The sequence below is a fragment of the Tamandua tetradactyla genome, chromosome 5 (genome assembly GCF_023851605.1).
Source record: "Tamandua tetradactyla isolate mTamTet1 chromosome 5, mTamTet1.pri, whole genome shotgun sequence".
Lineage (NCBI taxonomy): Eukaryota > Metazoa > Chordata > Mammalia > Pilosa > Myrmecophagidae > Tamandua > Tamandua tetradactyla.
Genome location: NC_135331.1, coordinates 79017251 through 79161429, shown reverse-complemented (window position 1 = coordinate 79161429; position 144179 = coordinate 79017251). Strand labels below are relative to the sequence as shown.

Below are 144179 nucleotides of genomic sequence, written 5' to 3'. Positions count from 1 at the left end.
CAAAAAAGTCTTTATCTTTTGGAGGTATGTAAAGAATATTTTGGATGAAATGTTATGATGTCTGAGATGTTTCCAAACCTTCAGGACAGAAGGGGAATGAGTAAAAATAGAAAAATCAGGATTGACCTGGAGTTGATAATGGTTGAAACTGGGGGGTGCCTATATAATGGAGTTCATTATGTTAGCTTTTTGTGGTTTTTTCTTTTTGGGGGGTGGTGGGAATTTCCATACTAAAATGTTCTTTAAAGTTCATGTGCTCTAAAAGTCTCTTCTGGCAGTCAGAAAATAAGAACACAATGCCACTGAACCCTGCCTTATTTTAGATCATTTCTCCTTCCCTGAAATAAGGCATAGTACTGACCAAGTCAGAAGAATAAATAAATAAAATAAGATTCTTGGGAGGAGAAAATCTTGCTAATATCTCAAAGTTTTATCCTATTACATAAACCAACCAACCTTTCAGACTTTGGATATTGATCAATTTTAACGATTAAAAATATGAAGCATTGTTACTTTCCTAAAGCCTTTGGTTATTTATTCATCATGTTAGATATGCAAAGTGACAAGGAAGATCAAGAACTGTTAAAAGATTTTGTAGGTTTAAGGAATTTTTGTTTTTAACCAATTAGCCAGTAGGCTTGGGGTGGGGCGAGGCAAAGATTTCACCACATGAAATCCTCTAAAGGAAAGGTCGTCTAAGTTAGCACTTCCGTCGCTGACTTTGTGGAAGTTGATCTAGCCACATTTTTGAAAATGTAGAAAATATTCTTTGAAACAAAAGAGTTGGTAAGTGTAAAACAGAGTTCCAAAATAAAGTAGTATTCATGACAGTACCGAAAATGACAAAGGCAGCAACTGGGAAGGCTATAGGGTATTTCGCACTATAGTTACTGGTTTCACCATTGATATGTCCCCTTCTGGAAGAGCAGCCATTTGTAAAATACTTGTTGAGCATGTATGCAATGCAAAGCACTGGACAAGGGCAGACAAATAACCCAAATATCCAGCATAGCGCTCAGGGTATTGTAGGCAGCTGGGGGCTGGGTCCCCTCTCCTTCTCTCGAGAACTATCCTAACTTACATATGTTTTAAGAACAGGGTTAAGAAAATCCTGAAAAACTTTTTTTTACAGTTAGTTTGAACCACTTAGATACGCATAGATTTATTCTCCGAATGACCAGGAGTGGTGCAGATGAACCGCTATTGTATATCATAATTTGGTGCATTTTTTTCTTTGGTAACATTGAAATTCAGAGCTAGGTGTAGGGAAAGGGTTCTGTCTTCTCTGCATTTATCCTCCCATGCATTTCTTCATTGTTTCACCCATATTTATTTGCTAGAGCCACAATGGGAATTATTTTAATTTCTAAAAGCCATTTCTGTGTAAGAGAAAAAATGTTATAGTGGAAATAAACGTCGGAACAGGCAGAGTGCCCTCTATGAAGGACACTGGAGTAGCAACAATTCCCCTAAGAGATTACCAGTGGAGTGGTCCTGTATGAAAGAAAGAGGGCATAAAAGATCATCACTTCAGTTATTATTAATGGATTGCTATTCCCACAAAGATCATCTGGGGAATCGTTCTGATTGGCTGACTGGTACCTTCAAAGGTGTTTTGTTTAGCTGTGTGACTAATGACGCTGTTTTCAAGGTCTGCTCATGGTACTTCAATTAGATGGAGGCTGTGGCAGTTAGAGGAGCTTTTGTGAACTTTTTGCTGAGTTTCAGGAAAGGAAAACTTTTCCATTAACTGTGAAGTTAAAAAAAAAAATCCTCTAATGTATCTCTTAACCAGATTAGAAACCAGAACCCTGGTAGGCTTTTGTTTAGCTATTTTGCTGAGGGTGTTTGGCTAAGGCCATGGAAAGAATGAATAATTCACATTGAAAACCTTAGCATTTTACTTAAAAGCCTTATTTTCAATTTTTGGAAAATGTGACAGCAAGAATTAGTACTGGCACTTCTGTTTCAATAATGGTGGTGATATTTAAATGACAACAAATACATAATTGGACTTACATGCACATTTATGGACACAAAAATGTCATTACCTATTTCAGTGGAACATTTTACACTTCCTCTATAAGCAACAAAAATCAGCTTAAGTTGTTTTTAACTATAAGCAATGAATCAACGTGAGAAACCCTTGTGGCACTCATACTTTGAGAAAAATATCCCTTTCTTTTCACTCCCTGATTTTGAAAGGATGAAATTGTCTGTTTTAAATAAGACCTTTGATGAGTCTTCCTAAAATAAATGTTAACCCGTTTTCAAACATTCCTAAAGGTCTTTTGAAGATCAATAATCAGACCCCTCTCTAAATTAGAAGAAAGATTAGAGACAAATTATAGCATGACAATTCTATGCTTTCCTCAGTTTGATTGAGCTGAAATTGCATACATATTACAGGGCATGAAATTTCATATTTTATGGCGAGAACAGGGAAAGAGATTAGGAAAAAAAATGTTGTGGGAAGAATGGGGGAAGTCATAGATAATGCAGGAGATACCAAACTTTTTTACCTATGGAAAATACAGGATAAATAAAATGAAATAAAACAATAGAGTAAAAATAACTACTCTTCTCCCAACTACTCCATAGATTTACATTTAAAAAGTAAGAATTGAGTTAATTTAGCTATATATGAAGTTACATAGCTATATAGCTATATAATTGAGCTATATAAGAAGTATAGCTCTGCACTCAAAGACCTGCTATGAACGCCTAGTCTATTTAACCTCAATAGTCTGAGAATTTTCCTGTCTCCCCTGGATTTTCTGAGATGGGTAAGAGTCACAAATACTACTATCATCACTTTATCTGCCAGTTTCCTGCCATTATAGTATATGATCTAGTTATTGACCTGAACTAAGTTTCTTTTAAGACTATGCTGACCTAATAGGGTGCATTCCCAGATGTTGGTTTAGGATCACAGATGTTGCTAATCTAAAAGTTACAGACGTATGAAACTTCCGAGTCGCCATTAAACAGCTGGTTTTCTTCTAGACACCATTTTAGTCTACCTAGTAATTGGAATATAAGAGAAAACCCTGAAAATTAAATATATGAAACAGCTACCTACACAAGCACACACACGTTAAGATTGTCCTTTCTTTGTGTCTTTTATAGAATGCATGTCTGTTTCTGTTGCAGGGGCTCAGTGAGAACGTGGCTGCTACTGTCAGTTATAGATACTCCTGTTACTTTTCTCAGGCTCAGAAAATTGTCCATACTTGTTCCACCAGTTTGCTGGAGAGCTCACGAGTCTCACTGGCTCTTGAGTCAAACACAACGGACACTTCTCCAACAGATGGTCAGTGCCACCTGTATCCATCTTGGGTTCTGACCAGGAAGAGTGCAAGCTCTCTCAGGGCAGCCCACTGTGGACCACTAGCACTTTTGGCCACTGCCACCCAGCTGACCTCTTCTCCCCAGTAATGTCCCTCTGCGGTCATTTAGTGACTCCATGCCCTTTTACTCCTGCCAAATCTAACCACAAGAAGGAAAAATTGAAACTTAGAATTATAGTCTAAATAAATTACCTTATATAAAGGACTATATATCTCAGACATGTTTACTAGCTAACATAAGTGTTAAATTAAAATATCATTCTTTATTGGTACAATTTTAGGTCTCAAAAAGCATATTGGAAAGGTTTTTTGGGGGGAGGGGGAGTGGGACTGTAAGTGAGTCAAGAGGTGCTGTGCAGCACTCAGAAAACACTCCCAGCCTCCTCCCTTGCTTACTTAGGAGATCAGTTCTTGTGAGGAATAACTCCCCTTCTCCTAACCGTCTTCCCTGCCCGCCTTTATACCGAACATCAGGGGAAACCTCCAGTGAGCAGCTTTTCTGGAGGAGTCTCGTCATGCTTCCGCCACCTGCTACCGTCTGCCCCACTCTTCACTGTCCCTCATTGTCTGGGGCTGAGCCCTCCCAGGACCCCCCCCGCCCGCTTATAGACCCCACCCCACATCATGTCCCCACAACGCACCAACGTCCCCACCCGGCCCGCAGGGGCTTTTCCAGCCCGACACATGAGACTTTGTTAGGGGATGTGCTTCCAGGAATGAGAGAAGGCGGTCCAGGGTGGGCAGAGCGATGTGGAAGGGTTCCAAGATTGGGACAGAATCAACAGTGTCATTTATAGGGCCCAAGACAAAGACACGGAGGGATCCCGTGGAAAAGACGGCGGGTTCACAGTAATCAGGCTCCTGTGCCCGGGGGTTAGGTACAGACTACGTCCCACACAGAGAGGCCCACATACTATGACACCTGCGTGTTCTTCCTCTGCAGAGACCGCCCCTGTGCTCCCACCAGCTAACGCAGCAGTTTGCGCTCATGTAGGACAGGCCTTGTGTCCACAGCCCACAGAGACAGTACAACAGGCGGCAAAGCACAATCCAGTTGGGAAGTAATTCAACTACGAGGGGCTCCCGGCCAGGTCAGGAACCTGAGCCACGGGCCTGGGACGTCTCAGAGATGCTCAGTATTCTGTGCCTGACTTCGCACATGATTTAAAGCTTGAGTCACATTCTGTGAGTTCTCAGGTGTGTTTTCACAACACTGGATATTTACTCAGGCACAGGTGCCACCCTGAGAGGCCGTGAGAGTATGTAGCGCCATCCTATTTGCAGAACCACGTGTCCAGGTTGCGTAGTTTCTTCTTAGGTAAAGCTCTGGCTGATCCGAAGCCTCCAGCGCACGGGTGATCAGCCGGGTGGCTGTAGCCTATCGGGTGACTGGGGCAGCTCGGCTCGGGTGAGCACACCTGACGGCGGCACGACAGGCAGTCGGCTTTCCCCACTTCCCGATTACTGGGCGTCATAATGAGATGACCTCGGGCATCGTCCAGTCCCGGTGTAGGGCAAAGAGGGGCAGCCGCTGTGTCCACAGGTCCAAAGCTGCCTCCTGAGGCCAAGGGGAGGCGGGCAGGATTAATGTCTAACCACGTGCTGGAAGAGGTTGTCGGTCTCTAAGCCCATGGTCAAACTGCAAAGTCCATTGCAGCCGCCCCACGGCCTTGTGCCCCTCTTTGCTCCGTGGAGGCCAGTGCCGCCTGGTCCACAGTCTCAGCAGCCCGCAGCCCACGCCGGCGCGCTAGACATCAGCGTACAGGCCGGGCTAGAGGGTAGGGACAGCGATAGGAGTCAGCCTTAGGAGCTGTCTCTGTGATATGGAGAATTCCCTTAAACTTGATGGGGTGCCGAGCGCAGGGCACGGTCCACGCAGCACATACCCAGCGCTGTGCCTGGCGGGGGCCCACCCAGCGGGTGTCTCCCACAGCGCTGGGGCAGAAGGAAAGGTGTTTATGGGGAATAAGGGCAGGTCTTGGGTGTTTAAGATAGGCACACTGAATCCCCATGGTGGATAAAAGGGTCCTGGAGAAGGTTGTTCTGGGGCAGGGGAGGGGGCCCTCAAATACCCTACTGTTCCCTAGTCCCAGGGGGTCTAACTATTTGCAGTGCGGGGTTCCCGGGTTAACACTTTTTGGCATTTTGTGACGGTCTGTGCCCTAAACCTTAAACTCCGAGCAGTCGCCCCCCATGGACCTTGGGACCCCAAGGGCTGACCGCCTGCGTCCTCGGGGACTCCCTCTTCCCCGCAGGCAGCATGACCCAGCAGGAAGGCCCCGCTGTGGGGTGGTCATGGCAAGCGCCCAGACAGTGCTGCCGCCACCCCACCCGAGAGGGAAGACGTGCAGCTCAGGGAAGGGAGGTCAGTCACTGGCGGAGAGCGAGTAAAGGGCAGGCCGGCCGCGGTGTCCTGGTCTGGTTCCGCAGCCCGGGTGCCCAGCTCCATAGCCACTAGGGAGAAGCAGAACTTCCCAAGGTGCCTCCCATGGCTGGTGGCCCCTAAGCCACGTTGGATGGACGTTTTCTTATTGGCAAAAGGTAAAAAGATTTTTCAAAAGGAGGGGCAACAATCTCAGGCTACGCAGGAAGAGGTAATAACTTATATCCGGCCAAGATAACATAGAAAAGAAAATATATTGGGTATAAACTCATCCCCCAAAGCCCTCAAACATTCTCTTTAGCTTCTATTGTAAGGTGACAAGCATTTCCATTTTCACCCAATATTTTTGCTTACCTTAGCAAGGAATATTTTGCTTAATACATAATTCTTAATAAAGGAAGATGCGTCAGTATAATATTTCATATACTTGGATGAATTTTAGGGTGAAAGCTAGGCAGAACAATAGAAAAATTCATATTATGATGTCCAATTTAAGGCTTTGTTGGAAGCTGAGAGTAGAACCCATAAAAACATTGATTTTAGTAAAAGGTACTAATAGCAAAAATTCCTCAGAGCCATGAAGATTAGTCTTCTAATATTCTGTTAGAAGAATTCTGACTTCAGTATTGTGTAAGCTGTTTTCTTAATACACATTGACCCTCTGCCTAGGTGATATTCATGGAATAGATAATACATTTGGTAACACCAATATGCATCATGCAAAAACATAATTTGTGTGCAATTTTGGGGAGTGTAAAATAAAAGTTGTTTTAAATGTCAGAAATAAAAACCCATAAAAATAAAGTATTGCAATCAGAGAAAAAATTCAAAAGCTGGTGTCATAAAGGAAAACAATTTACTTGTGCTGGTACCCTTAATAAGTGCCCCAAACTGTTCCAGCACTGTTACATTCTCTAATGATATTACCGTATGTGGCACATCTCATCTAATCTGTTAGTAAAATCCTAAAGTCACTTATGTCAATCTCTAATGCAAGCCAAATGAGTCTTTCCAGTAATAAGAAGCTTCGCAGAATTAGTTTTCGTTTTGCAGAAAATTGCCATTGGGGCTGGCACTTTTATCTAAAAATTTCACTCGTGCATAAGCAAAAAACTCATATATTATTTGGTTACATTCCATCAGTATGAGAAATAACATTGTGAGAATTCTATGCATGCTAATGATATATAGAAATCCACCTGCTTTCAGATAAAATGAGTTTAATTTTCTGTTGCCCACTGCCTGGTTGGCCTTTCATAAATTACTTATGCACAGCTATTATTAAAATAGAGGAAAAGCAAATTAGAAAGTCCTCCTATCTCTCCACTGGATTTAGCCAAGGCAGGGCTGTGACAGCTAGAGTCAGCGTTTTTGAAAAAATTCTGCTCTCTTGAAAAATTTTGCATCTCTATACAATTCTATACCACTGTTGTAAACGTTCTGACCTGCCTTCTTACCAAATTAACCTAAATCCTTTCTATTTTTCAACATTAATGGAATCCTCTAGAGTCCTGCTGATATATATTAAAATATATTTATTGGTTAATTTGAATTCCAGCATTTTGTACCTCATTTCCAGCACCCCTGTTATATCTGAACAACCTTGAGCTTCAGCATTAAAAACTTACAAATTAAGATACATACAGTACGTCCTACAATTATCAGATCAAAACAACTTAACTTTTATTGGAGGACAGAATGGCAAATTTAACTTTCTGATAAAATGGAAAAGGAAGGCTGCTTGTGTGAAAGAATTAATTGGATTTCAAAGAGTGTTTTCTAGCTAATGGTGGACCTTTATTGGCCAATGAACATTTGACCTCTTTGTTTTAAGAATAGGTGAAAAGTTTTTATTCCTAGAGGGTTTTAAGGTTCAGAGTTCCCCATCACATACGATGAATTTCTGTAAATTGTTGTACTTAGTTTGATTATGATCACAAGTTTCGTGGAATGCATCAGGAAACCATGTCCTTGCGGGCTGAGTAGATGCACTGCTGGGCTCTATGCTTTCGCTGCCAGGATGTTGAAAGGGCTGGCGAATCACTAAACCCTAAACTTCAACTGCAGCTCTAACTGAAAAATATAAAGTAAATAACAAAACTTCAAGTCATTTCATTAAATTTCAGTAAAAACAGATCTATTTTCAGGAGAATTGCATTTCAACCTAATTCTGGAATATAAAATATTCTCATTCATTCCTGTTGTTAAGATACCTCTTTACAGAGTTCTGATACCAGCTTCATGTGGAAAGAAATGTGTATTTTTAAGAGAGTATCTTCACAGCATATCCTTAGTACAAATACTATTAATACAGTTACAAATTAGCATTTGTGGTGTATGTGTGAGGTGGGAGTATAGGGTCTTGGGAAAGTCCGTTGGAATGGGGAAGGGGAGAACATCTTTATCTCATCTCTGCCTTGAAACCAAACTGGCCATTTTTCTTCCTTTTTAGGAGAAATCTTTCAAACAAAGGTCACAAATACTTATGCTATGTTAAAAAAAATCACCAATGAAATAAAACCAAGCAGGTCAACTCTAAAAGTATATAAATGAATCTGAAAATGATGCTGTTGTAAAAAACCAGAAAAAAGCCTTATTTTCAGAACTTTCCACAGCAATTTTTAAATAGGGCCATTTCTCTTCCTGGCAAAATTTAATGGCAGAGTATTTGTTTCCTGAGAGCCCTAGATGAAGAATACTATTTAAGTATCCACTATTATTAATTCTAAAATCCATTGTGTAATTATATCTTCCTATGTTGGCTTAAAATACAATTTTCTGAAATTTGCCAAAGTGAAATTCATTAGTAATTGAATTTTGTCAAAAGTCTCAAAAAAACAGAATATAGAGTTTGAGATCAGCTAACAACTTGGGCCATGATATGTTAGTTCCCTGTTTATAAAAAACTTAACTGGCTGAAACCTTCTTAGATGTCCTGTTTTGACCGTGGCAATGGTGATTTGAGCCATAAAAATCTTGGGGAAGACAAAGTTTTATTCCCCAGGCTACTGCATAAACTCTAGCTCCTGTCTGTGGTATGAGGCATCCATTCAAGGTATCAGCATGTTTTGGCAATCATGTAGACACAGTTTCCTAAGAGGTTTGGAATAAGAAGAAATCTAAATTAAAAATAGAAAAGGAATCAAATTGGCAAGATTATTCACGTTAAACACCAAAATAAAGCCCAAATAAACTAATCACATGCTTTTTCTCAAAAACTTTAGCTTGTTTTTTCTGTTCTTGATTAATTCATCTGTTTTTTAAATTAAAACATCTGTTTTTAATTACAAACCAAGTTGCTTTTTAAATTAATCCATCAGTTAATTGATCAGTTATTACTCCATAAATTGCCTGAGAGGCAGCATGCATGGAGTAGTGAAAGCTATGAACTTTTGAATCTAACAGATGCAGATTTGGAACTCTGCTGTGGCATTACCTAACTACATTATTCTGGCCACTTGTGCCTCAGATTCTTCATTTATAAAAGTGGAATGACAATACTTATAGTTTGTTGGGAATATTAAATAAGACTGGGCATGAAAATGATTGGCATTTATGTGTATATTGGTGATCAATAAACATTAGGTATTCTCTAATGCATTAAACTATAGTTATATAAAACTATTTGTGTTTTTCAAATGTTACAAATTTTCTGCAGTATATTGGTATGATTTGTGTACATAATCTGTATATCCATGAATAAAGCAGAGAAAGGTTTTTTTCCAAAAGAGAACAGGAATTTTGAAAATACTAAGCATTTCAATACATTTTTAAACAAGAAACCCCTGAGATGATCATTGTAGCATCTGATGAAAATGAACAATGTAAATGAAAAAAATAAAGATCTCCTTTCCTTCCATATTCCAAAATAACCATTGTCGACATTTTAATTTTTTCTTTCCACCTTATTTCTGTACATATATTCATACTTTTTTTTACAAAATTGAGATCATTCTGTACTTAAGACTGACACACATTTCATTTTAACATTACCTTAGCACTTCCCCATTTATTAAATCATTTTGTAAGCATACTTTTAAATGCAAACATTTAATTGAATAGCCATACAATAATTTATCAAGCCATTTACTAATTTTGGATGCTTAGGTTGTTTTAAAATTAGTGTTACCTTATAAATTCATTGAATTATAAGTTCTTGTCCACATTTCCTTATCTTCTTAGTTATTAACTGATGTAAACATTTTAAAAGTATTTAGGATTCAATGCCATACTCCAGAAGAGCTGTAGCTCTTTTACTCCCAATAGCAAACTGTGAGAATATCCTTCTCAAATCTTCTTTGCAAAAGTTGAACATGTTTGTTTTTAAAACACTTGTGAATTTGAAAATTGAAGAATTTAATTTCTATCCAAAGTGTATGAGTGTCAGTTTTCTGTAAACCTCATCAGCACTAGGCACAAGCAACAAAACAAAGGTATTTTATATGTTTATGCTTAACTTATTTCATAAAGCAAAAGGTATATTTGCTTTAGTAAGACTTTTAATTGCTAGTGGGTTTGGGCTTTTTTTCGGTTTACTGAAATTTTGAAAGTCTCCTCTAGTGAACTGTCTTTTCTTATATATTTTGCTCATTTATCCTTTGGCATGTTTATTTTTTTCTCAGCGACTTGTAAGAACTATTTATATATTAAAAATATAAACCTGTTATCATTTTACATGTAGTTTGGCTTTTAATATTATGATGTTTTAAAATTTTGGCCTTTTGTATAGTCAAAAAAGTCATTTATTTTTAATATTTTAAATGTTAATATTTTTATAAATATTACTTCCAAATATCTCACTCTTAGAGATAAGAAAAAGTACTGCATAAAATTAATTCCAATTTTTATAGATTATTTTTTACATTTTAAGTAATCCATCTGAAATTTATTTTTATATTTAAGATAAGATTTTAGCTTTATTTTTTTCCCACATAGTAAATCATTTTTCCCAACCCACTCTATCTGAATAAATCTCATTGATTTATTACACTTTCTGACTTGCTTCTCAACTGCAGGTATTTTTTTGCTAATATTGTATTCCTTGATGTAATACAAATCTTTGTTATTTTATCACTGTTTTGTCAATGTAAAATAATAATAATTACAATAAATGACAAGTTGATAAGTACTATCAGTTCATTCAATTCAACGACTACCTTGCTTGGTAGCCTTGGGTTCCTTAATCCATTTGGATATTTTCTCCTCTGTAAAAGGGAGATCATATCACCTGGTGAACACTATGGTTGACTCCCCAACATTCATTCCACTCTTTAGTGGCCAATGATCATGGCCTTATCATCCTTGGCAGAGATAGTTTAGATGTGGGCTGTATAAGCCAAAATGGGCTAATCAGACTTGAGAAGTCTTGCTTTGGGGCTTCTGGGGAAGACGCTTCCGTCCTCTGAATAGATAGGCAGAGACAACCTCTGCCTCCCTGTCTAAGCACATACACACTTTCTCCTTAGACATGAATGAAAAATCTTGCTGCTGCGAACCATCTTGAGAGTGAGCAAACCAGTCTTGAACTAAAGTTGGCTCAAAGAGATGGGAAAGCTGAGAAGGTAAGATGACATGACATCTGGATCCCTGACTGAAGCCCTCAGAACTGGGCTATGAGCCAATACCATTCGTCCTTGTATAGCCAACTGGAGCCAGTTTATGCTACTTGTGACTAAAGTCTCCCAACTGATCTGTATTACATCTTTTAAGCATCATGTGCTAATCAAATGGGAGCACAATTTCAAAGTGCTTTAGAATATTGCCCAGAATGTGGTAATAAGTAGTTGCCCTCATTAAGATGCCATTAGTTTCAAGATAAATATTGTTGCCATTATGTGTGAGTTAGTTATTTCTGAATATTGACAATCCAGTAGATTTATTTGATGGTTTATGTATAGGTATGTAATATAATGTATATTTTTATATATGTAACATTGCATGCTGTATCCATATAAACCTTCACAAAATTAGACATGAACTAGTAAGATATAAAAATAAAATAACTAATTTAAAAATAATGTTATTTGTTCACTTATTTATATTATAGAAAACCCTTTCCCCCACTATAATAATAACAATTTTATTTATTTAATAAAAAATCTGCTGGGTTACACACCAATGTCAAACACTTGTCATCTCAAAAAATGTCAACAAATTTGTAACAGCTGTCCTAAAAAAAAAGTCACTGCACACTTTTAAGTTCATCCATTCCTCAGGCACTTTTTAAGGAAACTATTGGCCATCATCTGCAATACACAGAGATTTCCATGGTCACTCCCAACTACCTCCAGATACTGTAAAGATTCTATTCTTAAAAGTAACTTTTGTATGTATACTTAGCCTCACACATAAACTGTAGTAGATTGTAATATGCTGAATGCATGTGCTTGAATTAAGGCTCTCCCATCAACCCTCTGCAGTGCTGAAATCACTCACTCCCTCAACTTAACACAACTTTTATGATAGGTTGACCAATTTAGGGTACCATGTCAACTGTAATTCCATATTATTAGAGTTGATTTTCTTTCCTTTTTTCTTTTCTTTCTTTTTAATATTAAAATAAATATGAGCATAAACTTATTTTTCCAATGTCTTATGCCCTCTTGGCCTGTGAATACCTCACATTGGAATGGATGAACTGCTAAAAAGAATTTAACAAAGCCTATACATTTTTCAGAACAGCCTCCATGAGATAACATGTCAAAAACGTTGAAAAACAAATCCTAAACAATAGACTATGTTAATTAATAAACCGTTATAAATGCAGTGGCTCTTGTTATTCTAGCTGCAGTATTTATTATAAATTTTGAGATCACAGTAAAAGGCACAAAACAAGAGTAATTGGTGCTAATGTAGAAATTGAAGAAAAGCAATGTTAGATCAATGATCATTTCTGCTAGTTAGAGACTAGAAATAGGAACTTATCATGATGTAACAAAACTTTATTAAGTGTCACTTCCACATCATACTTCCACATCACACTTTCCACGTCAATGGAGAGCCAATAATATTATCATTTATTTCTAGAAAAATACAGCTGTTTTTTGAAGTTAAGGCAAAAGTATCATTGCATCCAGGTACTCTTAACTCTTTGCAACTGAGTTGTACCATATAGTCAAACTTCACTGTGCCCTAAGGACCAAGCCCTCAATAATCAACCCTACTTAATGTATTTTGATTGGAAATTTTTAGTATGAGTCTCAATGATTAATTGACTAAATAAGCAGCCTCTCCAAGAGTCTTTGGTAGATGGTTATAGGTTTCTCTCAGTTGTGTAGACCATTTTGCTCTACCCTAAAACGGCCACACACAGTTGTCCGTTTGAGTTCTTGCTTTGCTTTTTATGCTGTTTCTGCTTTTTGTTTTTCTTCTGTAGTGTTATTTCTTGTTAATCTACCAAGTTCTGCTTGTAGGAAATATTCTTTTATGGCCCTCCTCACCTTTCCTAATTTACTGCTCCTAATCAGTTCTGGATGTGACATGAGTCAGAAATGTTCATTAAAGATTAGATTGGTTTTGCTGGCTGGTATAAGATCTCTTCTTGGAGGAGAGTGTCTAAATTTCACTTCCTGGGCATTATATATGTTTCAATTACTTCACCTTCTTTTCTGGCTTTGGGGTTGGTAAGAAGTCTCAAGATCCAACCTTGAAAATTGTTAAGCTGTCACTCAGGCACATAGTGTTTCCTGCGCTTGCTTTTGATGTCATGGATTCCTTCAAAGCTATAACATAGCTATTATTGATTGTTAAACCTTAACTCTCACAAGGATAAATGTAATGCATTTCCTGTTTTCCTAATTTCTTGACTGATTCTTCTTAGGATATGGGGTTTTGGAAAACATACAACTGTCCTAAGAAATATCAGGAAGAAATCCCTTCTTGAAACATTAGTGATATGCTACTGAATTTTTGCAATTCTTTCAATCTAAGATGAAATAACTAAATTTTAATAGACTGAATTTTTTTTCCCAAATTCTGGAAACTCAGTGTCATTGCCTTAAATTTTGGGGTGAACTTAAATGAGAGGTGAATGAAATATTAACAAGTAAATGTGACATATTTATTGTTTGTCCCACAAGAACTTTTGAATTATTTGAATATTTGCCAAAATTAGAGTTAACATTGTTACTTGATATTTGAAATGCCTTTTGTAATAGATTTTTTTTGTAATTTTCTGAAATTATTTTAGAACATTTCACTTGAGACTTTACCGACACTTGTTGATTGCACAGAATGAAATCTAATAACTACTATTTTTTCTCTGCTTAGTTTTTAAAAATTTCCAAAGCAATCTCTCCACATCAGGCCCCAGAAGGCAACAGTGCAGGTGGCATACTTATTTTACAGATGAGAAAACTGCGGCGTAAAGGATGTGGCTAGGGAATGACACCAGGGCAGGCCTGTAATGGCAGAACTGGAGACAAGTGTGGGATCCAGTCCAGTGCTGCTTGTCCTTCATCAGAGAACTCGGGATAGGAAAGTGCATGTTGGGATAAATGCTCCTTGGTTCATAAGGGAGCAAGTCATCATTAACTGAAGTAAGAAGCTGGCTGCTGGGGACCTTGGGGATGCGGAGAAGACCTGGCACGTGTCAGTGTATTTTTATGCTTGGTCAACCTGCCTGTCCATGAAATGGGTGCAGGAATACTTTTCCCTGTCATCTACATCTGCTGTATGTAGATGAACTTCCCACTTGAAAGGTTTAAGGATAAATCACAAAAAGAGTGGCACCTCCCATCTAATTCAGGGACATTGGAAATAGGTCTTTGGCTCTCTTCTCACGTGGAGAAGGCCATGGGAACAGATAAGGAATTCTGCCTTGCCACTTCAATTCTTGAAAGAAGTCTTTAGGCTGACATACCACAGATCAATATGTACAACGTTTTACAATAACCAGTCCCTTGTCCCCAGCAGCTCATTTTCTTTTTATTCAACACAGAACATACTCTGGGAACTTAGTAAAGGGCATGCTACAATATTAAGGATTCTATAATTAATCTTGGCCAGGATTTGAATTTAAATCCTTTACTTTTCAGGGTTTAATTAAAGTCAGAATTATTGTGAGGGGAATAAGGTATTTTCCTGCCCAGCCGTATATTAATGGTTTAATGTGTAAGGATTTCATGTTAAAAGTTTAAAACATATTTGGAATAATGTATTTTCCTTTGATGTCAGGAAGAGTGCAGAGTTATCTTGACTTATGTAAAAGGAAATCACCTTTGATAAAGAAAAATGGTCTTAAGGCAAATATTATTTTAACTCTTCACAATTCTTAGTAGCTCTAAAACACTCCACAAAATTGTAAATATAATTATGGATACTATACCAAGATAAATACTGCAGATTGGTGGCTTTTGGTTCTAAATTACCAATTCATTTTAGATCACATTTTTGAGTTAAATTTAACTCTTTGGGAGTTGATACAATTGCTGAGGACAATTGTGTACTCAAATGGCTTAATTTTAGGTTTCCTTTCAGCTTTAAGAGGTAGTTCAATGCAAGTTCTAGAAAGTAAGCTGTACGAGAATAATCATATGTTCATGTTGACAACGTACTCTAGAAAGAAAATATTGTTTGTTTTCTGGAAATCGATGTTTCAGAATTTTAAATTATGTCTATTAACAACATTAACACTTTAGATATCTGTAGCAACTTTCGCCCTAATAATTCGAGTGCTTTTCATTTATTATCTCATTGTATCTTAATATCACCAAATGTGCTTTATTATATTTCAAACCTGCAAACCAATGTTAATTGAAAATAGCATTATAGAACTTAAACCTTAAAGAGACATTCTAATCCCCGAAATCTATAAACTTTAGTAAAAAGGCAAACTTCCCAAAATGCACTGTCATAAAGGAATATTCTTCAAATTTCACAAAGAGGAAAACAACTAGATTACTTAAAATCCAACTAATAATAAATAATATCAGCAAGCATAAATAAAACAGCCAGAAATACTATAAAGTGAGCCTTTGATTTTTGTGTAAAATAAAATGTGTTTCCATACTCGAACAAGCTTATAATCGTCTGCCCCCCTTCTTCCCTAAGTGTAGGAAAAAAGGATGAAGTTCTTTTGCTTTTTCCTCTGTTTTGTCAAAATAGAAATCATAAGATAGTAGGAGAAGGGGCCAAAGAAGCAGAGAGGAAAACTGAGGGCCAAGTGGATGAAATCTGGTTGAATACATTTCCCCAAATACAAGTGTTCTCTAAAGTTGGCTTAATCAACGTCTCATGTAGTGGCAGCACTTTAATTGTTACTCATTTCTATATTCTTCCTGAAAATGGAGACATGTCTGTTAATTTCAAGAAGAGTATAACTTTCAGAAAGCTCTTAGATTAAGGCCCAGTGCATGGAAAGGAATGTATGAGCACTCAGAAATGTTTAATTTAAAATTGAACTTTGATGATTTCCCTTTTGATTGTCACCAACAGCAAATCCTGTAGTTGTATCTCTTGAAATTTACTGTGTTTGGGTCGAACAGCACAGGGGTTAATTTTCCTTCCAACTTGCCCTGGGCTTTTGTTAGAAACTGGGAAAGCATTTCTCCCAATTCCCAAGCAAGTTATTCAAGGCAGCATAAGGCAGAACTCAAGTTCTTCTGTTGAAGGATTTATCATTTCTCAAACCATAAGGAAATCTAAAGAAGTCTGCCAAACTGTTTCTCTGATGCATTCCCCACCCCATAGGAAAGAGATAAAAATGGAAGATTTACAAAGCAAACTACAGTGTATGTCATACATATATATATATATATTTAAGAACCCGCCACTTTGTCTTATTTGCATGAGCACAAATCACTTTCAACTTAATGCCAGAGAAAAAGGCAACATTCCCTGTGATGACTTGCTGAAAAGCTCACTGTATTTGTTTGATAATGGATTTTAGTTCATTGTCATGTACTTCACTCTTCATCAGCAGAAGCACTTCAGGGTAAAGAAACAGGCTTTTACCACACTGGAACAAAAGCTATATAAGAAAAAAAAAAATCCTGAGCAGATGGAATATTATTTGCATTTGCACAAATAGTGCTTTTTAGCACAATTCACATTACTCCATTGTGAGCTAAAGTAAGCCAGATGTGTCTACAGCATGCTGCAAACACAGAATCGGCTTTTTGTTTGACAGACTCAGAGGTCCCAACCTTATGATATCTTAGTACTTGTATATCCATTAGTTTTATTTCAGTTACTTTTCAGTAGGGAAAAAAAGATATGGCACTATGCATTCAAGTGGAACATTGCACAGAAGGTCAAATTAACTATTTTTTATTTTCATGAATAAGGATCAAATAGGTTTCAGGTATCTGAATGTCCATCTTGAGTCTAGATGATGCAAAGTTAAAAAAAAAGAATGTGATGTAATAAAGATCATTTCTCTGTGATTACATTCAACAATCTTGGCATATGTTTTTTTCTTTTGCACTAGTCATGCAAAGTAGATCAATAAATTATCTGACTTGATTAAAACAGAATTTTAGAGATGAAAGGTATCATTTGACATGGTCTAGTCCAACTTTCTCATTCTACAAATCTGGAAACTGAGACTCATGGAGATAAAGGGCCTGGAGAGGGTGGCTGGATGGGATCAGGGCAGGTCTCCTGCTTGTGAATCTCATACTCTTTCCATATACCAGCATTTTATAAAATGTTCTACCTAGGCCCCGAGCCCAAATACCTTTGATAAATTCAGGGTTTCACAAAGTTAAACTAACACATTTTTCTCCGCCTTTAGCATGTGCCATTTGTGTTGTACCTCTCCAAGAACAAGTTAAGAGTAGCGCACTTCTCTAAGTCCCAGAACTCCTTTTCAGCATATATCAAAGATCGCTGCTTCTGTGGAACATCTTTTTGGGGTTGCAGCAATGGAGGACTACCCCTTCTCTACAATGAAAAAATAAAAAACAAAATTAAGGAAATCACAAGAAAAATTTAAAATGGCTTACTTCAAATTCTGATAAAAATAAAATAGACTCCATAGAATTAAAAATGAGTGGTATTTTTAAAGATAGAAATTATTTTTTCAATTAACATTTATTTATTTCATTTCTTCAACTAGCCTCTGAGTTCTAGGTTATATACCTTGTTTTACATAAAATAACGTACTGTTTCATCTACGCTGATGGTGAAATAGTGGTTGTTTTCCATCTGTGCTAATCTAGGAGCTAGTAGGGAAACCGAGAGCCATTGTTATCTGCTTTGAAATGCCCGTATCCATTTGCACATCTGATGACTTCATGATGTAGTAGAGGTCCTACTATATATTGAGAACTGTTCCAGGCATTGAAGCTAAAGATGTAACTAAGTGCACTTCTCCTCTAGGAGCTTAGAATCTGGTTAGGAAGAGACCTGCAAACAAACAACCATAACCTAAACAAGTAAACAAAACATATCAAGAAACAAAAAATTACTTTATTCTATATTTCATACCATACTTTATAACATACTTCGTGAACCCATAGTATACAATAGTGTGTATAACAGGATGCCATGGTAGCAAGTGAAAGAAAATAATATATAGACCAGGTCAAAGAAAGCCTCCCAGAGAAAAAGCTACTCAAGTCGAGACCGAGAAAAAACATTCCAACAAAGGCACTAGAATGTGCAAAAGCCAAGAGGTGACACTGAACATGGCACAGTCTAGGGGTTTCAGCATGAGTGCTTCCATGTGCTGGGGCACAGAGTGTGACAAGGGAGTGGAAGACAGAGGGTTTGGGAAGTAAGCTCTTGTTATCTGGATACAAGAGCTGAATAGATTTGGATAGCGAAGAATATATTTCCTTCTGATGTTTTTATGAATGCACTTCACAAAATTGGTATATAATTTTGTTTTGATTTCTTATTTAACATTATATTGCACATATTTCCCTAAGTCATTATATAATCTCGAAAAATGTGATTGTACTGAATGGACAATAATCCACTGTATTACAATTTATTGAACCATTTCCTTAAGGAAGAAGATTTAGCTTATTCTAATTTTTTCAACATAGTGAATATTGTTGCAATGAGTGTTCTTTTAAACAATATCAGTCTGTAATTGTCTCCTTAGGATAAATTCCTAAGATTGGAATTGCTAAGTCAAAAGGCATTCACATCTTGAAGTCTCTTAATAGATAATGCCAAATTGAACTTACACTCTGTATCAATATTTTGTGTTCCCTGTATTCCCAGAAAACTGAGTTTTCCCAGAAAACAGAAACATTTTAGAAAGCATTCTTAAATTAAGAATACCTAACAGGCATTTGAGAGAAAGGAGCATTTGCTTTGTTATTCATTTGGAAGGGGGTAGTTAAATTCAGCGTGTCATTATGACCAAGGGCTCAGTGCTCCTTCACACTCCCTGGACCTGCAGCTCCTGTGATGGGCCCAGCAGGGTGGGATGCTGAGAGAGCCGTAGTATGGGATGAGGTCACCATTCTACTAGCATGTAAATGGAGAACAAATAGAACAATACCTGATCAAATGTTGGACTTCCATCCTTCCAGCAAGAAAAAATCAGCAACCAACATATGCCTCCTTGGATCACTTTCCCCATCTCCATGCCCTTCTTCATTGGTTCTTGCCTTCCTCCCTCCTCCTCAAAGAAGAGATGCTTCATCCAGACAGATTTCTTATATGCTTTGCTTTTCTAAGATCATGTTCAGTTATCTCTTCCCTACACTTCTTTCAATAGCACCTTTTCCACTGTTAAATGACACCTTCCAAAGTATAAAAATATTAGTCTTATATTTTCATACAAATATAAAATGAACACATGGCAAAGATTTTCTTCAACTCATTAATCAATCAAGGATTGTTATTGAAACAATTCAGACTGTTTCAAAGGAGATTTTGAGAAACAGAGATGTATGCAGGCAGTCAGGATTGCTGAAATAAACTTGCTAACAAATGCAAAACTAGTTGAAACTCTTTAAGGCAACTAAATGTTTTATTTGGGGTTATCTTTTTTTTTAGAGCAAAAATCAATTGCATCTTTGCTGAACAAAATTCACTTGCATTGCTATTGCTGAGGATAGTTTGCATTACTACCACTGTAAATTTCTACCTCTTCAGAGTTTTAAAATAGTTTAGTCAGTAGAAAGTCAATCAAAAGTACACACCCATATTGATTCAGATAAATCCTGGAGGGTTCACCAGACAACTGCCAGAACTCCACCAAACGTATATTCAATAATCTTTTCTTTGTGTATTTCCACGTCTTGGATATTTTTCGTAACACATCCATGCCCTCCCTTTGGTTGCATACATAAAATTTTTCCTGCTGTAAAACAACTTTTTCTACTTGCTTCATCTTTCAAGCTACCTCAATGCTGCTTTCTATCCTTTCACCAATCAGCATCTTATGAAAGTTGTATACACTTCCTGCCTTCACATCCCCTTACCTCGTTTATGTAGCAAACACTGTATCCTCCTTTTAGAACTGTCCATTCTACTAGAACTGCTATTACAGAAATCCCCAAAGTCCTACATGCCCAGTCTAATGCAGTCCCTGTTCTACTGGATTTCTCAGAAGCACCCCATGTTTCTTGAAGTGTGCTTCTCCTTTCTTTCCATGTCTCTGTCCTCTCTTGATTATCCTCTTACTTCTCAGACTTCTTATCTATTTGTTAATAGATAATATGTGTTTAATTCAACACACATTTACTGAATGGCTGTCAGGTGCTTGACACACAGAATGAGTAAGACACAGGACTTGTCTTCAAAAAGTCTGGTAGGTGAAAATAAGCACATAAATAAGTAATGTTTGCCATTAGTCTAGTGTTTTCTCTGTGTTAGTCACTATAACAAGAGCTTTACAAAAATCTCCTTTATTCTCAAAACAGCCTTGTGTGAGAGAGGGATTATTCTTCTGCTTTTTCACATGGGAGAAAATCATAGCTTAAAGAGTTAGCTAATTTGCCCAAGGCTGTACTTGTAGTAGCTTGTATAATGGAAATTCAGCCAAGGTCTGTCTGAAGTCTGAAGTCTGTGTTCCCGTCTCCAATACTATATATGTATTATAAAAGCTATAATAAGTATACTATTATTTAAAGCCCCAGGGACCTGACTTAAAGGTTGAAGTGCTCAGTTCTCCTAAGAGAGAAAGAGCAGAGGATCCAACAAAGCCTTATGGAGATTTTATGCTTATGCAACGTCATTATAACTGAATATCCATTCCTGTGGTAGACAAAGGGAAAAGAGCCCTCCAAGCTGAGGGATTAACGTGCTTTTTAAATGTTGGTGTTTTAGAATCTAGAGGATTCATCTTCCACCATATTTATTTCTTGCCATATGGGCTGTCTATGAATAATGTCACTCACTCCAGAGGCTGTAAACACTGTATAGATCTATTACCCTCAAACCTGTATGCCTTCTGTGCCCTCCCTATGGATTCTCAGTGCTGTGTTCTTAACAGCCCACTGAATGGCTCCTCTTTGATGATAAACTAGCACTATAAATGAAGCATGTTTTGTTCTCTTCCAGCCAAGTTTTCCTCCTATACTTAGGTTAATCTGATTTCAGAATCTCTTTAGAGATTACTCTTCCTCAACATTTAAAGTACTTTGAAAAAAATCACTAGGAGCTATTGCTTCTCTTTCTTAAATATATCCTGAATCTGTCTTTTCATCCTATCCTCACTGCTATTGCATTAGCCCAAGCTGTTGTTTCCTACCTAGAATATTGCTTCTGTAATGGTACAGAAGCAATGCAGCACAGAGATGGTAGAGTGCAAAGGGCATTGGCTTTGACTTAGACAAACCTTTAAAATAGCATTACCAACTCTTAATAGCTATTCAAACCTTTTGGAGTTACTTGACTTCATTGAGTCTTGGCTTTTTCCTTTGTAGAGAGGGGAGTCATGGTATCTACTTTTGGGGGTTATTGTGAAGTTTTAATAAGACAATGTGCTTGAAGTACCCAGCACCATGACTGGTAAATGGCAGATATCTTTGATGTTAGTTAGGGCTTTTTTCAGTTGCCAAGTGAAAGAAATACAACCCAAATTAGCTTAAACAAAAGAAAGATTATACTGATACATGTAACTGAGAATTTCAAGACACTGCCAATCCATGACTGAAGCAATGTTGATAGGGTTCTTCACCTCTTCTACTTTTTGCCTCTTTTTTCTTATGTGTTGGCTTCATTTTTACAGACTTTCTCAATGTAATGGCAGGATGGCTGCTAGGAACTCTCAGCCAACATCCTTACATATACTGTCTGAAGGAATCAGGAAAGAACCTTGGGGAAAGAACTCAAGTTGGCCCTGCTTAATCACATGTTCATCCATAAGCCAATAACTGTGTCCCAAGAAATGCAGCATTGGGATTGAGCCAACCTTGCTGTTGTGTGGGACACTATGATTGACTGCCTCCCCAGGACACCACAAAGTGAAGATGAAGTGGTTCTTGCCAGGAAATGAAAACTTTCAGACAAAAATAACATGCCCACCACACAGAATTATCTTTTTAAAATATAGAGATTATTATGTCACCCTGTAGATCTTAAAAAGCTGTATATTGCACAGAGAACAAACATCTTTACAGGTGTTTTAGTTTGTGAAAGCTGCAAGAATGCAATATACCAGAAATGAAATGGCTTTTAAAAAGGGAATTTATTAACTTGCAAATTTACAATTCTAAGACCATTAAAAAGTCCAAACCAAGGCAACCAGAGAAAGATACCTTGATTCAAGAAAGGCTGATGAGTCTAGAACACCTCTGTCAGCTCAGAAGACACATGGAAACATCTGCTAGCTTCCTTTCCTGGCTTCTAGTTTCATAAGAATTCCCTGGGCGTGTTTTCCTTCTGCATCTCCAAAGGTCTCTGGCTGCATGGGCTCTAAAGGTTTTTCCAAAATGGTTCCCTCTTAAAGGACTCTAGTAAACAACCCCACCTTGAATTAGTGGAGATCTCCATGGAAAGCACCTAATCTAAAGGACCCACTCACAATTGAGTAGGTCACATATATCCATGGAAACAATAAAAAAGATCCCACCAAAAATATTGACTTAGGATTGCAGAACATGGCATTTCTGGGGTACATAACACTTTCAAACCAGCTTCAAATAAGCATACCAATCTGCCCCCCAACCAACTATTCTTTCTTCTCTTCCTCTCACATCTACATTCCTTCAACACACATGGCACTTTCCCTTTTCCTGCCTTGTTCAAACACATTCTTCTGCTTTGAATGCCTTTTTGTCCATGTTAGCTTGTGGATGGCCAATCTGTCATTTTAGACTGCAAATGAATCTTTTCTTTTGCTGTAGGCAGCAATCCTCTCCTTTTGAGAACCTATGTCTCTTTCACTGCAACTGTGTGTTTCTGGAAACAGATCAGAAACCACAGGACCCAGCTTAGGCCAGTCATCATCTTGTGACCACAAAGATTGGTCTAAGGAGGAGCATGTAACCCATGCTGGGCCAGAGTCCTTCCTAGATTCAAACCAGGCAAGAGACGCTTTCCTTCTGGATCATTCATTTTGATGGATGTTACCATGAAGCTGTTAGCAACCATGTTCCTTAATACAAAGAGAAGGTTCACATGAAGTAATGATGAGGCCAACTGCAAAGACAAGCAGACAACAGAGATGGAAAGAGAAAGCGAGCCTTGGCTTTCCAGCTCTTGGCCTCCCACCGTCCCATAAACTTTGTTTTTGCTAAAACTACTTTGAATTGAGTCTCTGGCAATTGAAAGCAATAGTCTTCTAAGGCCCAGCTTAAGTATTTCTATATCTAGGATGTCTTTCTGGACTCTGCCCTTTAGGTCCTCTTATATTAAACTGATTACTTTCTATATGTAATATATAAATGCATATATATTTAATTATTTACCTGTTTTGCTGGGTTCTTTTATTCAGTATTGCCATGTTTCTGTGCTAGACCTTCTCAGAACAAGACTTGGTACACAGTAGAGGTTCAAAAACTGTTTATTGAATTGAATTGCCAAAGGTCATTGAAAGAAGTGTTTTCTTCCCATTTTGCCAAATATGTATTTCTCCCTCCATTCCAAGCTCTGCACTGATAATAGAATTACAAATAATCTAAAACATTTCATTAAAATGTAATTTTTGAAAAAAATCTGTGAACAACTTGAGAATATGAGCTACATTTGAAGCAGAAAAATGTTGTTTTCAGTAATGAAATCAAGTCATTTCTTTGTCTCACCTTTAAATAGCAGGTACAGATTGGTTTATTTGCATTTTCTTGGTTAATTACACATTTTGGAATGGTCTTTCCATGTGGAAGTCATTGATAACAGGATCTAATTCCAGAGACCAAAGTGCCATTAGTTCCATTGAATTGAAGCATTTTCAGAGGTTGGAGTCAAAGCCTGAAATTAGAAATCATGGGTCTTAATTATATCTTGGTCACAGATGGTTGTTTTCCTGGAAGCATGCAATCTCAAGAAATTCAAGTTCCTGTGGCTTTACATCTGTAAAATGAAGATGAGAATCTTTGCTTCCTTCAACATCAGACCTTTATGTGGTCTGATGAATTATTACCTGAAAACACCTTTGAACCCCTAGGATTGTGTGCTATAACTTTTCTGAACTCTTAAGTAGGTTGCTTTTCTTATCATGGAACAATGGATCTATTAAGATCTCTAGTCCAACAATATGTGAAGCCTCGTTGTTCACAAAAGAGGCACAGGAATGGGGAGCGGAAGGAAGCGGACATCAACTGGGTGCCTAGTTTATATCAACTGGGTTCTGGGTGAGACCTTTTACCTCCCTTTATGAACCTTTTAATCCTTAGAAAATTTTTATGAGGCTTTTTAGTTTTACAAAATGTTTTATAAAAAGAATACATTTTATCCATAGTGAAACTGGACATCGGATAACTTCAAGGTCACACAAGTAACAACTGGATGATGGTCTGTGCAGTGGTCTTTTATAGACCCAATTAAGACATAAAAAACTATGCTATTGATCCCAGCAGACTAAGTTATTTGCTTATAATGTTTGATAGAAACGTTAAACGTTAGGCACCCTTTATAGGGGTCTTATGAAAAGTAGGGCTATGCATTTCATTATTACTTGTTTTTAGCAATAAAGGGAAATGAGGGATGCATTTGAACGTTAGGGTGCTTTTGCTCTATCAGAGTGGCTCACAGACTTAAAAAAGTAGCCCTAGAGTTTGTCTCTAGATGGCACTTTAGGTGTGCTCTGGGCAGTTATTCTCAAACTGCATATAGATTGGGTCTTGGATTCACGGGCAAACTTGCTGGAAAACCAACCCTGGGTTGTTTAATGTATTCTCGACTCTGAGTTAGTCCATTTGCAGAGGGTCTAAGTGTGTGTGTGCGTGTGTGTGCTTGTGTGTTGTGTGTGTGTGTGTCTGCTCTTCACAAAACCCATTTGGCAAAGGCATCACCTGGTCCTAAGAGGCTCTGGTCAAAATCTGGAGCAAATGAAGGTGAGGAGGTGCATAGGTGAATAGGCAAAGCTGCTAAAGTGAGAATCCTTTAGCAGCAAGCCAGAAATCTTACCACAATGGAGGCTGCACCCCATCCAATCCCTGTTAAGATAGAATAAGGACCTTCATGTTTCACTCTGCCAGTTCACAATACGCCACTCACAAAGAAGCAGGTCTGTCAAGCTTGTGTGCATTGTCTGATTCCTCCACAGTCTTCCTGCCTTCCCTGGTTGTGTCAGAAGACTGTTGCTTGTTGGAGCAGTGAGGATCAATCTGCGTGGAGGGTGGGTGTGCGGGGATTGCGGAGAGGTGCAGTGAGCTCAACCAATGTGGGGAGTGGGCAGACAGAGACATGTACCAACACAAGCTCCACTCTGCCTTATGCAGCCAAGTCCAGCTGGAAACCTGGTTCAGATTTCAGTATAACAACTCTGTTGGTAATGGACAGCAAGAGTTTTTATAAAGCTATTTCTTTTCTTTTTTTTTCTTTTATGCTGTATGGTGGGGTCACATTTCATTATTTTTCCATGTAAGTATCCCAGTATTGCAGCACCATTTGTTGAATTTTTTAGGTTTGTTTTTTGGGAAATGCAAGGCTATTTCTTTTGAGCTCAGAGAAACAGTGTTGGAAGGAGGTGAATCTCACTCCCTTAATTTTGTTTATTGAAAAGAAGTGTAATTATGTGTGTGCATGCGTGTACATGCGTGCGCACCCACACATTCATTCATTATTCCCCACAATGAAATGGAAACAGGAAGAAGTTTCCATGGAAATGGCCATTAGGTGTTGTGGGAAAAGCTATTCCATTATGTAATTGTTTTTTTCTTGCCCACAAAACATGGAATTTAACCTGATATTCCTTTCCCACGGAAGCTGGCAGGAGCCTAGTCAGATAGCATGGGCATCTGCTGAGGAATAAGGCATGAGAGGGTCCACATTTTGATTTGAGAATATATCTAGCATTCTATGGCATAGTTAAAACAATCTGTAAAGATCATTTGGGGGTTCTGAATGATTCATAAAAATCATTATTTCTTAGTTAATATAAGTGTAGTAATCACACTGATTAATCTATAGGGATCATTTAAAATATCGACAGTGTAACAAACTTAAATGGATCTAGTCATAGATTTCACCCTCCTTTTTCTTACCTCTCTGCCTAAGAAAAATTTGAATCCTTCAGGTGAGAATACCACTTAAATAATGCACAATATCTTTTACTAGAGGATCTCAAATGCAATTTTAAAATTAATATTAACATTTAGATTGAAATGCTAGTGATCAATGAAAGGGAAGGGTAAGGGGTATGGTATATATGAATTTTTTTCTGTTTTATTTTTATTTCTTTTTCTAAATAGAAGCAAATATTCCAAGAAATGATGATGATGATGAATATGCAACTATGTGATGGTATTGTGAATTACTGATTGTATATGTATAATGGAATGATCAAAAGTTAAGAATGTTTGCATTTGGTGTTTTCTAGCAAACTTTTACTGAGAAATTATTATATGCCCAATATAGTGGTGATTTACAAATGTTTCAGTGAATGTTCTCAAAGCCCTATTTACTTAGTGCTTTTAGCTTCTCCATTTTACTAATGAGGAATAAAGCCAAGACAGTTCAAAGTCATAAGGATGGAATAAGTGGTGGGTTTGAGGAATGGGACCTAGAAAAGGAAGTCCTGATCCTAGGAACCTAGCTATTACCCCACCCCAGAATCATTAACACCTCCAACCCAGAGACACAGCAAGAGGAGTTCATGACTTGTCATATTGTTTATCTAAGGCATGATTTTTCAAATTCATAATTAGGACTGGTTCATTAGATCACATAAGATCTATATTGAAGCAAATCAAGTAATCCTTCTTCCTGGTTGGGCTGAGGCCAGGGAAGAATGAACCAGAGAGATTAGAATTTCAGTTAAAATGTGCTCCAAACAGGGTTGTTTATATAAACTTATTTATTGTAAGAAACTTCCTGTTGTCAAAAAGACCCCAAAGATACTTAATTACAACCCCTTTGGGTTACTTTTTAATTAAAAATTGCTATTTAGAGAAGCAATATACTTTCATTATTTAAAAAAAAGGGAAATACAGATATATTCAAGTCAAAATCTCATCCATAATCTTATCACTCAGAGACCACGGTTTGCTTTATAGTTTTCTAATCTGTTTCCTGTGATCAGGTGTCTGGTTTTTAAACATTATAATTAGGTATTCCATAATATTATTTCATTTACTATCTATTATGGGTTAAATTCCCCCAAAAAGACATGTTGAAGTCTTAACCCTGCAATACCTTAGAATGTAACCTTTTTGGAAATAGGGTTTTTGCACATGGAATTAGTTAAGTTCAGATGAGGCCACACTAGAGAAGGGTGGGCTCCTATCCTACATGACTGGTGTCCCTGTAAGAAGAGGAGAGAAGACAGTGAGGAGTGTGAGAAGGGAGATGAGAGAGAAGGCATGTGGGGTGCAGAGAGAGGTTGAGTGACGCAGCACCAAGTCAAGGACACCGATATGGCCAGCCAGGAGAGGCAAGGATGGGTCTAAAGGTTCAGGGGACACTGGTCCTATTGACACCTTGGCTTTGGGTTTCTAACTTGCAGAGCTGTGGAGACAAAACATTTCTGTTGTTTTAAGCTGCCTAGTTTCTAGCACTTTGTTACAACAGCCCTAGGACACCAAAACACTGTCTTTACTTATCAGTACCTCATAAACAAGAGGTTATTAATACTTGCTTCTCTATAAGAAAATGTTTAACGCTTACAGAGTTCCATAAGTATTTTCCAAACACCCTGCTAGACATTTCTTTCTACATTTTAGCTGATGTGAACAGATTTATGATGATACTTTCTTGAATATAGCTATGATTTTTTTAAGGCCTAATTCCTAAAATTTAAATGACTGGATATTACAGCAGTTAAGGGCATAGATTAGGTAGCCATGTTTTGGCTTCAGGCCTTATAAGTTGTGTGACTTTGGGAAAATTACTTAGTTTCTAAGTGCCTTAATTTGTTTTTCTATAAAATAGAGATAATATTAGTACCTACTCTATAGTGGTGTCATAAAGATTCATTTTTATTATTTGAAAAATATGAGCTGTCCCCAGGTTCAGGTAGAGCACATAGTAGGTACTATTTGTTAAATGAAAAAATGAATAAATAAATGCTGGAACAAAGGATATGCAGCTTTTCAAGGACTCCAGTGCATATTACCAAATTAGGTTCCGGGAAGATTTACCAGCTCAGGCTCCTCACAGTGGCATCTGAGTGGAGTCTGCCCCTGAGCAATAGTAGTTAAGAGTCTGGGAAGTTAAACCATCTTATCCCAGAATCTAGCTTCACCATCCAGGAACCAGTACTTGACTATACTAACCTTAAGGTTCCTTTTCTATATTATAAAGGAGTTGAAAGAATAATACTTTTAATGGAGATGAAATAAATATCTCCATTTGTTGTGAGGATGAAATGAGATGACATGCATAAAGTGCTTAGAACTTTAGAGCAAAGCATCAGTGAAGGCTATCAGTCTATGTTTATAGTTCCTTCATTTTAAGGATGAGGACAATTAAACCCAGAAGGAATGGACCCAGTAGTCGAAGCACCAAGCTAATGGGCCAAAGTGACATGGGAGATCAAATGATTATAAGGAAATGTCTGCTTCTAGATGATACTTTTTTGAGTGCCTGGCAGCTCAATAGGAATATCTTTTTAAAAAATATTTCCCTGAGGCCTTCTTATGCCAAAGGCTCAGCATATTAATCAGTGGAACAGAAAGCATGCCCATTAAGTCTGCCAGTGTGTGGGAGGAAAGGAGGGAATTTTATCTTGAAAGAAAGAATCAAGAAAATATGATTCTACAAGGAAAAGTAATGGTTTTCTACTTAAAGAGAAAAATAAGTTGTCTAAATACCAAGTGGGGAATGACTGACTATGTTTAAATCAGGCAGCTAAAGTTATTTTAGCCTTACCATGCAAAAACTAACATTAAATGTAATCCTGGAGATCAAATTAATCTGGGGTACTTGAGTAGATAGACTGAGAACTGGGTGGTGGCCTGCCCTTTGGGGAACCTGGTCAGGTTTCCAGGTGAGGTAAGAGGTGGGATTGTTTAGCCACTCATCTGTTGATGGACATTTTGGCTGTTTCCATCTCCTTGCAATTGTAAATAATGCTGCTATAAATATTGGTGTGCAAATGTCCGTTTGTGTCAAACAAACTGTGGTATATACATATGATGGAATACTATGCAGCTTTAAGACAGAATAAATTTATGAAGTATGTAACAGCATGGATGGACCTTGAGAACATTATGCTGAGTGAGACTAGCCAAAAACTAAAGGACAAATACTGTATGGTCTCACTGATATGAACTGACATTAGTGAATAAACTTGGAATATTTTGTTCATGACAGAGACCATCAGGAGATAGAAATAGGGTAAGATATTGGGTAATTGGAGCTGAAGGGATACAGACTGTACAACAGGACTGGATACAAAAACTCAGAAATGGACAGCAAAATACTACCTAACTGTAATATAATCATGTTAAAACACTGAATGAAGCTGCATGTGAGAATGATAGAGGGAGGAGGGCTGGGGACATAAATGAAATCAGAAAGAAAGATAGATGTTAAAGATTGAGATGGTATAATCTAGGAATGCCTCGAGTGTATAATAATAGTGAAATGTACAAGGTACAATTTTAAAAATGTTTTTGCATAAGGAAGAACAAAGGAATGTCATTATTGCAGGGTGCTGAAAATAGATGGTAATTAATATTTTAAAATGTCACCTTCTGTGTGAGACTAAAGCAAAAAATGTTTATTAGTTACAAAATTTATATTTTGACTAGTGCATTTCCTAATATAACTTATGTAGATAGTTTGATTGAACGCCATAAGTACCTGGAATCTCAGGTAGGACATGAGATTTTGCTGGTTTGTCCAGAGTGATGCCCTGATGAATCCCAGAGTGATTCGATCAGTGAGTGGAAAAGTATCTGCAAAGCCTCCTTCGGGGAGTGGTGAGAACGGGGAGAAATTCAACTTCCCCAAGTTGAATTCTTGATATTCTCACAAGCAGTGTGGACAACCAAAGCTATAGGCAGAGCCCCCAGTCTTGGGGTTTGTTCATATGAAACTTAACCCCACAAAGGATAGGTCAAGTCTACTTAAAATTTAGGCCTAAGAGTCACCCCCAAGAGAGCCTCTTTTGTTGCTCAGATGTGGCCCCTCTCTCCAGCCAACATAACGAGTAGTCTCACCACCCTACCCCTCTCTACGTGGGACATGACTCCCAGGGGTGTGGACCTTCCTGGCAACATGGGACAGAGATCTTGGAATGAATGGAGACTCAGCATCAAGGGATTGAGAAAAACCCCTGAATGAGCTGAGATGTAGCATCAAGGGATTGAGAAAACCTTCTTGACCAAAGGGGAAAGAGGGAAATGAGACAAAGTGTCAATGCTGAGAGATTCCAAACAGAGTTGAGAGGTTATCCTGGAGGTTATTCTTGTTATTCAAAATGTAATGGAGAGGCTGGACGGAACTGCCCGAAAATGTAGAGCTGTGTTCCAGTAGCCATGTTTCTTGAGGATGATTGAATAATGATACAGCTGTCACAATGTGACTGTGTGATTGTGAAAACCTTGTGTCTGATGCTCCTTTTATCTACCTTGTCAATAAAGGAGTAGAACATATGGAATAAAAATAAATAATAGGGGGAACAAACGCTAAAATAAATTTAGTTTAAATGCTAGTGATCAGTGAAAGCAAGGGGTAAGGGGTATGGTACGTATAATCTTTTTTTTCTTTCCTGTGTTCGTTTTATTTCTTTTTCTATTGTCTTTTTATTTTTTTTCTGAATTAATGGGAATGTTCTAAGAAATGATGAATATGCAACTAAGTGATGATATTGTGAATTACTGATTATGTATGTTGTTTTATTTTGTTTCTTTATTTTTTAATTAATAAATAAATTTAAAGAAAAGGAACCTAAAAAAAAAAAAAAATGTGGGATTGGGTTGTATAATTAAAGAGAGTCTTACAGAGTATAGGAGATCACCAGAGAAAAGCTGCAGTACAAATAGCTGGAAAGACAAAAGGACATCACATTATTCACTCTGAAGAATGGAAGACAGACAATTTGTGTTTGTTTACTTTTTCCAAGCACAGGCAAGACTCTCTTAGAGAGGAAGGTATACAATTATTTACTTCCACTGAAAATAGAACTGTTGGAAGCAAGTTTCAAACTGCAGCATGAAAGGCTTAAGTTAGAATGATTGAAAATATTTTATTAATAGTGACAACTATAAAACATTGCAAATGATTACCAAGATAAGCTATGTAATCTCTTTAGAAATATTTAAAATAGGACAATTTTTTTGGTATTGGTTTCAGATTATTTTAGTGGGTCTTCGCTAAAGGCAGTAGAATATGCTAGGTAGACTCTCAAGGCTCCTTTCTCTGATTTGATGATAAAAAAGACTTGATCCTAAAGAGATTGCTCTGGCTTCTTTTCTATTGCAGCTACCCAAGGAATAACTGTTGCCTTGACAACAAGGGACATTTTCAGGTTCCTCATATGCTAATAGGAAAACGGCCAATTTTCTTGTTCATAAAAGAAACTGGAGAAACTGTTGGTTAATGTGTGTATTTTTCTCTCTTCCTCTCTTTCTCTCTCTCCTACCATTACAGAGCCACCCTTCAATGAACCTCTGTGACAGTAAGAGTCAAAAGGAAATGAGAAAGAGGGCCGAATAGTTTATATCTGAAGAAATGCTCGCTGAAACTTAGCAAACTCATTCACAAAGGAGTTTGGAATAAAATAATAATGTGGGAATGACAAGAAATCAGCATTCGTCATGCAGAAAAGGAAATAAATGGACAGCATGCAGTTTTTAGCCCACACTAGAATGCAGGCAAACACATCGCACAGATTCTAAAAGGAAGGAGTCAAGGTACCTTCACAAATATCTTAACATAGGATGGCATCTATAAGACGGCTTTTCAAATAACTGCATCCAACTGTCCAGGTACATATATACAGACATTATGCATTTTGGATTTAATGTGAATAGATCCAGTGTTACATAGGCCTTATGTGAATAATACCACAGCACATAACAGGAGAACAGCAATTACTTCCACACACAAATCACTAAGGTAATAGGCAATAATTAGTTCCCCTAGGGCAAAACCATGGAATAATCCCTGCTTTCGCTTTTGCTACCTGAAATGTGGCCAAATGCAGACTAAGAATCAGAATGACAGCTGATAAAAGTGCTTGGAGTAAACTTACCCATATATTATGTGGAGAGCTACAGCTCGCAGAATAAAAGCAAGCTACTGCTCTGCAGTTTCTCTTAAAGCCTGAACTATTTAAAAGCTCAGTTTCTCACCCAAGAAGAGGCATGCTTTTTCCATATAGCAGGCTTCCAGCTGCAGCCACATGCCAGCCTTGTTTTTGTGCTATGCTCATATGAATGCTGTGTTCGGTATCAGGACAGACGCACATTTCCTTGTTTCTTTACCCTACATTTTTCTACACAGTACTACATGTGAGTATATTTTTCCTTTGCTGTTTCACCACTCCCTATTCCCTACCAAGAATTTTTTTTTCTCGGGATTGTTGTTGTAAAAAATTATTTTCTTCTCCTTATAAAAGTAAGCTGTGCTCATGGTAAGGAATAAGAAAAAAAAACAGTTCAGAAAGGAGCAAAGAAGGAAATTTAAGAATCTTTGCATTATTTGAATGGTGATAATGAAAGCAAACAAAGCCATTCTCAGTCTTTTTCTTGCTGACCTGCTGGGACAGCACAGAGCATGGGTATAAAGGTCTTGCCCTTTTCCTTCCCTCTCTTTCCATGCTGAGGCCTGAAGACACATGGACCTCAGAGAATAAAATACTCTGATGATGCACACAAACTTACAGTTGCCAAAAACTTTGCAATTTGTGACACAGTATTGCTAGTAGCTTATGGGTTAGCTTTTCTCATTCCAGACTCAACTGCTCTCTAACATTTCCTACAGGCTGAGAAGGCCATCCTCACAACTTAAACACTCACCAAATTTTATCTGTTCTACCTCTCATCAATTCCCTTATTTCATGTCCCCTTTAGTGACCTCTCTTGCATTCATCTCTCCAATTTGAAATTATTAAATGGTTCCTACAAGAAAATATTTCTGTGACCTGGTAGGTTTCAGTTTTCCCAGCCCCGTGTCACTCTCTGTAGTGGGTTGAATGCTATACCCCCAAATGCATGTCCACTAGGAATCTCAAAATGTGACCTTGTTTGGAAATAGGGTCATTGCAGATATGATTAGTTATGTCAAAAGAGGTAATACTGGATTAGGGTAGGTCCTAAATCCAATGGTGGTGTCATATAAAGAGAGGAAACACCAATATGCCCATAGAAGGGAAGGAGGCCACATGAAGAGGGAGGCAGAAATTGGAGTGCTTGTAGCTGCAAGCCGAGAAACAACAGGGATTTCCAGGAGCCCCTGAATGCAGGAAAAGGCAAGGGAAGATTCTTTCTGAGAGACTGAAAGGGAGCATAGTCTTGCCAATAACCTGATTTGGACTTCTAGCCTCTAACGTTGGGAAAGAGTAAATTTATTTTGTTGTAAGCCACCCAGTTTATGGGGGTTTGTTATGTCAGTCCTAAGAAATTAATACACTCTCCTGGGCAAAATCCAACCCACAAAAGCCAACCTATTCTCCAGCTTTTCCACATTTTTCTCTTTTTATTGTCGTTTCTCTACTTGCAATGCAAGGAACCCTGCTTCTTTGAGTTTGTTCAAAGACTGGTCACGTCAACTTTTCACCAAGAAACTTTGTGTCCCCATTGTTGAAGCTTCATGAAGGAACTTTTCTGTCTGGGGGTGGCTCTTCTGCCCCTGTTGGCCTCCTGTCTAGAGACATAGATGCACTTTTCTGTTGAGTCTTGACAGCCTTGCCATACTGTTAGCACTCTGTCTGCTTTAGTTTATTTAACAAAGGCAGTTCCCTAGCCTGTTTTGTTCAGTGACACATGTCCCATCACTCAGTAGAGATAGCATGTCATGTAAGGATGGCATTAGAGAGATCAAGACTGGAGGTTGGGATGTTAGGAAACAACTTCTATGGCAGGTTTCTCCACTTGATGCTGAGCTCTGTAGGGGGAAACATAATTATTTCAACTTTGTAACCTAAAGGTTTGGCCCAGTGTTTTAACAAATGCAATGTTTCTTTAATGAATGAGAAACTCTTTACATACAGCAGTTATTACACCTCAAAAAAAGAAAAGAAGAGCCAGTAAAAAGCCCACTTTCTCTAGGAAGTGCTGTCCTTTATGGCTTACCTGGTCATTGGATCCATGGCACAGCCTCCAGACAGGCTGGCTCCACAGAGAGATGCTGGCAGCACCTTCTCTGTCCTTGTCTCCTAATAGTATATAAGTTGATTTACATTACCTCACTTTGGTCTAATTATATTTGACCACAGCATTTCCATGTAGTGCATCCTACAAAGCAATAACCATGTCAACCCTGCTTCTTTGAGTTTGTTCAAAGACTGGTAAAATGTAGTTAATGAAGATATGAATAAAAGAAAGTGAAGGAAAGCATAAATGACCTAGAATAGTCATTTCTCAGATAAGCCCGGTTTCCCCTATGTTTGTATTCTATTTTAGTTCTCAAAGGGGTCTTTTTTGAAACCTTTTATCAGCAGATTATATTTCATATAGCATTCATCCAGAATTAGTGACTATAGTTCCTATTTTTTTGATCCAATGAAAAGAGTAAATAATTTTTAAAGAATGTGAAAGAATTTTAAGAAATCACATTGCAGTTAACTAAATCAGTTTATACAATAAATCAATAGAGTAATGAAAATGTCTAATTTTTATTGCTAGTTGATGTCACCGTTATCTTTGATTTACAAAACTTTTTCAAGGTATTTTGAATAGTATACTAATAACACTAAAAATTTACACAATAAAAGGGGCAAAAATTTGGTAATTTCTGATCCAGATTATATGTCAAGTTTAATCATTGTGTTTATAACAAATAAGCAACATAAATCGATTATAAGTTTCTCGGTGATGTGGGATTATTGTATTGTAACTAAAATGTGGTCTGGACTTTTCTAAAGTTATCAATTATTGATGATTCAAAAATCATCATATTAATTAGTATGGTTAGCTTAATCACTGATTCATCAATAAACTTCATTTTTAGAAAATTTCATGAGTCTATGTTTCAAAATGTCTGTTATGTTCTTAAATGGCTGATTTGCAAATTCATCTAGTTTATTAAAATCCTCAAGTTGACTTTCCTTATTGACTACTATCATTATTTTGGTTGCTACACAGCAATGGCAACTATATTTGTTTATTAGAATTAAAGAAACTATGATCATGTATCTGGATGTTTTTAATGACTGACAAAGAGATCTGTGAAAAACCGAAGATACTGTCCTTTTAGAGTGAGAATGAGCAGAGTGGAAAAAAAAAACCGTTAATAGGTTGTTAGATTGGTCAACAATTGGTCAACAATTATCTCTGGGGGGGTTTCTCCTTAAGTGCATCTGTAGCGCTTCACCCAGAGATTTGGTGCAGATGCCAGAATAGTTATCTTCATTAAAATAGCAGACCTTGATGAGAGTTCTGGTTCAAAAAAAAAAGACATTTGTATACTTTATATATACAGACATGTAGCACCATCTACTGGATCACAGTACATGAATAAAATCTGTAAATTGTGTGTTTTCATTAGCAAAAGTGTGCAACCACGAATGTCAAAGCTTCTTATGGTATTGGGTTAGCCAATTCTTTAGGATTTGAGGGATATTTTACTGATGTGAGAATCTGTTGATTTAAAAGCCCATCTTTTTCCTTTTGTGCTGGGATCTAGTAAATAGTCACAGAGAATAGTTAGCTGCTATTTAAACTTACCCATCTACAGCAGTTGATTACACACACACACACACGTACACACACACCTATCCCACTGTCACCAACTCAATCATACAATATTTTTTATGAGCCAGAGGTTGGCCATGGGCAAAATAAATTTTGTGAGTGTTTATTTCTAGAGGCCTTTCCTCTCTTTAAAGTAGATAATATTTTAAATATAGTTATGTCTCCTTTAACCAAGAGAAATAAATTCTTAGGACAAGTCATTCATTCATTCAAAACTTAATGAATAATGAACTTATTGAGCAATTATTATGTGCCAGCAACACTGACAAAAAGGGAAAGGAACAATGATTTCAAGAATACTGCATAATATCTTGTTGTTAGGTCAATGTTCCTTTGTAAAGACTTACATTCATTCTTTCATTAACAGGGTTCAACAGAATAGCCAAATATCTAACACAGGCTTATAAAGTGTACATGTTTTCAATATTTTATAGATACTGCCAAAGTACTCACCACTGAAAACATGTTTTGCATAGGTAGGGAAATTATAGAATATGGCAATTATAGAACAACCTCACATTCCTCTTATAGGACTCTATTTCATTATCCAAGTCAACAATACTCGTAACCAAATGATTTCCTCAGGAGATAGTGTCTAGTCAGTGACAGTGTAAAAGCTTTGCATGTTGCTGAATGCATAGCTTAGCTAGGGCAATATTTGAGATTTCTTCCAATCCTGAGGTTATATAAATGCTATATATCTATACTATGTGTCTATAATTAATTACAAATTTCTGGGTTCAAAGATAATATAATAAATGTGTCAGTTCTCCTTAAGTTGTTCTGTTGTTTTCTATTCAAGGAAATTTCTATCAAAATCGGTAGGGCCTTTTTTTTTTTTAACTTGACATAAAGTTGGTTCCAAAGTTCATTTTTAAATGTAAGTATTTAAAAATAGGTGAAAGAAATTTAGAAAAAGAAGAATAGTTTTGATGTTGGTGATAGATCGTGTGTTTGGTTCTACCATATTAAAAAGCTATGCACCTTAAAACACTGTGGTGATGGTATAGAAATGAATAAATTAATGAAACAGAAGACATCCAGAAACTTATCTTTGCATATATGACAATTTAGTGTGTGGAAAGGATGTATTTCATAATGAAAGAAGAAAGAGCAACTATTTAATAAATGACATTGACAAAATGAAACTAATTCCTCTTATACACAAACAAAAACCCCATATTCATTAAAGTTTTTAAAATACAGATATAAAATTATAAATGTACTAGAAGAAAATATTGGAGAATATTTTTATAATCTTTGGGAAAGAACGTTAGTGTGTGGCACAAAACAGAAGTCACCAGGAAAAGGATGACAGATTTAACCATGTAAGAATTTAAAACTCCTTTTTAAATTCACACATTTATTCTCTCAATAGATATTTATTGAGCATTACTGTGTACCAGGTGGTGTTCTAGTTTGTGAATACAGGGTGAACAAAATGCACAAGGTTCCTACCTTTATGCATCTTATAGTCTAGCGGCAAAGATAGAAAACAAACAAGTGAACAAGCAAACAAAAGCATAATTACTAATTGTGGTGAGTTGTCTGAATGTGAAATGGGTTCTAGAAGAGAGAATAACAGGGAAAAGCTACTTGGGTTGAATGGGCAGTGGTGGTGGTGGAGGGGACTCTTTAAGGAGGCTATACATAAACTGAAGACTAGGGAGCCCTGAAAATAATACGGAACTAGTCATTAGGGAGGGAAAATGTTCCAGGCAGAGGAGCCAGAATACAGGAAAACCCTGACCTGAAAATATCCTGGTTATCTGAGGATCTGACAAAAAAACTTTAAAAAGCCAGTGTGGCTGAAATGAAAATGAAAATGAAGATGGCAAGAGATAAGGTTGGAAAAGTAGACAGGGGTTAGCTCATGCAGGGCTTCGGTGATCAGGCTGGGAGTTTGGATTTAATTATAACTACTTTGGGAACCCATTGAAGGGTTTTATCCAGGGAAAAATAATCTGATATTAATTTTTAAAAAGATAACCCTTAATATGGTACAACAACTTTGGGAAAAGGTCTGGCATTTCTTTAAAAACTAAATGTACACCTACCTATGACTCAGTAATTGCACATCTTGCTGTTTATTCAGGAGAAAGAAAACCCATGTCTACAAAAAGACATGTATAGGGACACAGTTTAACAATTCTGAAATGACTTTAAATTACATTGGGGCTAAACAAATAAGTAGATGGACGTTAGAAGGGGATAGTAATGTTTCTCGCTGTCAAAGAGGGAAGTTATAAATAAGAAGGAAAGGGTAGAATGTAGTACTGGATTGTTTACCTCATATAAATAGAAACAAAACCAGTTATAGATATGTATGAATTCATGGGTTAATATACATATATAAATTACAAAGTGCCGTCAACTGAGAGGGTTCAGTAACCACGAACACACCCAGCACCCTGATTTTGGTTTCTAAATACAATTCTCCAATAAAAGGAACCAGGGCTTCTTGGAGAAATGACTGGCTCTAGAGCTGGGACAGGAAAAATACAATATGAGCCTGGAGCATTCCGGAGCACCAGAAGGTAAGGAGATGCTCAAAAACAAAGGATGGAGGTATATGAAAGAGATGCAAGGCCAACCTGTGAGAGCTACCAATGACCAAAGCTGGAACAAATTTAGCAATAAAATAATGTAGTTTGAATATAAGTCCATAGTGATATAAATATGTGATTGAATAAACAAATGGAGAAGAGACAGTCTTCCTTATGGAAAGAAATTAAACAATGAAAGCAGAGACTCCTCTTCAGGAGGTGGAGCACAATCCCTCTCCTAAGCCCTCTCCGTTCGAGGGCAGGTTGAACTTAGTGACTTGCTTCCAAAGGATAGAGTATGGAGAAGGAAAAATAGTAACTTTATAGCAAGAAACCTGGCAAATATTACTTTAATAAAATAATGATGTTGTGGATACCAAGTGCCTCCTGAGATGATATGATAAGGACACTTTACTTCTGTGGTATTCTTCCAGAAAACCCATAACTCTAGCCTAATCATGAGAAGAAAACATCAGGCAAAACCAAATTGAGGGACATTCTATGAAATACCTCACGAGTGATCCTCAATACTGTTGTTGCAGTTTGCCAGAATGCGATATGCCAGAGATAGAACAGTTTTTTTAAAAGGGAATTTATTAAGTTGCAAGTTTACATTTCTAAGGTCATGGAAATGTCCAAATTAAGGCACCAACAAGAGATTACCTATACTTAACAAAGGCCGATGAAGTTTGGGATTTCTCTCTCAGCTGGGAGGGCACATGGAAACGTCTGTTAGCTTTCTCTCCAGGCTTCTTATTTCATGAAGCTCCCCCTAGGGTGTTTTCCTTCTTCATCTCTGAAGATCTCTGGCTCTGTTGGTTCTAAAACTTTTTCCCAAATCCTTTCTCTTAAAGGGCTCCAGTAGCAACCCCACCTTGAATAGGTGGAGACACATCTCCATGGTAGCCATCTAATCAAAAGTTACCACCCACAGTTGGGTGGGTCACATCTCCATGGAAACAATAAAAAGATACCACCCAGAAATATTGACAGAGGAGTAAAGGACATGCCTTCTCTGGTGTACACCAAAGATTCAAACCTGCACAACTGTCAAGGTCATTAAAAGCAAGAAAAGACTGAGAAATTGTCACAGACTGGTAAAGACTAGGGAGACATGACAACTAAAGGAAATGTGGTCTCCTGAAATAGAAAAAAGAATATTAATGGAAGAACTGGTGAAGTGTGGAATTAATTCATAATAATGTACTAATGGTAGTTTCCTCATTTTGACAAATGTACCATGGTAATGTGAAATAACATTAGGGGAAACTGAAATTGGGTGAAGGGTATGTGGAAACTTTCTGTACTCTTTTTGCAACTGTTCTGTACCTCCCAAATTATTCTAAAATAAAAAGTGTCTTTTAAAAAAAATACTTGTCTAAGAACTCCAAACTGGAAATAATCCAGGTGTCCATCAGCAAGAGAATGGATAAACAAATTGTGTTATATTTAGGAAAAGGAATACTACTCAACAATAAAAAGAAGAAAAAAAAACTATTGATTCATACCACAACATGCATGGATATAAAAAGCTTTAGACTGAATGAATAAGAAGTCTTACATCAAAAAGTACATACTTGTATCAGTGTGAGTTCAATCAAGAGAGTGAAAGCACACATAATCTGAATAGGGGAAGTCTAACACAAAGAATTGTTAACTAGTACAGAGGATTAGAGTAATGAGGGATTGGCTTTTAAGAAGTAAAGAGAATTCTAAAGAGTATAGGAATTGCAGATCTAGGTAGCCACTGCTATCCTCAAAGTTGAGATAGAGAACCCAAGGAAGAGACATCCTAATGCTAGCTAACTGGCAGAGAAGTTGCTGTGGTGCTGCGCCAGTGGAACTTGCTGGAAAGCTGTTGTCTAGGGTGCCAGGGAAATCGGTTAACCGGGACATGCCTCACTGGAGGCATTCTGATACAAAACTGACTGAGTTGGGTGGGGGGAGGAGTGGTGTGAGGTGTGAGGGGGCTGAGGGGGCTGCTGGCTGCAGTGCACTGCAGGAGGGGAACCTGGAGCGGGATTCTGGGGAAGCTGTGCAAGCTGCAAGAACCTGTGTGAGCACACTGGAACAATAAATAAAAAGCATTTTTCCTCCTGCTCTGTCTCTCTTGTGCCCTACACTGATTAAATTTGATGTGCCAACTGTCGAAGGAGAAATATTTAAAGAACTTGCTTTGCACAAAGCAGGCAATAGGGTTGAATTTGGAGCTGAGAGGCAAGAAATTGTTTACTGATACAATATGGTTCCTTTCCATTTATTTGAAATTTTTAAGAGGGAAAACCTAATCTGTGATAGAGAAAACATCTGAACAGTAGGTGCCTCTGGGCGGGCGGGGGAGATCTTGGGGTTAGAGATGACTACAGGGATTGGCTGGAAAGGGGCAAGTGGGAACAATGTTCTGCTTCTTGAAAGTAATTTAGGTCAACCAAAATTTGTCAAAACTCAAGATCTGCATATTTCATTATATGTAAATTTTACCTTAAGAGGAAAAATGAAAAAAAAGTCAACATATGTATGCTGAGATATTTGGCAGAAGTGTACTGATTTGATGCCTGCAATTTACTCTGGAATGCATCAAGAAATAAGATGGATTGATGGATAACTAGAGGAACAGATAGGTGGATAGAAATGTGATAATACAAAAATAATGAAATGTTAACGGTAGGACCTAGGTAAGCTCTAGATCTACAGGATATTGGTGTCCACTGTAAAAGTATTAAAACTGCTTTTGTAGGTTTGGAAATTAAAAGAGAAAGGGGTTAGAAAAGATGGTCTTAACAGTTGAAGGGAGAATGGTTTGCACAAGTGTGGACGTCAGGAAGCAGTTACACCAGAGCAGTGAGAGATGGTGATGGTGAAGGAGGGAAGTACAATACACAGGTTGGGGGGAGACGGGAGATGTAATAATAACATATTGGAGGTGGGAGAGAAAGGATCAGGAATGACTGCTAGAATTTGATTTTGGGTAGCTGGGGAAGACAGGCAGGAAAAGGTTTGGAATATGTGTGGGATGAAATCAGGAGTTTAATCTTAGATGTGTGTATCAGACTTGAGATATCTAAGAGACATCTCAATGGAATTGTCAATAGGTGGTTAGACACATGTTTGGAGTGCAGAAAGGAGATCTGGGCTGGAGAAATTTTAATGGGAGTCATCAGAAAAGATGGTATCTAAAGCCATAGAAATGGATGCGATCACAAGGATGCAAGTACAGGAAGAATAGAGACCAGTCTCAAGTCTTGAGGGATTTTAGTATGAAGAAACCAAAAGGAAGAACAGAAAGCAGCAAAGGAGAATGAAAAGGTATGAGGGACATTGGAAGAGTAAGAGTCACAGAAAGCAAGAGGAAAAAAAAGTTTTATGAGGTAGGAAACAGCTGAGCTGAATGCTCAGGTAAGTTGATGAAAATTCCATTGGGTTAGGTGTAATGGTGATGACAGCAATGGCAGTTTCTCATGCATGCGTGGCCAAATACACGGGAAAATAAGTAAAAAAAAAAATCAGATTGGAAGGAAAATACTGTCTACACACATGCACGAACATACACCAAAATGCCATCCATAACATATAAGAAATGGGCATAATTCAATAAGAAAAGATTATCTAAAGGGAAAAATGCGCAAAGGGAGGGGCAAAGAATTTCTTAGAAGAAATGTGATGATGCCCAGCCTCACCTATAATCAATTAATGATGAGATACCTTATTTTGCTCTTTAGATTGTAGAGTATTTAGAACCTACTATACAGCGTGTGCAAGGATATGCTCATACTTTGTTGGTGAGTATGAATCCTTTTTGAAGGATAATTTCAATATATATATCAAAATAAAATTACTTTACCTATGTTCCCATAACTTCATTTCTAAGAATATGTCCTGCAGAAAAATAACACAAATCTGCAGGGTTATATCTTATATCACTGACTCAAGGACACCAATAATTGAAAGCTGCACTCCAATTTTAGAGATATTAAAATATGAAAATAAGAACCAATGAAATAAAGCATTAAAAATTTCACTGCAGAATCAAAAAAAGTTATTGATTCACAATACTGAATTCTAAACTGCCATTAAAAGACTAAGGTAGGTCTAAATACAGTGACATGGACAGATGGCCACTATTGTTAAGTAAAAAATATCAATTTGGAGAAAAATATTTACTGTATGATTCTATTTCTAAGGAAAAACACATATATGTTCATGTTTATAGTTTCATTTTCAAAAGGCTGTTAGGGCGCTGAATTATGGGTATGATTGTGGTTGAAAGGGGGGAGTTTAGGGTCGTGGATGTCACTAAAAGGAAAGCTAGAGGATAAAGCACGGACTGTAAACCACGGTGAAGCCTGTGGTGGATGATGTACACTTTGACGGATTGTATGGTGTATGAATAAAACTACTTAACATTTTTTAAAGGGCTGTTAGGATAAATATCAAACAGTTGTAAGTAACTTCTGGGAACTGGCACAGAGGTGAAAGGTATCTTTCCTTTTTCCTTTATACACAGGTGCTTTTTTGTTTTGTTTTGTTTTTACAAATATCCACATTATTTTTAAAAAAAAAATTTTTAAAACCTACTCATCTCTTTATATTTAAACCTAAACAACTTGATCTAGGTGAGGTTAAACCTACTTGGGAATGAGATAGTAAGAGAGTAACATCCATCTACTTTAGCATTTTGTGAGTAAATTGAATATCTCTCGGTTACCGATAAAACTTTGGGTTTTGTTTCCAAATCTAGTTTTAACTGAGATCAAAAGAGTTATGATTTAGCAGTTGTAGAATTTTAACAGTGGGAACCCACTGATATAGGATGCTGTGATGACGGGGTGGAGGGTCAGAGATATAATTTTAAGGCAGAGTCATAGAATTTGAAGAATGTAGGAAATAAAATCCTTGGAATATGGGAAATGGAGCTGTTTACAGGCCCTTCAGCTGTCATACTTCCTTTCATGCCCCCGGGGCTTTGGGGAGTACCCACTAGACACAGCTGCAGTTAAGCATTTGGCATTCACAGCTGCCTCTGAGAAGTGTGGATCAACCCACCGGCACCACTGAGGCAGCTGCTCAGTGCTCATATCAAGAAATGAGATCAGAAACTGGTAAGGGAATGTTTCAGATACATTGCAGTAATTAATACACTAATAATTTTAAAAAGTGGCATTGCCACAACATATCTCAAATACAAATAACTATGTGCCATCTTAACATATGCTGGATACTAACATTTTCATCAATAAGAATGACAAAACTATTATAAAATAGATTAAATAAATAAGGATTATTTAATATTATACAATTATTTAATAGGATTAAATAAGATGACCCATAAGTTTACTTGAGTCCTAAAATTTCATTATTCTATTGCGGTAAAAAGTCTTTCTGCAATCTGATTCTTTCCTCCCTTTCCACTTTGGAATTCAAGCATTGTAGGAGTAGGTAATAAAATGCCTTGCTAATTCCAGTCTTTGAAGACACTAAACCCACAAGATTAAACTTATGGGAAACAATTCAGGTATAAAAAGACAAAGCTACTAAAGGAGGATTTCAAAAGTACAGATAAAAACCAACTGTAAAAAATATTTTCAAAACCACTAAAGAAAGATGAATATGGTATACGTATTAGATGATATTGAAGAATTGTTATTAATTTTATTGGAAAGCAAGCACTCTTAGTGATGAATGCTCAAGAATTTAGGGGTGAAATGTCTTGATATCTGTGATTCCCTTTACCATAGCCAAACAAAAAAGATACTAAAGAGGCAAGTATGGCAATACTTGAATATTAAATCCAGATGATGAATACATGGGGGTTCATTGTACTGTACTCTCTGTTCTTTTGTACATTCAAAATACTTTATGATAAAAAGTTTACCAAAGTACAGTAAGCTAAAATTGAAAAGAAAAAAGTTTCAGGTGGTTGCTTATGGGATGTGCAAAATTAATTTGTGCCAACGGTGCAGCAGTGGAGGATATTCGGGCTCTGGAAGCTTAGAAACACCTGCACCCTAGTTCAGGACCCTGATTGCCTTCATTACTTCTTCTCGGGGAACCCGTTTTTTTCTTATCAAGAAAATGAGAGGATAAGACCAGCCGACCGGTGACAGCGGCGCAGGGCGACAGGGGCGCAAGGGTGCCGGGCCGCAGCGCGCCGGGGCAGGGACACAGGGGAAGCGGGCCGCCGGGTTGCAGGGTGGTAGGGGCGCGGGAGCGCAGGACGACAGGAGTACATGGGCGCGGGGCGCAGGGGAGCTGGGTTGCAGGACTCCGCTGGGTCGGCAGGGGTGGCAGGGTAGAAGGGGCGCAGGGTTTGCCCGCTCCAAGGGCCGCCCCTTCTGCAGAATATCGCCTTCTTGCTTATACGGGCTCACTATTACGTAGCCTTTTTTTTTTTTCGAGAAAAGAAGAAAAAAGCAAGTTTGCTTGTGAAATTCCAGATTTTAAAATCTTAAACTCAAATGCAAAGAAAAATAAAGGTGTGCGAGTGCCGGGGAGGGTCCGCTGGAGCCAGCGCTGCGGGTTTGAGCCTCAGTCCCCGCGACCCCATCCACCGTCCGGCAGACAGCGCTGGAAAGGGAAACTCGGTTTATCTTCCACTTTCATCTTCAGCGGAGGCAGGATAGCCCATGCTGTCCCCGCGGGCCCCACGGATGGTGCCTTCGGGCCGCCAGGAGAGCGCCCGGGCGCGCCCCCGATGGACGCGGCGACCCAGGGAGCCTCGGGAGGAGTCAGGGATAGGGTTCACGCACCGGGGAAGAACCCGGCAGTGCCCCGCGCTTCCGGGCGGGGCTCGCGCCGGAAGTCCCTGCTCCCGCGCTGCGCTTCCGGTCCAGTAACCAAGGGCGCGGGACGGTTGCTAGGGTGTGGGGTCCTCCTCAGCGCTGGGGTCCTGGACGCGGTGCTGCTCTCGCGCGGTGGGAGGACGGGGTCTTCCCTCGGCGCCCGCCTGCGCTCCTGCACCTGCCGCCGGGATGAGTAGCGAGTTCCTGGCGGAGCTGCCCTGGGAGGATGGGTTCGCCCTCCCGGTGGCCAACGAGGAAAACCGGGTGCTGGAGGCGCAGGTGAGGACCGGGGCCGGGCGTGGGCTCAGGTGGGGACCGGGGGCGGGAGTGGGGTGCGCGGGGTGTGCTTGGCGGCGCTTTCTGGCCTCAGGAATACCCGCGCCCTTTCCCTTCTCTGCTTTCCTTCCAGCCCCGCCCCTGCTCTGCCCGAGTCCTCCCCCCCCCCCCCGTTAGCTTTATTATTTAAAACATTGAACTACAGTTCATTTTCAGGGTTGATAAAAACTCATCGGGGGCGGGCCGCGGTGGATCAGCAGACAGAGTTGTCGCCTGCCGTGCTGTAGACCGTGGTTCGATTCCCGGTGCTGCCGGTGCAAAACCCCACAAAACTCACAGGTGTCGCGTTCCCGGCGCGCAGCGCACTGACCATGCCCAGTCTCCCGGGCCGCAGAGGGACGCTGCCTCCCTTACGGCCCCCCTCCCATTCCCCACTCTTTTTCCTTTCTCGGAATTATTCGCTCCTTGAAAGGGAACTTCTGAGCTGCCGGTAGAGACAGTTACTTGCGGATGTTTATAAACAATAAAACTTGTTCTGGTCTTTTTTTTCACGAGTGTCTGTCTATGATGTTTAAAACTGAAGGTTTTCAAGAAGGACGATCCAGTGAGAATGTAAAATGTGCAATTTATCGCTTTTCAAAGTGAGGATTAAGTTACCATATAATGCTATAGAGTATTTTACGTTGTGAAGAAGTACTTCTACCAGCTTGAATCAATTTCTATCAGGTGTTGGGGAAAAAATGCAGCTGCCTCAGCAGGCTTTTAAAAACCTCCAGCGGCCCATACTGCATCCTGTGACACCGCGGAATTCCGTGGTGGGGAAGAGGGCCCGAGGCTTACAGGACTTGATAAAATAGAAGACTATTTTCTCCTCTAAAAATCCTTTGACTATTTTTGGAAAATACTGGAAATACTTTTAGAAAAGTCTGACCTATTTACTACTGTCTAATTTAGAAGGCTGATTTTGTTTTTTTCCCAAATGAGACACTATGAGGAAATTTAAGTACCAATAGTACTATTGAGATGTGATAATACTAGGAAGTATTCAACCTTGGGTTCAGAGCCTCCTCACCAGCACTGCGCCTGATTCTCCTTCTGTAAAAAGATAAATAAAGCAATTATCTCACAAGGTTGTCATAAGACTCTAAGGAAATGATGTAGGTGAAAGTTCATTTATTAGTTTTTTACTATTGTTGCCACTATATTTGCCTCAGAAGATGTTATATACATATTATTTATATCAACTATTAAAATAATTACAGACTAGTAAAAAGACATAATCTCTTTTTCAGTTATTTATTTTTAGTAGAGAAGTTGTGGGTTAACAGAAAAATCATGCATAAAATGGAGCACTCCCATACACCACCCTAGCATTAACAACTGGCATTGGTATGCTATGTTTGTTACGACTGATGAAAGCACATATTTATAATTATATTAACTATAGTCTGTGCTGTAATTTAGGGTTCACTGTGTGGCACAGTTACATGGATTTGCTTAAGAGAATTTTGTTCCAGTAACATATATTCAACCTAAAATTTCCCCTTTGAGACAAATTCAATATACAACTCATTGCTGTTAATTACATTCCAGATGTTGTGCTACCATCACCACCATCCATTACCAACATTTTCTGTCATCCTACATGAAACTGCACATTTTAAGCATTAACTTCCTATTCACTATCACTACCCCATGTGAGTTTACTTATTTAATTATTTTATATCAGAGATATTACAATATTTATCCTTTTGTATCTGGTTATTTCACTCAGCATGATGTCTTCAAGATTCATCCATATTGTTACATGTATCAGAACTTCATTCCTTTTTATGGTCGAATAATATTTCATTACATGTAATGCCACATTTTGTTTATACATTCATCAGTTGATAGACACTTGGGTTGCTTCCATCTTTTCTGAATTATGCTGCTATGAACATCAGTGTGCAAAAGCCATTCAAGTCCCTGTTTCAGTTGTTTTGTTATATACGTATGAAAAGGGTTGCCAGGTGGTACGGTAACTCTATGCTTAGCTTTCTAAGGAACTGTCAAACTGTCTTCTGCAGCAGCTGCACCATTTTACATTCCCACAAACAATGAATATTGTGTTCTTATTTGTCCACTATCTCTCCAACATTTTTAATTTTCTTTTTTTTTTCCTTTTTAATAGTAGCCATTCTAATGGGTATGAAATGGTATTTCATGTGATTTTGAATTACATTACCCTAGTGGCTAATAATGTTGAATATCTTGTCATGTGCTTTTTTGCCACTTGTATATTTTTTTTTGGAAAGATGTCTTTCAAATCTATTGCCATTTTTTAATTGTTGTTTTTGTTTTTGTTGTTTGTTGTTGTGTTAAAGGATTTCTTTATATATTCTAGATGTTAAACCTTTATTGGATATGTACTTTCCAAATATTGTCTGCTATTAAATAAGTTGTCATTTTACTTTCATAATAAAGTCCTTTGATGTGCAAAAGTTTTAAATTTTAATGAGGTTACATTTATCTATTTTTCTTTTGTTTTTTGTGATTTGGATGTAAAATCTAAGAAACCATTGCTTAACCCATGGTCCTGAAGATGCGTCCCTAAGTTTTCCTCTAAGAGTTTGTTATTGGGCTATTATCCTTAGGTCTGCGATCCATTTTGAGTTGGTTTTTGCGTAAGGAAGGGGTCCACCTTCAATCTTTTACCTATGGAGATCCAGTTTTTCCAGCTCTATTTGATGAAGACACTGTTCTTTGCCAGTTGGTTGGTGTTGTGGTCAGGTTCATGTATCAACTTGGCCAAGTGGTGGTACCTGTTTGGTTGGGCAAGTGCTGGTCTGTCTGTTGCAATGAGGACATTTCATAGAATTAAATCATAATCATGTCAGCTATATCCACAGCTGATTCCATTTGTAATCAGCCAAGAGGAGTGTCTTCTGCAATGAATGATCCTTAATCTAATCACTGGAAGCCTTTTAAGGAGGATTCAGAAGAGACAGGCTCTCTTTCTGCTTTGGTTGGCAAACCTCTCCTGTGGAGTTTGTCCAGACCCTCCATCGGAATCGTCGGCTTCATAGCCTGTGCTGTGGATTTTGGACTCTATGTTCCCACAGTCACGTGAGACACTTTTATAAATTTTGTATTTGAGAGTGTTCCCTGTTGATTCTGTTTCTCTAGAGAACCCTAACTAATACAACTTGGTACCAGGAGTGGTTCTTAAGAATCAGAATCTTAAAAATAGGTTTTTATGAATGTTTTTCTACTCTGACTGGACTCAAAGGCACTAATAACTCTGATTCCCATAATCACAATGACACTCCCAATCCATGGAGTGAGTTGGCAAAAGAGATAGTCAAAATATCACCATTTTATCTCCTATGCTTCGCTTGTACAAAGCCTGGCTCTGGGGGATAATGTTTTTGACACCTTTACATAGTTTTGTGGAAATAAATATAGAGATGTTGGCTGGTTGTTGTTAGATACACTGGCTACATTAAGGAGTGAAAGAGATGGGCTTAACGCTTCTAACGAGAAGCTTAAGTGCCGTCTGACAGATGTAGAAGTTTCTATGAGTATCCTGAAGAAAAATCTTGTTTCCTATAGCCGTAGACTTGAGATCTCTGAAAAGCAGACTCAGAATCTTATTGTTAGAGTAGTAACTTTACAACATAAACTGAAATCTCAGTGTTGCATGGTGTCTGCTGTTAAAGTGAGGGCATTGATTGGAAAGGAGTGGGACCCTGAAAAATGGGGTAGTGACATATGGATTGATAATGATGTCGGGGGTGAGGTTGAAACCCTAGGTCATGCTGAGTCTTCTCTAGATAACCCTGTAATAGTCTGCCCTGAGGACATAGCCGCCCCACCTCCGGTCTGCCTTGAGGAGTTGGCCACCCAACCTCCTCCTTAAGGGATTAGCCCTAGAGTGACTAATCCTGTTTCACCAGATGAAACTGCAAATGAATGCCCTAAAGCAAATGGCTTGGAAGATATTTCTAATTCTTTTCAAGACCGACCCCCACCACCCCTCATTTCTTCCAGACCTATAACTCCGCTAAAGTCCCAACAGGTCCCTAAAGGTAAGGTACAAAGTATCACACATGAGGAGGTACGTTATCCCCCAAAAGAACTGTGTGAGTTTTCCAATTTAAATAGACAGAAATCGGGAATATGTGTGGCAATGGATTTTAAAGGTGTGAGATAAGGATGGAAGGAATATAAGGCTGAATCAGGCTGAATTTATTGATATGGGCCCACTAAGCCAAGATTCTGCATTCAATGTTAGAGCTCGAGGGGTTAGAAAAGGTATTAACAGTTTGTTTGGATGATTGGTTGAAACATAAATCGAAAGGTGGCCGACATTACCTGAGGTTGAAATACCAGAACTGCCCTGGTAAAATTTAGATGAGGGGATCCAGAGGCTTAGAGAAATTGGAATGTTAGAGTAGATTTATCATGCAAAGCCTGCTCTTACACCCCAGGAATGTCCGGAGGATGCACATTTTACCAGAACAGTGGGAAATAAATTTGTGAGACTAGCATCATCATCCCTGAAGAGCTCTGTAATTGCACTTCTCTGTAGGTCAGATATTACTGTGGGAACTGCTGTCACTAAGCTGGAATCCTTAAACACAATGAGGATGACTGGATCCTGATTGGTAGAAGCCAGGTGGCAGCAATTAATAGCCAAAGACAGGGTAGACATGGCTATTCTAATAGACAGCAAACTCAATGCAGGAGTCAAAATGATATGACTTGTAGAGATTTGTGGCATTGGCTAGTAAATCATGGGATACCTAGAAATACAATAGAAGGGCAGTCTACTAAATTCTTGTTGGAGCTGTATGAACAAAAGAGTTCTAGGTCAAGTGAACAGAATTCTAACCTGAACTACAAAAACACTGAGTCACGGTCCCTTAATCAATTTCCAGACTTGAGAGAGTTTACAGACTCAGAGCCCTTTGAATGATGGGGAGGCCAGGTCTCTTGGGTGAGAACCCTGTTACACTGCGAAAAATTTATACTGTTAATCTTTCTCCAAGCCTTCCCCAAGGAGACCGATGGCCTTTTACCAGGGTAACTGTGCATTGGGGAAAAAGGAAATAATCAGATATTTTGCGGATTATTAGACACTGGTTCAGAAGTGACATTAATTCCAGGGGACCCAAAACATCACTCTGGTCCACCAGTCAGAGTAGGGGCTTATAGAGACCAGGTGATCCATGGAGATTTAGCTCAGATCCATCCCACAGTAGGTCCAGTGGGCCCCCAGACCCATTCTGTAGTTATTTCCCCAGTTCCAGAATGTATAATTGGAATAGACATACTGAGCAACTGGCAGAATCCCCACATGGGCTCTCTAACTCATGCAGTGAGAGCTATTATGGTGGAAAAGGTCAAGTGGAAGCCACTCGAACTGTCCCTGCCTAGCAGAATAGTAAATCAGAAGCAATACCAGATTCCTGGAGGGATTGCAGAGATTACTGCCACTCTTGAGGACTTGAAGTATGCATGGATGGTGATTCCCACCACATCCCATTCAACTCTCCTATTTTGCCTGTTCAGAAAACAGATTTGGAGGATGGCAGTGGATTATTATAAGGTCAACCAGGTGGTAATTCCAATTGTAGCTGCTGTTCCAGATGTGGTATCATTGCTTGAGCAAATCAATACATCCCCTGGTACCTGGTATGCTGCTATTGATCTGGCAAATGCTTTTTTCTCAATAACTATTAGTAAGGACACCAGAAACAATTTGCTTTCAGTTGGCAAGGTCAGCAATATACTTTCACTGTCCTACCTCAGGGGTATATCAACTCTCCGGCCCTATGTCATAATCTTGTCCACAGGGATCTTGATTGTTTCTCCCTCCCATAAGACATCCCACTGGTCTGTTATATAGATAATATCATGTTGATTGGACCTAGTGAGCAAGAAGTAGCAACTACTCTAGACTTACTAGTAAGGGGATGGGAGATAAATCCAACAAAAATACAGGGGCCTTCCACCTCAGTGAAATTTCTAGGTGTCCAGTGGTGTGGGGCATGTTGAAATATCCCTTCTAAGGTGAAGTATAAGTTACTGCATCTGGCCCCCCTATGACCAAAAAAGAGGCATAACGCCTAGTTGGTCTCTTTGGATTTTGGCAACAACATATTCCTCATTTGGGTGTGCTACTCCGGCCCATTTATCAAGTGACCAGAGCAGCTGCTAATTTTGAGTAGGAACCTGAACAAGAGGAAGCTCTGCGACAGGTCCAGGCTGCTGTACAAGCTGCTCTGCCACTTGGGCCATATGATCCAGCAGATCCAATGCTGCTGGAAGTGTCAGTGGCAAATAGAGATGCTGTTTGGAGCCTTTGGCAGGCCCTATAGGAGCATCACAATGCAGACCCTTAGGATTTTGGAGTAAAGCCTTACCATCTGCTGCAGGTAACTACTCTCCTTTTGAGAAACAGCTTTTGACCTGTTACTGCGCCTTAGTAGAGACTGAATACTTAACCATGAGCCACCAAGTTACCATGAGACCTGAGTTGCCTGTTATGACCTGGGTGTTGTCTGACCCACCAAGCCATAATGTTGAGCGTGCACAGCAGCACCCTATTTTAAAATGGAAATGGTATATACAAGATAGGGCCAGAGCAGGTCCTAAAGGCACAAGTAAGTTACATGAAGAAGTGGCCCAAATGTCCATGGTCTCCACTCTTACAACATTACCTTCTCTTTCCCAGACCAGAACTATGGCCTTTTGGGGAGTTCCTTACAGTGAATTGACCGAGGAAGAGAAAACTCTCGCCTGGTTTACAGATAGTTCAGCACGATATGCAAGTACCACCCAAAAGTGGACAGCCGCAGCACTATAACTGCTTTCTGGGGTGTCCTTGAAGGACAGTGGTGAGGGGAAATCCTCCCAGTGGGCAGGACTTCAAGCAGTGCACCTGGTTGTTCATTTTGCTTGGAAGGAGAAATGCCCAGAGGTGTGTTTGTATACTGACTCATGGGCTGTTGCTAATGGTTTGACTGGATAGTCAGGGACTTGGAATGACCATAATTGGAAAATTGGTGAAAAAGAATTCTGGGGAAGAAGTGTGTGGATAGACCTTTTTGAGTGGGCTAAAAACATGAAGATATTTGTATCCCATGTGAATGTGCACCAGAGGGTGACTTCAGCAGAAGAAGGTTTTAATAATCAAGTGGATGAGATGACCCGTTCTGTGGATACCAGTCAGCCTCTTTCCCCAGCAACTCCTGTCATTGCCCAATGGACTCATGAACAAAGTGATCATGGTGGTAGGGATGGAGGTTATGCAGGGACTTAGCAACATGGACTTCCACTCACCAAGGCTGACTTGGCTATAGCCACTGCTGAGTGCCCAATCTGCCAGCAGCAGAGACCCACATTTAGCCCCCGATATGGCACCATTCCCTGAGGTGACCAGCCAGCTACATGGTGGCAGGTTAATTACATTGGACCGCTCCCTTCATGGAAGGGGCAGCAATTTGTTCTAACTGGAATAGACATATATTCTGGGTATGGGTTTGCTTTCCCTGCATGCAATGCTTCTGCCAAAACTACCATCCATGAGCTTACAGAATGCCTTATCTATTGTCATCGTATTCCACATGCATTGCTTCTGATCAAGGAACACACTTCATAGCAAATGAAGTGTGGGAATAGGCACATGCTCATGGAATTCTCTGGTTTTACCATGTTCCCTATCATCCAGAAGCAGCTGGATTGATAGAATGGTGGAATGTCCTTTTGAAAACTCAATTACAGTGCCAACTAGGTGGCAATACCTTGAAAGGCTGGGGTAATGTTCTCCAGGAACCTGTATATGCTCTGAATCAGCGTCCACTGTATGATGCTGTTTCTCCCATAGCTGGAATCCTTGGGTCCAGGAACCAAGGGGTGGAAATGGGAGTGGCATCACTCACTATTACCCGTAGTTATCCACTAGGGAAATTTTTGCTTCCTGTCCCTGTGACCTTGAGCTCTGCTGGTCTACAGGTTTTAGTTCCAAAAAGGGGGAGTGCTTCCAGCAGGAAAAACCACAATGATTCCATTTAACTGGAATCTAAGACTGCCACCTGGTCACTTTGGGCTATTCATGCCCCTGGATCAGCAAGCCAAGAAGGGAATTACACTATTAGCTGGGGTCACTGACCCTGACTATCAGGGGGAAATAGGACTGCAACTACACAATGGAGGTAAAGAAGAGTTTTCTTGGAATATAAGGGATCCCCTAGGGCGTCTTCTAGTACTACCATGCCCTGTGATTAAAATCAATGGAAAACTGCAACTACCCAATCCCAGCAGAACTACCAATGGCTCTGAAACTTGAGGAATGAAGGTTTGGGGCACCCCACCAGGTAAAGAACCACAGCCAGCTGAAGTGCTTGCTGAGGGTAAAGGGAACATGGAATAGGTAGTGGAAGAAGGTAGTGATAAATATGAACTACGACCACATGGTCAGTTACAGAAACAAGGACTGTAATGCTGTTTTGTTTGTGCTATACTATTTAAATTGTAAGGTATCAAATTTAAGAATGACTATTACCCAAGGGTTTGCACCCTATTCTGGAGAGATTTAATGTGCTTCCAGTTATATGCAGGACAGTTAAGTATTGTTAACTGAAAGAAAAAACGTGTGTTTTATTGTTTTTTATTTAGAAATTAGGTATAATTTAAGGTGGTATGTATAGCTGCCAAGTTGACAAGGGGTGGACTTTCATGGTCAGGGTCATGTGTCAACTTGACCAAGTGGTGGTACCTGTTTGTCTGGTTGGGCAAGTGCTGGTCTGTCAGTTGCAATGAGGACATTTCATAGAATTAAATCATGATCATATCAGCTGCATCCACAGCTGATTCCATTTGTAATCAGCCAAGGGGAGTGTCTTCTGCAGTGAGTGATGCTTAATCTAATCACTGGAAGCCTTTTAAGGAGGATTCAGAAGAGACAGGCTCTCTTCCTGCTTTGGCTGGCAAACCTCTCCTGCGGAGTTTGTCCAGACCCTCCATCAGAATCGTTGGCTTCACAGCCTGCCCTGCGGATTTTGGACTCTGTGTTCCCACGGTCACATAAGACACTTTCATAAATTTTATGTTTGCTAGTGTTCCCTGTTGATTCTGTACTCTACAGAACCCTAACTAATAAAGTTGGTCTTAGCACCTTTGTCAACATTCAGTTGACCACAAAGCTGAGGGTTGATTTTTGCACTCTCAGTTCATTTCCACTGGTCTGTGTCTATCCTTGCCCTAATACCAGCTGTTTTGATTAGAGTGGCTTCGTAATAAGTTTTTTTTTCCCATGGACAGGCACCAGGAATCGAGCCTGGGTCACCGGCATGGAAGGCGGAAATTCTGCCAGTGAGCCCCCGTCGCACTGCTCCGTAATAAGTTTTAAGATTAAGAAGTATGAGTCTTCCACTTAGTTATTATTTTTCAAGATGGCTTTGGCTATTCTGGGCCTCTTAACCTTCCATTTAAATTTGATGATTGACTTCCATTTCTGCACAGAAGGCTATTGGAATTTTGATTTGGATTGCATTGAATCTGTAAATCATTTGAGGTAGAATTGACATCTTAATAATAGGTAGACTTCTAATCCATCAACAGGGAGTATCCTTCCATTTATTAAGATCTTCTTTGATTTCTTTTATCAGTGTTCTATAGGTTTCTTTGTACAAGTCCTTTACGTCTTTCATTATATTTAGTTCTAGATATTTGATTCTTTTAGTTGCTATTGTAAATGGAATTTTATTTTCTTGATTTCTTCTTCTGATTGTTCATTACTAGTGTAGAGAAACACTACTGATTTTTGGGTGTGATCTTTTACCTTGTATAGGAGCTGTGTTGTGGATTTTTTAGGATTTTCTGTACATAAGATTATGCCATCTGTGAATATGGGCAGTATTACCACTTCCTTTCCATTTGAATGCCTTTTATTTCTTTTTCTTTCCTAATGGTTTTGGCAAGGACATCAGTACAGTGTTACATAGCAGTAGTAACATTCTTTATTTTTGCCATGTTACTGATTTTAGGGGAAAAACTTTCAGTCTTTCACCATTAAGTATGTTATTAGTGTAAAAAAAGAAATGGGTTGAAAGAGGTACTGAGGGAGGCAGCAGGCTTTATTCAGGTGCATAGCATGGCGGGGTCTGAAGGGAAGCATTTAGCTGGCCCAGGTGGATAATGGAAGATCTTCTATACCTGAGGTTTGGCAGGTGGGAGGGAGCCTGTTTGGACAGAAGACCTGGAGTTGTTGGTCCAGTGTTCGTGGGGGAGTTTCTGGGCCAGGTTTGGTAGGGCAGTAAGTGGAATGTTCCATGGTGCAGCTTCCGTTTGTCTCCTGTATGGAGTTCAAACCTATCATTTACTGTGGGTGCTTTTGGTATATGCCCTTTATCATGCTGAGAAAGTTTCCTTCTATTCCTAGTTTTCTCAGTGTTTTTATCAAGAAGGGGTGCTGGACTTTGTCATATGTGTTTTCTGTTTCAATTGAGCTGTCACTGTGGTTGTTTCCCTTCATTTTGTTAATGTGGTGTATTACATTTATTGATTTTCTTATGTTGGACTACCCTTATATACCTGGGATAAATCTGACTTGATCATTGTTTTGTAGTTCCTTTAAGATGCTGTTGGATTTGCATCACTGGTAATTGAGAATTTTGCATCTAATATTCATATTGATAGTAATATCCCTCTTTGCATTTCTGATTTTAGTTATTTGTGTCTCTTTTTTTCTTTGTCAGTCTGGCTAAAGGCTTTCAACTTTATTGATCTTTTCGAAGAACCAACTTTTGCTTTTGTTGATTCTATTTTTTTTTAATTCTCTATTTCATTTATCTCTGCTCTAGTCTTTGTTATTTTCTTCCTTCTGCTTGCTTTTGGTTTAGTTTGCTCTTCTTTTTCTTGTTCTTCCAGTTTTGCAATTAGGTCTTTGAAAATTTGAAATCTTTCTCTTTTTTTTAAATGTAAACATTTAGAGCTATAAATTTCCCTCAGCATCGGAAGGCGGTAACCTCTTAACTCAGAAAAAAACTCTGACATTAATTTTTGAATAAATTCTGACATTGAAAAAAGCATCTTTTGTCAGTTTAGGATATTCAAACAGAGCAGAAGTATATAAAATAAAAAATATCATAGAAGTAACTATGCATTAGATATCTTAGAATGTAGATATGTGACAAGCAGAAAGAAGTAATATGGAATCCTAGGTAGGCTGTTTTTAATAGAAGCTGTTGAATATAATATTAATTGTATTTAAGGGAAACAAGAAGGAAAGAAATTGAATTTAAGGTAAAGATTATTTGGTTTTAAGAGGATTTGATTACTAAAAAATTCCTCGAAGATTAAGAAAAACTACTTGAGAAAAAATTATTAAATTATCTTCTTTTAAACACTATGCTTCGATTATATACAGTATTGGTTGATTCTCTGCTCTTAAAGGCCAGGAAATTAGCACTTATACTTCTTCCCTTATTAAAAATAGTTTTATTATTTTTATATTCTCAAGACTCATTTTATATACATTCTATTCAATGCCCTTAATTTACCACAATTGTTTACTCTTAGTTTTATGTTTTAATTGGTTTAATGGTCCTCACTGCAGCTACTTGTACCCAATTTATGTTTTGTTGATTTTTTTTTCATTTTGATTCATCTTTGAATTTGTTGGCTTTTACCCTCAAATGATTCATTCAAGAAGTTCCTATAGTACTGTGCTTTTAATTTCTAGCGTACTAGGTTGCCAGTTTGCTTCCCTTGCATTGCCTGCTTTAATTTATATCCATTAAATCAAGTATCAGATCTCCAGGATACTTCCCCACGCTACCTTCTCACTCCTTGGACTTCTTTCTGGAGTCTTGTGATTTCAACATGGACTGATCTCAAGGCTGTTACCTGTGAATTACTTTTATTCCTTTATTGTGTTGATGCTGAATCCTAGATCAGATATGTTCTTTTTTGGATTATTCCCTAATTTTGATGAAACACTTTCTGGTGTCTCTATAAGAAGGTGTGGGGAGGTAAGCAATCTGAATCTTTGCATGTCTAAAAATGTTCTTTATTATCCTCATATTTGTTGGTAGTTTGGCTGGGTAGAAGATTCTAGGTTTAAAATACTTTTTCTTTAGAATTTGGAAAGAATTGCCCCATTTTCTTCCAGCAGTGCTATTGGTGAGTAGAATGATGTTAGTCTTGATTTCCATTTCTCTTTAGGTTACCTTTTTTTTTTTTTTTTCAGTTTTTCAATTTTGGAAACTGATGGTTTTGTTTTATCTTTGATATTCTGAAATATCCTACTGTTGTGTTTAGGAATTGGTGTTTCTTCATTGTATGAGCATAGAGAGCATACTGTTCTTGAAATTATCAGTTTTTATATAGTAAATATTTTTATTATTATTTGATAATTTCTTCCCCTCTTTTTTATTTATCCTTTTCCTGGCTCTATTAGTCACATATTAGACTTGCTGAATTAATCTTCCATGTCTTTTAATTTTTCTCTTATTTCTTTCTGTCTCTTCATGTTAGTTCTACTTTTTGTGAAATTCTTTCAGTTTTGTCTTCCATGTATTCCCTTACACTTTTTAATTTTGGCAGCTGTTCCAATAATATTTTTAATTTGCAGTCTCTCTGCTTGTTGCTTTCTTATGGCACCGTGGTCCTGTTTCAGGGGTTCAGTATCATTTCCCAGTCACTGATTGTGTGTGTGTGTGTGTGTTTAGTTCTTATCTTCTATGTCCTGAATTGTCTGTTTACTCTGGGGTCAGGTTTACTATTTTTAAGTTGTTTGTTTCTTTTGTCTTGATATCCCTCACATGATTTAAGTTTTCAATAAATCTCTGCTGATCCTTGCTTGTGCTTTTATTTTAAGAAAGGGGCAATAAAATACCGTTTGGGAGCTCTGTGGGAAGGGCTTGGTCCTCTGTGGAGCGTTAGGTGTGACGCTTTCTTTCAAAAGGCATATGCTTTTGCTGTGGGAGCGTTGCACAATGATAAGAGGCATGGTTGATGAAGAAAATAAACAGTCATAACTAGATGCACTCAGCAGTACAACAGATAAATACACAGAGCAGGCGCTATTATACATGCAAGTAGATATTGCAAAGTACAGTTTTAGTGGTATACATCAATAAGTAACCCCTCAGAATTAGACAACTTTAACAGACAAAAATATAAGGATATAATGAGTATAATACAAAAAATATATAAAAACATTTTTTGTCCATTAAAGCTGTGAGAGATTACATATTCTAATGGCCCTGCAAATCTGTCTTGTGATTTCATAGGAAATTGTTTTTGTTTTCCATTTATACTGTTTTGCTACTACTCAAGATTCAAATTCAAAATCATACAAAATATATTAAGAAATAGGCACTAGGCACTTGAGAGTTAGTTGTTGTGTTCTGTTAAGCTTAACGTAAATCTGTGGGTTTTGAATAAGCGTTGAGGGAGGAGAAATCATGCCTGGTGTCCAACCTCTATTCAGAATTGTCTATGTTCTATGTTTTTATTATGTCTTGTTTATTTGTTTGCTTGAGATCTATGCCTTTGTTTGCTTGAGATCTTCTGGTTTAATTATGGAATAGAATCTCACTTTTTCTCTCCAAGAATACAGTACTGCTGTATGAAAAATTCATTTTAGCAGTTGACCCAGCTACTGTTGTAAACCTGAGATTTCTGTTCTGTATAATGCAGTGCTAATTTTCCCACAGCAATCTTCAAATCACAACATCATTTTATAATATTTAAAAGGTCAGAAGTCCAAATGGACATTTAAGGAAGCAAAGTACACGAACCCTAATTTTCTCTTGATTTTATGTCCTACAGTATCACAAAAACATGGTAAGATTTTGGTTAATTCTAGAATTTATTATTTATAGTTGTCAAAGCTGCAGGAAGAAAGGTCCAGCTTGCAAGATCAGCTCCGTGACTATGAGGATCGAATTAATGCTATGACTTCTCACTTTAAAAATGTGAAGCAGGAGTTCTCGTTTACACAGGTACAAATGTGGAAATTCATTGATAATGTCATATCATGGAACACGTCACAGTGCATTTACATCTGTGATTTTATTTTAGAGATATAACAGAAGACTTTGGCATAACTAAACTTGCATGTGAAAGTATGTAGAAAACAGACTGCCACCAAGTTCAAGTAAAATCAATTCATAGGAAGGGAGAAGTCATCATTTGAACAATCTAATAGAATATTAGGCGGCAGATAATATAAAAAAGGGACAATGATGACAGTGAGAAATGATGGCTGTAAGCAAAAACAGACCTAATATAATGTATTTCTGTCTGCCTTTTAATTTTTCAGCACAAACCACTGGGGCCATTTTGAAGGGGGACAAAAAGTCTACACACTTGAGTAACCCTTGTACATCATGGTATTTTAGCATAGTTCAAGCACTGAAATTTATAAGCCTGAGATAATAAAAAAGTTAAATTAGATTTAGAAGGCTTTGTAATAATTGGGTTAAATATAATGCCTTTCAGAAATATTTTTAACACATAGTAATAAAAATTAAAACTTGAAGTGATTGAATAGCTTCTGTTTTGTAGAAATCTATTTATTCCCTGGTGATGCCCAGCAAACCAGATAGCTTGTCAAATCAGTGTTAAAGAATCTACTCAGTTCTATCTCAGATATTTTTATTAAAAATATATCTATTTCTGAGAAAAAGTATTTAATTCTTAAAAGTGAACAATCATATCTTAATGCTAATTCATAATTAATGTAGGTAAATAACTATTTTCATAGTTTACAAGTTTTATTAGAAAGTTTCAAATTTAATGAACTTTTAAGAGCAATTTTCTAAATTCTTGACTCCTGATCTGATTGAGTAAATTATAAACTCTTTAGAACAATATGTTTTCCTCAAGTTATCATTAAGCCACTGAGTTGGGGATTAGAGACCCAGAGACTATATGTGTGGCTCATTACGGTCAAACCTCAATTAAACAGGATAATAGAAACAGAAGACAATAAACCTCCTGCAACAGTAACAGCTTGAATGATGTGAAATTTATATTGTGAATAATAACTTTAAGTATTACAAAATCAGTAGTTAATTTTGTAAAATAAAACAGCATAAGTAATGAATAATAGTTGTCTCGCTGTATAAACTTTGGTTTTCTTTGGTTTCCCTGGATCTCTGTAATCTCTGAAAATTGCTGACAGTATTTTCTTCTAGCATAATCCATGTACTGACTACCCTGTCATCACAAAGCTGAATGTGGTGTAGGTTTCAGAGTAGTGAAAACTTAATTAGGTATTTTGTTGGAACTTTATTTTTTCTCTGGTGGATGATTATAAACATAACATTACATTTTAAAAGTTTTTTATCTTGTATGTTATTCTGTAGTCTCTTTGCAAAGCCAGGGAGAATGAAATTGAAAGTGAAGAACATTTTAAGGCCATTGCTCAGAGAGAACTGGGACGAGTGAAGGATGAAATTCAACGGCTAGAAAATGAGATGGCTTCAATACGGGAAAAGAAAAGTGATAAGGAAGTATGTGTTGAAATGTTACATGAAATTTTGTATTCGACCTTGCTTCGCTAACCAAGCAAGCATTGATTTTTTTTTTTCTGCAAAGGAAAGGCACTTAGTTTCCTAGCATTTACTTACATTGTTTTTTTGGACAATGAAAAGTACATGGAGTTGTGTTTTGAATGAGTCAGTAATAGAATGTTGTATTTATTTTCTCTTTATTCATTCCCCAGCTACTTATTGAGCTTTAAATGCACAAAGCACAAAGCACCATGATGGCTACTGGTTACAAAATGCCAGGCATAATTTTTTTTAAATATTTTTATTGTAAGCAACAAGCAAACATACAAACATTCTTGACATACATTCTTGATATGGTTACAATCAATGGCTCACAATATCATCACATAGTTGTATATTCATCACCATGATCATTTTTTTTTGAACATTTGCCTCTCTCCAGCAAAATAAGGAAAAAAGAAAAAAGAAAAAACATATACATGCTATACCCCTTACCCCTCCCTCTCATTGGCCACTAGTATTTCAGTCTACTCAATTTATTTTAACCTTTGTTCCCCCTATTTTTATTTCTTATCCATATTTTTTACTCATTTGTGATATGATAGCTAAAAGGAGCATCAGACACAAGGTTTTTACAATCACACAGTCACATTGCCGAAGCTATATCATTATACAGTCATCTTCAAGAATCAAGGCTACTGCAACACAGCTCTATAGTTTCAGGTGCTTCCCTCCAGCTACTTTAATACACCATAAACTAAAAATGGGCTATCTGTATGATATGTAAGAATAACCTCTAGGATAACCTCTCAACTCTGAAATTGCTTAGCCACTGACACTTTATTTTGTCTCATTTCTTTCTTCCTCCTTTTGGTCAAGAAGGTTTTCTCAATCCCTTGATGCTAGGTCCTGGCTCATCCCAGGATTTCTGTCCAATGTTGCCAGGGAGATTTACCCCAGGGGTCATGTCTCACCTAGAGTGGGGAGGGCAGTGAGTTTGCTTGCCATGTGGACTGAGAGAGAGAGAGAGAGGCCACAACTGAGCAACGAAAGAGGTTCTCTGGGGTGACTCTTAGGCATAATGTTAAGTAAGGTTAGCCTACCCTTTGCAGGGTTAAGTTTCATAGAGGCAAACTCCAAGATCAAGGGCTCGGCCTATTCATCTGGTTGTCCCTACTGCTTGCAAGAATATCAGGAATTCTCCAAATGGGGAAGTTTAATTTTTCCCCCTTTCTCCCCATTCCCCCAAGGGGACTTTGCAAATGCTTTATTTACTGCCCAAATTACTCTGGGATATAACTGGGCATCACACTAACCTGCACAAGCCAACAAAATCTCATGTCTTATTCAAAGTTCCATGCGCTTATGGTGTTCAATTAAACTGGCCATATAAGTTAAATTAGGAAATGCACTAGTCAAAAAATAAATTTTGCACCAAACATTTCTTGTACTAGGCATAGTTTATATGCATAAGTGCTACATTTGTAAGAGCCAGATTTTTTTAAAAATCACTTTTGGTTTTGAATTTCATTTTTCATTTAAAAATTTTAGGTTTTGTATTAATTTACCATCTTTGTGACTCTAATACTAAGCTAATTTAGCCTATTTTTATGTCTTTTCTCTGGTAAACTAATGGTTAACCCTTTGCAAATTCTGATCACTATGATCTTCTCTTTACATATGTGCATGTGTATATGTAAAATACATAGATATTTTATTAATTTGTATTTCTTGATATATTGTCTGTTTTCCAATATTAATCTATGTTTACTAAATGAATAAATTTACAGAAGTATTTGTATGTCCTTAACTACTATATTTACTTCAATTTGGGGTGCTTCCAAACCTTCTATATATGAGGATCTTGGGGATAGCAATCTGATTGGAAATGGGGCTGAAGAGGACTTGTGCTACCATATCAAGCACATTATTTTACTGAAATAGTACATATATTTGAGGTGGCTTCGGGGGAGTGGCTAATGAGATTGTGGTACTCTTAAGCCCTTTAAAGCTAACTTTGGTTCAATTACTATTATCAACTGGTGAAACCACCTTTCCCCTATTTTACAGCTTAATTAAAATACAAGAATGATAGTTATTAAACATGGTATTTTATAAACATATGGAAAGCAGGGAAAAATCTCTTCTTTTTAATATTTCTGTAGTGTATAATGTTATGTTTTATTTTCCTTTGTATAATAAATAATATTTTGTACTCTATCTCGGAAACTAGAATAGCATATTTAAAGCTACTCAAAAATTGGATGGTTTGAAGTGTCAGATGAACTGGGACCAGCAGGCACTGGAGGCCTGGCTAGAAGAATCAGCTCGTAAAGACAGTGATGCCCTCACTCTACAGAAGTATGCCCAACAGGATGATAATAAAATTAGGGTGAGAAATGATGAATTTTAACTGATATATTTTCTCTGAATCTATAGTATACCAATAGTTTTTCCTAAAATTGTGCTTACAATTTTTAAAGTTCTTAAACTTTTGGATCAGGAACTCCTTTGAGAATCTAATACAGCCAAGAATCCTCTGTTTAGAAAAATGGCTGTACTCAAAATACCCACAGAATTTTGCGGGCAGCTTTATAGATCCTCTGAGACTCCTCAACTATTCCAGGTTAAGAACCTCAAATGGATTCTCGAAAGCATTTCAGCAAACAAAATTTAGTAGTGGAAGTTCTTATAAATGTTTTAGCTGTTTTTGTCTAATGTTACATATATTTTATATATATATGTAGATGTTATATAGTTTTTTTATTTGAGACTGTCATGTTATTGATTATTTGATATACTATCATGACCATCACTTCAAATATAATTAAATCTGCTAATATTAACAAAGTTTTGACATTTCCTACTAGATTTATTACCAAATACATTTTTTATACCATTAAAATGGAAAGTTATAGTTGAATCTTTTTTCTAATTTTCTTTTAAATTATTAAAAATCTTTTTAGAAACAATTGAGATTTCATTGCAGCTGAAAACAAACACATTAGCACTTCAGAGAAAAGATAAGGAAAATATTTTATAGTAGTTTTATGTATCAAATAAATGTTGTGTATATTTAAAACATACTTCATGTCAGATATTGTATTCAACAGCTTTTAAGTTAATACAATGATAATTGTAAATATTTCTGCATGCAACTACTTCACAGGCACTAACCCTACAATTAGAAAGGCTGACGCTGGAACGTAATCAGAGAAAAAAATTACTTGAAAATGAACTTATAGAGACTTTAAGTGCACAGGTTGGTTCAATAAAAATACAGATTTCTTAATTTTCAAGATGATGTTTGCAAAAGCACTTAAATTCACAGAAATGTTCTTTGCTCTCTGACAGTTAGAATTGGATAAAGCCGCACAAGATTTTCGTAAGATTCATAATGAAAGGCAAGAACTCATCAGACAGTGGGAGAGCACAATAGAGCAGATGCAGAAGCGGGATCGAGACATAGATGACTCTGCTTTGGTAAAGGAGTTGTTTGGTCTGTGTAATATTCACTGTTTTTGTCTCTTGCATATTTAACTCATTCATTTCAAATGTAAGTGACATTGTTACTTGAAAGTCACTTTTGCAGCACGATTTACTTGCTTTGGTGAATGTTTTTCAAAGCTGACTCTATATGCATTTAGACGTGATTTTGTGAAGATTATTTACCTAGATATTATAATGCCTAAAGACTGGATCCTGTCATATCTGAAGTAACAAGAGAAAGTCAATGCAGAATGGTATTGCAGGAATACCGATCATCTCATTTACATATGGTTGTCCAAGGTACCTTGGATTTAACACATATACTATTTGGTAGTAAGGAGATGGAACCCCATAGATAGCTGAGAAATAATGAGAGAGAGTAAGGAAAGAAACGTAGAGACAGGAAGCAGGAGTTTTGACTTTCGAAGCTGGGCCACCAGTAAAGGGATGGAGACTCGGGGCAGGGGGTGGGGGGGACACCACCCGGAGCACACAGATCTCACTTTTCTCTTTCTACTTTCAGAGATAATTTAGGTCAACTTTTTTTTAGGAAAACATTAAAGAGTGAACTAATAACTAACTGGGGAAGATTGGGGGAGTTGGGAAAGAGAAGGAATTGAGGAGGAAGGAGGCAGATGTGTTAAAGTCCATGCTTAATCTCCTTCATGGAGACATTTAGTAGGCAGCTCAGGCTGCCTATGGTATGGAATTCAGAAAACTGGATGCAGTTTACTTGTGATTCTTTTCTTTTAAATTTCACTAAGTGTCTTATTCTGCCAGGGCTGCTATAACAAATACCACAACTGGTTGCCTTAAACTCCAGGAATTTACTGACTCACATTTTTTGAGATACAAGTCCAAAATCAAGATGTCAGGAAGGTCCTGCCTACTCCAAAGTCTAATGTCCTGGTGATGGCAGTCCTCTGTCACATGGAAATAGCTCTGTCTGGCTTCTCCTACCATTAGCTTCTACTTCCGTGTCCAGTGTCCTTTGCTTATAAGGGCTGCAGCCATATTGGGTGAAGGCCTTCCTTCCCTCCATCTTCAAAGTGTCTAATAATAGCACCTTCAAAGGCTCTATTTAGATCCCAACAGGACCAGAGGTTAAGGACTTGAATATTGCCAAGGACACGATTCAGTCTCCAACAGTAAATTACTAACATTTTATAAACAAATGGGCTATACCTCCATAGGACAGAAAGGGGAACCAATCTTCACTATGAGATCCTCTTAATTCTTAGTGTCTCTTTCTTGAGTAGATACTGCTTTCAAGCATTGAGTGTTAACTGCCTTTTGCCATGCAAACCTAATGCAGTAGATCCAAGATTGCAGACCCACAACCAACATCAAATAGGCATACTCACATAACCCCACTGCTAAATTGACTTAGCCTGCTTATTTGGTAGAATCAACAACCAGTGACTCCCTGGTCACAGTCACAGGTGTTCTCTCTTTAGGGTTGATACCTCCTGGCTGTTAGGTATTGTCAGAGACCAGGGAGGGTGCTGGGATAGGGGTGCATCTGGGCAGCTATATGCTTCTAAGTGCTTGACACCCATCTTTTGGAAAGCAAAACAAAGCAGATAAAAACAATTTGATTTGTAATGTTTCTAACTTTGGTGGCAGAACTACTTCCATCAGGCTTACTCTCAAACTGCTAAAGCAACCCAACTGTGAAGAAAAGATATGCAAATTGGATCTCAATAGTCAGTGAGAGCTGGTTACTGCATAGCACTGGGGCACATAAACTGGGATTAGATCTTTTTGTCCCTCTTCCCCCAAACAATTTCTGCCCTCTTAGGGCATTCTTGGTAGGAGTCTCCAGGCCTTATGGTCCTAAAATTGTTTTGTTTTATAACTTTTGCAACATTAGAAAAGGAAAACTACTTTTCTGTTATGCTTTTATTCCATTGTAGAAATTTTAGAATATTATATGTACGCATCAGCTATATAAAAACTTATTAGTGAATAGCAATAAGAAATGTGAGCACTGCAGAAGATATTAAAGCATCTAATTAAGTGGTAGAAAAATCAATATAGGGCAGGAGAGTCTCATTTGAAATATGTATATTTAGGAAGTTTTGACATGTCTTTTGGCTGAATGAACACAGTAAATCTACAGAATGCAACAATTATAGAATATTATTATAGAGAACATATGAGAATACTGAATTAAACAAATTTAAAATATTTCTATTGCAGTGCATCAAGGTATATATCCATTTAACATGCTAATATATAAAATATTACATTTAACATTTCTAGAAATTACTGATTTCAGAATATATCCCTGGTCCCTCCCTGTCTAATTTCCTGGAATTAATTAGTTGGCTGGACCCCATTTTGGGAAATATGGAAAAAAGTGAAATTTTAGGGAAATTTTTCCTTTTCCCTCTAATTCATCCAACCCGTTGCCATAGAATCACTTTAAAAAAGCGCAACTTATTTTTTTATTCTCACCTTAAAAACTTCGTTCCACATTGCTTAAAAGTTGAACCTCTTTAACTTGGCATTTGAGTTTCTTCACAATTTTGCCTTAAACTTTACCTTTCCATCCTCATCCCTTTCATCCAAACCACATTCCTACTTAATATTGCCCCTTCCCATCACATCTCTCCCATCCTACACTTTGACCACATTAGACTATTTATGCATCTCCACTGATTTTTGTAAGCCAAATTTAAATGCTCCCTCTTGGGTAATACCTTTTGGTGATTGTTCTTGGATAGAATTCATTATTTCTGTACTCTCATAGTACTTTGTCCACATCTTAATTATATACATTGTATATGCTATTTATCTTTTTATTCCCAAGGCCAGCAGAAGGCCTCAGTTAAATATATTCCTGTTGAAACTAATCACTAATATGTAATTTTTCAAAAGATAAAAAAAATCCTGAACCTTGAAATATTTGGAGAATCTTATTGAAACCCACCTTTCTGTGAAAAATGTTCAACATTTATTTTTTAGGTGTCACCTTTCATTTATAAAAGCTTATCTATTTTTCTCATCTTTTTAGCAAAGTTCCAGATAGATGAAAGAAAATGTAAAGACCTTGAAAAATATGTGCTTATAGATATTGTTGCATAGCATATTAAGTTTTTGTTTTTATTTATATAAAAATAGTGTCTCTACAAAACTTTTTTCCTCGGATGTTTTGGTAAGATAAATACCAAATATAACAATAGAAAAATAGAAACTCAATTCTTTGTAGTTCTAGTTTTATTTTATGAACACATATTTAATTAAACATGTATTTTTTAAATCCCAGGCATTATCAAGGATAAAGCAGGAAATAAGAGAAAAAGAAAGTTTGGTTAAAGAAAAGATCAGGTTTTTGGAAAGTGAGATAGGGAATAATGCAGAGTATGAGAAGAGAATTTCTGCTGCCGATCGTAAGGTTTTAAAGTACAGAATGGACTATCAGCACCATGAAAGTAATAGAAGTCAGCTGAAGGATGAGGTATGTGAACTAAAAACACCGCTTTGTGTGCTCATGAAAGATTATCATGAAAACAAGCATCAAGGCACTGGTTTGAAGAAGGGCCTGACCTCTGGTTCTCTTTATTACATGATGAAATCCTAGGATATTCCAGCTGAGCCCCGGAGCAGTGAGAGCCCAGTGGGTCCTTTCACACTGCAGGGATGAGAAGGGCTCTTCTCTGAGCTGTGTGGACTGCACCACACCTGCCCACCACAGGCAAGGGACCTGAGATCAAATATCCCCCAAGGAGCTGGACTGAAAATCATAATGACGAGATGACAGACAAATGTAAAGATGAATATTGACACAATATAATCAGAGGTCGTCTCCAGTGCTGCATGTGCATGTGCAGTTTTAACTCTCGACTTCTAGGAGGAGCCACCTGTTTACGTTTAGTTTCTCACCTTGTCAAGGAATAACATTTCAATCTTGGTTGGCAGACAATGTAGTAATAAAATACTTGGCAGCAGAGTAAGAACAAGATTTCCCCTGCCTTACTCTTTTCTTCTTTTTCAGGCTTACATGCCATCTAGATTATTCTATAGGGAAATAAGTGCTCTCCTCAGTATGGAAAGAAATCTTTATGAAATTTGTGCTTGAGGGTTAAATGGGAAATTAGAATATTGTAGAACCTTTTATTCTGTAAATTATAGGTTTTGTCTTTGATAGAGAAGGGACGATTTTTTTTCCCTTCCAAATTATTCCCGTCCAAAGGGGATAATTACATAAGATCCTAATAATAATAACAATAAGTCAATTTTTTCCTAAATGAACATATCACTGCTAATAGCTCATTCTTAAAAATTTTTAAGTTTAATCTAATTGCAGAAAAGAATGCAAGGATTTGTTTGTTTATTCACTCATCAGTCATTCATTTGCAATTTATTTAGTTATAATTCATATACCATAATTCATCTTTTTAAAATGTACAATTAATGGTTTTTAGTATATTCACAGAGCTATACCATCACCACTATCTAATTTTAGAGCATTTTGTCTCCCCACAAAGAAATCTCATATCCATTAGCAGTCACTCCCAGTTCCTCCCTCCTCCCAGCTCAGGGCAATAGTTGTGTTTTCTGTCTCTATGGATTTGCCTATAAATATAAATGAAATCAAACGATATGTGACCCTTTGTGTCTGGCTTATTTTACTTAGCATAATGTTTTCAAGGTTCATCCATGTTGTGACATGTATCAGTACTTATTTCCTTTTTACGTTAGATGGATATACTACATTTTGTTTGTCCATTCATCAGATGATGAACCTTTGAATTATTTCCACTTTTGGGCTATTATGAATAATGCTGCTTTGAATACTGATGTACAGGTTTTTATGTGGAAGGGAATTATATATCTAAATATTTTTACACACTTCTAGGTATTAGGGCCTCACTTTTACAGTGGGAGAGTTTAATCTTAATTCTCCTCAACAGTTTGCAAAGGTTCTTAATGGAAGAGAAAATTGAAGTCTTGGGTTTTCTGTTATAACAACTTAGATTAGCAGTAAAATGTGTATTGTTAGTTAGAAAGATGATATATTAGACTCTCTTGAGATTTTCCCAAATCTACTTAGGCTTATGATTTTCATTAGCATTTTATCTATATGCATTAATTTATCTTGAATCTTAGGATGTGTTCTTATTGAGCAGGCCTAGTGATATTGGTTATTTCTGCCTTTACTTTCAACACATATATGTATGCTTTGGTAATTTGCCAGTATTATACAAGTTGTTTAAAATTAAATATCATCAGCTCAATATAAAATGGTTAAAATGTTCATTACAGCAAAAGGTCACTGTATTTATGAGTCTGATATATGTTAGAACTTATTCAAAATGGATAGAGTAGAACTTCATAGAAAAATTAATTTATAAGTATAGAGTAAATACAAATTTTGTCTGTTAACTAATAAATAGCTGGAGTGTTTAAAAGCCACTGTGAATAGAAGTTCCAGTGATTTACAAGCTCTGAGGAAAAATATTTCCAAATTAAAGAAGGATATTCAAGAAGAAGCATCAAGGTAAGAAAAAAAGATAATTCAATATGTTTATGGTTTTCTACTACTAATGGATAGTTATTAAGTATTTAAGTTATTTTGTTAAATAACTGCAAAATTATAGTTACTAAACTATTATGCTTAAAAAGCTTACTGGCTTTTTTATCACAATGACTCAGGAAATAGCAATATTTTATGGCCTTTTATTTTGTATATATATTGAATAAAAAGGTTTACAATTAAAGAAACCCTCAAGTTATATGACAGAGTCTTAAAGAATAAACTACTCCTTGTTTATTTATATTATTTTTTAGACATAGTTTCAATCTTCCCCTCATAATCTCTCTTTAGGTTAAAACAAATTAAGTGTAGTAATCAGAAGATCAGAAAAAATTTAAAAGAGGTCACTGAGAGAACCATGTCTGTAGAAGAGAAAGCTACCAATTTGGAAGATATGCTAAAGGAAGAGGAAAGGAGTGTAAAGGTAAAGTTTAGTTTAATTTTTTGAAATCACAGCATATTTAGAAGAGTGAATAATGAATAGTGACTCTTGGGATAGGAGGCTAGGAGGTCTCTTCCAAGGCTCAGCTCTCTATATGATAGCATTTGTAATCAGAATTTGGGGGTCTCTTTTTGTGCTACTTCTGAAAGTGTAACCTCCACTCTTCTTAGGCTCCTGATTTCTCAGTTTGCTCCACAGTTAACTTTGACATGTTCTTTGAAAGGCAGCCCTCCACCATATCCTATGCCCCATCCCTTGTCAATGCCTAAGCACTCCCCATCTCCATGCCTTGCCATCCGCCATATACCCATTGGCATATTACATATGTGTTTCAAAAGAAGTCTTGTTTTCCACCTGATTTCCTCTTGATTTTTGACATATTTTTTTTTTATGTATTTGTGCTCAAATTTCCCCCCAAAGGTCTACACTCTTTATTTGTATTTTTTCATATCTGCTTTTTTCTTTAAACCCTTACAATCTGGCACGATTTAATGGAAAATGGGCTCTTGAATGCTATCCCTTTGCTAATTCTGCTGGAATCCCCTTCTGCCACAGTTTCTTTGGCATGTGGTAACATTAAAGCCAGTTTTTGAGGAACTAGAAAGGGCTGGTTCTCCATTTTCTCTCTGAAAACTTTAAAGTGCCTTCTAAGTGTGACCTGACACAGTAAGCACTCCCCCTGGCTTTTATTCTTTTAAGAGAGAAGGGCAGGGTTTAAGTTGAAGATGGTGGCAAAACTTTCCAGTATTTGCTGAAGCTTATATTAGGTCTAGTTTCTCTTATATTTGGATGTGCTGGTGTACATCTAAAGTTCCTGAGTGATGAGATCATGTAGCAATCTCGACTTGAATGGTGCTTAAGTCCAAATTGTAGAACATCATTTAAAAAACAGTTGTTTTTTCTCCTAAGAACATCATTTTCTATGGCACATGGGATGGACATTATTAGAACTCATTGGAAACCTGTTAAGATTGTGTAATTCATATAAAGTAGACCTTTCAATCACATGGAATTAAAAACCTCTGACATTTTAATAGAAATTAACTGAATTAGAAAAAAATAATAAGATTGGCAGTATGTTTACCAACTGTACTTTGGTAGGTTGTGGTCATGATCTTGGTTTTCTGTTGTTGGTTTTTGTCTGTTTGGTCATTTGTTTTTTTCCTGGTAAAAATCTCAACTGTATTTGTTTTGAAGATATACTGTGTAATTTACCACTGTGTCAGTTTGCTAAAGCTGCCATAATGCAGTATACCAGAAATCGGTTGGCTTTTCAATGGAGATTTATTAGGTTACAAATTTACAGTTCTAAGGCCATGAAAATGTCTACATTAAAGCATCAAAAGGAAGAGACCTTCTCTAAGAAAAGGCTGCTGGCATCCAAGGTTCCTCTCTCAGGGGGAAGGCACGTGGTGACATCGGCCTGTCCTTCTCTCCAAAATACTCAGAGCGTCAGTGGGCATTTTTCTCTCATAGTTTTTCTGAGCTCTCTCCAAATACGTCTGCCTTTTATCCTCATAAAGGACTCCAGCAAGGGGATTAAGCCCCAGCTTGGATGGGTGGGTCACATCTCCATGGAAACAAGGACCCACCCACAACAGGTCTGCCCCTCTCACAGAGGGGATTAGGAGAACATAGGCTTTTCTGGGCACATAAGAGACTCAGACCACCAAGCACTGACTTTAAATCTCTGCCAGACAATTGTTGAGAAAATCTTAAACCTAATGAAAATTATCTTTAATATGAAAAATAATGTATTGAACATTAGGTTATATATCTTACTTTGTGAAGATTTAAATGTGCCAAGCATAGATGTCTTTGGTTTCAAAGGTTATTGGTTGTCAAAGGGGAATATGCTTATTTTGGTATAAGAATGCAGAGGTGAATTATTTCACCATTGTAAAATGATAACTTTCAATGTATCTTGGCATATTTTGAGATCTGTTTAAAGCATAGAATATATTGGTCTGGAAGCCTCAAGGAGTAAAGCAGGTCTGTCCCCTAATTGAGGAACAGAGGGCACAGGGAACTAGTCTCTCTTTCCTAGAAAGCTGCAAGTGGTTGGGAGGCCAATGGGGAGCAGAATGTGAGGTGTCGGCAGTGCCAGGAGAGTGCCTCGGCCAGCCCCTGCCAACTCACAGGAGCAGACTGTTGAATTTTCTAGAATTCTGTAAGTCATTGCTAAAATTAAATTATACAGACTTGAAATTAAATAAATTATATTAAAAACAAAATAATATGTACTCAGAACTCATCACTTCCAAATTATTTTTACCATATTTTACTGAACATTCATAATACCTGTATGGTAGAAATGCTGTATGATGGTCAGCTACGGTGCATCTCTTCCCCAGGCTGCCCTTAGTGAAGTCATGCTGGTAGCTTGAAATTGGCCACCTTGGGAGGATTTGTACCACGAAAATTGACTTTTCCCTCTCACACCCCATTTGGTGGAGAGCTGATTGTTAAACATTCACCCACTCACCACTGGAAAGTGCCCAAAAGAAGGTGGCACACTACCCTTTAGCATCCTCAAGGCATCTGTAAATTATAAATGTGCACGTTTGCATGTCCCCAGTGGGTTTTATTTTCTGAGGAAATCAGTGGCATCACCAAGTTCTGAGGCAAGGACATCTTGGGATGGAATTACGATACATGTCAAGGTGCATGGTGCAGAAATAGAAAACAGTAGACTACCGAAATGCTGGGGAATTGTTGAAATTGTGCGAAGAGCCTTATATTCTCAAGGGCTAAAATGGTGCTGGGTTGAAGTTTACTTATGAGCCCCTAAATTATACTGTTCATATAAATAAATGAAACATTTCAATGTACTACAATTTCAGTAGTCACTGCTATTCTTATCATCAGGAAGTGGAAGTTCAGTTGAACCTGGTGAAAGATGTGCTGTTTAAGAAGGTTCAGGAACTACAAAGTGAGACAACGAAAGAAAAAGCTCTTGTATCAGAAATTGAAGGTACTCGTTCCTCTCTAAAACATCTCAACAATCAATTGCATAAGCTGGATTTCGAAACCTTGAAGCAGCAAGAAATTATGTACAATCAGGTAGATGTGACTATTACGAATGTCTTCTGTATTGGTTTGTTATAGTTGTGATGGCTAAGATGCCCCAGCGTCCCAAGAAAGCAGATTTCTAAGCACTGTTTTGAAGGAATAGAAAAATGCTAATGGGATATCCTGTTAGGTCAATACTAGTAGTGGGAAAGACCTTAGAAAGCTGGTTTTGCTTGATCTGAAATAAATGGGAGAGAGATGTCTCTGGTGAGGAAACTACATGCTTCAAAGAAACCTGGGCATTTGAATATGGAATAAAACAAAACAAAATAAAATAAAATAAAATAAAACAAAAGAAGCTATCTGAAACCCAAAGAAACTGTATATTGTTTTCTTAGTTGTGCACACATGCCCCACCCCAACCCCCAGGCCATTAGGTAGAATGTATCTTTTTCAGTTTTTCCTTATTTGCTCTTGTTCCTATGTATATATTCTGTTCTCAGATTACTTGCGTAATGTCCTCCCTCTCTTCATCTTCATTTCCTCATCTACTATATCTTAATTTGTCAACATTACAGATGTTTACATTTAATTTTAAGAATAATTCATAAGAGGCGGCGACGGTGGCTCAGTGGTAGAGTTTTTGCCTGCTATGCCAGAGACCAGGTGCCTGGTCGATTCCCGGTGCCTACCCATGCAAAAAAAAAAATTTATAAGAATTTCAGCAGAATTGAGCCTTTCATGGCCACTGATTTGTGATTGTCTTTTTTGTGTATCCCTCAGAAAACATGCACTCACAAATCATGCCACTGCGTGCACTGAGGTTCCATCATGGTAGTGAGGTGCCTGGCATACCTTTAGCTCACTATGCTACATTTTCAGAAGATGACTTCTCTATCACTGACTTGCACCCTGATCATTGAAGAATAGTTCACTGTTGCTCCCCTTAGAGTAAGAAGGATTTTAATCTGTAAATTACAGCAGGATTAAGGTGACGTTATTAAGTCACCCTGGGAAAACTCATAATAACATATTTACTGCATTTTTACGTTAACAGAAATGGTTTTAACTGCTTGTTTCTCCCCACTGACTTCTTTTAAAAAACTGCAATAGGATTTTTACATTCAACAAGTAGAACGCCGAATGTCACGGTTAAAGGGAGAAATTAATTCAGAAGAAAAACAGAGTCTTGAAGCAAAAATTGGTGAACTTAAAAAGACGTTAGAAGAGAAAAAATCTGCATTCGGCCTTTTAGAAACACAGATCAAGAAGCTTCATGTAAGTTAACCAAAATACTTTTCAAATTTCAAAATATTCTAGTTGGTTGCCATTCTCTCTCTCTCTTTTTTTAAAATTTTACTTAATAATACCAGTCAACATACAATATGAACATTCTTTCTTTCTATCACATAGTTGTATATTCATCATCATGATTTCTTAGAACATTTACATCAGTTCAGAAAAAGAAACAGAAAACATAAAAAAATTCATACATACCATACTCCTTACCTCTCCCTTTCTTTGATTACTAGCATTTCAGTCTACTAAATATATTTTAACATTTGTTCCCCCTATTATTTATTTATTTTTAATCCATGTGTTTTACTCATCTGTCCATCAGGTGGATAAAAGAAGCATCAGACCCAGCATATGGTCTATCCTTGAGAATGATCCATGAGCACTTGAGGAAAAAGTATATCCTACTGTTGTGGATGTAATGTTCAATAAATGTCTGTTAAGTCTAGCTCATTTATTGTCTGATTCAAATTCTGTTTCTTTATTGATCCTCTCTCTAGATGTTCTTTCCATTGAGGAGAGTGGGGAATTGAAATCTCCAACTATTATGGTAGATGTGTCTATTTCTCTTTTCACTGTTTTCAGTGTTTGCCTCATATATTTTGGAGCATTCTGGCTCGGTGCATAAATATTTATGATTGTTATGTCTTCTTGTTGAATTGTTCCTTTAATTAATACATAGTGTCCTTCTTTGTCCCTTCTAACTGTTTTACATTTGAAGTCTAATTTGTTGGATATTAGTATAGCTACTCCTGCTCTTTTCTGATTGTTATTTGCATGAAATATCTTTTCCCAGCCTTTCACTTACAACCTATGTTTATCCTTGGGTCTAAGATGCATTTCCTGTAGACAGCATAGAGATAGGTCCTGTGTTTTTAATCCATTCTGCCAGTCTATGTCTTTTGATTGGGGAATTTAATCTATTAGTATTTAGTGTTGTTACTATGGGTAGTACTTTCTTCTACCATTTTGCCTTTTGGATCTTATATGTCATATCTAATTTTCTTTCTTTTTACCTTTATTCATAGTCTTCATTTCTACATACTTCTCCACACCTCTCTCTTCTGTATTTCGTATCTGTCTCTAGTGCTCCCTTTAGTATTTCTTTCAGAGCCAGTCTCTTGGGTACAAATTCTCTCAGTGATTTTTTTTGTGTCTGAAAATGTTTTAATTTTTGAAGGGCAATTTTGCAGGATATAGAATTCTTGGTTGGAAGTTTTTCTGTTTTAGTAATTTAAGTATATCATCCCACTGTCATCATGCCTCCATGGTTTCTGCTGAAAAATCTATGCATAGTCTTATTGGGTTTCCTTTGTATGTGATGGATTACTTTTCTCTTGCTGCTTTCAAGATTCTCTTTTTGTCTTTGACATCTGACATTCTGATTAGTATAAGTGTCTTGAAGTACGTCTATTTGGATCTGTTCTGTTTGGGGTATGCTGCACTTCTTGGATGTGTAATTTTAAGTCTTACATAAGAGTTGGGAAATTTTCTGTGATAATTTCCTCCAATTTAGTTTTTCTACTCCTTTTCCTTTCTCTTCTCCTTCTGGGACACCCACAACACATACATTTGTCTGTGTCATGTTGTCATTCAATCCCTGAGTCCCTGCTCATATTTTTCCATTCCTTTCCCTATATTTTCTTTTGCTTGTCAGATTTCAGATGTTCCATCCTTTAGTTCACTAATCCTATCTTCTGCCTCTTGAAATCTTACATTGTAGATTTCCATTGTTTTTTTTTTTTCATCTCCTCGACTGTGGAGATGAAAGTTCCCATAATTCTGTGATTGTTTTTTCAGACTTTTGATTTCTTCTTTTTGTTCATTCCTAGCCTTCTTTATATCCTCCCTCAATTTACTGATTTGATTTTTGATGAGGTTTTCCATGTCTGTTTGAACATTTTGAATTGTTTCAACTCCTGTATCTCATTTGAATTGTTGGTTAATTCCTTTAACTCAGCCATATCTTCAATTTTCCTAGTGTGATTCATTATTTTTTGCTGGCATCTAGACATTTAATTGCACTAATTAGTTTATTCTGGAGATTGCTTTCACTCCTTTTACCTAGGGTTTTCTTGCTGGATAAATTTGTTGTCTATCTGTTCTTTGACATTCAGTTCAGCTAATTCTGGACCTCTAGCTAAGGCTTTGTTGATCAGAATTTTTCAGTTCTTGTTTTTTTGTTTCTTACCCTGCCTGTATGGTGCCTTCCCACTCCCCTACTTAGGAGGGCCTATTTAAGTATTATAGACCCCAGCCAGATTTTCCCAGGCCAAGCTGGCCTCCTCTCAGGAGAAAAGAGTCACCTGCATCAGTTTTCCCTGAGGGTGAGACCCAGAAGGTTGAAAGACTTTCCTGTGAAGTCTCTGACTCTGTTTTTCTTGTCCTGCCCAGTATGTGGCACTTGTCTGCCTGCAGGTCCCACCAGCATAAGGTGATGTGGTACCTTTAACTTTGGCAGACTCTCCCTGCTGGGGGTGTGGTGGAGGCAGAGGAGAGGTTGTAGGCTGGCTTTAATTCTTCAGTTTTCCAGGGTCTGAACTCATTGAGGGAGGGATTCCACCCGAGCTGGGCCCCATCTGGGGAAGGCACAGGCTCCAGACAAGCCCTCAAACGAGCTTGTTTCTGCCTATGCCTGGGGCAGTTGCAGCCTGAGAAACCCTGCTGTTGTATCCAAAGAGCAGCAAGTCTTTGTAGAAACACAGCCACAAAAACCAAAGAGAAAAATCCTTTTCAGAGCAGGACCCCCATTCCTCAGGTTTGCCTATCAAGAGCTTAAGTTGGTACGTTTCTCTGTGTATCTCCAGGTCCTATGTGCCCCCTCCTTTCCTTCAGGGCCCAGACCTTTTCAAATCCAAAAAAAACCTGTTTTATTTTTTTCCGGCAACCCTGCTCCCTAGGCATCAGGGCCCAAACCAGCAACCTCAGCTTTTACTGGAGGTTCAGCTGAGCTGGGGTCTATTTTTAGTAGTCAGAATTTGTGAATTAATTCCAAAGTTGGCGTTTGGTTGGGCTCAGCCCCTGCTGCTGATAAAGTCCCTTTCCTTTCCCCTCTGAGAAGCAGCCTGTGGGGGAGGGGCACCACCAGCCGCCACGGCTTGGGGAACTGATGGTTCTGGGGGAGCTCGCAGCTGGTCCAGCTGGTCCAGACTGGGGTATGCTGTGTGTCCGGTCACTGATGTGGCCCCAGCAGTTGTTCTGTAGTGTTCCTGGCCATTTATTAGCAGCTCTGGAGGATGAACTAAATGCATCTTGCTATGCCGCCGCCTTGGCCCTCTTCCTCAGTTGCCATTCTCTTTTAGGCCAGCAGTGTTCCTGAGACTTGACTCTGGATAGGTTGAGCGTCAGGCTACCCACATGTGAAATCAACATGTGAATGAATGTTCATGTTTCTATAGTGACTATTAGAAGGCACCTTACCATTGAGTAACCAGTACTACTATATGCTAAATATTGAGTTAAATTCCTTGATTGTACTTCATTTCATCTTCATAAATATCTGTTGAGGAAAATATTATTACCCCGTTTTATAGATGAAGTAATTTGCCCAACTTTAATTTGCTTGGGAGAGATGGGATTTGATCCTGAGCCATATGACTTCAAAATACTATTGAATAGTATATTCACTATATTCATTTGGAACACTAATGATTTCTACTTTTCTGTTATATGTCTGTCATAAAAACTTGATTGCCCTTTATCTCTGAAATGATATCCCCCCTCCCCGAAAATAAGATACTCTATTATGGGTCATCTATTGTTATTCAATAGATATTCAAAATTAACTTGGTGAAATACAAGCAATATTCCAGATAATTTGATTCTGTTAATCAGAAGGTGAAAACATTCTTCATCTTTAGGCATATTATTATGTTTATTATAATAAAACATAGGTTACGAGAAATTTTGCTCTAGTTTTCTCTGTTTAAACTGAAGAAAGAGAATGAGAGCATGGACCAGAATAGGGGTGAGAGAGTTCAGCAGGGTTTAAAGATTATTTCCCACTAGGAAGAGTGATGACCTCCTCTAGTGCTCATAAGAAGAATGCTCTGAATTCCTTGACAATTACAGAAGCTGCTGTTCCTTTTTTTTAAAGATGATAAAACCTTTGGCTTGGAGTAGTTTTTAGTCTGATGAAATCTTTTCTAATTCCTTGGCTTAGTGGAATCCTTTGAAATATAAAATAACTGGTTTTGAATCTCAAGGTTATGCCACTACTGCATATTTTAAATTTTTCTGTGCCCTAGTTTACTTATCTATTAAATAGGGGTGGGGGTTGGGGAAAGGACCAAAAAACCATTTGCCATTATTTTGGAGTATTTGGGAAAACCAGAAGCAACGTGTATCTTTAGAACGGTGCTTTTAGCAGCTACTTAATAAATGGTGTTGGAGAGCCTGGGAGTAAGGATGGGCAAATGCCTTTTGTATTTGGGCTTCTAGACCACAGCCTGGGCTGTGTCTGCTTTGCTGTGTATGAGCATCCCAGTTTGCCCCCTCGTAACCCTGGCTGCCCTTCCATCATGCTGTTGGCTAGCCCTTATGACTGGCCCAACTCTGATTTTAACAGAAGGATAAACTAATAGAAATGAGGTAGATTAAAAAAAAATTAAAGTTAGTTAATCTTCTAATGAAAGTTTTCTCTTCTCAGTAGTAATTTTGGAGTGTAAAGTTGGTCAGCATTCCCCCCTCATGCTGCTCCATCCGATATTTGGCATAATAGAGACTAATTTCTTCTGGCAAAAAATATCCTTAAATTCCAATTCTTTTGTTCTAAAATTTAATTTCATGAAATTATATTTTCATGCAAAATACATCCTCCTCTTATTTGTTTACTACAATTTTAGCTCTTAATACTCAGACAGATACAGGGTATGAGAAAAGCAGAGACAGAGAGATCATGAAACCAGGAAGTCTTTGATGTAGGAACCAACACATGACTAGAGCACAAGCCCTAGCAGGTCCAGGGTGGAGGGCTACACTGTGTGCCATTCACTGTGCCTGCCATGGAATTACGACCTCGTCTTTTTTCTCTAGCAGTATGTCATTATATGTGTAATAATAATAATGGCTAACACTTTTTGCAGGGCACTTCTATGTATAAACACTGCTGAACATCCTTTTTGACAGAAAGTTCTTTAATTCTCACAACAAACCAGCGAGATAAACATGATCATCTCCATTCTAGAGATGAGGAAATTGAAAGCGTCATTTGCCCTACCGAGTCAGATGATTCCAGAGCCTGCACTGTCAGACAGGTCCTCTACTTAAATCTCAGACCGTTAACATTTCTACCGTCAGGGATTTGGGTTGTATCAAACAATGAACTCCAGAATAGGAGTGGTGAACCATGAACTGAACCACCTAATAATGCAGGTTCAATTTGGAACCATATATTATTTTCTATAATTATTGAACTCAAGCTATACCCCATACACCAATAAACAGTAAAAATGAAAATGTTTCTATATGGATTACCCATTTATATAGCTTTAGAGACATTATAGCAAGAAGAATAGCTTAATCTATTATAACTATTTAAGAGAGTGTATAATTTAATGTAAGATATATTTAATATTGTATGTGTCCATGTAGTTGTTTTTAAAATATATTTATATGCTTTTCCCCCATTTTTACAGAATGATCTTTATTTTATCAAGAAGTCAAACAGTAAAAATTCTGATGAAAAAGGATCTCTTATGACAAAAATAAATGAACTAAACCTTTTCATTGACAGTTCAGAGAAAGAATTTAATAAAGTGAAAGCTTTTAAACAGGTATAAAAATTACTTGCATTTTTAATATTGAAAATCATATGTTTTCATGTTAGTTGTGGAGTTTTTTAAATATGGCAAATTACAAAGAAGAAAATGCCACCATAACCACTCTACCCAAGATAACAGTGTTTATAGTTTGTTTTTTGGTCTTTTAAAGAAAATTGGCTTTGTATATTTAGTTTTCAGCTTTTTAATATATTGTACTAAAACATTAACTATTCTTTTAGAAATATTTTTAAGGGCTTCCTAATCCATTGCATAAAGCTACCATAATTTATTTAACCATCTCTTACTTTTTGGATATGTGTTTGTTTACAGTGGTTGTCTATTATAAACAATGCTATAAATGAACATATATGTATCTTTACACAGTTGTTCAGTTAGTTCCTTAGGAAAAATTCCTAGCTGTATACTTATGGCTCAAAAAGAATGGATGTCTTCAGTGTCTTAAAACAATTTTGCCTTCCAGAGGGTCCAGTTGATGCTTTGACCAGTAGTATGTGAGCTTTCCATTTTACTCACACCACCAGGCTGGATATTCTCATTCATAAAATTGTTGTCATTTGATAGGCAAACATGAGATCTCATTGTTTTATTCTGCATTTCTTTAATTGATGACATTTAAAAACATTTATCCACAGTTTATACTCTTTGTCTGTTTTTCCATTGGAAAACGTATATGCATATATAAAAACATTCAATCTGTTTCATAACTATTGCCAGTATTTTCCTATTTGCATTTAAATCTTCAGTGTTTTTGATGTAAGAACTTTTTTAAAAATTAAATCTTTAATTTTTTTCCTTTATAATTTTTAATGCTTCGAAATTCCTTTGTCACGCTGAAATCAGACAAATACTATTTCTGGGAGTTCTAATGGTTTTATCTTTTACATTAAGTTTTTTAATTCATCTGGAATTTATTTTTGACACGTGAATTGTATTGGATCTTATTTTTCCCCAATCGAAAGGGTACATTTAAGAAATAATAAAATCTTATATTCTGGAGTATTTGTTGCTGGGCTTTCTATTTTGAATATTGGTCTGTCTGTTTATGCTTATGTCAGTACTCTACTCATGACAACTGTTTCCAAATAAAAATTTATGTACATTGTATTTTGTGAGATGTTGTTTAGAATATAAAAATGCCCATGTATGGGACTTTATATATTTTCTAGATATTTTAAGTTTTGATTTCAGGAATAACTTCTCTTTTTTCATGTTTTAGTAAAACTTGAATTTAAAATTAAATTAAAAAAAGACTTGGAATCATGATAAACCCTTTCTTAAAAAAAGGAAAAACAAGAAAAAAAATAGAGGCAGAGATTCTGAGCAATTTAAGCCTCATCCTAGTTAAAATACTTGGTTTTTGTATAAAAATAATTATTGAAATATATGACAATTTTGTTATGTTGATAGGATTTGATGATAGAAGACAATCTTCTAAAACTTGAAGTTAAACGTATTCGAGAAATGCTGCACAGTAAGGCAGAAGAAGTTCTTTCCCTGGAAAAACGAAAACAGCAATTGCACACAGCCATGGAAGAACGCACTGAAGAAATTAAGGTTCACAAAACAATGCTTGCATCACAAATAAGATATGTTGATCAAGAACGGCAAAACATTAGGTAATTATTAGAGTTTTAAAACATTACTAAAGACATTTTGGGAAAAAAAGTGTACTAGTGATGCCAGGAGAACTGATTGGCCCTGATATCCATCTTTCTCTTACAGGATGAAGAGGCTTTTAAGGTAATAAATGGGGCATATTAGAGCTATACCTTTATGCTCTTTCCTCTTTCCTTTGGCTAACTTCTTGTTCTTTTGATTTTTCCCCTTTACATTGGAACTGACTTTTGATTATGTTCTTAGCTAAGGGTCCAGTAACATGTTTTCCCCTTGTGGATACCCAAGAGTTGCATTTATTGAAGCAATATTCCTATAGAGGCTTTGTGTATCCTTTATAAGAGTTATTTCTGGCTACATGCTAATTTTTTATGTTACTTTCAATGTTATCTCCTTTTAAAACATTTCATTTTTGGCTTGGTGCTGGTATATAAAAATACTGTTGATTTTTGTATATTAAGTATCTGGCAAACTTGTTCAAACTCTTATTCTAATAGTTTATCCTCAGGTTCTTTAAAATTTTCTATGAATTTCACTTATATTATATAAAAATAATAAATGCTTTGTTTCTTCTTTTTTTGTCTTTTTCAAAAAACTTTTCTTTTTCTGGCTTTATTGCACTTGCTAGAACCATCAGATCGGTGCTGAATACTCAATAGTATTAATGATTACTCTTCTCTCCTTTTCTTGGGACTGATCTCAAGAGAAAGTTTTCATTATTTTATCAAGTATGAAGTTTACTCATTTTTTTTAAGATACCCTTTTTCATGTTAAAGGAGTTCCCATCTAATTTTATTCTTTGTTAAGAGATTGTTTTAGTTTATTTAATCAGGAATTGATATTGACTTTTATCATATACTTTTTTTTGCATTTGTTGACATGATATGGTTTCTTTAATCTGTTAATATAATAAATTATATTGATTGATTTTCCAAAGTTAAACCAACCTTGCATTCCTGTAATAAACCCAACTTGTCTTTGATATATTACCACTTGTTTATATTTGGATTTTGTTTTGGATGATTTTTATATAATTTTTGCAACTGTGCTCATGTGTAAGAATGACCTATAATTTTCCTTGCTCTATATTCTTGTCACATTATCAGGCTACCAAGGTTATGTCCACCTTCCTAAAGTGTTTTATGTGTGTTTCTTCTATTTCTGTACTTTGGAAAGTATATCTTTCTCGAATTTTCAAAGTCTTCACTGGAGGACTTTGAAAGTAAGAAGGCTGGAGTTTACTTTGGAGGAAGATTTTTCAGCTACTGATTTCATTCTTCATTGGTTAAAGGGCTTAAAGGACAGTGCTGATTTTGTATTTCCTCTTGAGTCATTGTTGATTACATAATGTTTTTTCTGTAGGAAATGTTCCATTTCATCCAAATTTTCAGTTATTTCTGTAAAGCTGTTTATTTTTGTTTGTTTGTTTGAAACCTGAAGTATTTGTAGATATGCCACATTTTTCATTCCTGATACTGGTTATTTGTACCTTCACTTTTTTTTGGAAAGCTCAATCTTACCAGTGTTTAATCGATTTTAATAGTCTTTGAAAAGAATCAACTCTAGTTGATCTTTCTTATTGTGCATTCATTTTCTATTTCATTAGTTTCTGTTGTCACTTTTACTAAATTTTTCCTTTTACAGTTGTGGATTTTTTTATTTTTATTTTTTATTTTTTGGAATAGGCAGGTACTGGAATTGAACCTGGGTTTCTGACATGGCAGGCAAGAATTCTGCCACTGAGCCACAGTTGCACCCCTCAGTTGTGGATTTATTTTGATGTTCACTTTCTAACTTCTGAAAATAGATCCTTTGCTCATTAATTTTTAGCTTTGGAGACTAAAAAAAAATCTTCTAGGTAGTACTTCAACTGCATCCCACAAAATTTGATATTGCTATGTTTTCTTTGTATTTTGCCTACTTTTCATTGTCCTAACTGAAAGTTTTATTTTAAAAAACAACTGTATTGAGGTATAATTGAGATACAAGGAACCGCACGTGATGTGTACAGCTGTCACCACAGTCCAGTTAGTGAACACATGCTTCGCCTCCTCAGATGTCCTCTGTGCCACTATCATTCCCCCCTGCAGGCCCTCCCACAGCATTCCTCCCAAGGTGACCATTGACCTGCTCTCTAGTCCTGTAGCTTAGATTTTAGCAATGGAATCATACAACGTGTACTATTCTTTCTTCCTGACTTCTTTCATTCAGCTTAACCATATTGAGATTCTCTCATGTCGTATATGTCAATAATTCTTTCCTATTCATTAGAAGTTGGCACACTTTTTTTGTAAGGGCCAGATAGTAAATATTATAGTATTTGGGTGCCGTTTGGTTTCTGTTGCAACAATTCACCAGTACCATTGTAAAGAGAAGGAGGCGTAGACTATATAAAAACAAATAGGCATGGCTATGTCCCAATAAATGGACATTGAAATTTGAATTTCATGTACTTTTCATGTTTCCTGAAATACAATTCTTTTTATTTTTTTTCAACCATCTTAAAATGTAAAAACTATTCTTTGCTTATGGGTTGTATAAAAACAGGTGGCAGGCAAGATGATTTTCTGACTCCTGCTTTTTATTATTGAGGAATGTTCTACTTAGTACATGTATCCTAATTTGTTTAGATATTTATGTTTGATCAACTTTTCCTTTCTCTACCTTTCATGTATTGTTGAAATCACCAACTATAGTTTCAGATTGTTCTTTATTGTTTTTAATATTTGTCTCTACCTTTTAAAAAATTCTTTTCTTATAACTTGCTTGAAGCTGCACAATCAATTGTCAGCAATAACTTCAACCTAACTGTACACTTTACTTGTTTCTTAGTTTCATATTCTTTTGTGTATCGCACCCATGTCATCCTATTTTCTTGTATTCCTTTTTCATTTCTCTGGCATATATCTTTGAATATTTTATTCAGAACTAGTATTTTCTAAAATTTTTTTAGTTCTTGTATGTTTAAATTGTATTTATTCTACTCCATTTTTAAATTACAGTAGAACTTTGCAAACACTGCTCCATATGGTCTTCTAGATTATACTGTTGTTGATGAGAGATCTGATTCCAGGCTAATTCAGTTTATTTTGTGGGTAACCTGTGTTCTAGTTTGCTAGCTGCTGGAATGCTAGAATACCAGAAACAGAATGGCTTTTGAAAATGAGAACTTAGTAAGTTGCTAGTCTATAGTTCTAAGGCTGAGAAAATGTCCCAATTGAAACAAGGCTATAGAAATGTCCAATCAAAGGTATCCATCCAGGGAAAGATACCTTGGTTCAAGAAGGCCAATGAAGTTCACGGTTTCTCTCTCAAGTGAGAAGGCACATGGTGAACAAAGTCAGGGCTTCTCTCTCTCAGCTTGGAAGGGCACATGGCAAACCAGGCGTCATTTGCTAGCTTTCTCTCCTGGCTTCCTTTTTCATGAAGCTCCCTGGAGGCATTTTCCTTCTTCATCTCCAAAGGTCCCTGACTCATGAACTCTCTGCTCTGTGGTGCTGCAGCATTCTCTGCTCTCTCCGAATCTCTTCCATTCTCCAAAATGTTTCCTCTTTTATAGGACTTCAGAAATTCATCAAGACCCACCCAAATGGGTAGAGACATGTCATCACCTAATCCAGCTTAACAACCACTCTTGATTAAATTATATCTCCAGGGAGATGATCTGATTATATTTTCAAACATACAATATTGGGTAGGGATTATTCTGCCTTTATGAAATGGGATTTAGATTAAAACATGGCTTTTCTAGGGGACATACATCCTTTCAAACCAGCACACCTGCTTTCTATTTATTTTTTGTTTTCCTTCTGGAAGTTTTGAGACAATCTCATCATCCTTGGAGCTTCAGAAATACCCCTGCTATGTGTCTGGGTGTTTTGTCTTTTTTCATTTTTCTTGCTTGGTCATTGGTGAACTTTTCTGTTATTTTATCCAAGTCTTTCTTCAGGTTGGAGAAATATTTTTTTATTATTTCTTTAACCCTTTCTCACTACCACTGTCTCAATTTTTATTTTCTAGTGGATATTGGCCCTTCTAGATCTATACTCTAGGTTTCTTAACTTTGTCTCATTTTCCATTCTCTCTTTTTTTATACCACTTTCTTATATATTGTCTCTCTCTTCCTTGCTTCTTTCCTTCCTGTCTCCCCATCTCTCCTTCTCCATCTTTCCAAATCACTAACTCAGTCTTTATTCTTCACTGCTAATACATTGAAAAGAAGAAAAATTATTTGCAAGAACTCTTTTTTTCATTGCTTCTTTCTTTACATGGCAGGTCCTGCTTGTTTTAAAGATGTTTTTGGATGTAGTGTCCTCTCATCTTTTAGAGGATTCTAATTAAAATTCTTTAAAAGTTCTCTTCTATTCCATGCTATATCTCTGTTTATCCCAGGGTTTGTGCTTGGGGTTCCTCAAACCTTTTGGGTGTGCAACCTCTACTTGAGTGCCTCCACCTTGCTTAAACAGGGGGGATTTGGGAGGCAAGGGGAACCAGTGAAAACAGGAAAATCGTGCTACATTCTGTGCCGTGAGTAATAAAGTCCTTTGTTACTGACCCAGCAATCTGCCTTCTCTGCCAGCATCGAGGAAGTAATGGCAGACTAATTTGTTAGCTTTCAAGTAGGGCGAAATCTCAGACCCTTCACACTGAATTATACAATTGAAAAGAAAAATAAGAATATAGTTTATCTGTTTGGATTCAGTAGTGGCACAAATACAAATGTGTTCCTTTAAAAATATGTTCTTTTCTTGTTTTTTATTTTCATATTAGTGCTGAGTTTCATGAACGACTAAGTAAAATTGATAAACTGAAGAATAGATATGAAATTCTTACTGTTGTTATGCTGCCTCCTGAAGGAGAAGAGGAGAAAACACAGGCCTATTATGTAATAAAGGTATAGTTTTAATCACTGTACAGATGTGATAGTATGAGACACCCTTTCTTCATTAAAACATGCATAGCAGTCCTCAGGATTTGAAACAACCAAAATGATATGCATATATAGGCATTCTAGTAGCTATTGCACATAATTAGAGCTATAAACATTAGTTGCTAGATGGAGTGTTTTGGTTTTTTAAAGACTGTCTGAGTGCAATATACCAGAAATGGAACAGCTTTTAAAAAGGGAATTTATTACATTACAAGTTTAAAGTTTTAAGGCCATAAAAATACCCACACTAAAGTATCCAGGGAAGGATACCTAGAATCAAGAAAGGCTGATGGCATCTGGAACATCTCTGTCAGCTGGGAAGGCATGTGGCTGGTGTCTGCTAGTCCTTTGTCTTCTCGTTTCAAATGGCTTTCTAGGGAGCACTTTCTTTCTGCATCTCCACATATCTTTGTGTTAGCTCTGAAGCTTTTTCCAAAATGTTCCCTTTTAAAGGGCTCCTGCAAGCAACCCCACTTTGAATGGGAGACACATTTCCTTGGAAACCACCTAATCAGAAGGTTACCGCCCTCATTGGGTGAGTCACATCTCCATGGAAAAAACTTAATGAAAAAGCTCCCACCCAGCAATATTGAATGAGAATTATAGAACATGGCTTTTCTAGTGTACACGATGGTTTCAAGCTGGCACATGGAGGTATTTAAGCAGTATTAATTTAGGCACCTCCATCATGAGGTCAAGGTACTGCCTTCTGTTTCCCCAAGCCTACTGGTAAGTTGGTCCAGATCCTTCCTCTTTTGAGGTGAAGGTCCATCTATTTGACCACTCTTTGGCACTTTTTCTGTTTTTTTATTTTTTATTTTTTTCCGTCATCTATCATGTCATATTTTCCTTCATCTGTTCTCTGTAGATTATCTAACTCCACAGGAGTGCACAGCTTTGACTGACTTTCTAATGATTAATCTGGAGCTAGAAGACAATTTGTAGATAACTGATAGTAATGCAAATGATTATGTCCATAATGATGCAAATGAATTTTAGCCAGTAGAAATTCACCTGGTTTCTGTCCTACAGAAAAGATAACACCAAGTGTTGCATTTATTGCCCTTCTAGATACTAACCAGCAAATTCATGTCAGCATTCTGGCTCTGTTTGTGTTGTATATGTAGTATTTTGTTCTTCAAATTCTCCTTCAAACTAGTGTTAACAATACATTACTAGTTCCTCACTAATGACTTGAATAAAATCTTTGATACCTGTTCATTTTATATTTGTATGAAATTACTTTTAACTTTTTTAAAAATAATTTTTTAAAATTTCCACTGCTGAGAAAAAATAAACTTGCCAATTAGAAATTAACTGTCATTGTTAGTTTTTAATGAGGTCAATTTAGGATTTAAATTTAGTAAATTCAAGATTCTTTCTTTTTCCTGTATACTTCTTACATTCTCCCCAAAGAAGAGATGCTCTCATCTATATGTATGTTTTTAGCATTGGGGAAGAGGCATTTGGTTACCACACTAATAACCACTCTTCTGAAATTTTATGCACACTATAAATGGAAGGCCACTAAACTACAGAGTGCTCATCACTCTTTTTTTTTTCTTTTTAACATTTTTTATTGTGAAAGTTAACATATATGCAGAAAAGTGATAAATTTCAAAGTGCAGCTTAACCAGTAGTTATAGAACAAATTCAATGTGTGGTATGGGTTATAGTTCCACAATTTCAGGTATTTCCTTAGGTATTCTAATATACTAGAGACTAATGTGAAATATCAATATAATGGTTCAGTAGTCACCATCATTTATTAAATCCTATCATCTGTTGAAGTTCCTTCCTCTCATTTGATCCTTCTCCCAATCTTCAGGGATACTGGGCAATGGCCTTTCTAACTTCTTCATGTTGAAAATGAGTGTCATCATTATCGGGTAGAGGGATACAACTGATTGATGCTCTTGGAGAGACTCTGGGTTTCAGGGCTTATCTGACCTAGGAACCAACAGGGAGATTTAAGTTTCTGAAAAATAAACTTAATGAGTAAAACTTTTATAGAGTCTCAAATAGAGGTCTGGGTATTCCTTAGGGTTTACAGGAATACTGTTTGTTGATTGGGACTTGTCATACCATGGGAACTTGCAATTTCTAGCTGAAGCTTGCATAAGAGTAACCTCCAGAGTAGCTTCTTGACTTTATTTCAAACCTCTTAGCCACTCATATCTTATTTTGTAACAATTCTTTCCCCCTTTTTGGTCAGGCAGGCATTGATGATCCCATGGGGTCGGGACCAGGCTCATCTCTGGGAGTCAGGTCCCACATTTCCTCTTCAGAAAAATGTCTATTCATATCTTTTGCCCATTTTATAATTGGGTTGTTTGTTCTTTTCTTGTTGAGTTGTAGGACATCTTTATATTTGCTGGATCTCAAACCCTTATCTGGTGTAGTAGTCAAAGTTTTCTAGGGAAATAGAACGAACAGGAGATATCTGTAAATAGTTTGAGATTTTATAAAAGTGTTTAATGCAACTGCGGACATGTACAAGTCCAAATTCAATAAGGTAGGTTGCAAACTGTATTTCTGATGAAGGTTTTTGATGAATTCTTTAGAAGAGGCTGACTGGCTGAAGTAGAGATGAAACTCTACTTCAGCCAACCAGCCTGGCTTTTAAGAGGGAGTGATCGCCTCCCCCTTAAAAGCCTTTGACTCATTAGATTAAAGGTTTCTCATTGCGAATACCCCGTCCCCCCTTAGCTGACTGCAGATATAAACCGCCATAGATGCAATCAACGTGCTGATTATTTAAGTCCACAAATGTCATCACAGCAACAGGCAGGCCAGTGCTTGCTTGACCAGGCAACTGGGCACCACCATCTGGCCAAATTGGCATGTTAACATAACTTTCACATACGGTTTCTAAATATTTTCTCCCATTCAGGGGCTGCCTCTTCATCTTTTTGTGACAAAGTCCTCTGACACACAGAAACTCTTGATCATAATGAGTTCTCATTTATCTGTTTTTTCTTTCATTGCTTGTGCTTTGGGTATAGGGCCTAAGAAGCTATCACCTATTAGTCAGTCTTGAAGATGTTTCCCTATATTCTAGGAATTTTAGAGTACTGGCTTTTATATTTAGGGCTTTGATCCACTTTGAGTTAATTTTTTTTTTTTTAAAGGAAAGACAGAGAGAAGGAAGGAAGGATAGAAGGAAGGAAGAGAGGAAGAAAGGGAAACATCTTTTAAGCATTTTCTTGTTTTTTATTGTATTTTGTTTCTCCGTTTTCGTTACATGGGCTGGGGCCGGGAATCGAACCGAGGTCCTCCGGCATAGCAGGCAAGCACTTTGCCCGCTGAGCCACCGCGGCCCGCCCGAGTTAATTTTTATATAGGGAGTAAGGTAGGGGACCTCTTTCATTCCTTTGGCTGTGGACATCCAGTTCTCCCACACCCATTTATTGAAGACCCTATTTTGTCCCAGTTCATTGGATTTGGGGTCCTTGTCAAGAATCAGTTGACCGTAGATATGAAGGTCTATTTCTAAAAACTCAATTCAATTCCATTGATCATTCTGTCTGTCCTTGTGCCAATACCATGCTGTTTTGACCATCGTGACTTTATAATAAGCTTTAAAGTCTTTGTTCTTTTTAGGATACTTTTGACAATTTGAGGCCTCATTCCCTTCCAGATAAATTTGGTGACTAGCTTTCCAAGTCTGCAAAGTAGTTTTTTTCTTTGGAATTTTGCTTGGTATTACTTTGAATCTGTAGATCAACTTGCTAGTTCTGACATCTTCACTACATTTAGCCTTCCTATCCATGAACATAGATTATCTTTCACCTATTTAGGTCTTCTTTCATTTCTTTTAGCAAAGTTTTGTGGTTTTCTGTGTAGAGGTCCTTTACATCCTTAAGTTTATTCCTAGATACTTATTTTAGTTACTATTGTGAGTGGAATTTTTTTCTTAATTGCCTCTTCAGTTAGGTCATTACTAGTGTATGGAAACATTACAGTTTTGTGCATCAGTCTTATATCCTACCACCTTGCTGAATTTGTTTATTAGCTCAAGTAGTTTTCATTGTGGATTTCTCAAGATTTTCCAAATATAGACTATTGTCATCTGCAAATCATGAAAGATTAACTACTTCCTTAAGGATTTAGGTGCCTTTTATTTCTTTTTCTTGCCTAATCGTTCTAGCTAGAACTGCTAGCATAATGTTGAATAATAGTGGTGACAGTGGACATCCTTGTCTCATTCCTGATCTTAGGGGGAAGGCTTTTAGTCTCTCACTGTTGAATATAATGCTGGCTATGGGTTATTCACATGCGTTCTTTATGTTATTGAGGGAGTTTCCTTTGATTTCTATCTTTTGAAGTGTTTTTATCAGAATGTTGTGGGGCGCACTGAAAGAGAGACCACACAATTCAAAACTGCAAGCCAATTTGGAGTCTTTATTAGCTGGCTGGCAATTGCCTCAGAAACCTCCAAGAAGGAAGATTCAGAGAGCAGCCCCCAGAGGTTTTCAGGGTGTGCTTATAAAGGCTAAAATCACGTTGTGGTTTTGCAGTTGCTAGCAAGCAAGCATGATCATAGAAGCAGAAGAATGCCGTTAGCTGTTGCCAAAACACATCCCGTTCCCTCAGTTTCCTAACACTGGTTATTGTTTAACTCTTGGGGACATTCTGCCCCAATGTTGTGGGGACTTTCCCTGATTGGGCCTGATTGATTGCTCCTGGCCCTCCGCAAGAAACGGATGCTGAATTTTGTTGAATGCTTTTTCATTCAACACTTGAGATGATGATGTAATTTTTCCCTTTTGACTTATTAATGTTTTATGTTACATTGATTTTCTTATTTTGAATCACCCTTCCATGCCTGCATTGAACCCCTCTTAACTGTGGTGCATAATTGTTTTAATGTGACTTTGGATTCAATTTGCAAATATTTTGTTGAGAATTTTTGCATCTATATTCCTTAGGGAGATTGGCCTGTAGTTTTCCTTTCCTGTAGTACCTTTATGTGGTTTTGGAATTAGAATGATGTTAGCTTCATAAAATAAGTTAGGTAGTGTTCCTTTTTCTTCAGTTTTTTGGAAGAGTTTGTTTTTAGAAGACTTAGTTCTTTTTGGAATGAAGCTATGAAGCCATCTGGGCTTTTCTCTGTAGGAAGATTTTTGATGACTGACTGAATCTCTTTACTTTGATTGGGTTTGTAAAGGACTTCGATTTCTTCTCCCATCAGTGTAGGATGTTCATGTGTTACTAGGAATTTGTCCATTTCCTCTAAGTCATCTAGTTTGTTGGCGTATAGTTGTACATCTCTTATGATTTTTTTTTGCATGGGCAGGCACGGGGAACCGAACCTGGGTCTCTGGCATGGCAGGTGAGAATTCTGCCTGCTGAGCCACCATGGCCCACCCTCTTATGAATTTTTTATTACTTTGGGATCCATAATAATGACCATCCCTAAATGTTATGCATTTAGAGTTATAAATTTCCCTCTCCACACTGCCTTCACTGCATCACATAGGTTTTGGTATGTTGTATTCTTGTTTTCATCTGTCTCCAGATGTATACTGATTTCTCTTACAATTTCTTCTTTGACCCTCTGGTTGTTTAAGAGTATGTTGTTCAACATCCATATATTTGTGAAAGTTCTGTTTCTATGGTGGCTATTGATTTCTGTTTCATTCCATTTTGGTCAGAGAATAATTTGAATAATTTCAATATTTTTTAAAGTACTGAGATCTGTTTTGTGTCCCAACATATAATCTATCCTGGAGAACGTTCTATGAGCACTAGAGAAGAATGTATATCCTGGTGATTTGATATAGTAATCTATATATGTCTGTTAGGCCTAATTCAGTTATCACATTGCTTAGGTTCTCTATTTCCTTATTGATCCTCTGTCTAGTTCTTCTGTCTATAGAGCAGAGTGGTGTGTTGAAGTCTCCCACTATTATTGTAGAAATGTCTGTTGTTCCCTTAAGTTTTTCCAGTGTTTGCCTCATGTACTTTGGAGCTCCTTGGTTGGGTGCTTAAAATTTAAGATTGTTATTTCTTTTTGATGAATTGTCCCATTTATTAAAATATAATGTCCTTCCTTCCTTGTCTCTTATGAGATCTTTACATTCAAAGTCTATTTTGCCTGATTTTATATAGTTACCACTCCTTTCCTCTGGTTACAGCTTGCATGCAATATTTTTTTCCATCCATTCACTGCGCATTTGATTATCTTAATAAGATTATTTTGAAAGTTTATTACCCTTGCTCACCGAAGATTTTATATTTGCTTGAGTTTGCCTTAAAGGTCAGAAAAGCAGTTCACCAGAGTGCACTTCCCCTGTCTTCCCAGCAGATCGCACTTGTGGGCTCCCTCTTCCGCACACCTGCATGCCTCCCTTTCTTCTAACACACACAGATCTGGGACCTTGGCCCAGAGAAGGTTGATGGGCCAGCTAAATCTGAGCAACTTCTGAGCTCAACTCATATTCCTTTGTAGCTTAAGTGTACTTAGATTAAACTCACATTTTCTTTCTGGGCCAGAAGAATACCACGTAATTATATATTCCTCTCTGTTCTATGTTTTGTGGTATAAATTGTATATTCTTTCAGGTTGTCTAGGTATTTTGTTCTTGATATTTAACAGTAAGATTTTGAAATTCAGCAAAGTATTTTTTTCTTAAATACCTGATCTTACAATTAAAGACATGATTTTCAGGTGCACAGGTGGCTCAGTGGTAGAACTGCCTTCCATGCAGGAGACCAGGGTTCAATTCCCAGAACAGGCTCACCCCCCCCCCCCCCAAAAAAAAGACAGTTTTCAAAATGGGTGCTTCTGCTAAGAATTTCGAAAGCCTATTTTGAAACTTGAAATTTAAGAATTGGTTGTTTGGTCTACCTTTTATCTTCCCTCTCAGAGAACAGTGGTAATAAAGTTACCTCTGCCACCTAAATGTGAAGGACAAGTGATGGGTACAAGGACAGATGTACATGTAAGAGGAAGCAACCTCTCAATACCTTAAAGTCTCTTCCTTTCCCCCAACAGGTATTCAGCCTTTTCTTGTATTGTACAGCCTCTAGCCTGTGAGCATGCCTGGGGATGATCCCCTCTTGACAAAGCAAAGTCCTTTCTGTTCCTTCCTTAAATTTTTACATGTCTGCATTGTTAATATTTATTAAGGTTCTTAGAATAGTTTACACTTTTTACCTCATTCCTTCACTTCAGCCCACCATAATCATACTTATTTCCTCCAGTATTTATACTAAGGCCTCTTTGCAGTGGTTATCCAGGAAACTCTTAAATACCAAATTTAATTGTTCCAGGGGAATTGTTTGCTTCAAGCTTTGTTCCTACTTGGGTGGTATCTTTATCTGCTTGATGGGTGCCTCATTGTAGCAGTTAGGCTCAGGTGTCAACGTGGCCAGGGAATGGTGCCCAGTTATTCTGTTGCTGTGGACTTAAATCATCATCATGTGAAATTCATCACAGCTGATTACATACATGGTCGGCTAAGGGGAATGCTGTCCACAATGAGTGATGCTTAATTTAATTAGTTGGAGGCTTAAGAGAGGTCAGCAGTTCAGACCTAGAAGTTTGGAGCTGCAGAAAGGAATTGCCTTGGGGAAAGCTGTTTGAACCCAGAAGCTGGAGGGAAGACCAGCAAATATGACCAAGTACCTTTCCATGTGATGAAGTAAGCCAGAGAAAAGCCAGCTGCCTTTCCTCTGAAGAACTATAAATCTGCAACTAAATAATCCCCTTTATAAAAGTTAGTTCATTTCTGGCGCATTGCATCTCAGCAGCATTTTTAGCAAACTAATGAAGCATACATACTTCTAACCTTAGAGGTGAATGTCTTTTTTCTTCTCATTTGACATAATCAGCTTATTTTCATCATCTCCTTGTATTCCATTATGTTGCTGATTCATAAACCTGTTACCTTAGACCTCATTTTCTTTTTAAGTCTTTTCAAAGTGCCACAGGTGCTTCTCTGCTTTGGTACTCCTTCTTTGCCTACCATGGAGATATAACAAAGAAATTCTTGTTGAAAAAAATAGATTGAGTTATACTCAAAGAAAAACATACAGTTTAGGATCTCACAGCTTTATTAAGCAAATCATGAACTGGGCAGCATCATACTCAGAAAGTAGAAGGGAGCTCTGCTAAGGGGGTGGAAAGGGAACATATGGGGTGAAGTGGAGGCAAATGGAACAATGTCCTGATCGGCTGATGATTAGTTCCTATTTACATGGGGTGGGGGTGGGAGGGTTTTACAGATCAGGTAGCAGAGATACATTGGTTAATAGGGTTTGCCCAATCTGTTATGCTCTCCAGGACCCAAGCTGGTTTATCACCAAGTGTGATTTACCTGCAGTTCTGTAGGGTATCTTCCATTGTTCCATTTTCTTGGAAAGCTCCCGCAAGTCAATTGTTATCTTCTAGAAAATTCTGTCTTGGAAAGAGGTCCCTCCCAGCAATATCCAATGCAGATCATTTTACCTAGATTAAGAACACAGGTTTTTTTTTCTTTTTAGTGTTCTGTCAACCCTAGAATAACATATTTCTTCCTAATTTGCAAAGTTTCAGCCCTCTAACGTTTATCCTTGTACTTTGGCTAGCTAAACTTAAAGCTAATGAATGGAGTGGGGATGTCTCTTTCTGGCACATACAGCACAAGGGAAGAAAGTTAAAACTCATGTTTCTGGTTCCTAAGAGAGTTATTGACTCCTGTGTATTCTCTTGATTATCATCTAACTTCACCATCTTAAGAACCAGACTGGGGTAAGCACTCTAGACTGATAAAATGTAAGCAGTAACCAATGAAGGACATTTACTTTTGTTCCCAAGTTCCCCTTAGTCTTTATAAGGAAGCAGTCATTATGACCACAATTTAATGAAACTGTGCAATGTAAAACATTGAAAACAGTTTAACTTGTTGGGCAGAAAATTATACGTACAAGTTTCTTCCAAATATCAGCTTTTCTAATCCAAGATAAAAGGTTTACTTTATGTAATCTGATTTAGGAGTAAATGGAATCCTGGAATTTTAGAACTTTGAGGTACTCCTGAAGTTACATGAGGAATTTATATATGATCAATTCACCTTCTTCACTTGACAAATTAAGAAACTGAGCTCAAAGAAGAGAATTATGTAATGTCACTCAGCTCACTACCAGTAACTCCACAATTAAAATCCAGGTGTTTTAATTCTAGCTCTTTCTCTCACTACACTATTATATTTCAAATGAAGTGGTTTCCAATTCTAGACTCAAAAGAAATAGATTAATTCATCTAAGAACCTTCTTTTCTTTGGCTAAGCGTTATTTCAAATTATTTAATATTATGAAATATCTGTAATAATGTATTTTGAGGGATAAAAAAAATCCACCAGTGAAAATGTTAGTTGTAATATTACCAACAATTCTGATTTAAAGTATGCATATTTGAATAATACTTGAATTAGAAATTGAATTCGATTATAAATTGAACAGTTTAAAAATGAAATTTATCCCTTGGTTTGAAAAGATGGGTGGTTAAGAGTGCACGCACAAACACATACAGAGAGTGCCTTCCCTTCTCTATGCTAGCCTTCCCCCTCATACCTCCCCTGTCCAAGCACCTCTGAGATCCTGCAGGAGTTAAATGTTCTTGTCCTCATGGTGTCGCATGATGCGACATGCGTGATCTCACATGCCAGTCATTGCAGGAGTGACAGTCTTCCTTGGAATCATCCCCACTTTTCTTCCATTTGCTGGGGAAAAACCATGACATTATAAAGCAAAACAAAGCGAAGGAGTGCACGGGTAGTTCAGTGGTTAGAATGTCTGCCTTTCATGTGGAAGACCCGCATTCAGTTCCCAGACCATGTACCCAAAGAGAAACAAAACAAACACAAAGCAAAAAATCTTCATAAGAACAACCACACCAGGTGCTTGAAGATCTTAGTTAGACTTTCTTTTCTGATGTTTTCAAAGTTCTTCCTAGGAAATAGGAATCTGGTCTTCTTTAAAAGAAAGGCTTCTCTTTGTTTCTCCCAAAACAACATTAAAAAACAGTATTTCAGTCAAGGAGACCTGAGATCACACTGCATGCAAGGACCGAGCTATTGTTTTCAAGAGCCGAGGATTCAGGATCATTCTAAGCAATCCTCACACTCAGGTGACTTGGAGTTTCCCTTCCCACGCCAGGTCAAGACAATATATGCAAACTTACAAATTACAAACACTATATTATTTTGCTTTGTATATATACTATACAATGAAAAAGTTAAAAAAAAAAAAAAACACCATAGAGGATATGGCTTGAGAAAATAAACGATTGTAACACATATACCACATTAATACAAATTGTTAATAGGGTGGGGGCTTATAGGATCTCTATATTCTGCCTGATTTTTCTGTAAGCCTACAATGCCTGTAATAAAATAAATTACTAAGGCTTAATGAAATGTCATACAAAGGGCTTTTACTCAAAAAAAGAAAAAAAAAGATTGGTCAATGATCCAAACTTATAAACAAAATGCAGTTAAAAGTTAATTAGAGTTAAAAGAAGTGACCATCTCCCACCTGTGGTACTCAGTCAGGTCTTTCCCCTTCTGCTGACACACGTGAAAGGACACCTGTGACTGTCAATGAACTGAAACCTAATCTTGGGAAGTTGGTTGAAAAAACATAAAGTTGAATAATAAAGCACCCCTTTAGATAAACTTCATTACATTATCCAAACGTGTTTTTAAAACTCTGGATTGGGATAAACAGTTTTACAAAAATTAAAATCATAGCTTTACAATGAAAACAATTCTCACAGGCTGGAATATATATTTATCTTTGTGCTACTACCATGCTGTGTTGACCAGTGGCTTTGTGGCAAACTTTAGTAAAAAAAAAAAAAAAAATTATGATTTCTTCTCTACAATACTTTGTTAAAGAGTTCAGGGGATTTGCACTCAGAAGTTATATAGCCAAGAGACAACAAAGTGCAATGCAAAGAATTGGTCTGAAGTCTTTGTACCAAATGATATACAGTCTTTTCCTTCAGGGAGTGAAAACAAACCAAAAGTATGCATGGCTCCCTAAATTCCAGAATTCCCATACAAAATGATATCAATAGGGAAATTATAGATGTTAACACACCATGGAAAACAGATCTTGTGCAACTAATCATATCCAGGACTTACTTTGTATAGATGATTTGCATTATGCACAATAAAATATATGTAATGTCTCAACTACAAACCTCCTTTGTTGAACGGGTCTCTAACCTGAGCTGCTTTCATATGATGAAGGGAAAAGTTAAAAAGCACACAGTGGAAACAACCTGACACCCACAAACTCTCGTGATCCCAGTGCATCCACAAAGCTGCTTAAAAAAAAAGAAGGTATCTTAGAAGTGGTAACTGGGGCAGGATTTTGACACAGATGGGAGGGTATAGATAGTCATTTCTTAGGAGAACAGAATACAAAAAGATGCGGATGTGCGTGGGAGTAATTCCTACGAAGAGGACCGACATTTGACTAAGAGAAAATTCTGGATGAAAGTTTTTCATTTTCATTGAAAAGTAAACCCCTTGAAACACAGATTTAGTCTCATCCATTTAAAAAATATATTTTTATTGTAAACCTTAACAAAAAAACATACATTCTTGACATACAAACTTTCCGTACATGGTCTACAGTCAGTGGCTCATAGTATCGTCACATGGTTGTGTATTCGTCACCATGATCGTTTTTTTGAGCATTTGTCTCTCCAGCAAAAGAAATAAAAAAGGAAAAAGCTCATATATTTACCATGCATCCTACCCCTCCCTCTCATTGACCAGTATTTGTCTACTCAGTTTATTTTGGCCTTTGTTCCCCTATTATTTATTTTTGTCCATGTTTTGTACTCGTTTGTCCATACCCTACATAGAGGAACCATCAGACACGGGGTTTTCTCGGTCGCGCGGTGACATTGTGGAAACTATGTCATTGTACGGTCGTCTTCTGGAAGCATGGCTGCTGGAAGACAGCTCTAGAGTTTCGGGCACTTCCCTCCAGCCACTCCAATACACCATAAACTAAAAAGGGGATATCTATAGAATGCATGGGGGTGGCCTCCGGGATGAACTCTTGGCTCTGGGGTCTCTCAGCCACTGACACTTGGTCTCGTTTCTCTCTTCCCCCTTTTTGGTCCAGAGGGTTTTCTCCGTCCCTTGATGCCGGGTCCCGGCTCATCCCAGGATGTCTGTCCCATGTTGCAGGGAGGTTTTTACCCCCTGGGAGTCATGTACCAGTCTCATCCATTTTTGCATCCCTAGCAACCAGCACAGTGCCAGATACATAGTAGGTGGGTAATATGTGTCTGGTGGATTGGCCCATGGGAACTTAATTGTTGCAGGATTAAATGTCTCTAATAAAAAGCTGACTAATGTGAAAAAAAAAATGAAATTTATTTTGGCTAAAGATTTTCTGGCACTTTTAACTATATATGCATGCTATCTATCAACCTTCAATCTGAGCTCTTTGGAACTGGATGGTACAACTCTAGAGTGCTTACCCCAATGAGTGGTAAAGTCAATTGAGCATGTCTGCTCATGAGGAATTTTTGGTTTTCAGCAATTTCTAGATTTCATCTTTTCTTGCCCATTTATCACAATGATCTTTTTCTAATTTTAATAAAAAAGTATTCTTACCTGCAGGTACCTACTTACCTGCTTAAAAGTATTGAACCCTACTTCTAATCGAACGCCTAACTGGGTTGGATATAATCCTGAATGCACCTTGCTCACTTCTTTCACTCCTCTTCAAGATTTCAAAGAATAAGGAAGTTTTCCAGGGCTTCTTTCACATCAGAAACTTAGTTTTCTGACTTGTAATACCTAGTTTTAAGCCTCCTTTGAGTTAGCCATATTTCTCTTCCCAGTAAAGTTTATACTTTTTTAAATTCTGGGCAGTAGAGCTCTATGTAGGTTTTAGTTAGTAACTACATCGTAATCAAGATTTTGCATCTAATGTGCCACATGCTGGCATTATTTAGAAGGCCTGAAGATTTGGTCTTCTACCCTAAACTTAAAGCGCAAATAATTAAGGCCAGGCGCTAGGCCAGGCCCCAAGGCAAACTGATAATGTTACCGAAGACAGATATTTCCCCTCACACTTTCATTTGATTCAGTTCTTTTATTTCATAGGCTGCTCAAGAAAAGGAAGAACTTCAAAGAGAAGGTGACAGCTTGGATGCTAAGATCAATAAAGCTGAGAAAGAAATCTATGCTCTAGAAAACACCTTGCAAGTGCTGAACAGCTGCAACAATAATTACAAACAGTCTTTTAAAAAAGTGACTCCATCTAGTATGTAGGAGTTATTAAACACTTTATGAAAATATGGAATGAATGTTGTTTATTTTAAAAAAGAGAAACAGTGAGATATGGAGAATAAACTTGTATCATGTTTGACTGGGTAGGGAAAACTAATTCCCTTCCCCTTTTGTTTGTTAAGTGGCCTGCTAAGATGTTATTTCAATAATTAGCTCTAATGTATACAGTATTATCACTTTCCTTGGGAATTAATCTAAAATACTAAAATAATTGCAGCATATTGCTGCTCTATGTTTGCAAAGCAAGAAATGGCCACTACATCCTCATACTGTTTTTCTACAAGTAGACATAAGGAATTAAACCTTTTCTAACAAAAAATGTTAGAAGCATTACATTTAATGCATGCAATACTTTTAAGTTTGCTTTCTATATATGAAAACAAAGTTTTCTAAATTCTAGGTGATGAGTATGAACTAAAAATCCAACTGGAAGAACAAAAAAGAGCTGCTGATGAAAAACACAGATACAAACAAAGACAAATCAGAGAACTTCAAGGAGATATCCAGGTAACTTCTATTTGCTATTTGGTAATAGGCCCTGAATAAAAATCAACTATCATCATTATCACTTCTACTCTCTTCCTATTTTGAACATAGAAGACAGTTATTTAGAGCCTCTTTTAGGGAAGCAGATACTAAGAAATATTAGTCTCATTTAAGTAAGAGAAAAACAAGTGATCAATGTATTAAGTTAAAATCCCAGTTCTTAGTACAGGATGGACACCTGACAATTATTGTCAATTAGTTGATGGATTATAGCTAGCTAATTTTATCCACTAACCAATATTTAATGAAATTTTATTTCATTTAATTCCCTTAAGATTACAGTAAGGGAAATGCAAATTAAAACAAGATACCACCTCACACCTGCTAGAATGGTTGCTATTCAAGAGATGGAAAAAAAGTATTAACATAGATGTGGAGAAATAGGAACCCTTGTACATTATTGGTGGGAATGTAAAATGGTGCAGCATCTGTGGAAAACAGTTTGGCAGTTCCTCAAAAATCTAAAAAATATAACTACCATATGATCTGATAATCCCACTTCTAGGTATATACCCAAAAGTGAAAGCAGGAACTCGAAGATACTTGTACACTAATGTTCACAGCATTATTACTCACAATAGCCAAGAGTGGAAGCAACCTAGCTGTCTATCAATAGACATGTGGTATATACATACAATGGAATACTATTCAGCTTTAAAAAGGAATGAAGTTCAGATACATGCTACAACGCAGATGAACCTTGAAGACATCATGTTGAGTGAAATAAATCTGACACAAAAGGACAAGCTATACAATTTTACTAAATGATTAACTAGAATATGCAAAATCAAAGAATGTAGAGTACAGGTTACCAGTGGCAAAGGGTGGGGGAATGGAGAGTTGATGCGTAATTGGTATAGGTTATCTGTCCGGAGTGATGGAAAGTTTTGATAATGGATGGTGTCATGGGTAGCATAAGAATGTGAATGATAATCTCTCTGAAATGTAAGCTTGGGAGTGGCTGAGATGGGTAATTTTATGTTGCATGTTTCCCCAAGTGAAAAAAAGAATAGAAAAGAGACAAAGAATGACAACTAAGAAAATGCCAAAAGGGCTTTGTTGGGACAACTGAAAAAAAAATATATATATATACATGGAATTATTACGTGTTCAAGGAGCATGATATATGCAAATGTATTTAGAAAACAAAGAATGGCAGATATGTGGCAGTAAGTTAAATGTCAGTAAACACAGGTATATGAGTAGTGGATGTATATTGTAGTTATTTGTATTGTTTTAGTATTAGTTTTGCAACTCTTATAAGTTTGAAATTATTTCAAATTAAGCATTTTAAAAAAGATATTAAAAGTTCCTTAGATTAAACAAATTTGAAAGTCAGTAATTTAGCAGAAAGTATTTTCTAAAGAACATCACTGAAAAAGAAAAATGTGCTTGGTAAGCAGAGCTATAAAAAACATTTTTAATAAACACATCATATGAACTATGAACCTTTGAAAATTATATGCTTTCAATAGTCAGTTTATTTTTCCCACTGTAAAAATACTTGGAATTATATACCACTTAATCCATAAACCCATTGTACTTATTCTCTGCTAAGTATTTATATTATATACAAAAGTAAATAAATACTCAACAAATGGCAAGTCATATTATTAAAAAAAATTTTTTACCAATAAGTATATATTGTATTAATACTTTATTTTCTGCAGAGCATGGAAAATACTTTAGAAGTTATAAAACATTTAACAAATAATGTCAAAGAAAAATTATCGGAGAAGCAGGCTTTTTCATTTCAACTAAGTAGAGAGACTGAGGAGCAGAAGCCAAAATTAGAGAGAGTAACTAAACAGGTATTTTTAATTTTTTAAAACTAACCCTGTCATATTTGTTTTTAAAGATCCAAATGTCAAACCCAAATCCTACTTTATCCATTAACAAAATATATTAAGTTCCAGAAACGACATGTAATAATTATTATTCACCAACAGTGTGCAAAACTCACCAAGGAAATCCGTCTTTTGAAAAAAACTAAAGATGAAACACTAGAAGAACAAGACATAAAACTTCGAGAAGTGAAACAGTTTCACAAGATCATTGATGAAATGTTAGCTGATGTTACAGAAGAAAATTCTGAAATCCGTCTTATCCTTCAAACATATTTTCAACAGGTAACACAGTACCTGTTTACAAATATTTTATAAACTCGATGAAAATAAACATTTTTATAAACATGGTATAAAGTGAAATTTAATTAAAATATTTTCCTTATAAAATACAGTGATGCTAATGATCACTAACGAATATTCTTTCAGAGTGGTTTAGAACTACCTACAGCTAGTACGAAAGGAAGTCGTCATAGTTCTAGATCTTCTTCACAGACGTCACAGTTATCAGCAAGGTAAGTGGAATATTAAAAAAAAATCCCTCCTTTAAGAGACAAGCAACCATAGTGCACAGGTGGTTCAGTGGTAGAATGCTCACCTGCCATGCAGGAGACTCGGGTTCAATTCCTGGCCCATGTACCCTCCACCCCCCCCCCCAAAAAAATTTGGTAAGCAGCCAACTCCCCTTAACCGACAGCTGCTACCCTACGTGAACCCAGCCACTTCTGCGTCACCGCAGCTGTTAGATCCAGCCCATGCACTGGAGGTACCCTCCTCATCTTCAGTTACCTCCTGTGGTCACTGAAGCACAGCCAACACAGCAAGACCCAGACCCCCTCCTTCTGGCTTCTGACTGGTGCACCCAGGTCCAGAAACTTCAGTGGGATGAAGCACTAACGTGAAGGTTACATCAGTTATGATGACCCCTAAATTAGGGGAAACTTTTTTAAACGATAAAGGGCAATTTACTATTCTTTCCTTAAATGCAATCGACTATTCTCCAGAATTCTGTCATTAGGCAAATAACAATTAATGATACTAATTTTTAAATTTCTGATCGCCTATATTCAACAGCCCTTCATTAAATTACTCATTAGCTCTTGCAGATATTTCACAAAGAAAAATAGAAGCTTTAAAAGGCATTAAGTATAAAAATGGTTTCAGTGTAAACATAGTGAGCAGCCACTTGCACATTCCTGTAATTTCATCATCACACACAAACACATACATAGATATATATTTAAGTTTAAAACTTGGCATTTCAGAATTATATGGTTAGTTATGCTTTCCAAACTTGGAGTCCTTTAATAAGGCAATTTATATTGTATAATAAATGAGGATAAGTAAAGCCAATTAAAATTTGTGAAACTTCTCCACTAACATAATATTCAGGCCACCGGGGACTAAATGTTTTATACCACATTTAGAAAGTGGTAATTGTTTTCACAGACTACAGTAACTTTCACTGTAAGTTTAAACACCTTAGTCTGCCGATTCTTTGATGCCATCACTTATAACTCCACTCTCCTCAGTCACCTCCTCCAAAAGCTGTAGCCAGGGTCTTGTTATCATGTCAAATGCTTCATCTCTGAAATCATGAATCCAGATATCCCATTTTGACCACACCTCCTAATCTTCCAGACTTGCCCAACTACTGCCCCCTCTCTATCTCTGCCTCAGCTCACTGGAACCCCCAATTCAATTCTACTTTATTCCTCTAAACAGGCTGCTGTCTTTCCTCCTCAGCTTAAATCCACCAATTATCATTTTAATCAGTCTTGCCAGCATCCAAATCCCTTTTCTTTTTAGGTTTGTCAAAAAAAAAAAATTAATGACTATAACTGTAAGAAATCAGTTATTTATTGTTTAAAACATTTTTTCTCATATAAAAATGTATTGACTATTTTTCTACAAGTTTGAAGCTCAATTATGTTATCTTCTTCCTTTTTCAATTAATTTTCTTGAAAACTATGAATGATCATGCTTTTAAAATTTATTAAATTTTGTTAATATGTACTTTTTGATCTACTCAATTATTTATGGAATTTTATCTTTTGCCAGTAATGAACGGCAGGGTCTGGACTAAAATTTAGATTTTGAATTAAATTTACATTAATTCTCTTTTCCCTTGTAGGTCACCTAGGACTACAAGTACTTCTGCTTCTCAGACTTCTATTAAAGTATTAGAGCTGAACTTGCCAGACTCCTCTTCTGTAACACACAACAATTCTAGGCCAGCAACAGCTAGTAGCAGCTCCAGCAATGATAAAAGCAAAAAAATCAACAACTAAACATTTTAATATCTCTTTTGAACAAGTTGTAAAAACACACAAATATCACACACTTTAAAATAGTAAGTCCCATTTTGTGTGTGTGGGGGGGTGGGGCATATAATGATAAAGAATTCTACTGAAATATTGTTAGAAAAATGAAATGACTAGACAAAAGTTCTATCCAGTGGAAAATGTAAAAAAAAAAAACTGATGGGGTTAAAAAAAAAAAAGAAGTAACAAGGTTCCAACTGAGCCAAAGAAATGTTGAATTTTCTTAGCTTTTTTCTGACTATAGAAGAAAAACAGTTAATGCCAGATTTTTAACAGGGCTACCCTTATTTCCCCACCACTCAAAAACACAACTAATAAGAGACATTGCTTAAATTCCCAAAGAATTACTCTCCTCTGACCTTGAAACAAATCAAACACATTAAATATTTTGGCTCTCAAGACAGACAACAAGCATAAAGAGTAAAAATACATTTTGGAAATTTCCTAGTTTTAATAAGCAATTTAAATAAATGAATTGTGACTGATTTGCAGTGGCCCATCAATTTAAAGTGGAGACCACCAGCTTTCCCAGTAATATTTTGTGTCCAGTGCTTTAAATCTTGAAATACAATGGCATTACAATGTTATAAAACAGGGTTTCAAATATATTAGAACTTGTGTACTTAAATGTTATCTCCGTTAAAGCAGCAACCTTGAAAAAAAATGTTTATACTACCATCCCTAGTTCCTTCTTTTGAAAAGCAGTGGTAGTCAATCTTTTTCCCATGATTATTATTTTTTTAAGAAATAGCCAGCAACAGGCATAGCTAAGTCTGGTGAATTAAGATGGGTAAAGTACTGGGTAATTTGGGGTTATAACATTATTCTAATGTATAAGAAACATATTTTTTAAGATCTAAAACCTGATTAATTTTATAATCCCTTCGTATGTTCACCAAAGTTCTTATTCTCAGCCCTATATAGTTAATTTGTAAATCATTTGAATCTTGAAATAGTAATAAACATTATATTCTATGAAGGCTGCAGTTGTGTCTTAAGTTTTGTAACTAAGGGCCATTTATTTCTCTAGCTTTTACCCTCATTTTTAATATGGAGACAGTAATAATTACTTACATACTGACTAAAATGAAATAATATATACAAAACTCCCAGGGTCTGACACATGGCAATTTCACAATAAATTCTAGCTATTATTGAATTACCACCCAGGGCCTACACGTATTTGTTTAATGGTTCAATTTCAGGCCAGCAAACAAGTCTGCATTTAACCTTTAAATTTAACATCTGCAACTATCACTTCAGTATAATAATGCTATTTAGTGATTAAGGGGACCAACCCCTTTATCTATGAATCTGGAGCTACATCTCAAGTAGTTATCTTAACCACCACCTGTTTTGGTTGTTCATTTACTTATGGAAACCAAGCCTGTGTACAAACTATAATCATAATTGTACTAAGGAAAAGTTTGCTGGAGGTATCTCTAGAGATTCTTGATAATGTAAATCCCAGTTGTTTTTTCTTGTGATTGGCTTCCTGAACACAATCTTAGAAACTGGCTTGTGTACATTAAGTTGATGATGTTCCATGAAAGAGGCCTGGGGAAGATGGAATTTTTAAATACAGGCAGCCTGGTGGCTAAGTCAATATTCTAGTATTTTTGTACCCGAATGTAACATACACAACAAAACAGCTTTGGAAAATTAGTGCTGATTAATAGTGACACTTCAGATTTTATTAAATAAAATAGTGTATGTAAAATTCTCAAGTTGTACCAGGAATTCTCAAAAGTGCAATGGAAATGCAAAAAATGCTTTCATGTAGAGATGTGTTGGAGATGTTAATAGAAAGAACTAGGGAGTCTTTAGATGAGTTCCTTGGTGAAAAGACTGATGCCTGAGTGATTAGTCTATTTCTACCACCATTATCAATTGCTTTTGACAAGAATTTCATTCCCTCTTCCACTGAAAAGCAAATTTTTCAGCTTTTCCATTAGGCTTTCACCTCTGGAATTTGAAGGATACAAATAATAAAACACATAGTATCTCAAATGTTGGTATTTCACTGTTGGCAGGGACCACAAGACAGGACAAGGAATAAAAAGCTCTCTTCTTCATCTATCATTCTCTCTTAGACCTTTGTAGATGGGTACCTAGGCAGTGACATCATGAATATTAGTACTCATTAGTATTAGTCACAGACCCAGAGAAAGGAAGCATCAGGGGAGAGGAGGTACAAAGGAAAATAAAATAAGGCCAGCTCAAAGCTATATGAAAACATGCCCAATGCCTTCCCAACTGTACAATTTGCAATAGTAGGAGTTTCCTAATTTCTTTCTCTAAAGGAAAACCAGATTTTCAGTGTGCTGCTTTTGCTAAAAGGATTCTTTTCTATTCTGATCTACTCTTGCCTAGAATATACTATTTCAGGGAACTGTCAATATTAAAAATTAAAAAATTTCTTAGGGCTCTAATGCTAACAATAAGGCAAAACAAACAAAATGCAGAAATTACCAAAATGGGCTCCTATTTGACTTTCTACCATGCTAAAGCTGGACAGAAACCAATGACAGTACACAAACCTTTTAAATTAACAAGCCTTTGATGCCAATTAAAGACAACCTGTCTATCACTTAAAAATAAAACAATTCTGCACAAAGATTTATTTAAACAATAATACAAAATGGTACTGAAGGGATATTCTAACATATAATCTCTTACAAAAGCTAAAGGCTTTTAACAGAAGAGAATGAAAATATTTTTGATAAAACAATTCAAGTGTTCAGTCCACAAATTTAATAACCAGCAGGAAAGATAAGGTAGATCCAAAATCCCCATCATTATACAGTGAAGAAACAATACTTTCAGAGAATTATCTTTAGGTGAAGAAGTTTAAATCGTCAGAGTAAGAAATACTGTAAATAAACATACCCATGAAAAATCTAAAAATCAGACTGTATAAAGGGGATCTAAAACTGAAATAACGTGGGGAAAGCCAAAAGGCATTTGCTCTCTGCAACCTCTACAGATAAAATAATTTTAGGGGCAGAGAGTTTTGTACTATTATGACTAAAGCACGATTTTTAAAAAACTGTCTTTAGTGTACTGGTATTGATATCCTTGGCATACTAATTTTTTGGCTTATTTCCTTTTTCTTTCTCAAATTCAGCTATCTGATTAAATATATTGAGCAAATTTTGTGGTAAATTTTTTTTAACTCCACTCTCTGACTGCTCCTTGCAATCAAGTCCATCTTCTACAGGAGCCTCTGTTTTACTATCCTCCCCGTAACTGTCCTCCCTTTCATACTCTCCTTGATCTGAATTTAGCTGATATCTTTGCTCATGTCTACTAAACTCACGTGATCCAGAACAAATATATTTTTTGTGTTTGTCAACTGACTTCCAAAGGTAGTCTGAGCTTGCTGGTGGAGTGGAATACCTCACTGTGCCTGGCTCCCACCTCCTATAGTTGTCTTTTCTTCCTTCTATATCCTTTTCAAATCTTCTGTAACTATACATTTTTAACTTATCATCTGAATTTCTACAGAAAGAATCTGAGGAATCTCTTCTACTAGAAAAATGCTTTTCTGATTTATATGGTTTTTCCGTTTTGCTACTACTTGCCTGAGTTTTACAGCTATTGTAAAAATCTCTTGGCTCATCAGACCTACCTCCAAAATCATCCGGAATTTCAAATGAAGATGAAGTGAGAGGGTATCTATCTTTCTCTTTTACCTGTGTCTTTTGATATGGTAACCTATCTTGCTTTTCCAATAGTTTTTCCACTTCTTGTTTTTGGTGAAGAAAAGATGCTGACGTATTGGCTGGAAGTGGATAGAACTCATCTTTTCTATTCTGATCTATCTGATTTGAAGACACCTTAGATGAATGCCTTTTGGAACTGCGAGAAGACTCTGAACGGTTTCTCTTTCGTTTCTTATGTCTTCTGTGACCAGAAGAGGATGAAGAAGAAACTGATTCATCAGCAGAAGAAACACTTGAAGAGGAAGAGGATGATTTTTTTCTTTTCCTTTTTAACCTAAAAAACGTAGTCAAATCATCAGATAAAAGTATAAACACATTTGTTCTAAATTATCCCTAAAGATTTTGGTACTGTTTCTTTCCTCTGAAGAATCCATAAAAGATTTCTAAGCTGTGGCTTAGAAAAACAACATTATCATAATCTCAGTTAATGCAGATCCAACTGTACCAACAAAGGTATGACTTGGGAAAAAATATTTGTGTAGACAGGTGTCACTGTAAGCACATCCATCCTATCTGAAAGACATAATGATATTTCTAAGAACTTTAAAAGCATAAGACCATCTAAACACACGAGAGAGAGAACTGAAGTTTTACATTTGGATAGCTCTAGTTCATGGTTTGTCCACCTCAGCACTAGTGATACTTAGGGTCAAATAATTCTGTGGGGCAGGGGAGGGATGGGGAAGGGGTTGTTTTGTGCATCAAAAGCATCACTGGCCTCTAACCACTAAATGCCAGCAGCACTCCACCAGTAAGGACAACCAAAAATGTCTGATGTTGCCATATGTCCTCTGGGGGACAAAGTCACCCCCAGTTAAGAACCACTGTTCTATGTTCTTAAACATTTCTCCATAATACAGATAATTAAAATAACTCATTTATTTTAATTCTAAAGTAAATTCTATTTGGCTAAGAATTCTTAGCAGTCACTGATTATCATTTAAAATACTTTTATTTTTTACTTACTTTACCTCCATATGGCACTGTGGTTCAACTCAATAGTTGCTTTAAATTAAATTATACTGAATATTATAGTTTACCTCTTCTCTTCTTTTAAGAGCTTACGCAACTTTTCTGCACTTGTTTCTATTTTCTTTGTTTTCTGCCTTTCTTCTTTTTCAGCTTGTTTTTCTCTTAATTCCAAAGATTTCTTTTAGAACCCAGATATCAGAAAAAACCACACGTTAAAAATAGCAGAATATACAAAACCCAGTATTCAAAAGATCACCCCCAACCAGCAACCAAGTATAGTATACCCAAATCACCAAATATTCAGCATTAAACAAGTATTTTTGAACATATGAAAAATTAATCATTCAGATATTTGGCATTAATCATTGTAATAGCCAGAACAGTATTGAGGACCATATTGCAGTTGGTATCCCATGAAAAAAGGAGAAGCCATTGCATTGGTACCCATGACCCAGAGTGCAAGAAACAAAGTAAAAAAATAAAAAAATATGAAAAAGTATTTATATATATATATATATGAAACATTGAAAAATTTAAACAGGACACGATTTTATAAGTAAAATTCAAATAAATTCCATTAGGGTGAATTGAGGGGAGAATCACCAGGTTCAAATACAAACCATTATAAAAATAGCACAGCCCAGTTGGATGCATGTTTACATAAGAAATCATTTTCCAGTTTGTGGATGGGGATGAGCAGCACCAGATGTCAGACACAGCAGCAATGGTCCAATTCAGAAGAAAATGCATGAGAAAACATCATCATCAGTATTACAGGAAAAGACAGTACTAAAATATTTCTCAAAAAGACTAATAATTAGCTCAGTTATGGCAGTGACACTGTCAACTCTGTAACTACCAAGAAAGTTCACTATAGACATAACTAGTTTTATCGTGCTTCATATTATTGTGCTTTGCAGACATTGTGTTTTACAAATTGGAAGGTTTGTGGCAACTCTGGGTTGAGCAAGTCTATCAGCACCATTTTTCCAACAGCATGTGCTTATTTCATGTATCTCTGAGACATTATAATTAAGGTATTTGCATTGTTTTTCAGACATAATGTACTGTACACTTAATAGACTACAGTTAGTGTAAACATAACTTTTATATGCATGGGGAAACCAAGAAATTCATGTAACATGCTTCATTGTGATATTTGCTTTTCTGTGGTAATCTGGAAACCTGCAGTATCGCCAAGGTATACTTGCCCAAGGACAGTTCTCAAAACTATATACCAAGAATTTTCTCACAATGCTATTATTTACATTTCTGAGCAAGCAAAGATGATACACTATGAAGTTCATTTCAAACCCTATTAGAAAAAGCGGTATCTCACATGAAAAACTTTTATATAATTCCTCATTTAAGTAATCTATAATAGTTTTCCCTAGAAAAAAGGTATTGGCATTAATTTCAATTACTGCTAAATTTCTAAGAGGAAATAAAGAATCACCTGCATATATTTATGAAGTTTCTGCAAAGCATCCTCTGCATCTTTAAAAGTCTCATCCAAAGCCAAAGCTTTCTTATAGTAACTTTCAGCATTTAAAAACTTTTCTTCTTCTTCTAACCTAAATGTAAAAGGAAGATTGAGCTTCTGTATAAAAACAACACAAGTTCCCAAACTGTCAAGTCAGAGAATTATATGAGAGGACAATTAGGGAAAATCCATGTTAAACAAATTATTTTCCAAAATAAACAAAACCTAAACTACAGTTTGCTTTTTTTATTGCTAGTCATCTGGTAAAGGAGACCACAAAAAACAAGAATCACTAATAACTACAGCTGCACTATATGTCCAGCATTTTTACATTTTGGTAATAATATATGGAAAGACATTATGAGCCGATGTCCTCTGCAAATTTCGTATGATCTTTTTAGTCTTATAATTACGCAGGCTGGTTATTTCTAGTCATTTCTGGAGAATTTTCCTTTCTACTGAAATTTTTTTCCTCAGATAATTTACTATCAAAATTATTTGGAAATACCAACATGCACATGAATATCAATACCAGCCTATAAGAAGGAAAACTGATGAAGATCACAAGTCTATGCTGGGTAAAACGGTAATTAGAATGTTTGACTATAGAACGTGAAAGGATTTTGTGAAACATTTTCAATTCTTAGAAAGAAGGAAAAAGTAATTATTGAAAATTAAAACAAAAAATCAATGGTATCGAGGGAATCACTTTTTTGTCAGTAAATTGAATGTAGAGTATAAAGGAAGAATTGAAGATGATTTTCTGGGTTGAATAACTGCATGAATGGTGCTGCCATTCACTCAGTCAAAAGACACTAACATGTGGGTAACGAGACATCCACATGAGGTAGGTAGGTATTATCTACCTAATGGGGAAATAAAAAGCTGCTCAAAACACTTGAGTCCAGTTAAAAGTTCGTATGATTTAAAAACAAACATTGCACAAACTCATCAATTTGAAATTTGTGATCCTTCAAACCAGAATGATCATTCTAACTGGAATGATTAGGCCAATTCATGAAACAGCAAAGAGATGTATCCATTTTAAAAATTTAACAGCAATAAAGATGCTATTAATTATAAATTGGTTTTTAGCAGGCTGTTATTAGATTATTTATATTAGAAGTTTAATTTTTCTTCAAAATACTATATAATTCTTCTGGTCTGCTACTCATTAAATATTTATAATACAACTACTATGCCAGGCCATTATGCCATTTTAGAATACCATAAGTTATCTTCTTAAGAATTTGCTCTTCCATTTAATCTGAATTTGTGGATTTTACTGGACAGAGTGGAATAATAAACTGAATATAACAGCAAAGCCTTGATTCACAATTAACTATAGACTCCTCTATTCATATTTTTATTTATTAAAATGGAGACTCCTAGAATATGACCAGGAAAAGAGCACTTACTTAATTTCTCGTACCTTTACCTTTATATTTCTAAGCAATGAGAACAGATATTCAGAACAGTACATTTGAGTCACTAAAATATCTCCAATTATGAAAAAACTTACTGAGGCGAGAAAAAAATACTAGAAAATTTAAAAAGTAAGATACAACCCACCAAAACAAAACTAAAGATATTCAGAATTAAGATGTTATTTCCTTACGTTAAGTTTAAGACTGTACAGCGGTTAGTGGAATATTAAACCACTATTAAAAAAAACATCTGAAACTCACTGCCCTCCTCTTTCTACAAGTGTTTGGCAGAGGTATTTTCTTGCATTTCTATGACTTGGACAGTTTTCCAACGCAAGTTCAAAATCTTCTATTGCTTTGTTCAGACTTCCTTTTGTTGCATATCTAGAATTATCAAGAAACAAAGTTACAGGAATTTATCTTGTGAATTATATGTAAATCTTGTACACATTTACCTTGTAAACATTCCTTAAAATCCCTAATTCACTTACAATGCTCCACGAGCTACCAAAGCTTCCACATTTTGTTTGTCTATTTCCAGAGCCTTATTGTATTCATTCATAGCATCCACATGGCGTCCAACCTTAAAATAATCAACTCCAATCTTCACACTAAGAAAGATATTTGTAAAGCATCATCATTTAACAGAATACCCAAATAAAATGTTGGAATGATTATTATTGTTAACCATTTTAAAATGAATACATTTTAAAAGCAAATACCATCAAATTTGGTAAATATTTAATTTTCAGTACTCTCAAAACACATAACAAGCATTCTGCATTTAAGTATTTTCATAACAAAATATTTATGAAAGATTATCAATATACTAATTCTTTAGGGGGAAAAAAGAAATTGCAAAATAAAGCCAGCCCACAAAGTTTATAATATACACCACTTACACCTACTAAAAAAAGCTATTGTCAAAGATATCATATTTTACCTCAGTTATAAACAAATTTGGTCCTAACAGTGACATAAGAATACTTACACAATCTTAACCTTTTAGATTCGCTAATGCAAATACTAAAAGACAAAGAGTTCATACCATTTCAAAGCCCAGGATGCAGACTGTTTCTTTCTTAATGCAGAAGCAAAATCGTCTTCAGAAAAATTTTTGCTATTAAAGAAAATAAAAGTCAAACAGTAAATACTTTTTAAAAACTAAACTTCAAACTACCTAGTAGGCACTCTACACTGAAAGAATGAATTCCAAGCAAAAACGTTTATTCCATTTACAGAGCAAAATCCTTGAACTGTTGGAATGATTATTATTGTTTTAACAATAATATCTCTTTAGCAAATACACAAAATTTTAATGAAAGATGTCTACATCTTTCTCTCTTTGGTTCACATCTAATTAATGACAATCCCATTCAAGGGGATGAGAATCACCTGTTTCATTCAACCTTTGATATACTGTCAAACTTGCCTTTGGATGGTTAAATATGTTTCTCAGTTCATGTAGCTTGAGCTCAGAACCACTCCCCTCACCATTTAAGAAAACAATACTGATTTGCTATACCTTTGTAGGCCTCTCATTAAAGATGGTGGATTCGATTCATCTATTCCGAGCTTTCCTAGAAGGAATTCAACTACTCCTGGATTAACAAATCCCAAGGAACTCTGCATGATACTTTCATAGGACTCCAAAGAATTGCTATTTAGTTCAACACTTCTCCTTAAATAAAAAAGGAAAATCACAACAAAAAATGTAAAAATGGCTAACAGAACACTGGATGTGATTCTTCAATTGATATGGACATTCTACATACAATACTTTCACAGTTCTTTGATAACGGTTAATTAGCATGCCCCATTTCTACCAAAAAAATGGCATGATCATACTAAATTTAAATACTCATACCATTTTTGTACATGAAATGTGGCAGTATTATAATTTGATTTCCTTTTACAAAGTTTGAGATATTTTAAAGGCTATAAAAAGAAAATTAGCACACTGCTATCTTTTTACCCAAGAAACTGTATTGTAATAAACTGTTGTTGAAACAAAAAGAATAAATTACCTGTAGTACAAAGGAAGCTCTTCAGAACTAATTACCCCTAACTTAAACCCAGAGAGGTGTGGTGGAAGAGATGAGCTATATAGAGACACTGCAAGCTTTTCATGGTATCTGTCAATATCCTTGATTCCAGCTAAAAAAAAAAAGAGAGCTAAGTGGATTAATAAGAACACATAAACTAATATGAAAAAAATAAAAATTTACAAGCACTTTTCTACATTTTCAAAATTAATAAAAGCTTTTCTTTTTAATATGATAAAATGATCACCTCGGATGATGTCACCAATTTGGTAATATGATAAAGGATCTCCATGGTTACTGTGAGAAGGCACATCTCTTAATGGACAAAGAGCCTGCAATGAGAAGTATTTTAAAAGATCAGACATTTTTTTCTTTGGTGAGAATGCTGTCGTCTTTTATCCTGGATGGTCAGTAAAATAGCTAATAGTTGCCACGAACATAAAAAACAAACCACCCTAAAGTCTAAATTTAAATAAAAATTTTAATTATAAATAATTTCTATGCCCCAAAATAATAATACACGTTTTCTGATTCAGTTTAGAAACTAAAATCTCATGAATATTTCCAATTAGTTTTAAAAAATAAATAAAAGTACTGATTATGAAACAAAAAGGTATTTTGCACTAGTCAAAAATAAAACAAAAATTTGTCCAGAGAAAGTATGATTCTTATGATAATGCAATTCCCCAAAGTTGTTATAAACTGTATCCAGTCTGTGATGCCTTCTGATTTCCTTCTTTTTTCATCTGCCAGGACAAACAGCAAATATCAATTCTTCTAAAATGAGATGTCATTTCCAATTCCGGACTACTCATTTTGGTAAAAGTGTCTTATAGCGTACAAATCACTTATTTAATTATTGGGAATATACAAATATGACAGCAATTTTTCTGTTATCCACATGGATAATTTATTACTACAAATCCACTATCTACTACAAAATATTAAATAATTAAGTGCATCTTCAGCTAGCAGCCCAGAACATCAACCTGTCCATGTTCACAGATACTCTTTTTTTTTTCTTTTTGCATGGGGCAGGCCCTGGGGGATCGAACCTGGGTCTCCGGCATGGCAGGCAAGAATTCTGCCACTGATCCTCGGGCGCACCACCCACAGATACCTTTCTGAGCAGTTAAAAAACGGGAGCCCTCCCCCTCCCACTGAAGAGACAAAACAAATAAAAACCCAAATCCTGAAATGGAAATTATATAAGTAATTCTTTCACTGTTGATAAGTTTCTTTAAATAGGAAAGCTACTTTATATCTTTCAAATTAATATTTACTTAATTCCCAAAAGCATCTTGGCAAGGTATTTTTTTTTTTTAATCTTGTCCCTCTCACTTTTTATTAGAGAAGTTGTGGGCTTACAAAACAATCATACAAAAATACAGGATTCCCATATAACACCATATTATTAACACTCTGTAGGGTATTCTTAAGCACAACTGCACGCGGAGATATGATGCCTGCATCCAGATGGCATTTTATCAAAATAGAAGCAATTCAAACAACTAAAAGGTGAATAACTTACTGTGATTTCTAAATGGGATATATCTCTCATGATGCCACTGCCTAAACAGATCAATACCATGAAAAACCCAAATTCACGAATGGAACTAATTCTTCCAATCACTATATCACCACGCTCAATATCTCTGAAAAAGAGCTCTCTCCGGTCCATACTAGGAATCTCCATGAACTGCTCCAAAGGTGGCATGATTGCATAATGATCTGAAAAAGTAATAAAATCACTAACAATGTTTTTGAGTTCCATTTCATATGAAAGTGCTGTTGAACCGCACCGCAATCTTAGAAAAATTTTAAGGCTATATTCACCTTCATTATCTTCATTAACTTCTGATACTGCAGGTGCATCTGATTTCCAGGAAAGTGCAAAAAGCAGATCTGCTTTTTTGGAAATGAATTTTTGTATTTCAATGTTGTCAATTCTCTTCTCTTTTCTTAAATAGGAACAAATTAGAGAACTGGTTTATCAGTAAAGCCTTTTTTATTCTAACATGTCCAAGTTTCTGATTACGGCTTTCACTGGCCAATCAGTTCCCTTCTAAGCTTCTCCTATACCTTCCGAGAAAAAGTTTTAGAGAGATTCTTTCACCAAACTGTAGTTAGAGGGCGGAAAAAATTAAAAAGTGACACCCCCCCCCCCCCCACTTCCAGACACGAAAGTTCAAGGGAATTTAGCAAAGAATCCGCCCCCTTGCTGGACCGTGTCAGACAAAAAGTTCAGATCGCACCCTGCCGCTGCCACACGCCGCTGCCACACGCCGCTGCCACACGCCGCTGCCACACGCCGCTGCCACACGCCGCTGCGCGGAGTCCCCTCCACCCCGCATGCCGCACCAGGGCAGGGGTCTTCGCGTGCTACAGGCCGGGTCCCCACTGCGGATGCGACCCCCAGCGTTCCCTCCCCGGCCCGCAGCGAAGGCCCCGTCACGTTACCTTCCCTGGAACTGGGGCTGGGCCGGCGGGCCCCGGAGAGGCTCGGCCGCCGTTCCCAGCAAGCTCCGGAAGTGCGGATTGTCCTGCTGTTCGCTCCGCAGCAGGGAGAGCAACGACGGCCCATGACAATTCAGCGACTGCCGCAGAAGGTCGCGGTCCATGGGTAGCGCTTGCTGGACCTGAGGGCTTCAGTCATTCCGTGTCCAGTACTTCAGCACGCTGGCCCCAGTGGCTGGGGAAACAGCCCAGGAGCCGCCGGAAACTCACACACTCTTACAAGGTTGCCTCCCGGAAGTGATCGGAGCGGCGCCTACGACACAGCGGCTACCCTCGGCCTGCGTTTCGCGAGACCGAACGAGAGTACGGAAGCCGAAAAGGCTGGGTTGGCTTTAGAGCTGGTTTTTGTGTGAGAAGCTTTTTGTTTATTTATTTGTTAATTTCCGTGAATTGGTTGTTATAGCAAAGTGACTGTTTTAAATCTGCCGGCTATGCCTTTATGGAGACCCTTTGGCCCGGGCTCTAATCAATAGTAAATAGTAATTCGTAGGCGTATTTATTGATGTGTTTTTAAGTGTCAGGCCCAGGGTGAGGACACCAAACGTCAGACACGGTTCTCCCCTTAGAGAGAACCCTGGGTAAATTAAATTTAATCCGTAAATATGTGTTATTGGATATAGTCCTCTTGAAGAAAAATCAGGCTATAACATTTTGCTGTTTCTCCAGCTTTGGGTGTCTTTGGGTGAATTTGCCCTTCACTGATCGAGCACCTGCATAGAAAACCAGGCTCAGAAAATAGTGCATGCCTCCACATTATTTTTTGAAAAGCCCAGGTAAATAGGTAAACAGTTTATTGAGACTTGAGAAAATGTAACAAAGAAGAGCACAAGTTTAAAGGACAAATTTCAAGTCAATATGGGCCCATTAGGAAGCTTTAATAAATGGTACAGACTGAATTGCATTAAGCCATACTCTAGAGAATGGTAGTTATTAGGAAAGAGGGTGGAAGGAAACCCTGCTACTAAAAATTAAATATATATGCATTCTGATAAATATGTGATTATAGTTCAGTCATTCGGTCATCAAGGACCTAATTATCCCTGGAAGAATTAAGCATCCTATATCTGAGAACCAGAAAACAGAGCATGGCACTAGCCTGAGAATAACAAATTGTTAGGCCCTTCTGGAATAGCATATGCCTTCATCTACCCTTCTTTCTGATTTCAACACCGGAGCAATAATAGCCACACCATAATTTTAACATGTAAAATTGTTGTGTCTGGCCATGGAAGCGAGGAAAACCAGAGGGTCAGAGCATGCAGCAAGAGTGGTGTTTATCAAATGCCTGCTATATATATATATATATATATATATAGTGCGATGTCAGAAGTAATGAACTTGAATCAGGTGTACTCAAAAGTTGGGCTAGTTTTCCTGCCTTTGAGTTAATGATGGCCTTAAATAGAGGTAGCCATAGAGGTTAGGTGATTTCTCCATTTCCCAAATACCATCCTGTGCAGGTTTGAAACTGTTATGTACCCTGGAAAAGCCATGCTCTTTTAATCCAATCTTATGGGTGGGGTCTTTGATTAGGTTTTTCCATGGAGATGTGACCCACCCAGTTGTAGGTGGGACTTTTGATTTGGTTATTTCCATGGAGATGTGACCCTGCCCATTCAAGGTAGGTCTTAGTTTACTGGAATCCTTAAGACACCTCACGGAGAGAGAGAGAAAGAGCTCAGAGCCGATGTAAGAGAGCAGAGGGATGAAATCAAGACATGTTTGGAGATGCTAAGCTAAAAAGGTAGGTCTTAATTAGTTTGCTGAAGTCCTTAAGACACATCACGGAAAGAGAGAGAGAGAGAAAGCTCAGAGCCGATGTAAGAGAGTAGAGGGTGAAGCCAAGACACAGATGTTTGGAGATGCTTAACTAAGAGATGAAACCCAGAGTTGACTGCCAGAGAAGGTAAGTGAGGAACCATAGACGCATAGAGAGAAAGCCATTGTAAACAGGAGCTGAAAGAGCCATTTGAAACCAGAAGCCAGGAGAGAAGGACAGCAGATGTCATCATATGCTTTCCCATGTGACAAAGAAACCCCAGGCACCATGAGCCTTTCTTCAAGTCAAGAGATCTTTTCTGGATTCCTTAATTCGGACATTTTCATGGCCTTAGGGATGTAAACTTGTAACTTAATAAATCCCCTTTATAAAAGTCAATCCATTTCTGTTATATTGCCTTCTGGCAGCTTTAGCAAACCAAAACACATCCCCATGCAGAAGATGAAGTCTTTTACAAGTACAGGTGCATTTGAATTCATTTCTATTGGGACAGTTAATCCCTTGGACACTGAAGGGAATAGGGCACAGAATCTTCAACAGAGGAATGGAGGGGGAGAGGAAGGACAAAGTGAAGGGACTATGCATAAAAAAGGGAATCAGGGATACAGAAGATAAACATCATAAAAATGCCAAGGATTAGTTCTAAGATTTAGGCTCTATTCCACTGATCATGTTTCTAGTCTGCTTTCTCAAGGGACAGGAAGGTAAATCATGTGCTAGTTTTGCAGTCTATTATTAATCCACTTGAGGGTGCTAGAAGATCATTTTGGTTATCAAATTTATGCCCTTGACCAGAAAACCTTTTCCCAGCTAAACATGGATTTAGGGGTAGGGAATTGTGACTTATAATATTTAGGATGTATGTCTCTAACACCTTCTCCATCATTAATTTACTAGCAAATGCTTTGAGGATATTATTTTAATGTAAATCAATTTTTATTGTTCATGATTGACTAGCTTGGTAATTTTGAGTTACTTTTTCCCAGAGGAAAGGTCCCTGATTTCAGTTCCAATCTAGGCCAGTTCTGAGTAGACTCAGAGTTGAACACTGTACAATTGTAGAAGTGGACCTGCATGCGCATCATAATCCGTGTATATGGCACTCCCAGAGATGTGCAAAGCTTGATCATATGCAGTGGCCATCTGTAGTGCTGGTTTCAGCCAGCCATTTTTCCCCATGTCTGTCTTTGTTTACAAAGAGAACCTGTATACGGAATAAGGATATTTCACGTCAAATCCATCATGACTATTCTAGGTAAAAAACAAAACAGAACAGTTTAAAGGTGTACATTACTGACATAGGGCAAGTCACTGGGCTCATCTTTAAGTACTTTATCATGACTGCCCATAAAAACACATCACACATGCATACACATACATCTATTTCTTAGATTGTAATCTTGTGGCATTTCTCAGAATACTATGCAAGAGGAGATGTGATGTTTATAACCAAGAAAATTAACAGTTTAATTAATGCTAAATAAATAGTATTCGTTGTTGATAAGTCCTGGATTGGTTTGTTAACCATTTTTAATTCAATTTAGACATTTCTTTGAAATGGTACCGATCAATCTTAGAATCATCAAACAGCAACGTCTTTTTGTTTTGCTGATGGCAGCATCAAAGAAGAATTTCAGTGACTAGAAATATATTATTGGCTTATATATTGGAATCCATTGGAAGAGCCAGCATATCAAGAACAGGATTTAACTTTGATCCTGGCCACTTTAGACACAGAGTGGTCCAGTTGTTATATGCATTATTAATTCAACAAATATTTGTTGAGGGTTAGGCACTGTTTTAGATGCTAGTGAAACAGCAATAGTGAAAAAATACGTGAAGATACTGGCCTTCATGGATTTTACATTTTAGTGGAGGAAGATAGACTATGAGCAATAAACATAAAAATCAGATAATGTAGCATATTAGAAGGTGATAAATCCTATTTTTAAAAAAGTAAATCAGGGTTAGGACATTGAAAGTACACAGGGATGGATGTGGTAGTTTTAAATAGTGTGGTTAGTGTAGATCTTATAGAGGAGGAGGTGACATTTGAGTAAGGACTTGCAGCAGATGAAGGACTCAGTCATTCAGCTTATTTGGGAGAAAAGAATTCCAGGCAGAGGGAGAGCTGCCAGTACAAAGGTCCTAAAGTAGGACGTTCCCTGGTGTATTTGAAGAATAGCAAGAAAGACCATGTGGCCAGAACAGAGTGAGCAATGAGGTACAGGTCATGTAGGTCTCTGTAGGTTATTGTAGGGACTTGGCTTTTACTATTAGTGAAATGGAGAACCACTGCAAGGTTTTAAGCAGAAGAGTGACATGATATGACTCCCATTATAAAATAATCACTTTGTTATTTTGGCTGTAATTGATTAACTATTGCTCATAATAGAAGGGAGAAAGTTTTAAAAAATGTCAGATATCCTTTATTTCATTCTTAAGAAACATAATTTTATTTAAAAAATCTACACATCATTGAATAGAATGAGAATATGAAGTTGCAATGGCTACTAGAAGATTAAGAGTGTGAGCAACTATTTTATTATGAGTCAGGGAGCTATCAGAGTGGAAAGAGCTTTAGCCCAGGAATCCTGGCTATGTTTTTTGGGCAAATCATCTTAGCTCCCAAAGCCTTCTTTTTTTTTTTTCACCTTTAAAACTAAGGGGTTAGACAAGATGAACTTTGAGGTCCAGCCTAACATTCTCTGTTCTAAGATTAAAAAAAAGTTCAAGTGCTAAAACTGCATGTTTCTTTTCAAAGCATTGTGCTTCTTTTTCTATGAAATCAGTGTGAAGTTCTTTCCCTATTGTATTGCATTACTACTGAATGTGGGTTCCTACTGTGGCTGGTCTCTTCAAGTGAGTGAGATTCTCTAGTACCTTTAGTTGTAGTAGGAAAAGGAACCAGCCAAAGAAGTTTGAGAGGGAAACTGGTTAGTCACTCTTAGGAGGTCTCATAGTGTGCAGTTACTTAATGCATTCTGGAGACTGGTCCTCAGTTTTTCAAGTACAGAAATTCAAGCCAGACTTGCTAGACTGATACACAATAAACAAATTAACTAGATTCTGATTTAGATAGCACATCAATGATGTATTAATAGTGAAATATAAATGCCGTGTAGACCAAAATCTCATATTGGGCATCAATATAATTGCGCTTGGGAAGCCGATTTTAGTCATATGCTTGCTTGTCAGCCTGGTTTCAGAGCAGAAGCAGTCACTTGAGTGGTATTAATGGCTAATTCCATAAAACATGTAATCTTATGCATCCATTTTTTTTCTGTATGAGTATTTCTCCCAAGGATATCAGATAATGCACATGCTTCTTTTTCTCTTGAGTTTTTTCCAAGGATTTTTCAAGGCATTTTTGATTTTCAACAATTTTTTTCACTTTCTTAAAGTGGAAGTCCAATATACAAAATAGATAACAGCAGAACTACTCTTGTTGATACAGTGGCAGGTAGTAATGGAAACTTAGTCCTTTTGCTGCATTTCTCTGTTCCCATTCCTCTCCTTTCTCCACCTCCACCAATGATGCTGATGTACCTTTAGGGAATACCTTAGACTTGCTAACACATTACTTCCTCAGGCAGGGTTCAGTATCATTGATAATGTTTAAGATTAAATTATAATCATATTCTAATTACTCCTCTCTATGTCTATACTGTAGTCACTCTGGAACTGCATATTTCTCAAACTCTCTAGCCACATACTTTCTCTTTTGCTTGTAGGGTTTATATAGATGGTGATTCTTGTTTATTATGCTTTGTTCTTCCTGGCTTTACTTTCTCAGAAGGTAATCCTACTTCCAAGTTAAGAAGGGCCCCTTTTATTGCCTTAATGAATTCACCATATATCCCTTCATGATCTGGTTTCTGCCTGTAGTTACAACCTGATTTTTAACCCTCTCTCATTTATCAGGATTCAACTATATAAACTTCCTGATATTATCTAAATACTCCAATTTTTCCCCACTTAAGAACTTTTGTTCTTGCTGCTTTCTAGAATGTTCTTGCCTGCTTTTCTTTATTGATTTATTTTTATCTTCAGGTCTCAGCTCAAAGGTTACCTCTTCTCTCTCAGCTCTCCGCTTATTTCCATCATAGCCCTTACCATAATTTATTTCCATATTGTCTGTCTTCTTCAAAATATAAGCTCCATGAAGGCAGGACCATATGTGTTTTGTTCATGACTCTGTGCTAAAAAACGAGCTCAGTGCCTGTTTAAATGAATGAATGACTATATACAAGTATTTATTTAGTTACTCTGGTGGCTTGGAGATATATACCCCAGAAAAACATGTTCTTACTCTTAATCAATTTCATGTGGGTATGAACCCATTGTACACAGGATCGGTCTTTTGATGAGATTACTTCAGTTAAGGTGTGGCCCAGCTGAATCAGGATAGGTCTTAATCCTATGACTGGGGTCCTTTATTAGAAAATTGAGATTCAGACACATAGAGAGAAAGCCATGGGAAGAAGCCAGAAACCAACAGAACCCAGAGAAGCTGAGAGAGTCCATCAGGTATGTTGCCATGTAAAAGCAGGCCAAGGACCAGAAATTTCTGACAGCCATCCCCAGAATGCCGCAGTCTCCTGAAGGAAAGCATCACCTTGATGATGTCTTGATTTTGGAATTCACCCAACCTCAAAATTGTGAGCAATAAATTCCCAATATTTAAGTCAAACCATTGCATAGTATTTGTTTTAGCAGGTAAAAAATTAAAACAGATACTCTTACTCATTCAGAATAAGTGACGGGACACAGTATGTCATATACTAGTACATGTCTGAATGTGGTTCATTTAAGCAGACTGAATGGAAGAATACCTGGAAATGTGTACCTATTCGTGGCAGGTAGCTATGGCAAGCCAAACATATCATTTGGAAATTATGGCAGCAGATAAAACAAAATGGTATTCCAAAAAAGTAGTCCATTTCTTTGGTTCAATGTAGAATTTTAAAAGTACTTTCTGGACAGATGCGTGGGTCATGGTGACTGAATACTTCAGAGGCAGGTTGGTTGATTTTTGTGTTAACTTGATATTACAGAGGTATTTTTTTAAAAACCAGGCTCAAATATGTGTTAAATAATGTGGCAGCTTAAAAAGGAAATATAATCTTTCTTCCTTTTTTATTGTTCCTCTTTTCCCTGGTTTATATTTGGTTTTGACTTTTATCTTGCGTTAATTGCTAATTTCATTGTATCTGTCACTAAGGGTCTCATTGTGAGATCCCAGAAAGGGCAAGCTTAGTTTTAGCTCTAAGAAATGGGATTATAACTAGCCCTATAACAAATGCCACTCTATACCTGCTCAAACAAAGCTGAGCAAGAAGTTTCAAAATGATCAAGTTAATCTTCAAGTAACTTAACATTCTGACAGAAGAAAACCTCAAGTATCTTTGAAGGAACACATCAAAATCCCTAAATAATATAATACCATGATGTTTAACATCTAGTAAGAAATCACCAAACTTACAAAGAAGCATACAAATAGGACCCATAGTCATGAAAAGTCCACCAGTAGACATAGACATAGAAATAACAGAGATGATGACTTTAACAGAAAAGAACTTTGAAGGCAGCTATTATTAATAGGTAAAAGAATTTAGAGTGAGAATGGTAATGGAGGGAATGATAGAGAGCTTAGACATTGTTTCTGTAGTTTCTTCCTTGAAATGAATTCAAGGACAAGAACAGGAAGGGGAGAGAGTGGTGATAAAGCTCCTTCTTCCTCACTTTCTCTGATGGATTTATCCTTGTACCATACCCTTTCTCACTGGAATTTTGGTAGGTTTGCTGAGGTCTATCATACCATAGCAACTTGAGAGCAATGGATCAGAGAGGGCTGGAGGGATGCTATGCATAGTGAGTGTCTGCTAACAACCCTAGGACCTTTTTGGTCCAAGAGGTATATGAAGAAGAAGTGAACACTTCTTCATAGAAGAAAGAAAGGGCACAGAATATGGGTGATAAAGAGACTCAGCAGACCCGCAAGAGGTTTCTCAGGCTCTCAGCCAGAAGGAGGACTCCTGGGGTGAGGAAGAACAGGATACTGCCAAATCTCAGTAGATTATCTAAATAGGCACGGGGTGGGGGTGCTATTCAGGATACCAGCTCAAGAATAAGACTAATCAGTACCCAAAATGAATAATCCTTCTACCTGAATGTCATGGTAGCATTTCTTTAAGTCCCCAAAGTTAGCAACAACCCTAGGAAGAAGAAAGAGGACAAAAGGAAAGCAATTTCACATAGTACTGAATTTTAATTTTGGTACATCTCAGTTTGTGACTTGTTAAACAAGCTAAAAGAAAATGATTTTCTGCTCCCCAATCGCTTTTCTAAGCATATAGTTTTAGTTTGTTACTGGATAAATTTTACAAATGTGCTCATTTCTGTAAAGGAATAAATGAATCCAGCCTATAAACTCTTGAGAAGTGAATAACTTTGGTTGGTAAGCAAATATAAAAATTAACATGTAGGTTCATTTTTGAGAGGAAGGTAAACAGTACAGTATACAGCTAAAAATAATCTTCTGTATCATTTTAGAAAAATATGATGGTTAAGTATTTGCATACTTCACTTTGTCTTATGAGCAAGTACAGCAGCTGCAATAAAAAAGTATTTGCATACTTCACTTTGTCTTATGAGCAAGTACAGCAGCTGCAATAAAAAACTCTCTAACCTATCAGTGTGATCTGGGAGAACTGAACACCCTGTCAACCTGGTTATAGCATTTCTCCCCTAACATCAGGTTGATTTAAGGGGAAGACACATCAAAGCTCAACCTCAACAGTCCCTTGCCACTCACATGAAATTATTCAATATGGGTTGCAAGTTCTTGCAGTGTCCCTGGTTAAAACACAGCAACTCTACTCACTTTTATTACTTCATTATACCACAGTTTCACTGAGACACAGACTTCCTTTTCTTCAAGATTAAATTTTAAAATGCTGTCTAGTTTTGGTCACTTGAGCTTTGTTGGTTCTAAATTTTTAAAATAATCTAGGCCTTTCCAGCTTTAAGTTTCTGTGACTGTGTGATTCTTTGGGTTTCAAAACCATTTATTAGGAAAAAATATACTTCCTTTTCAGAAAGTATCTCAAAGTTTCATTTTATCACTATTGTCAAGAAATTGGCCTATCAATCCATCTTCCTATGCCAGTTCTGTTTTCATTGTAAAACAGAAATGACTCCAATTTGTTAGGAATTAGCAATTTAAAGAGAAGGCTTTTGTTATGCATAGTGTTTATAGATCTAGAAAGCTAATATAAATATTTAATAGCATAACAGATCAGATTATTGCTTTATGGGAAGTTATATATTTATACTGTAAAAGGGAATTTTACAAAGCTTAACAGTAGCTAATTTTTCCTGCTTAATTTAGCTATTTACATATATTTTAGCTTCTGAAATATCCAGCAAAAGCATTTGTGTCATTTTATATTCACGGCTATGCATTTGGTGTGAGTTAAGAATTATAAAGAAAAGAATTATGGGCCCCATCAGGCTGAAGATAAACAATCCTGGCGCCAAGGTTACTTGTTGTAAAACTGTTAAGAAATGCTTATTGTAAAACTGTTCTTATCTGCTTTTTTGCAAAACAGCACCTGTGACCCATGCTCAACCCCCACCCCCCTCATCTTACCCTTTAAAAAGCTTTTGCAAACTTAAGTTCGGGGCTCTCTGTTCCTGCGTGTTCAGGGAGCCCTACACATGTGTGGAAAATAAACCCCTTGCATGTTGCATGAGAGAACGTCTCTTGGAGTCCTCCTTTGCGTGGCAAAACTCTCGGATTCTCAAATTCTTACAATACATATGTCTATACATATATATGTATGTATAGTTAGATATAGATATGATTTTATTGGCCTAAAATATGGAAATTTGAAGAAAGTAGAAGTTCTAATGCTTCTTGGTCAGCGCAAACTAGGAGATTCATATAGTCTAACCATCATGACTGAAAGCTGAAAAGTAAATTGAGTGACCCTTAGACCATTAAATCTAAGGGTAAGCCTGTGGCAGGCCAATTACTGTATTTTATGATGGGTTAAAGTGATTGATTTAGCAATGGGCAAGTGACTTGAAAGGTCAGTGAGAGTCAGGCAGAGGAACTCTGCTTAAACTATTACGAAAAAAAAAATTATTGTTGTTTTTTCTGGACTTCAACCTGAAGCTGCTATCAAATATCTTTCCATCACATGGAGACTGAATGGAGTTTACATGGAGAGATAGAAAGAAACCAGGATTCAAGTTTCTGAGATTCAAGTTGGCTCTGAAGTTGGAGCTGCTCCTATACTTTTGAGATACATAATCCAATAAACTATCTTTTTGCCTAAGCAAGCTTAAATTAGATTTTCTGTCACCTGCAGTGAAAGAGTACTGTGTTGGGTACTTTCTCTTTGCCCCTCCAGATTTGCTCTCTGCTCTTCTCCACCCTTCTCGGTGCCCCAGGGTACTAACCTATATGGACTACATTGAAGGCTCTTTTGCCCTCTGGCTTCTGGTCCTGTTCAGCCATAGATTGTATTAGCAGGACTGCTGGGAGAGCAATCAGTCTCCCTGTGGGATCACGATGGGTTGTCTAGTCTGTCTTTTAAGGGCTTCTCTCTTTTCTCATACCATCTCTCTCCCTCTATCCACACTGTTAAATGTAGGGAGGTAACACCTCCCACAATTGTTAGTCCTGGGGCAAAACTTATCTCTAATTGATTTTTGTTAACATTTCCCACATTTTTGTTACTGGTTTTTCTATTAAGTTCTTCTCAATACAGTTTGAGTGAGAGGTATCCTTTTGCCACAGCCTTGAGTAATATATACTCCATTCATCTTGGTCTCCAAAATAAATGGAAAAGGTAGTAATTTCAAAAGACATAGTCACATTTACCATTTGAATTGGTTTATTGCTTGATACTGAATGCTAACGAGTATCAAGACAAGACTTCAGACTTTTTACAAAAAAAGAATATATGGAATTCCAGGAAGCCTTTAACAAAGGGAGCTGGCGGATGTTGATAACCATATGAGCTGGGACTTATTTTGTATTTTTTACTTCTTTTCCAATCTGTGACTCTCAGAAACTGCCTTTTAGTGCAACCATGGTGGACTTCTTTCTTTTTATCCAGGGATTATAGTAGCTCTATGTAAGCATCAGAATGCTCTCACAAATTTATGTATACACTTCTCTAGGTCTTATAAAGAGGGCTACTTGAACTTCTTTGAATAAATGAATAAAGAAAATAATTTAGATATTCACACCAAATTTAATGGCATATACATATGCAAGTAAAGCATTCATCAGTACTTGATTGCTTTATAGCTGTTATTACTTCAAAGTTTTCTCTTGCATCATTGTATTGGTTTCCTGTAGCTGCTATAAATAATTACCACAGGCTGGTTTAAAACAAAAGAAATGTATTGTCTCACAGTTCTGGAAGCCAGAATCTGAAATCTGGCAGGGGTTAGCTCCCTCTGGAGGCTCTGGAGGAAAATCCTTTTTAAAAATTTTTTTCCCCTTTCAAATTCTTGTTGCTTTCAGCACTTCTTGACTTTTGCCCACATCATTCATCCATATAAAAATGGTTTTCTTAGCCAGTTAGCAGCACTTTTGCAGGTTTATATTAAAAATTATTTAAGAGATCACATTTTTCATGTATCTTTTATATTTCAGAAGGACACACTTTCAAATGTATTCATTGAAGCAATTTCTAAAGAAATCAACTAGGTACTGTCAACCGAAAAATAACAACTAGGCTGCAAGGCAACAAAGATGTTTATTTGGGGTCTTAGAATTGTAATTCAGGGAGCACATATTCAGGTAGAAACCCAAATCTTGTCCTGTCTTGGTACTTCCAGGTAAGGGTTTTTAAAGAGAAAGGAAAAGATTACATGAATTGTTTATGTCTGGGAAATATTCAGGACACTCTCTAAATGTCCTTTAGATTTGATAGTTTCTGGGTTCCTTATTTTGTGATTTGTTTCTGGTGTCCGAATATCCTTAGGGTTTTGAGGAACAACTTTGCTTGAGGCTTTGCATACTTCAGCAGTTTGTGATATCTGGCTGAATTTGCATAAGAATAACCTCCAGAATGACCTCCCAACTCCATTTTAAATTTTTTAGTCATAGTAAATATGTTTTGTTTCTTTTTACATTTGCCCCTTTTGATTAAGATCTTTCCCTGAAAACCTTGCTGATCAACATGTGCTATTAAATCTTTGGTTCCAGGGAGGCTCATCCCTGGGAGTCCTGCCCCACATAGGGGGAAAGGTAGTGAGTTTATTTGCATTTATGTACAGAGAAGGGCCACATTTGAGCAACAAGGTGGTTTTCAGGGGATGACTCTTAGGCATTCATTATATTTAGACTTAATTTTGTCATTATAGAAATAAGTTTCCTAATGCAATCTCCAGGATCAAAGACTTGGCACACTAGCATGACTTGGGAAGTAGTTGTGGCTGTTATTCTGATGATGAGGCAATGAATAAGACACTGTAACAACTATAATAAGAAAAGGATTAGCAAGATTTGAAATTCTCACCAAATCCTAGATTCAAGGTTTCCTAGTTTATGTAGTATTTTAATTTTCTCTTTGATGTCTTTAGAATTTATCTAGATTTGAATGCCTTTGGGTGTGGCCAATAACTGGGGCCCTTCCAAATTAGCACAGACCCAGAAATTTGAGATTTCCTAGGTGAGCAACTCTCTGTATGTCTGAATAAAAGGATGATGAATAGCAAGGGACCAGGAAGAGAGGGTCTGATGGTTTGGAACTGTATGTACCCCAGAAGAATATGTTGTTAAAGTTGACCCATTTCTCTGGGTTTGAACCCATTACAAAGTAGAACCTTTGGATAAGGTTGTTTCAGTTAAGTGGTAGCCCACTTCGATCAGGATGGTCTTAATCCTATTTTGGAGTCCTTTATAAGAGAGTGAAGTTTAGACAGAGAAAAAGTCACAGAAGAAGCAGCCAGAAGCTGAAATGAATGAAACCTGAAAAAGAACAGGGAGGCCAGGCAAGGCCACCATGTGCATAGCCACGTGACAAACTAAGGACCAAGAATCACCTGAAGCCAGCCCCAAAACACCACAGGATTCAGGAAAAAATCATTGCTGTGATAAAGCCTTATTTAAATTTTCTTTTGGCCTCAAAACCATAAACAAATAAATTCCCATTGTTTAACCCCATCCATTTCATGTTATTTTGCTTAAGCAGCCTAGGAAACTAAAACAGAGGGTAAGGATGAGAATAAGGAGTTTAGAAAGGGCTAGGATTTATTATGAGAGGGACAGAGATTAAGCTGGGTTACCAAAGAAGGGATGAGGGAAGAATAAAAATGAAAATAAGAGAGCTAATAGTATAATAATAAATATTATAGCAGGCATTAAGTTCATTTCAATCTAATGAAAATCAGGTTTGTTCTTGGTTCTTGTCTTAGTCACCTACATCAAAGATACCATCTGCATCTGGGTGATTGAAGCCTAAGATCACCAGTGAGTATTAGTTACACAGCCTTGAAATCAGTTCTTGGGTTAGCTGTCTATATTAGATGCTATTTACTTCTGATCCTTGATAATTTTGAGCTTTAGGTCCTGTGTTAGAGTTCTCTAAAGATACAGCCCCAACAGGAGAGATCTATAAATAAGAGATTTATAAAAGTATCTCACACAATTGTGAGACTGGTAGAGTCCAAAATCCATAGGGCAGTGTGTGAAGATGGTGGCTCCAATGAAGGGTCTGGTTGAACTCCATGGAAGAGGCTTACCGGCTGAAGAAGCGTGAAAGTCTCTTTTCTCCCTTAAAAGCCTTCAACTGATTGGATTACTCATTGTGGAAGATACACCTTAGTTGCTCATAGATGTAATCAGCCACAGATACAATTAACTGATTGATGATTTAATACTCCAGCCTTTTGGTTTATCAACCAGCCATGAAATGTCCTTGCAGCAACAGTCAGGCCAGTCCTTCCCTGACCAGACAATTGGGCATAATCATTTCATCAAGTTGACACCAGAACCTAACTATCACTGACCCCCAGTAGGAATGGATTTCCAGACAGGGCAGGGAGTGCTCTTTAAATGAGAACTGTGAATAAAGTACTAATACCTTCTAGTTAACAGTACTTAATAATGTCCTTTTCTGTGAGGTAGGAGTGCATCTTTATGGAGGTGTCTTTTCCAATATACAAAATCACCAGGCTGAGGATTGTGGTTTTGAATATCTATGTCTCCCAGGAATGTACTGTGAAAGGATTACTCTACCAAGGTTTTATTTTTTAATTGTTTTGATTAATTCCTGACAATAGTTTTAGCATATTTCCTTTTATGAGGCAGTACTAATATATTCCTGAATTTATTTTTATAGGTCTCCCTGTTATAATTTCAAATGAGGATAACTTATGTTTTCCAAAAGGAATGGGTTTTAGATTTAATAAGACTATAGATAAGGCATTTGGCCATGGTAGTTTGAGGGATTGTATGAATTTAGCTGACTGAGTTTTAATTATACTATTTGTTTTTTCTATTAAGCCTAAGTATTAGGGGTGATAGACACAATGAAACATTGCAAAATAGGTCTATTTGCATGTTTTTCATAAACTTTTTCTGTGAAATGGGTTCTTTAGTCACTGTGAAGCCCTAAGGGAATTCCCCAATTTGGAATTATTTTTCCTAATAATACGTTTGTGACAATAGCAGTAAAATCATGTCTCTAGGAAATAACTTTAGCCCAGTAGAGTACATACAAATCATTATTAAAACATATTTATAGCCTTAGGATGAGGGTAGTTGAATAAAGTTCAATTGTTAAATTTTAAAGATTCATTTGATAGGGATAATGTCCTTGAGAGCTATGGAAAGGTTTTTCTAGGCTATGCTTGGGACAAATTAAACCATTGTAATATATTTTCATGGGTACTTTAGGGGATAGTTTCCATAAACACTGCTTTTCTCAGCTTACCATTTAAAGTAATGAAGTGAGTTATATTATGAGTAATTTCCAAAACTGTTTTCTGGAGGCAATTAGGGAGGAGGACTGACTTACCATTAGAACCAAACCATGGTTTAATTGTAGGCTTATAAAAGCAGTTGAAGTTTTTCCATTTTTAAACATCTCCCAAAGGAGCATTTTCTTGCGCCTCAAGGAGTAATTTTTTTTTGTATCCAATAGAGTTATTTGGTTCAAAAGTCATTACAGAAACAAGAATAGGATTAGAATTTATAGCTATACTTTTTTCAGCTATATCTACTATGTGGTTGCCAATGCTTTCCTCCAGTTTTGCTCGAGAATGACCAGGAATTTTAGTTATAGCCAGAGCCTTTGGTAACAGTATAGCATCTATCAATTCCATAACCTCCTTCCATTGAAGGTTAAAAAGTCTCTTTGTTTCCATAACATCCCCATATCATAGACAACCTCAAAGGCATACCAACTATAAGTGTACATATTTGTTTTTCTTTCTGCAAGTATACAAGTTCTTGTGAGGGCAAAAAGTTCAGCTTGCTGGGCTGAAGTGGAATTAGATAAGGAATTTGCTTCTATTATTTCATGGTTAGAAGTATTAGTATCATATCCAAAATGATAAATTACCAAGTTTTCTTTAAGGTAGGAACCATCTGTATACCAGGTAACATCTGCATTATCAATTGGGGTTTCTGGTAAACCTATTCTATTCAAGGGCTTAATAATTGGTCAGTTAAAGGGATACAGTTGTGAGGAGTTTTGTCACAAATAATAGGAAATAAGGATTAAGGTTGTGACAACAAGCAAAGGAGACATTGAAGGGGAAATTAAGATAATTTTGTAAGAAATTCATAGGAAAGAATTCAAGAGAATGAGGGCATAGTTAAGGGAGATCCTGTAATTAATTCTTCAATTGATTCTAAAAGTTTTGCCATCACAGTAACAGCCCATAGTAATGGGTACAGTTCAGAAAATGAAAGGGGGGAGTCCCTTGGATACAGTATCCAATAGCTGACTATAATATCCTTGAGGTCTATGTTAATCTCTATACTCCTGTGTGAGGAAACTTAAAGCATTCCCTTCTCTTCATGATCAAAGAGAAAAAGGGGTAATTTGTAATTAAGACATCCAAGAATGAGAGTGCTGAACAAACTATGCTTTATTTCCTTAAAGGAATTTTGACTAATTTCATTCCAAATAAGCGGCTCAATTTCTTTAGCTTTAAGCAAGGCATATAAAAGTTGAGGCATCAAAGAAAAATTAGGAACCCAATTTCTACAATATCCTGCAAGATCTGAAAATCCTCTTAATTGTTGTTTGGTTTGGGGAGGAGGGAAAGTTAGAATGCTTTGGATTCAGTCAATGTCTAGGTGGAAGCATTGGGGGAAGAGATAGTGGGGAGGGAAGAATGTGGCCCATATAAGTAGGCAATGTGCACCATAAGTGGGTTGGCATAGTATCAGAAAGAGGGTGGTGTTTACATTTTATTTCTTTGACTGAAAGGACAGGAATATGTATAGGACTTAATTCCTTATCCTGCTCTGTTGAATTTGGTTCTAAGAGTTCCAAGTTAATTTTCCCACTTTGGGAGCAAGATATCTGTCCTTGGAATAATGCAAGAAAATCTCTTCAGAGAAGATTGGTTGGGCAGAGGAGACTAAAAAAAGAACGGATGGTGCCTTGTAAAGACAGAGAAGGTGGCCCAATTTAGTGTGCATTTTAGAGTGGTGCTTAGTTCTGAAAGACCATTAACAAAAGTAGAAGTAAATAGGGTAGAGGTTTCATAGTTATGGTCAAGAGCTGAGAATTGTTTGAAGATTTTTTTTAACTGGTTACGGTATTCATATATAGGCTCATCAGATTTCCTGGAACATTGCTGGATTTTTCTCCAGTCAGTAATTTGGGAAGAAATTCAGGGATGACCTTATGAAATTCCTTAGCTAGCTTAAATGCTTCCATTTTGTCAGTAGCTCTTTGCTTTGAAAAATCATTTAAGGGATTTTCCAATTATCTTTGTCTATCCAGAGTTGGGCGTGACCTTCACCAGAAGTCTGTGAATTAATTGGTAAAGGTCTGAGTATCCAGGCTCATAAATCTGAATGATAAGACTGAATTACTTTGCAAAACCTCCTGGGTCTTCAGTAAGATTTGGGAGATCTTATCACTGTAGGAGGGGAGTTACGCTAAGCTAAGGTGTAGAAGAACAGGGCAGGAGGGATTTAAAGTAGGGTTAGAAAAGTCAGTATCAGGAGTTCTGGATAACTTTTCAAGCTTAATAATGCACTGTATTAGTTTGCTAAAGCTGTCAGAATGCAATATACCAGAAATGGATCAGCTTTTGTAAAGAAGATTTAAGTTCTGAAGCCTTAAAAATATCCAAACTAAGGCACCCAGAGAAAGATGCCTTGACTTGGTCACATGGGAAGGCATGTGGCTGGCATCTGTTGGTCCTTGTTCCCAATTTTGTGGGAACTAGCTTCTGTGCCAATTTAAATCTGTTGTGTACCCCAGAAAAGCCATGTCCTTTAATCTTCATTCATTATTGCTGGGTGGGATCTTTTTTATTGTTTCCATGGAGATGTGACCCATCTAATTGTGGATGGTAACTTTGGATTACGTGGTTTCTCTGGAGATTTTCTCCACCTGTTCCAGGTGGGGTTGCTAACTGGAACCCTTTAAGAGGGAATCATTCTGGAAAGAACTAGCAGAGCCTACATAGCCAGAGACCTTTGGAGATGCATAAAGAAAATACCCCCAGGGAAGCCACTGAAGAAGCCTGGAGAGAAAGCTAGCAGATGTTGCCATGTGCCTTTCCAGCTGAGAGAAAAACCTCAAACATCATCAGCCTTTTTGATCCAAGGTATTTTTTCCTGGATGCCTTAATTGGACATTTTATAGACTTGCCTTAATTTGGACGTTTTCATGGTCTTAGAACTGCAGACTTGCAACTTAATAAATTTCCCTTCTTAAAAGCCGTTCAGTTTTTGGTATATTGCATTCTGGCAGCTTTTACAAACTAAAACAGCTTCTGATCCCAGTGGCTTTCTCTTTAGGCATTTGTGGGTCCTTACTCAGTTGCTCTGGGGAAAAACTCTGGGTTTCATCTCTTAGCTTAGCAGCTACTAGAAAGGCACATGGTGACATCTGCTGGCTCTGGTTCCTGTCTAGCTTCTGTCAGTTTTCTCAGCTCTTGTGTCTCCTGGGGATTCTGCATTTCTGAGCATCTGCATCTAAGTTTTCTCCTAATTGTTTCCCTGTGTCGGCTCTTTTAACTTCTCAAGACCCACCTTGAATGGACGGAGTCACATCTCCATCTAAACAAAAGGTCACACCAACGATTGGGCATCACATCTCTATGGAAAAACTTAATCAAAAGATCCCACCCTACAATATTGAATCAAGATTAGAGAACATGACTGTCTGCACAAGTGTGGATTAGGATTGAAAGAACATGGCTTTTCTGGGACACATAAATTTGAACCAGCACATGCACCTACATAAATCTTTGTTCATTTTTATTAATTTAGTATATTTGTTTATTGAAGAAAGGCAATGTTAAAAGTGGTTTTATGTTTGGCAACTTGTGAAAGTCAATTAAAATGTTTCCTATTTGGGTTGCTTAATTTCAGAGCCTTTATTTATTTGTTTATTTTATTTGAAACAACAGAAATTTATCTTTTCACAGTTCTGGAGTACAGGACTATGTCCTTTCTGAAGTCTCTAGAGGAGGATCTTTTTTTGATTCTTCCAGCTTCTGGTGACTGCTGGCTTTCCTTGGTTTGTGGCAGCATCACTCAGATCTCTGCCACTGTCCTCAGGGGGCCTTCCTCCCTCTGCCTCGGTGTGTCCAAATCACCCTCTCTTTCTTCTTATAAAGGCACCAGGGTCCATCTTAAATTTAGGATGATTTCATTCAGAGATCCTTGACTAATTACATCTGCAAAGACCCTATTTCCAAATAAGGTCATAGTCTGCGGTTCTGGATGGATATGAATTTGGAGGAGACACTATTCAACTAACTATAGGTGATATGCCAGGACATCTCAGGATGACAGAGATACCTGACCTAGAGACCAGCCCATAAAGACTGGAGCAGCAAGTGGACCCTCCAGGACATCTCTGCCCCTCTCCTTCCTCCTCCTCATCCCCTCTCCCTCCCCCTCTCACCCTTCTCCTTTTCCCTTCCCCTCTCCCTCTTCCTCTCTTATCCTCCCTCCCTTAAATTCAACTCATTGGGAAATCTTACTTCCAGGACCTTTGTTTTTTAGTTAAGCACACAAATATACCAATTTAGGCATATCAAAAGATCCCCCATTGTAGCCATTATAATTCAAGATTTTCTCTAGTATGCCAGATATAGCAGGATAAGATTTTACATGAGGCAGGGCAAATTTTTTGTACATAAAACCAGTTGGTGGGCTAAATGACAGTGCACCATCAAAGTTCTTAGGAATTGCAATCTATTCTTTTAGATTGTTCTTATTGTGAGTAATTCTAAATCCTAAACCTGAGAGGAATTTTCTGGGTGTGGGGCAAGTGTGGTGTTTTATAGTGTGCCTTTCACAAATTCCCTGGTGGACAGTCTGTGTTCTAGTTGTCTGACCCACAACCAGTATCTATGGCTGCATAGAAAGTGTCTTTAGAATGGTGAATGAATTTGTACCAATGTGGTCCATCCATGGCCCACCTTATTCTTTCATGGGAGTCTTGGTTTTAGGAAACTGAGGCTTCCAAAATGCCAAAGTTCAAATGCCCTTTATGAGAGGACAACCAAAGTAGTGGTAGAATCTCAACAAAAAGAGGGAGGTTTGGAATTGAGAGGACACAACAACAGAAACACAGGGCTGTGAGGGAAACAACAGAGTACAAGGGACTCCTGTAAGTACCATGTTAGACTCCAGTGATGGCTTCAGAGTCAGGTCAGAAGTTGCTTTGAATCCCACCCTGACACCATGTAATATCAAACTAAGAAATAACAAACTTAGTTGCATGGTAACAAAAGTGTTTATATTTGTCTCAGGTGGTGGCCCAAATCATGTCCTGTCTTGGTGCTCCCAGGCAAGGGATTTTAAAGAAAAAGGAAAAGATCACATACAAGTGACTGGTGGATATTTAGGAAGCTCCAAATGTTCTTCAGGTTAGATAGCTTACTGAGTTCTTTACCTTGTGGTTTGTTTCTGGTTTCTAGATATCCTTTGAGTTTTGAGGAACATCATTGCTTGAGGGTTTGCATATTTCAGCAGACCTCCCAGAATGACCTCCCAATTCCATTTTAAGTATCTTAGCCATAGTAACTATTTTGTTTTATTTCTTTCAATAATACCTTATTATCTCTCTGTATTTTATAAGCAAGAAAATTACTTTAACATAATTTATCATTTAAACTTTTTACCATATTAACCTTTTCTTCAATTAGTCTGAATTGATGAATGCTGATTTTTTTTTAGTGATATAGTATTTATTTATGCCGATATTTGTGATGGATTAGCAAGTGGATATTCAGTATTAGCCTGAGGGTGTGGAGTATATTCTGTAGTCAACATGAGCAAAATATTGTTTATACTTTGATGTGAGAACACTTTAACCTACTAAGTTAATCAAGATACTTACTCACCTAATCTAGGTGGTTCCTAGTTCTTTATTTACAGCATTATTTTTACACTGGACAATTTAAACTAGTAAAAAGGATATAGTGTCCATATTTCTCTGAACCACAAGGTATGCTGATGGTGAAAATGGGACAAAGTATTTGAAACTGTCCCTGACCAGAAAAATAATGACAACAACAACTAAAAACCTAAGCCATTAGGTTCCTATGTGTATCATATTTCTCCTCAATCCCTTTCAACAGCAGGATGGTTTAAAAGTATATGTTCAGGTGGTGTGACAGTGGCTCAGTGGCAGAATTCTCACCTGCCATGCTGGAGTCCCAGGTTCGATTCCCAGTGCCTGCCCATGAAAAGAAAACGTATATGTTAATAATGAAAAAAAAAGTATATGTTAGTATTTAGAAAAATCTAATGGATAAAATAGTTAAGAAAGTATTTGTATAATAATAGTTAATGTTGCAAAAGAGTTCTGTAGCAGGAATTAGTGCTTAAGTCTATAAAAGTATAAAGTTTGAAGTGGCCTATTTTCACTCTGCAAGATAGAGGAAAGACTGAAATCTGATAAATATGGTGATTTTTTTCTTCCCAATCATAAGGCTGTGAAAAAACTATGTACTGAATTCTTATACTGTAGAAATGTGCTAGGTATCTTGGTTGGTTAAAAAGGACACTATATTCTTTTTTCTCTTTTTTGTTATGTTTGTTAGGTTTCAGTCATTTGTTTTCTTTTTGTTTTTTTTCATATTTTTATTGAGAAATCTTTATCCACATACATAGTGTGTTAGTTAGATTCAGTTGTCAACTTGGCCAGGTGAGCATACCTAGTTCTGTTGCTGCGGACATAAGCCAATGGTACATGAACCTCATCTGTTGCTAATTACATCTGCAGTCAGCCAGGAGGCGTGTCTGCTGCAATGAGTGGCGTTTGACTTAATTGGCTGGTGCTTAAATGAGGGAGTGCAGCGTAGCACAGCCTAAGCAGCTTGGCATTTCTCATCTCAGCGCTCGAAGCTCAGCCCAGGTCTTTGGAGATGCAGAAAGAAATCACCCCAGGGGAAAGTTGTTGGAACCCTGGGGCCTAGAGAGAAGGCCAGCAGAGACCATCCTGTACCTTCCATGTAAGAAAGAACCTCAGTGGAAAGTTAGCTGCCTTTCCTCTGAAGAACTAACAAAATAAATCCCCTTTTATTAAAAGCCAATCCACAATCTCTGGTGTGTTGCATTTCGGCAGCTAGCAAACTAGAACAGATTTGGTACCAGAAGTGGGGTGCTGCTGTGGTTTGCAAATACCAGATCTGTTGGAACAGTGTTTTGGATGGCTAAGGGGAAGACTTTGGAGGAACTGTGAAGATATTGATGAAGAAGTCCTGGAATGTTTGAAGAGACTGTTGGTGTAAATGGAACCACTGCCAATCTTGACAAAGGAGGATACAAAAGGGAGAGATTGGAGTTTGCAGAGTGAGGACCATGGAAGCTCAGGTCTGAAGCCCAGAAACCTCGGCCAGGAGAGTGGACCCACCCATATACATGGAGAGGGTGAGTTTACCCTCAAGGGTGAGGATGAGCCTCTCATCTTGTTGCAGTGGAAGAGTTGTGAGGCCTCAGGCCTTGGAGAAGGTAGAGCACGTTCCTTGGGGGCTGGGAAAGCCTAGCTGCCACCACATGGAGAGGTTGAGCATGTGCCCCAGAAATGGCAGAGAGCCCAGGGGTGGCCCTGATGCCTGGAGAGAGTGGAGCCAAGAGGTGGTCTCCTCGATGTTCCCCGAGGTTGATTTGGAAAGAGGCGGGCCACTGCATAGGCCCTCGGAAAGGGTGAGATTGCCACTTTCTAAAGCTGAAGGATAAATGACTTTCAGACTTTGAAATCCAATGGTGTTTGCCTGCAGGTTTTCCTTCCAGTTTCTCCCTATGGATCCTGTGTCTATCCTCCTTTGCATATTGGCATCAGATAACTTGTTTTGAGATTCACAGGTCCACAGCAAGAACAGAATTTTTTGCACCTGTTTAAGGTGATGCTTGAAGTTGCCAAGTTGACAAGGGGTGGACATGTGTTAGTTAGATTCAGTTGTCAACTTGGCCAGGTGAGCATACCTAGTTCTGTTGTTGTGGACATAGGCCAATGGTTGAACCTCATCTGTTGCTATTTACATCTGCAGTAGACTAGGAGGCGTGTCTGCTGCAATGAGTGATATTTGACTTAATTGGCTGGTGCTTAAATGAGAGAGTGCAATGTGGCACAGCCTAAGCAGCTGGGCATTCCTCATCTCAGCACTCAAAGCTCAGCCCAGGCCTTTGGAGATGCAGAAAGAAGTCACCCTGGGGAAAGTTGTTGGAACCCAGGGGCCTGGAGAGAAGACCAGCAGAGACCATCCTGTGCCTTCCACGTAAGAAAGAACCTCCGTGGAAAATTAGCTGCCTTTCCTCTGAAGAACAAAATAAATCCCCTTTTATTAAAAGCCAATGCACAATCTCTGGTGTGCTGCATTCCAGCAGCTAGCAAACTAGAACACATAGTATACAATCAGTGACCCACCATAACATCACATAGTTGTGTATTCATAACCATGATCATTTTTAGAATAATGAATAAGAAATAAAAAGAAAAAAGAAAAAAAGTCATCATCCCATACCCCTTACCCCCCTCATTGACCATCAGTATTTCAATCTACCCAATTTTTGCCTTTTATCCCCCATTATTATTTAATTTTTATCCTTATCTTTTTTCATCTGTCCAAACCCTGTATAAAAGGAACCTCAGACACAAGGTTTCATAATCACACAGTCACATTGTAAAACTATATAGTTATGCAATCATCTTCAGCTCAACAGTTTCAGGTACTTCCCTCCAGCCACTCCAATACACCGTAAACTAAAAAGGGTTATCTAGAGAATGCGTAAGAATAACCTCCAGGGTTACCTCTTGGCTGTGTTTATAATCTCTCAGCCACTGAACCTTTATTTTACCTCATTTCTTTTTTTCCCTTTTGGTCAAGAAGACTTTCTTAATCCCATGGTATTGGATCCCAGCTCATCCTGGGGGTCTTCCTCCACATTGCCAGGGAGATTTACACCCCTGGGAGTCATGTCCCACATAGAGAGGGAGGGCAGTAAGTTCACCTGCTGAGTTGGCTTAGAGAGAGAGGCCATAACTGAGCAACAAAAGAGGTTCTCTGGGGATGACTCTTAGGCATAATTATGAGTAGGCTTAACTTTTTTGTGGGAATAAGTTTCATAGGGGTGCACCCCAAGATCGAGGGCTTGGCCTTTTGATTTGGTTGTCCCCAGTGCTTGCGAGACTATCAGGAATTCCCCAGATGGGGTATTTAATATTTCATCCTTTCTCCTCTGTCCCCCAGGGGGACTTTGCAAATACTTTTTTATTCATTGCCAAAATTACTCTGGGATATATTGGGCCATCACACTAACCTATACAAACGAATTAGATTTTGGACCCTGTTCAAGATTCCATGTACTTATAGTATCAACTAAACTGACCATACAAGTTAAATTAGGTAATGTGCTACCCAAAATGAAAATTTTACACCAAATAAACATCTCTCTCTTTGGTCTCACACAGGAAATTGAAGTTTTAAAATATTTAAAATATCATCATTTATCCTGTATTCTGATTAACCTTAGTCCTATCCAGATCAGCTTCATGCATATCTCAAGTCAAAGTCTCATCACTTTTTCAATGTTTTAAAACAGTTCCTATGTGCTGACTTCCATAGCTTCAGAGTTCTAACTCTGAGTCTTAGGTACTACAAAAATACCCCAGGTTTCTGGAACGACCAGGTTATATACAAAGAGCTCAATATCTCAGAGTTTAGAAATAATACTTACAACGTCTGAATATCTATGACTGCTGTAAGAACTTACAATCTAGGACCCTTTACACTAGGCCCCAATCTGATAATCCATACTTTCAACTTCAGTTCTCTGAGTTTGTATATTATAGGTAGTCCATATGAGTGAGAAATGATAATATTTGTCTTTTTGTTTCTGCCCTTTCATTCAACATACAGTTGAATGGGGTTCATTCACCTTGTTGCAAAAACTAGCAGTGTTTGCCATCCATAATGGATAGAGGTGGCCTAAGGGTACAACGACTGACCTTCATTGTACCCTTAGGCCACCTCTATCCATTATGGATGGCAAACACTGCTGACATAAACACCAATGTGCAAATGTCCATTTGTGTCCCCACACTCAGTTCCTCCAGGTATATACCTAGCAACAGGTTGCTGGATCATATGGCAACCCCACCCTTAGCCTCCTGTGGAACCACCACACTGTCTTCCAAGGGGCTGCACCTCTCAGCTTCCATACGGACAGTGAACAGGCACATATTTTTCTCCACATGTTCTCTAGCACTTCTTTCTCTTTGTTCATTTTTAAACAGCTTTAAAGTTCTTAACTTTAACTCTCAAAGTTCACTCATTACTTTAATTCATGTTAGTGAGAGAATATAGTATTTGTTTTTGTTTCTGCCTAGTTTCACTCAGCATTATGTCCTCAAGTTTCATCTACATGTTACATGCTTCATGACTTATTCTGTCTTATAGTTGTGTAATATTCCATCATATGTATATACCACAGCTTGTTTATCCACTTGTCTGTTGATGGACATTTGTGTTGTTCCATCTCTTGACAGTGTAAATAACATTGCTGTAAACACTGGTGTGCAAATGTCCATTTGTGTCCTTGCCTTCAGTTCCTCTGAATATATACCTAGTAAGGGATTGTTGTGTTGGATCATATGGCAATTCTGTACTTAGCTTTCTGTCTTCCAAAGCAGTTGTACCATTTTGCATTCCAACCAATAGTGAATAAGTCTGCCTTTTTCTCCATATCCTCTCCAGCACTTGTTTTCTGTTTTTTCTTTTTGTTTTTTTTGATAATGGCCATTCTAGTGGTTGTGAGATGGTATCGCGTTGTGGTTTTGATTTGCATTTCCCTAATATCCAGTGAAGTTGAGCATCTTTTCATGTGCCTTTTAGCCATTTATATTTCCTCTTCTGAGAAGTGTCTGTTCATGTCTTGCACATTTTTAAATTGCATTGTCTTTTTGTTGTTGAGTTGAAGAATCTTTTTATATATTCTGAATATAAACCTTTATCTGATGTGTTGTTTCCAAATATTGTCTCCTATAGCATAAGCTGCCTTTTTACTTTCCTGACAATCAATGTTCTTTGATGCACAAAAGTGTTTATTTGAGGAGTTCCCATTTATCTATTTCTCTTTTCAGTGCTCATACTTTAGGTGTATGGCCTAGGAAACTGCCTCCTATTACAAGATTTGTAAGATATTTCCCTACATTTTCTTCTAAAACTTTTATGGTCTTAGCTCTAAGGTTTAGACCTTTAATCCATTTTGAGTTAATTTTTGTATAGGGTGTGAAATATAGATCCTCTTTTATACTTTTGCATATGGATATCCAGTTCTCCAAACACCATTTGTTGAAGAGGCTGCTGTGTCCCGGGTGGATTGACTTACAATAATAACATTTAATGTCAATAAATTAAACTCCCCAATCAAATGACAAAGACTGGCAGGATGGATTAAAAAACAGGACCCATCTATATACTATTTAAAAGTATATAGACTCACTTTAGAATGGAGAGAAATTACAACTTCCCCAAGTTGAATTCTTGATATTCTCACAAACAGTGTGAACAACCAAAGATATAGGCTGAGCCCCCAGTCTTGGGGTTTGTTCATATGAAACTTAACCCTGCAAAGGATAGATCAAGTCTACTTAAAATTTAGGCCTAAGAGTCAACCCCAAGAGAGCCTCTTTTGTTGCTCAGATGTGGCCTCTTTCTCCAGCCAACACAACAAACAATATCACCACCCTCTCCCTGTCTATGTGGGATATGACTCCCAGGGGTGTGGACCTTCCTGGCAACGTAGGACAGAAATCCTAGCATGAGCTGAGACTCAGCATCAGGGATTGAGAAAAACCCTAGAATGAGCTGAGACTTAGCATCAAGGGATTGAGAAAACCTTCTCGACCAAAAGGGGGAAGAGTGAAATAAGACAAAGTGTCAATGGCTGAGAGATTCCAAACAGAGTCGAGAGGTTATCCTGGAGGTTATTCTTATGCATTGAGTAGATATATCACCTTGTTATTCAAGATGTAATGGAGAGGGTGGAGGGAACTGCCTGAAAATGTAGAGCTGTGTTCCAGTAGCCATGTTTCTTGTGGATGATCTTATAATCATATGGCTTTCACAACGTAACTGTGTGATTGTGAAAACCTTGTGTCTGATGCTCCTTTTATCTACCTTGTCAAGAAATGAGTAGAACATAT

The 144179-nt window shown here is 37.1% G+C and overlaps 2 protein-coding genes and 1 long non-coding RNA gene across 4 annotated transcripts; 2 read left to right on the top strand and 1 right to left on the bottom strand.

The window, feature by feature from the left end:
• The first annotated feature begins 4750 nt into the window (after window positions 1-4750).
• On the top strand, window positions 4751-17703 carry LOC143682544 (uncharacterized). Its single transcript, XR_013175180.1, has 3 exons — window positions 4751-5128; window positions 11199-11294; window positions 17468-17703. It is a non-coding gene; the product is annotated as an uncharacterized LOC143682544 (long non-coding RNA).
• Window positions 17704-45481: 27778 nt separating this feature from the next.
• On the top strand, window positions 45482-106322 carry CCDC39 (coiled-coil domain 39 molecular ruler complex subunit). Its single transcript, XM_077161141.1, has 20 exons — window positions 45482-45705; window positions 59580-59699; window positions 61068-61214; window positions 63448-63606; window positions 64384-64476; window positions 64569-64697; window positions 67975-68166; window positions 70106-70209; window positions 70537-70669; window positions 73556-73750; window positions 74813-74977; window positions 80632-80769; window positions 82186-82394; window positions 87163-87286; window positions 100444-100603; window positions 101030-101136; window positions 102846-102986; window positions 103125-103304; window positions 103449-103534; window positions 105154-106322. Exons 1-20 carry the CDS (start codon window positions 45616-45618, stop codon window positions 105308-105310), a joined length of 2829 nt encoding a protein of 942 aa, XP_077017256.1. The 5' UTR covers window positions 45482-45615; the 3' UTR covers window positions 105311-106322.
• TTC14 (tetratricopeptide repeat domain 14) lies at window positions 97580-117775 on the bottom strand. Of its 2 annotated transcripts, XM_077161142.1 has the most exons (12): window positions 117456-117775; window positions 116832-116956; window positions 116527-116726; window positions 115243-115327; window positions 114978-115107; window positions 114476-114631; window positions 113999-114070; window positions 113442-113561; window positions 113212-113334; window positions 111497-111614; window positions 110109-110218; window positions 97580-109342 (listed from the first exon to the last, which is right to left on the bottom strand). In XM_077161142.1, exons 1-12 carry the CDS (start codon window positions 117614-117616, stop codon window positions 108430-108432), a joined length of 2313 nt encoding a protein of 770 aa, XP_077017257.1. In that variant the 5' UTR covers window positions 117617-117775; the 3' UTR covers window positions 97580-108429. The 2 variants fall into 2 exon arrangements, 1 of the variants encoding a protein (XP_077017257.1); XR_013175953.1 differs by lacking the exon at window positions 97580-109342 and having other exon boundaries at window positions 110108-110218; window positions 110661-111614; window positions 117456-117774.
• Window positions 117776-144179: the final 26404 nt, after the last annotated feature.

Bases quoted from the DNA above. Each gene is read 5' to 3' on its own strand.
- CCDC39 (XM_077161141.1), top strand. From the start codon at position 45,616: ATGAGTAGCGAGTTCCTGGCGGAGCTGCCCTGGGAGGATGGGTTCGCC. The intron at 70,670-73,555 runs GTAAAGTTTAGT...TCTTATCATCAG, and splicing joins AAGAGGAAAGGAGTGTAAAG to GAAGTGGAAGTTCAGTTGAA. The intron at 100,604-101,029 runs GTATGTAGGAGT...TCTAAATTCTAG, and splicing joins TAAAAAAGTGACTCCATCTA to GTGATGAGTATGAACTAAAA.
- TTC14 (XM_077161142.1), bottom strand. From the start codon at position 117,616: ATGGACCGCGACCTTCTGCGGCAGTCGCTGAATTGTCATGGGCCGTCG. The intron at 116,727-116,831 runs GTGAATATAGCC...TTACTTTTTCAG, and splicing joins AGTTAATGAAGATAATGAAG to ATCATTATGCAATCATGCCA. The intron at 111,615-113,211 runs GTGAGTTTCAGA...TTTTACATTTAG, and splicing joins CTTGTAGAAAGAGGAGGGCA to GTTAGAAGAAGAAGAAAAGT.